The sequence below is a fragment of the Somniosus microcephalus genome, chromosome 13 (assembly GCF_052327205.1).
Source record: "Somniosus microcephalus isolate GS21.2 chromosome 13, FLI_Smic_1.0, whole genome shotgun sequence".
Classification (NCBI taxonomy): Eukaryota; Metazoa; Chordata; class Chondrichthyes; order Squaliformes; family Somniosidae; genus Somniosus; species Somniosus microcephalus.
This window is the reverse complement of record NC_140999.1, coordinates 105,406,475-105,550,653: the sequence shown is the minus strand read 5'-3', so window position 1 is coordinate 105,550,653 and position 144,179 is coordinate 105,406,475. Positions and strand designations below refer to the sequence as shown.

The 144,179-nt window shown below is 48.1% G+C and overlaps 2 protein-coding genes across 8 annotated transcripts; both read left to right on the top strand.

Annotated features, from left to right (window-relative positions):
* The first annotated feature begins 39,670 nt into the window (after positions 1–39,670).
* Positions 39,671–108,433, top strand: stx16 (syntaxin 16). 7 transcript variants are annotated; one of them, XM_086005180.1, is made up of 9 exons: positions 39,671–39,885; positions 58,791–58,898; positions 59,426–59,566; positions 84,713–84,875; positions 87,880–87,971; positions 95,042–95,185; positions 95,945–96,025; positions 97,979–98,079; positions 108,344–108,433. In XM_086005180.1, the coding sequence occupies exons 1-9, from the start codon at positions 39,763–39,765 to the stop codon at positions 108,357–108,359; spliced, it is 969 nt and encodes a 322-aa protein (XP_085861306.1). In that variant the 5' UTR covers positions 39,671–39,762; the 3' UTR covers positions 108,360–108,433. The 7 variants fall into 7 exon arrangements, with proteins under 7 accessions (XP_085861306.1, XP_085861308.1, XP_085861303.1 ...); XM_086005182.1 differs by lacking the exon at positions 108,344–108,433 and adding an exon at positions 108,213–108,289 and having other exon boundaries at positions 39,671–39,843; XM_086005177.1 differs by lacking the exon at positions 108,344–108,433 and adding an exon at positions 108,213–108,289.
* A 13-nt stretch (positions 108,434–108,446) lies between these two features.
* On the top strand, positions 108,447–141,983 carry npepl1 (aminopeptidase like 1). The gene is made up of 12 exons (XM_086005176.1): positions 108,447–108,596; positions 111,305–111,490; positions 114,343–114,513; positions 115,607–115,696; positions 117,303–117,384; positions 117,601–117,743; positions 119,843–119,920; positions 128,207–128,307; positions 129,790–129,913; positions 133,041–133,217; positions 134,725–134,835; positions 141,298–141,983. The coding sequence occupies exons 1-12, from the start codon at positions 108,447–108,449 to the stop codon at positions 141,463–141,465; spliced, it is 1,581 nt and encodes a 526-aa protein (XP_085861302.1). The 3' UTR covers positions 141,466–141,983.
* Positions 141,984–144,179: the final 2,196 nt, after the last annotated feature.

Below are 144,179 nucleotides of genomic sequence, written 5' to 3'. Positions count from 1 at the left end.
GGAAGGGCGGAAGAGGAAGACAAGATGAAGGAGAAGGAGGAGAAGAACGAGGGGAGGTGGAGGAGGAGAAGGAGGATCAAGCCACTCTCCAGCTTCTCCGAGCTGAAGTAAGAGCCTCCTATAAACTGGAACCTACAATCACGGTGTTCGTACGGGATACTGAATCTTCACTTTGGACCACTGTCCTCGAGGGGACTCCCCTGCAGAAGGCCCTCCAGTTGCTCCTTGCTCCATGGTGGACTTCAAGTTTCACATGACTACATATATGTCAGTGCTGTGCTTTTCATAGTCTCTGACATAGCATCTGAACAGTCTCAAAGGACTGCACAAAGTGCTTCTGCTCATTAATGGGCTCTCTTCTATAAACAGGCCCTGTAAGTACAAATTCATGAGCCTGATGCTTCCTTCACCCCGTTGCTGCTCCTCCCGTCACCTCAATGTGCTCCTCCTCATTTGTTCTGGGACATTCAGCCGTAAGGATTTTGACCCAGCGACGATGAAGGAGCAGCAATATATTTCCAAGTCAGGATGGTGTGTGACTTGGAGGGGAACTTGGAGGTGGTGGTATTCCCGTGCACCTGCTGCTCTTGTCCTTCTTGGTGGTAGAGGTCGCGGGTTTGGGAGGTGCTACCAAAGAAACCTTGGTGACTTGGTGACAGCACATCCTGTAGATAATACAGACTGCAACCACAGTGCATCAGTGGTGGAGGCAGTGGGTGTTTAAGGTGGTGGATAGGTTGCCAATCAAGTGGACTGCTTTGTCCTGGATGGTGTCAAGCTTCTTGAGTGTTGTTGGAGCTGCACTCATCCAGGCAAGTTGTGAGTATTCCATCACACTCCTGACTTGTGCCTTGTAGGTGGTGGAGAGGCTGGTGAGACACTCGCCGCAGAATACCCAGCCTCTGACTTGCTTTGGTAGCCATGGCATTTATGTGGCTGGTCCAGTTGAGTTTCTGGTCAACTGTGACCCTCAGGAGATAATCATTGCCTAACACTTGTATGGTGCAAATGTTACTTCCACCAAGCACTCATTGGACTTCATCTTCTATTGCCTCAACTTGAAACAATACCCTGTTTTCAGTTACAATCACATAGTCTTGGGCTGCATCCGGTCACATTTAGTCCTGTTGCACCAGTGTCTGATTGATATGGTAAGTTCAGTGAATGGTTGATAATCACATTCTAAGCATATTACATCCAGGGACATAACATCTGCTTTTGAAGCTTTGTTTATCAAGGTGTGCAACAAAGACTTGTCTCTTCCTGTCATAAAGTAGAAACCAGTTCCACTAGAAATACTGACTGAACTCAATGTGGCGTTCAAATGGGACCAGGTGATATGGGCATGCCAATCACATCATGGGTGTAAGAGTTTACAACTCACCGTTACCATGGTGATTGTTGAAAAGAATAATAGAATATATAGCACCTTACACAACCTCAGGACGTCCCAAAGTGCTTTACAGCCAATTAAGTATTTTTTGACATGTAGTCACTGTTGAAATATAAGAAACGCGGCAGCCAATTTGCACACAACAAACTCTCACAAACAGCAATGAGATAATGACCAGATAATCTGTTTTGTTTAGCGATGTTGGTTGAGGGATACATAGTGGCCAGGACACCGGGGAGAACTCCCCTGCTCTTCTTCAAAATAGTGCCGTGAAATGTTCCCTCTTATTCTTTTTGCTTCTGTGGCTGCGCGGCCCATTCAAATTTTCGCACATGCACGGTTTCTCCCTTATAAAAGGCGGTGAGTGGCCTGCGCAGTACCGCCAGACCGCTGCGTGGCTACGCAGCCTAGCAGGAACATTGGAGCCATGGGATCTTATACTTCCACCTGAGAGGGCAGACGGGGCCTCAGTTTAACGTCTCATCCAAAAGACGGCACCTCCGACAGTGCAGCACTCCCCCTCAGTACTGCACTGAAGTGTCGGCTTGGATTATTTGCTCAAATCTCTGGAGTGAGACTTGAACCCACAACCTTCTGACTCAGGCGAGAGTGCTACCCACTGAGCCACGGCTGACACCTTAACCTTTGTGGAGCACCCCTACCACCACCCTGGGAATCTGACCTGGGACCTTCTTGTCCATGCGTCTCAGTGCTACACTGAGCAGTGCCTTTAGCTACTAAGCCACAGGGCTGAGAGTGGGGTTCGCACCCTTCTAGGGTACAGGAAGGGCCTGACCTTATGCCAGGGGCTATTACTGGACGATGGTTTACTGCGGATGTCTGAAATTCCTCTCTCTGCAATTTGAGCAGTGATCTAACACGTTTAAAATAAATAGACTAATGTGTCTACTAATCATAACCGCATGAAGCCACTGCCCATTAATATCCCATTATGTCATTCCAGGGACCGGATTCATGAAAACAGGATTGTGTTTCATCAGGTCAAATGGAAGCTTTTGATTTTTTCCCTTGAATGTGTAAAGCATTTCCTAATTGCTCTTGTCGCTCGAGCGGGACGAAGAAGAAAAGATCTGAGTGTTGTTGTTGTTTCTGGTTCTCTATTGCAGATGCAAGGCAGCAGATAAAGCTGGGTAATGCACCCAGCAAGCTGTGTGTTGGCGTGCTGTTGACCTGCAATGGGTGAGCGAATCCTCAAGAGGCAGATCCTTCCTCCTTCCCTCTTCATGCTCCGTCTGATCTCGCTGACAAGAGGCTTCTCGATATCTGCTTACTTAATCCCAGCCATTAACACAACCACATCAAAGGGCAGGTTGGATTGAAAGGTGGGGCAGGCGCAGACAGCTTGCTGCCAACTCCCCCTCCTCTCTCCGTGTGTTGTCGCCCGTGCAATTTCTTTCATCCTGTAGCATGTGAGGGAGCACAGGTGGTCTTCGATTTGTATCTCAACAGTCACATATGAGAGCTCAGATAGTCGGGGGTTTGCAACAACAACAATCTGCTTTTGAACCGAGAGATTAAAAGGATAGGTTAGAAATCTGGAATAAAAGGAGATGGTGTCAGAGAAACAAACTGGGGGGCGTAAATTTCCGTTTGCACCAGATTGCCCGCCCGTTATAGAATCCATCCGGGTTTAATGGAGTGATATCGGGCGGGTTCTACAATGGGTGGGGCAGTCTGCATTAGCCTCTGCCATGGACGCTTAGGTTGTTGCCGCCTGATACTTGCCTATTGTTAACTGAACACTAGATGGCGCCCTGATGGGAGTAAGTGCATTTTAGCAAATTTTACTCCAAAGTCTCTGTTGTTTTTTTTTACAAAAAAAATACTGCAGATGCTGGAAATCTGAAATAAAAACAGAAAATGCTGGAGATACTCAGCAGGTCAGGCAGCATCTGTGAAGCGATAAACAGAGTTAACGTTTCAGGTCGATGACCTTTCGTCAGAACTGGAACAAAACAGGAAATGGAACAGATTTTTAAGCAAGTGTAAACATAGAAACATAGACATAGAAGATAGGAGCAGGAGTAGGCCATTCGGCCCCTCGAGCCTGCTCTGCCATTCAATGAGATCATGGCTGATCATCCAAACTCAGTACCCTGTCCCTGCCTTCTCCCCATATCCCTTGATGCCTTTAGCCTTAAGAAATATATCTAACTCCTTCTTGAATATATTTAATGAATTGGCCTCAACTGCCTTCTGTGGTAGAGAATTCCACAGGTTCACCACTCTCTGGGTGAAGAAATTCCTCCTCATCTCTGTCCTAAATGGCTTACCCCTTATCTTCAGACTGTGACCCCTGGTTGTGGACATCCCTGCCATCGGGAACATCCTTCCTGCATCTAGTCTGTCTAGTCCTGTTAGAATTTTCTAAGTTTGAATGAGATCCCCTCTCATTCTTCTAAACTCCAGAGAGTATAAGCCCAGTCGACCCAATCTCTCTTCATACGTCATTCATGCCATCCCAGGTATCAGTCTGGTGAATCTTCGCTGCACTCCCTCCATGGCAAGAACATCCTTCCTCAGATAAGGCGACCAAAACTGCACACAATACTCAAGGTGTGGTCTCACCAAGGCCCTGTACAACTGCAGCAAGACATCCTTGTTCCTGTACTCGAATCCTCTCGCTACGAAGGCCAACATACCATTTGCCTTCTTAACTGCCTGCTGCACCTGCATGCTTACCTTCAGCGACTGGTGCACAAGGACAACCAGGTCTCGTTGCACTTCCCCTTCTCCCAATCTATTGCCGTTCAGATAATAATCTGCCTTCCTGTTTTTGCCACCAAAGTGGATAACCTCACATTTATCCACATTTTACTGCATCTGTCATACATCTGCCCAATCACCCAACCTGTCCAAATCATACTGGATTTTCTCGGCATCCTCCTCACAGCACGCACATCCACCCAGCTTTGTGTCGTCTGCAAACTTGGAGCTATTACATCTAGTTCCCTCATCTAGATCATTAATATATATTGTGAATAGCTGGGGTCCTAGCACCGATCCCTGCGGTACACCACTAGTCACTGCCTGCCACTCGGAAAAAGAGCTGTTTATTCCAACTCTTTGCTTCCTGTCTGCCAGCCAGTTCTCTATCCAAGTCAGTACCTTGCCCCCAATCCCATGTGCTTTAACTTTATACGCTAATCTCTTATGCGGGACCTTATCGAAAGCCTTCTGAAAGTCCGAAAACACCACATCCACTGGTTCTCCCTATCTATTCTACCAGTTACATCCTCAAAAAATTCCAGTAGATTAGTCAAGCACAATTTACCTTTTGTAAATCCATGTTGACTTTGTCCGATCCTGCCACTGTTTTCCAAGTGCTCTGCTATTACATCTTTTATAATGGACTTTAGCATTTTCCCCACTACCGATGTCAGGCTTACCGGTCTATAATTCCCCGTTTTCTCTCTACCACCTTTTTTGAATAGTGGGGTAGCATTAGCTACCCTCCAATCCATGGGAACTGTTGCAGAATCTATAGAATTTTGGAAGATGACCAGCAATGCACCTACTATTTCTAGGGCCACTTCCTTAAGTACCCTAGGATGTAGATTATCAGGCCCTGGGGATTTTTCGGCCTTCAATCCCATCAATTTCCTTAAAACGATTTCCCTACAAATACTGATTTCATTCAGTTCCTCCCTCTCATTAGACCCTATGTTCCCCGACATTTCTGGGAGATTATTTGTGTCCTCCTTTGTGAAGACAGAACCAAAGTATGTATTTAATAGGAGGATAAAATGTATTTAATAGGAGGATATAAGGAGCAGCGAGGCAAAGCCCGACCAGAGCGGACCTGTGTGTGCAGCGAGGCGAGGCAGAGGATAAAAGGAGCAGCGAGGCGAGGCCCGACTAGAGCGGACCTGTGTGTGGAGCGAGGTGAGGCGGAGGATAAAAGGAGCAGCGAGGCAAGGCCCGACCAGAGCGGACCTGTGTGTGGAGCGAGGCAAGGCGGAGGATAAAAGGAGCAGCGAGGTGAGGCCCGACCAGAGCGGACCTGTGTGTGGAGCAAGGCGAGGCGGAGGATAAAAGGAGCAGCGAGGCGAGGCCCGACCAGAGCGGACCTGTGTGTGGAGCGAGGCGAGGCCCACCAATTCAGCAGCATGTAGGGATTTTGCAATAATTTCGATATTTCCTACAGTTCTGAAGATTAATTTTGATTAAAAGAATACCTGGGTAATATATCTTTAAAAATCCAGGGATCAAAATGGCTGCCAGACCGCATGGCAGAAGACAAGGACTTGAAAAAGCAGCCTGCTGTGTCTGTGAAAAAAAAGGTTCAATGGAGCAGTCAAACTGCCAATCAAGGCAGTTCAGGGAGTTCCCCTCCCTCCAGAGACAATCGATGTGTTTACAGAAACTGCTACACAAAGGATTACTGCGGTTTCAGTCTGGCCACAAGGACAATGACTTTTGTTTACACTACTCAAGCAATCAAGGAAATAGACATGCTTCTTTTTCAAACCACGGCAGCTTTATTCAAAAGCCCATCACAGACAATGAGGACACATTTAAACTGAAAATAACCAGTTTAAACGAATGGGTGATTCATCCAAACCCATTACAAGACAATGGGGACAGTTTGGATCCCTTTTGTTTAGCCCAGATACATCCGGATTTGGACGGGCCCCAAATGGAATATAAAATATAGCTTCCCAGAAGCCCCTCTCTCTCTCTCTGGCCTCGCCTCTGTGCCCTCTACAATGTGGGAGTCTGCCTGAAGAAGTGGAACACCAGCAGTTTACTTTTAAAATACTGGGGTGTTTTTACTTCGGGGCAGTGAAGATCAAAGATCGCAGGGCACAGAGAAGGCGTTTTCATTGGTGAGCATATATTTTTCTGGCCCCTTTACAAGGCAACTTAGGATAGGTATAGGGGTGGGAATTAAGTGGGAATTTTGTTAGAACTGTGATTTTAGTCGATTTTTCCTCGTTGTGTCCATTCTCTCCTCCCCTACTTAAGTAAGACGGTGTTGCACTAGCAGAAAAGTGCTATAGTGAACACTGAGTTCTGTATTGAAACTGTATTAAAAGGGGTTTTGCACCAAGCAGAGAAGTGCTGTGGTGAACACTGTGTAGCTGTTTTTAAAGTGCTGCATTTAAAACTGTATTCAAAGGGGTATTGCACCAAGCAGAGAAGTGCTGTGGTGAACACTGTGTAGCTGTTTTTAAAGTACTGTATTTAAAGGAGTGCTCTAGTGGACACTGAGTGCACTGCATTAAGCAAAAGTGCTGTACCAGGCATAAGTGCTGTATATCAATTACATTTTAAGTTGTTTCTTTCTTTTGTTTCAATAAATACTGGTCTGTTTTGCACCCAAACCACGAGTCACGTTTTTCTGTCTACATCACTACCGAATAAGTCCGGCGGTCAGAACCAGGAATAGGGGAGTGCTTTGAAACCACATGGGGGTCCCTGGAGCAGCTCAGAGGCTTCTGACTGTCCAGAGACAATAACCCCAACCCTGCTGTTAATTCCTACAAGCGGGAGAGAGAGGTAAAAAGTAATCAAAGTGCGACATCACCAGGAAGCAGGTAAGTGATTGGTTGGTGAGTATTTCTCTCTTTTTAAACTTTAACTCCGTGGTTTGTAGTTAGTAAGGTCTCTCTGGTGTAGCGGGGACTGTTGGTAAACCATTTAACTGTAGTGTAATTAGTGGGATTGATTGATTTAATTTAAATTCAATTAATTAAAGGGTAAGTCATGGCAGGACAGCCCGGCCATGTGGTATGCTCCTCCTGCGATATGTGGGAACTCAGGGACACTTCCTGTGTCCCTGACAACTACATGTGCAGGAACTGCATCCAGCTGCAGCTACTGACAGACCACATTGCGGTACTGGAGCTGCGATTGGATGCATACTAGAGTGTTCACGATGCTCAGGACATCGTGAATAGCACGTTTATGGAGTTGGACACACCGCAGGTAGAGGTTGGACAGGAAGAAAGGGAATGGGTGACCAACAGGCGGAGTACTAGGCGCAGGCAGGTAGTGCAGGGGTCCCCTGTGGACATCCCCCTCTCAAACAGATACACCACTTTGAGTGCTGTTGGGGGGGATGGCTTATCAGAGGAAGGCAGCAGCAGCCAACTTCCTGGCACCAGGGGTGGCTCTGCTGCACAGCACGGGAGGAAAAAGAGGGGTAGAGCTAGAGTAATAGGGGATTCTATTGTAAGGGGAATAGATAGGCATTTCTGCGGCCGCAAACGAGACTCCAGGGTGGTGTGTTGCCTCCCTGGTGCAAGGGTCAAGGATGTCTCAGAGCGGCTACAGAACATCTTGGAAGGGGAGGGTGAACAGCCAGTTGTCGTGGTGCATATAGGCACCAACGATGTAGGTAAAAAGCGGGATGAGGTCCTAAAAGCGAGCTAGGAGGTAAATTAAAAAATAGGACCTCAAAGGTAGTAATCTCAGGATTGCTACCAGTGCCACGTGCTAGTCAGAGTAGAAATAGAAGGATATTTCAGATGAATACGTGGCTAGAGGAATGGTGCAAGGGGGAGAGATTCAAGTTCCTGGGACATTGGAACCGGTTCTGGGGAGGTGGGACCAGTTCAAACCGGACGGTTTGCACCAGGGCAGGGCTGGAACCGATGTCCTAGGGGGACTGTTTGCTAGTGCTCTGGGGGAGGGTTTAAACTAAAATGACAGGGGGTTGGAAACCTGAGCAGGGAGACAGAGGAAAGGGAAACAAGGATAAAAGCAAAAGATAGGAAGGAGAAAAGCAAAAGTGGCAGTCAGAAAAATCAACGGTTTAAATCAAACGTGGCCACAATAAATAATAATTCTAATAGGTCTAAGAGCGTTAAAAAACAAGCCTGAAGGCTTTGTGTCTTAATGCGAGGAGCATTTGTAATAAGGTGGATGAATTGGCTGCGCAAATAGAGGTAAACGAATATGATTTGGTTGGGATTACGGAAACGTGGCTCAAGGATGGCCAAGGCTGGGAACTCATCATCCAGGGGTATTCGATATTCAGGAAAGATAGGCAAAAAGGAAAGGGAGGTGGGGTAGCATTACTGGTTAAAGAAGGGATTAACACAATTGTAAGGAAGGATATTAGCTCTGATGATGTGGAATCTGTATGGGTAGAATTGAGAAATACTAAGGGGCAGAAAACATTAGTGAGAGTGGTATATAGACCTCCAAACAGTAAGGCAGAGGTTGGGGATGGCATTAAAAGGGAAATTAAAGAAGCATGCAATAAGGGCCAGCAGTCATCATGGGTGACTTTAATCTACATATAGATTGGGCTAACCAAATTAGTAACAATACTGTGGAGGAGGAATTCCTGGAGTGTTTACGGGATGGTTTCCTGGACCAATATGTCGAGGAACCAACCAGAGATCAGGCCATATTAGACTGGGTATTGTGTAATGAGAAAGGATTAATTAGCAATCTTGTTGTACGAGGCCCCTTGGGTCGGAACGATTATAATATGATCGAATTCTTCATTAAGATGGAGAATGAAGTAGTTGACTCAGAGACTAGGGTCCTCAATTTAAATAAATGAAACTACGATGGTCTGAGGAGCAAGTTGGGTAGGATTGATTGGGGAATGTCACTCAAAGGGTTGACGGTGGATAGGCAATGGCAAACATTCAAAGGCCGAATAGATGAACTACCGAATTTGTTCATCCCAGTTTGGCATAAAAATAAAACAAAAAAGGTGACACAACCGTGTCTAACAAGGGAAATTAGGGATAGCATAAGATCCAAGGAGAGGACATATAAATTGGCCAGAAAAAGCAATAATCCTGAGGATTGGGAGCAGTTTAGGATTCAACAAAGGAGGACAAAGGGATTAATTAAGAAAGGGAAAATAGAATATGAGAGTAAGCTTGCAGGGAACATAAAAACTGACTGTAAAAGCTTTTATAGATATGTAAAGAGAAAAAGATTGGTGAAGTCAAGCGTAGGTCCCTTGCAGTCAGAATCAGGGGAATTTATAATGGGGAACAAAGAAATGGCAGACCAACTAAATACATATTTTGGTTCTGTCTTCATAAAGAAGGACACAAATAACCTCCCAGAGATGGCCGGGAACATAGGGTCTGAAGAAAGGGTGGAACTGAAAGAATCAGTATTTGTAGGGAAGTGGTGTTAGGAAAATTGATGGGACTGAAGGCCGATAAATCCCCAGGGCCTGATAATCTACATCCTAGGGTACTTAAGGAAGTGGCCCTAGAAATAGTAGATGCATTGCTGGTCATCTTCCAGAACTCGATAGACTCTGGAACAGGACCATGGATTGGAGGGTAGCTAATGTTACCCCACTATTCAAAAAAGGTGGTAGAGAGAAAACAGGGAATTATAGACCGGTAAGCCTGACATCGGTTGTGGGGAAAATGCTAGAGTCCATTATAAAAGATGTAATAGCAGAGCACTTGGAAAGCAGTGACAGGATCAGATAAAGTCAACATGGATTTACAAAAGGTAAATCATGCTTGACTAATCTACTGGAATTTTTTGAGGATGTAACTGGTAAAATAGATAAGGGAGAACCAGTGGATGTGGTGTATTTGGACTTTCAGAAGGCTTTCGATAAAGTCCCGCATAAGAGATTAGCGTGCAAAATTAAGGCACATTGGATTGGGGGCAAGGTAGTGACTTGGATAGAGAACTGGTTGGCGGACAGAAAGCAAAGAGTTGGAATAAACGGGTCGTTTTCCGAGTGGCAGGCAGTGACTAGTGGGGTACCGCAAGGATTGGTCCTAGGACCTCAGCTGTTCACAATATATATTAATGATCTGGACGAGGGAATTGGATGTAATAGCTCCAAATTTGTAGACGACACAAAGCTGGGTGGGAGGGTATGCTGTGAGGAGGATGTCGTGAAGCTCCAGTACGATTTGGACAGGTTGGGTGATTGGGCAGAAACATGGCAAATGCACTATAATGTGGATAAATGTGAGGTTATCCACTTTGGTGGCAAAAACAGGAAGGCAGATTATTATCTGAATAGCAATAGATTGGGAGAAGGGGAAGTGCAAAGAGACCTGGTTGTTCTTGTGCACCAGTCGCTGAAGGTAAGCATGCAGGTGCAACAGGCGGTTAAGAGGGCAAATGGTATGTTGGCCTTCGTAGCAAGAGGGTTCGAGTACAGGAACAAGGATGTCTTGCTGCAGTTGTACAGGGCCTTGGTGAGACCGCACCTTGAGTATTGTGTGCAGTTTTGGTCGCCTTATCTGAGGAAGGATGTTCTTGCCATGGAAGGAGTGCAGCGAAGATTCACCAGGCTGATACCTGGGATGGCAGGAATGACGTATGAGGAGAGATTATGTCAATTGGGCTTATACTCACTGGAGTTTAGAAGATTGAGAGGGGATCTCATCGAAACCTATAAAATTCTGTCAGGCCTGGACAGACTAGATACAGGAAGGATGTTTCCGATGGCCGGGGAGTCCAGAACCAGGGGTCATAGTCTAAGGATAAGGGATAAGCCATTTAGGACTGAAATGAGGAGGAATTTCTTCACCCAGAGAGTGGTGAACCTATGGAATTCTCTGCCACAGACGGCGGTGGAGGCCAGTTCATTAAATATATTCAAGAAGGAGTTGGATATATTTCTTAAGGCTAAAGGGATCAAGGGATATGGGGAGAAGGCAGGGACAGGGTCCTGAATTTGGATGATCAGCCCTGATCTCATTGAATGGCGGAGCAGGCTCGAAGGGCCGAAGGGCCTACTCCTGCTATCTTCTATGTTTCTATGTTTTTTTAATTGGTCTGCCATTTTTTTGTTCTGCATTATAAATTCCCCTGATTCTGACTTCAAGGGACCTACACTTGACTTCACCAATCTTTTTCTCTTCACATATCTATAGAATCTTTTACAGTCAGTTTTTATGTTCCCTGCAAGCTTAATCTCATACTCTATTTCCCCCCTCTTAATTAATCCCTTTGTCCTCCTTTGCTGAATCCTAAACTGCTCCCAACCCTCAGGTTGGCTGCTTTTTCTGGCCAATTTTTATGTCCGCTCCTTGGATCTTATGGTATCCCTAATTTCCCTTGTTAGCCACAGATGACTCACCTTTTTGTTTTATTTTTATGCCAAACAGGGATGAACAAATTCTGTTGTTCATCCATGCGATCTTTAAATGTTTACCATTGCTTATCCACCGTCAACCCTTTAAGTAACACTCCCCAATCCATCCTACCCAACTCGCGCCTCATATTATCGTAGTTTCCTTTATTTAAATTCAGGACCCTAGTCTCTGAGTCAAATACTTCACTCTCCATTTTAATGAAGAATTTATCATATTATGATCGCTCCGCCCCAAGGGGCCTCGCAGAACAAGATTGCTAATTAATCCTTTCTCATTACATAATACCCAGTCTAAGATGGCCTGATCTCTAGTTGGTTCCTCGACATATTGGTCCAGGAAACCATCCCGTATACACTCCAGGAATTCCTCCTCCACAGTATTGTTACTAATTTGGTTAGCCCAATCTATATGTAGATTGAAGTCACCCATGATAACTGCTGTGCCCTTATTGCACGCGTCTCTAATTTCCCATTTAATGCCATCCCCAACCTTGGCTTTACTGTTTGGGTGTCTGTATACAACTCCCATGTGCAGTACAGTAATAAAGCCATGTGTAGTACAGTTCTTACCGGAAGCCATGTTGTGCTGTTGTATATATATGCTGTGTCTCAAGATATCACACATACCACTTCCCTGACCTGGTTTACTCAGTGCAGCCCACCTGCACCCTTCTGGAAGCTGGTACAACAACAACAACTTGCATTTATATAGCACCTTTAACATAGTAAAAATATCCCAAGATGCTTCACAGGCATGTAATCAGACAAAATCTGACAGTGAGCCACATAAGGAGATAGGGCAGATGACCAAAAGTTTGTTCAAAGAGGTAGGTTTTAAGGAGCGTCTTAAAGGAGGAAAGAGAGGCGGCGAGGTTTAGGGAGGGATTTCCAGAGCTTAGGGCCTAGGCAGCTTAAGGCATGGTCGCCAATGGTGGGGCGATAAAAATCGGGAATGCTCAAGAGACCAGAATTGGAGGAGTGCAGAGATCTCGGAGGGTTGTGGGGCTGGAGGACGTTACAGAGATGGAGAGGGACGAGGCCATGGAGGGATTTGGAAACAAGGAAGAGGATTTTAAAATTCTGACTGGATGTACTATCCTCCAGGTAGTGTGTGTCACATGGGCAGACAAGCAGGAACTAGCAGCCCCATCCATCCCAGCCCCGCCCCATCCATCCTCATCAGTGACTTACTGTGATTCTAATCTAATGATAACAAAATGGTCAAGAAAAGGACTGACAGTTAACAGATAGAGGTAGTGGGGCTTGGTGAGTGAGGTGGATGTGAACAGCTGTGTAAGAATTACAGAGGGAAAGGTTTTCGCTCCCAAAGGATTGATAGATGTCTTCAAGAATATGAAGGGTTATGATGAGCTGAATAGTGAGAGAATGTTTCCACTGGTTGGCCAGTCGGTAACAGCAGGGCTCAAATTTAAGATCATCACAAGAAGAATTAAGAGGAAATGAGAAAAAAAATTCCTTTACATAGAAGGTGGTTGGACAGTGGAATTCTCTGTCACAAACTGATGCTGAAACACAGTTTAATGATTTTTTAAAAAGTGAATCGATTGTTGGGATAGCAATTATTAAAGGGTATGAGAAGTGAGCAGGAGAGTGGGATTCAATAGGTTGCTCATGTGGGGAAAACCAACCACCAGTGCAGATATGCTGGGCCCATTCTTGCGTTCTATGGTTGTGATTCTCTGCTCTGATCATTAAATGGTGAAGAAGAGGATTGACGAGAGGCAGTGGGGCTTGGAGAGCGAGGTGGCTGTAAGAAGAAGTTCGGAGAGGGGAAGGCTTTCACAGTCCCAAGGGAACATCATGTCCATCGCTGGCTCCAGTGCCAAAGTTTCAAAAACATCGAGGCCCTGTAAGATCCTCCCATGCCGTTTTTCCCAGGGTTTTCTGCCGCTTTTCCACAGAACGAGTGGGGGGAAAACCCTTTCGGAGATTCACACCCAGGGTAGGTTTTAACTTCATCACCAGGGGGGTAAACTGGCAGCAGTGGATCGGCCGACCCCTTATTCACCCCACAAGGTGATAGCCAAATAGTTCTGATGCACTAAAGGGAGCTGAGAGAGTTCCTCCTCAATTATTTAATAAAATGAGAGAATCTATATGTAATTATTTAAGTGAACATAGGATCAGGAGGAGGCCATTCAGCCCCTCGAGCCTGTTCCGCCATTCAATTAGATCATGGCTGATCTGTATCTTACCTGCCTTGGTTCCCATATCCTTTAATACCCTTGCCTAACAAAAATCAATCAACCTCAGTTTTGAAATGATCAATTGACCCCCAGCTTCAACAGCTTTTTGGGGGAGAGAATTCCAGATTTCCACCACCCTTTGTGGGAAGAAGTGCTTCCTGACATCACCCCTGAATGGCCTAGCTCTAATTGTAAGAAGTCACACAGCACCAGGTTATAGTCCAACAGCTTTATTTGAAATCACAAGCTCCTTCGTCAGGTGAAGTGAAGAGATGCATATAGGCACAGCATATATAGTCAGAAAACACTGCCAGATGATTACAGGTAATCTTTCTAACTGCCCTTTATCGCACCTCGGCAGAGAGATAATCACAGCAATCAAAGGTGTGGATGGTGTCCAAACAGGTCAGTCAGGAAAACATTACATCAAAGAACAATGAGGTGGGGTCACAAGGGGTCAAATGTTGCAGATGCTGGGGTCTGTAAGAAAAATAAAAACAAACAAAAAAACAATTAAAAATTTTTTTTTTTGCTGGAAATCACAGCAGGTCCAGCCGCATCTGTGTAGAGAGAACAAGCCAACGACGACTCGAGTCTGGATGACTTTACGTCAGGTGGGGTTACATGTAGCGTGACATGAACCCAAGATCCCGGTTGAGGCCGTCCTCATGAGTGCGGAACTTGGCTATCAGTTTCTGCTCGATGATTTTGCGTTGTCGTGTGTCTCGAAGGCCGCCTTGGAGAATGCTTACCCAAAGATCGGAGGCTGAATATCCTTGACTGCTGAAGTGTTCCCCAACTGGGAGGGAACACTCCTGCCTGGTGATTGTTGTGCGGTGTCCGTTCATCCGTTGTCGCAGTGTCTGCATGGTCTCGCCGATGTACCATGCTCCGGGGCATCCTTTCCTGCAACGTATGAGGTAGACAACGTTGGCCGAGTCACATGAATACGTACCATGTACCTGGTGGGTGGTGTCCTCACGTGTGATGATGGTATCTGTGTTGATGATCTGGCATGTCTTGCAGAGGTTGCCGTGGCAGGGTTGTGTGGTGTCGTGGTCGCTGTTCTCCTGAAAGCTGGGTAATTTGCTGTGAATGATGGTCTGTTTGAGGTTAGGTGGCTGTTTGAACGCGAGTAGTGGAGGCATGGGGATGGCCTTAGTGAGGTGTTCGTCGTCATCGATGACATGTTGAAGGCTGCGAAGAACATGGCGTAGTTTCTCCACTCCAGGGAAGTATTGGACGACGAAGGGTACTCTGTTGGTTGTGTCCCATGTTTGTCTTCTGAGGAGGTCTATGCGATTTTTCGCTGTGGCCCGTCGGAACTGTCGATCGACGAGTCGAGCATCATATCCCGTTCTTACGAGGGCGTCTTTCAGCGTCTTTAGGTGTCCATCGCGTTCCTCCTCGTCTGAGCAGATCCTGTGTATTCGCAGGGCTTGTCCATAGGGGATGGCTTCTTTAACGTGGTTAGGGTGGAAGCTGGAGAAGTGGAGCATCGTGAGGTTGTCCGTGGGCTTGCGGTAGAGTGAAGTGCTGAGGTGTCCGTCTTTGATGGAGATTCGTGTGTCCAAGAATGAAACCAATTCTGAGGAGTAGTCCATGGTGAGTTTGATGGTGGGATGGAACTTGTTGATGTTATCATGTAGTCTTTTCAGTGATTCTTCGCCGTGGGTCCATAGGAAGAAAATGTCGTCGATGTATCTGGTGTATAGCATTGGTTGGAGGTCCTGTGCAGCGAAGAAGTCTTGCTCGAACTTGTGCATGAAGATGTTGGCATATTGGGGTGCGAATTTGGTCCCCATGGCTGTTCCGTGTGTTTGGGTAAAGAACTGGTTTTCGAAGGTGAAGACATTGTGGTCCAGGATGAAGCAGATGAGTTGTAGGATGGCGTCTGGAGATTGGCTGTTGTTGGTGTTGAGTACTGAGGCTGTCGCAGTGATGTCATCATCGTGGGGGATACTGGTGTAGAGTGCCGAGACGTCCATCGTGGCGAGGAGTGTTCCTGGTTCAACTAATCCGTGGGTGCTGAGTTTCTGTAAGAAGTCTGTAGTGTCACGACAGAAGCTGGGGGTTCCCTGTACGATGGGTTTCAGGATGCCCTCGACATATCCAGAGAGGTTCTCACACAGGGTTCCGTTACCTGGTACAATAGGACGTCTGGGTGTGTTGGCTTTGTGTATCTTTGGGAGGCAGTAGAAGTCTCCCATGTGGGGAGTACGTGGGATGAGAGCACGTAGGGTGCTTTGAAGGTCTGGATCGAAGGTCTTGATCGGTCTGTTGAGTTGGCGGGTGTGTTCTTTGGTCGGATCTGCGGGTAACTGTCTGTAGTGTTCCTGGTTGTCCAGTTGTCAGTGTGCTTCTTTGCAATAGTCCATTCTGTTCTGTATGACGATGGCTCCTCCTTTGTCTGATGTTGCGGTTGGTCTTGAGAGCGTGGATGGCATTGCGTTGTGCTCGGGTGACATTCTGGACTGTCTTGTGAGTGCGGCTGATGAATGTGGTGTTGATGCATCTCCTGACAGCTTGAGCATACATGTCAAGCTTAGGGCAGCGACCCTCCGGAGGGGTCCAATTTGACTCTTTCTTCTTCGGTTGCTGCACTGCGGATCCCTCTGTCTGCTGTTCCAGATCATTGATTGTCTCATTGGGTTCGCTGCTGACATCTTGGGATTTGTGGAAGAATTCCCAGAGCCTCATTCTCCTGATGAATTCCTCTGTGTCTGCCGCGAGACCGATGGGGTCCATTTTGGTGGTGGGGCAGAAATTGAGCCCTCGGCTGAGAACTTCGATTTTGTCTGGTTGAAGGGTGTGGTCGGACAAGTTGACGATGGACTTCCCTGTGGTTTCAACCGTGGTACCGGGGGAGGCTTGGTTGCTGCTGGTGGTGATGCCGAGTTTCTCAAGCTTCCTGTTCTTGGTGTGCATGTAGGCAGCGTAGTTCCGTTGCCTTGTCTGTTTGGCGGTGTCTCGTAGCTGGTCTGCTGTGCCCTGAGCACAGGCTGAGAACATGGACTCTATCTTGGTTTCGAGGTTGCGGCGTCTGCTGTAGAGCTGGTGTACGAGATGGTTGAGGAGTGTGCGAGAGGTACGACGGCAGAGTCTCTCAGCGTAGTCTGTGTTGTAGGTCGACTTGAGTGGGTTCGTGATCTGTAGTCCTTTCGGGATCTTGTCTGCTTTCTTGCAAGTGCTCCGAAAGCTTGTGATTTCAAATAAAGCTGTTGGACTATAACCTGGTGTTGTGTGACTTCTCACAATTGTCCACCCCAGTCCAACACCGGCATCTCCACATCATGTCTAATTTTAAGGTTATGGCCCCTTGTTCTGGCCTCCCCACATGAGGAAATAGTTTCTCTCTATCTACCCTGTCAAATTCTTTAATCATCTTTAACACCACAATTAGATCACCCCTTAATCTTCTAAACTCAAGGGAATACAAGCCTGGTCTGTGCAACTTGTCCCCATCTGCAGATGGGAAATTGGTAAAACTTATTTGCCAGCAACCAATCAAAAAACAATTCACTGTTTTTGGGGAGATCTCTTATATACCTCTTTACCAATTCGATCACTGCTGAAGGGCATTTCTACCCACTGCCACACCTCAGTAACCCCTCTTGCAGCTTTTTAACCTCTGACTCGCACTGAGCAACGCCAATAAAGATCTACAATAGCAAAATACTGCGGCTGCTGGAAATCTGAAATAACAACAGAAAATGCTGGAAATAGCAGGTCAGGCAGCATCTGTGGAGAGAGAAACAGAGTAAACATTTCAGGTCGATGACCTTTCGTCAGAACTGGAAAAAGTTAGAGATGTAACAGATTGCCATTTACACCTCATCTTTTGTTTCCTAACTTGTCCCATTACCATCTCCTTTTGCCTTGCACCATCATCCCTTTTGTCTTTTAATCTCTCCTGCCTTCCATCCTATTACAGACGTTCCCCTTTGTTCTTTCCTCCCCTCCCCCCTTTCCCTGCCCCCACACTTGCTTAAAAATCTGTTACATCTCTAACTTTTTCCAGTTTTGATGAATGGTCCTCGACCTGAAACGTTAACTCGGTTTCTGTCTCCACAGGTGCTGCCTGACCTGCTGAGTGTTTCCAGCATTTTCTGCCAATAAAGATCTGCTGGTCTATATATAAAAGCCTTGTGCGGGTCTGCCACACTTCAGCTGTCACAAAGTAGATAACGTACTGTGTTACAGATGTAAAACGAACTTAAGAAAAAGACAAAAGAAAGCCCAATCACTGACCTCCTTGATCCTTTCTAAATTATGGTGTGGAGATGCCGGAGTTGGACTGGGGTGGACAAATGTAAGAAGTCACACAACACCAGGTTATAGTCCAACAGCTTTATTTGAAATCACAAGCTTTCGGAGCGCTGCTCCTTCTTCAGGTGAAGTGGAGAAATGCATAAAGACACAGCTTATATAGTCAGAGAATCATGTCAGATGTTTACAGGTAACCTTTCCAACTGTCATTTATCACACCAGCATCAGCAATATTTGACCCCTTGTGACCCCACCTCATTGTTCTTTGATGTAATGTTTCCCTGACTGACCTGTTTGGACACCATTCACACCTTTGACTGCTGTGATTATCTCTCTGCCGAGGTGTGATAAATGACAGTTGGAAAGGTTACCTGTAAACATCTGACATGATTCTCTGACTATATAAGCTGTGTCTTTATGCATTTCTCCACTTCACCTGAAGAAGGAGCAGCGCTCCGAAAGCTTGTGATTTCAAATAAAGCTGTTGGACTATAACCTGGTGTTGTGTGACTTCTTACATCTTTCTAAATTAGACATTTGGGTGCTACCGTCTCACATGATGCAATACTCTTGAAATTTAAAGCCATGATAATCTTGTTCAAATAAGAAGGAGTTACTTGTCAGCAATCTTCCTGGGGGTATTTTTTTTTAATGGAAAAGGGTGATGTCCCCAGCCCAGTTTTCAGCTTGACAAAGAGTGGAACCTATAACACAAGCTGTGGCATCCCATTGGTCCTACTGCCCTCTGCTGGACTGCAAGTGCAAACCGTAGACATTCTGCAATGTCCAACAGACGGCTCAAAACATCGAGCCAACAGACTTACTTAATGTGCCGAGAGACCCGAATATCACAAGTACCATTTCTGAGAAGACAATCTATTCCCAGAGTCCGAATGTAATCGAGCGAAAATCACCAGGATAACAATCTGACATTAAAATCTAACACTGCAATCCACATTACAATCTAAAATTACAATTCATTTTACAATCTAAAGTTTTAATTCCCATTATAATCTAATTACAATCCAAAATTACAAACTAACACGATAATATGCATTGCTACTTATGATTACAATCTAACATTACAGCGAATATTACAAACTAACATTGCAGTTCACATTGCAGTCTAACATTTCAATGCATAGTATAAATCAACAACAACAACTTACATCGATATAGCACCCTTTAATGTAGTAAAACATACCTTGTCAAATAAAATTCCACACCTAACCACATAAAGAGGTATTAGAACAGATGACTAAAAGCGTGGTCAAAGAGGTCAGTTTTAAGGAGCATCTTAAAGGAGGAGAGAGAAATGGTCAGGCGGAGAGGTTTAGGGAAGGAATTCCAGAGCTTAGGGCTGAGGCAGCTGAAGGCACAGCCGCCGATGGTGGAGCGATGAAAATCGGTAATGCGCAAGAGGCCAGAATTGGAGGAGTGCAGATATCTCGGAGGGTTGTAGGGCTGGAGGACGTCACAGAGATAGTGAGAGGCGAGGCCATGGAGGGATTTGAAAACAAGAATGAGAATGTTAACATCGAGGCGTTGCCAGACTGGGAGCCAATGGAGGTCAGAGAGCACAGGTGAACGGGAGTCAGTGCGAGTTCGGATACAGGCAGGAGAGTTTTTGATGAACTCAAGTTTACGGAGGGTGGAAAGTGGGAGGTTGGTCAGGAGAGCATTGGAATAGTTGAGTCTAGTGGTAACAAAGGCATGGATAACCCTCAGGATGTTAAATAAATTGGGGGCGTCCATGTAAAGAAAATTTGATATGGGCTGTACAAGTAACAGAAGAACTGAATGGATTTTTCTTACAAACCTGCTGAAGACAGAAGCCACCAGTCTCAGTACAGTGATCATATTCTCCAGAGTCAATAAAAATCTCTTGGTTTACACTGGATTGCGAAACAAAGCAGTGTTAAAATTACACTAATTTATGGACTGCCGTCACATCAAAAGGTAACTGAAAGAAATCATAGGATGTCCAAAAGCAGGATCCGGTAGGGTGGAGCTTGACTTGTGATTTTACAGAAGATTAGGAAAGATTCATGCATTAAAAAATAATCAGGCAGCTTGTTGATACAGGGCACTGACCCAGTCACCAGTGTGCACCCATATTTTTGCCACATAATAAAATCCTGATCTCAGCCAGATCACTGTAAAGAGAAACCAAGTGAGTGAAGTCGTTCCCAGCAGGGGCAGAGATCATTTCAGAGATGGAGCCAATCTGTGTTGTTTTGCAGTTGATGTGGGTGTAAAAAGAAAGACTTGCATTTATAGAGCGCCTTTCACAACCTCAGGACGTCCCAAAGTGCTTCACAGCCAATGAAGTACTTTTGAAGTGTAGTCACTGTTGTAATGTAGGAAACACGGCAGCCAACTTATGTACAAGGTCCCACAAAATGTGGTAATGACCAGATAATCTGTTATGGTGGTGTTGGTTGAGGGATAAATATTGGCCAGAACAATTTCCCTTCTTCACCAGTACCATGGGATCTTTTATGTCCACCTGAGAGGGCAGACTTGGTTTAACATCTCATCTGAACGACGGCACCTTTCACAGCACTGCACTGGAGTGTCAGCCTAGATCATGCGCTCCAGTCTCTGGAGTGGGGCTTGAACCCACAATCTTCTGACTCAGAGTCGAGAGTGCTGCCCACTGAGTCAGAAAAGCGGAATTCTTTTTTAAAAAATCAGATTTTGCTGCAGAGAGCGGAGTAGAAATTTAAGGTTGCTCTGCTGAAAGCAGATGGTCTAATGGAAACTTGAAGGATAAAGGGGGAACTTCTATCCCACTTTGTGAGGCGGTGGTGGATTATTCCTTCTTGTCCCCCTCTGCCTTTTCAGTGTTCGACAGTTGACCATGTCACCCTGCTTGAATTCCTCTCCTCCACTATCCACCTCTGAGCGGTTGCCCTCACATGGTTCCACTCCTACCTACCCAAATGCAGCCAGACTATTTGCAGTCTTGATGTCCTGTTCTATCCTGAGCAAATCCCACATCCCATCCATCGCCAAGATTGCTCCTCCACTTCTAAAACCCTTATCCATGTCTTTGTCTCTTCCAGATTTGACTACTCCATCACTCTCTTTGCTTGCCTCCCAGCTGCTACTCGCGATAAATATCCGGAATTCTATCACACCTTTCCTATTCCACCATGCGTCCCACTCACCCAGCACCCTGTCCTTGCTGACCTTCAGAGGGTTTCCTCATCTTCATCTTTAAATACCTTCATGGCTGACACTCCAGTGCAGTACTGAGGGAGTGCTGCACTGTCAGAGGTGCCGTCTTTAGGATGAGACATTAAGCCAAGGCCCCCGTCTGCTCTCTCAGGTGGATGTAAAGAATCCCTTGGCACTATTTCGAAAAGCAGGGGAGTTATACCCGGTGTCCTGGCCAATATTTATCCCTCAATCAACAACACTAAAACCGATTATCTGGTCATTATTACATTGCTGTTTGTGGGAGCAAAAAAAAAGTAATTAATTGGCTGTAAAGCGCTTTGGGACATCCAGTGGTCGTGAAAGGCGCTATATAAATGCAAGTCTTTCTTTTTTTTTATGGCTTGGACTCACTCTCTCTGCATTCTCCTGTAGCCTTATGTCCCTCAACAAATACTCTTGTCCTCTGGCTCTGGCCACTTGTGAATCCAACTCCTCCCATCACTGTTGCCACAGCCATCAGCCACCTGGATTATATTGTGTCTAGTCCCCTTCCTTAAACTTCTCCACCTTTCTTTCCTCAGAACGCATTTTTTCAACCAGCTGTTAGGCCACACCTCCTAACCTCTCACTTCCAGGCATGGCATAGGTTTTGTCAAAACCATTTGTGAAATGCCTTAAGGTATTGTTAAAAGTGCTACATAAATGGAAGGCGTGTGTTTTTAATTAAATGTATGAAACACTTTAAATATATATGTAGTGGATTTAATAAGAAGGAAGGACTTGCATTTATATAGCACCTTTCATGATCTCAAGACATCCCAAAGTGCTTTACTGCCAATTTTGAAGTGTAGTCACTGTTGTAATGTCGGAAACGCAGCAGCCAAGTCCCACTAGCAGCAAGGAGATAACAGTAATGCCAACCCCACCGTCTCATAACTCATGAGACAAACTCTTAAAAATCATGAGATCTGATAAGAAATCAAGAGTTACTATTCTTCCAAACATAAACCAATATAGTTTGACAGTTGGTTTATAAACCTAATTAGTAGCTTTATTTAATCTCTAACAGGTCACAGCTCTTTACTGCATCTGAAAATGCTTTACAAAAAACTTTTTAAAAATCCTACCTGTTGTCACCACCCCTTCACCTGGTGCCCAACACAACCACCGCACAATGCAACCCCTGCAGCTGCCAACCAAAGGTAAGTTTTGGGAAAATCAAGAAACAACTTCCCATGGAGACAGGAGGCATGATCAGCCTCCGCCATAAGCCTCTCCAAGTCCCCTCCTGGGACTTGGCTGAGGGCTGGTGCTAGCACTTATGCCTTTGCTCGAGCAAGCTGCCCATGGAGGTGCGACCAGTGTCGGCAGCTCACCTCGAGTATGCAGATGTATATACATCTCTTGCTTCCGAGACCCCCTCCCGTGTTATAAAAAAAAATTGGGGACCCCGTCACAATGACTATTTTTTCTGGATAAAAATTAGTTATACAATTAAGCATATATATTTATTATTATTTTTGTTTGACTTAATGTAAGAGCAGGAAGGTGCCTGGGTTCGATCCCTGGCTTATGCCGAGTTACCAGATCTGAGCTAGGGTAGCAGTAGTGATGCTACAATTTGTCTCAAAGCCCCTGTTTCCTCTTATCTTAAATCTGGGTTATGGGGTTGCTGCAGGCACAGAAACTGGCAAGGCTCTTACTTTCCGCTCCCCCCCCCCACCTCCCCCGCCCCCCCCCCCCAAGGCCATGTGGCGCACGCACTAAGTTGATACATTATTAAAGTATCCACTACACAGCTATAGCTTCAAATAGTTACAGCCAAAGAGAGAACTGATTAGTCCCCCCACCCGCCTTTATCCCCTCCCCACACCACGTCCACCCCACTCCTAACTCCCACCTCCCCACGCATCAGCCAGTACAAACCACCGGGAGGGGGGCAAATGAATCTAATTTACGGGAGTCCTTCCCGGAGTAGACAGTCTTTGTCCCATCCTGTTCGCCACACTGCGAGGAGTCGAGCTGCCGTTGGCTGCCGCTTGCGAGAAGACCCAGACCCCGAGGCAGCCAACACCGACGCTCTTCCCTGCCCACTCCTGCAGACTGCCATTCCCGGCGAAAACTGCAAACAACCTGGTCGCCGTCACTCTCTCCACCACCGGTGAACCCCAAACTCAGGCCGAGACTCTACCCAGAGTTGGTAGGATTCCTTTCCGCATATTTATTAATCCCAGTTAATTATTTTTAATCTACTCGCTTGCAATTAGAAAATCATAACATGATTAGGCAGTCAACATGGTTTTATGAAAGGGAAATCGTGTTTGACAAATTTATTAGAGTTTTTTGAGGATGTAACTAACAGGGTAGATAAAGGGGAACCAGTGGATGTAGTATATTTGGATTTCCAAAAGGCATTCGATAAGGTGCCACATAAAAGGTTATTACACAAGATAAGGGCTCATGGGGTTGGGGTAATATAATAGCATGGATTGAGGATTTGTTAACGGACAGAAAACAGAGAGTAGGGATAAACGGGTCTTTTTCAGGTTGGCAGACTGTAACTAGTGGGGTGCCGCAAGGATCAGTGCTGGGGCCTCAGCTATTTACAATCTATATTAATGACCTTGATGAAGGGACCGAGTGTAATGTATCCAAGTTTGCTGACGATACAAAGCTAGGTGGGACAGTAAGCTGTGAGGAGAACACAAAGGGCTGGATTTTGCCAGGCCCGAGGAGTCGGGTTTGGAGGCGGGTCAGGTGGGAAAATTGCAAAAAATGGCAGCGGGCTCCGATCCCGCCTCTGAGCAACTTTCACAAAAGTGGCCTTTCAGATCCCGTTTCGATAGGCCCTTAAGGCCCTTAACAAGCACTTAAGTGCCTCCATAATGCCATTTTGAGAGGCCTTTCTGAGTTTAACACATTTCCCGCGTGCTGCACCTCTCCCCTGGAACACGCCAGTTAATCCTGGTGGGCTCACAAGTGGATGGCTTACTAACAGCTGCAGCTCCACCATTAAAAAGGTTTTTCCTACAATGATCATTTGCAGGTGGCAGAACTTTGTTTTCTCAGGTCTGGGAGAACTTTTAGCAGGACTACTCATTGTGGAAGTTTTGAAGCTGAGATCCATCTCCAGTGTGACCTCCTGGGAAACCCCTCTCCATCCTTGACTGAGCACTTCTTCAACTGAGGTATATACCTGCAGCATGGGAACCATTGATTTCCTTTCCTCCTGGACCTCAGATTCGGACGAAGACCAGCAGCAGAACCCGGAACAACAGCAGCAGCAACAACAGGAGCGCCAAGCTGCTGCTTACCCACCTGAAGCTGCACAGGCCAGAAGGAGCCAGCGCATGGAAGCATGTTGCCGCAGAAGATACCCCCAAAACAGGCTTTACAGACAGAGGATGAGCTACCTCAACATGACTGAGCAGCAGTGCCAAAGGAGGCTCAGATTTTCGCGAGAGGTAGTGGGTGACATCTGCGCAATGCTGCAGCAAGACCTGGAGTCCAGAGGAGTGGGTGGACACCTTACCAGTGGCCGTCAAAATCACCACCGCACTCAACCTTTTTTTTTGCTTCAGGCTCATTCCAGGGATCAACGGCATCTCCCAGGCGGCCGCACACACTTGCATCACGCAGGTAACCGATGCCCTCTTTGCCAACGCCCACAATTACATCAACTTCTCCAAGGACCAAGCAAGTGTAACCGTGCATGCAGTTGGCTTTGCTAATCTGGCAGGCTTTCCAAGGGTGCAGGGCATCGTAGACTGCACACATGTGGCCCTTAAGGCACCCCATCACAATCCAGGTATTTTTGTCAACCGCAAGGGCTTCCACTCCCTCAACGTGCAGCTGGTGTGTAACCACAATAAGAAAATTTTGCATATTTGCGCCAAGTACCCTGGCAGTTGCCATGACTCCTTCATTCTGCGACAGTCTAGTGTGCCTCTGCTCTTCAGTCCGCCAGACCAACTTTGCGGATGGCTACTTGGAGACAAGGGCTATCTCCTGAAGACGTGGCTAATGACGCCATTGAGGAGCCCTTCCAACGAAGCTGAGGAGCGCCACAACTCCAGCCACATTTCCACCAGATCCATTATCGAGCAAACCATCGGTTTGCTGAAGATGCGATTCAGATGCCTTGATAGATCAGGTGGAACCCTGCAGTACTCAGCAGCCAGGGTCTCCAGAATCGTCGTGGTCTGCTGTGCACTTCACAACATGGCACAGCACCGTGGCTTGCAGCTGCCTGAGGTACAAGTGGCTCATCGCATAGCCTCCTCAGATGAGGAGGAGGAGAGCGACAATGAACAGCTTGCGGAGGCGGATCAGCCAGCGACAGCAGCACATGAGAACATTGCTGCCCGGGATGCACTGATCTTGGCCAGATTTGCTTAGGCTGCCCAATCAAACACATTTGCCTCACACCTTCTTACTACACCATTGACAATGGATAAGAACCTGCGGCTTCCTATCACTCTGACCTCCATACTGACAATTCCAAGTCACCCTGAGCCCTCAATGTGGAAGTCCCATTTGTGAAATGACACAGCCCATAACTTCAACAGTTTGCCATCAAGTCATTTTATCACATAAATTCACGGATGGCATTTCAGAATTAAACACAACAGAACACCCGAGTGACTACTCTTGTGACTACTTGTGCTTTATCTTCCTCTTACGTGTGCTCCTACATGATGCTTCCCCTGTGGCTTCAGCAGATGTGGAGGCCCCTTGCTCACTTTCATGCTGCTCCTGCCTCAACACCTTTGGTGAGCGCCCTCTGGGGTTGTGAGCCTGTGAGGGCTCGCCAACAGTCTGCTGCTCCTGCGGCTGTGCAGGGGCTGAGACACCGATCTCAGTTGGGTGAGGACTCTGGTGGGGCTCCGACTGAGGGCTTTGCAGTGGCATGGACGTGTGAGCATTTGGAGAGGAAACCCCACTTCCTTGTTGTCTGCCACCAACATCCCTCTCATGGGTTAGCTCCACTTCAGAACTAGCAAGTGGCTTGACAGCACCTTGCTGCACTTCAGGGGGGCCATGAGGACCCGTTTCTGCACTGGCAGTCCTACTTCAGAGGACTTGCATGAAGCTCTGGTTACTCTGCTCAATAGCTGACCATCGCTCCTCCAGAGATGTCAGTCTATTCTGAACAATGACCATGTTTTCAAGACCCTGGCGACTTAGCTCCTCCGTGGCTGTAGCCATCCTCTCCTCTACCGTAGCCATCCTCTCCTCTACCTTTCCATGGAGGTTGGCATCCTTTCTGTGGTGATGCGTTCATGCGCCAATGCCTCCACAAAGGCTCTGCTCATGTTCGCATTCTCCTCCATTCACTCCACACTCGCAGCAACCCTGGAGACAAAACCTCCCAGAGACTCCTGCACCTGTTCCTGGAGTTCCAGCACCGCTCTCCTTCTGGATGGACCCGGAGGCACAGGGTCGACATGCAGCTGAGCCGAGCTGGGAGAGTCCTGCGCCCTCCGACGAGGACTCTCCACTGCTGTCCCTGTCTCCACCATCTGCTGATGCTCACTTGTGAGTTGTGATACACCAGGTGACAACACTACTCTACGTCCTGGAAGTCCCACCGAGGAGTGAGTGTCTGCACTGGTGATGTGTGCGCTTAATTCTGCTGACACTGCTCCCTCAGAGGTTGCAGCTTCCTCTGAGGAGTCTGGGGGCTCAGGCTGTTCCTCCTGGACAGTGGGGAGGGGTGCTGTCGATGGTCCTGTGGGGGAGTAAAGGAAAGAGTTAGGCATGTGAGATGAACGTTGCATGCACATTGAATTGTGCAGATGCTCATAAGTCAATCTGTTAGAGCATTACAATCAAGATCAGTCACTCATGCAATGTCAATGAGAGAGGGATGAAAAACTATTCTGTCACCAGCTTGCTCTGATGCATCCGTCTGTCCATCCCCCACTTGTGCATCCTCATAGACTCCCACGATCTCCAGGGCCGCCTCCTCTTCACTGGTGAGCTGGGCTATTGAGGATGGCCCTCCTCCTGTCTTCGCCCTTTCCCTCTTATTGTGGGCTCTCTTTTCCTGCAATGAGGGACACAAGTTGAGCTTGAGTGAGAAAGAAGGAGGGAGTGTAGAGAATCGATAGCATAGATGCTTAGAAGGACACAAAGATGGAGTGAGGTCCCAAGACCAAGGGCCCTCCCTTGTGTTGTAAGTTATTGACAGAGCATAACAGTGATGGGGAGTGTGAGGCTTGCATAGTCGAATAGTTAAGTGAATGTGAACATACAGAGGGAATGGTTAAGGGTGCAGGGATGTAAGAGTCAAGTGGGATGTGGAGGAGGAGGTTGACAATGAAGAGGGCTGGTGATGAGAGGCGATGGGGAGCAGATTGAGGGTCATGGTGATGTAATACTCACTTTTCCTGTGTGGAGAAGGTCATGAAACCTCTTTCTGCACTGCAGCCAGGTTCTGCTGCACATTGAGATGGCACTAACCTCCTGTGCCACTTGCAGCCACACAGCTTTGGTCTGCTGGGGAGGTTTCTTCCTCCCAGAAGAAAGAAAAAGCACTTCCTTATGCGCTCTTGCTCCCTCCACCAGAGCTTGGAGGGAGTCCTCATCAAAGCTGGGTGCGCGCTTGGGCCTTGAGCTTGCCATGGTTGCACCAATAATCCTTCAGAAATCTCAGCATCAAAGTAGTTAGGCAGAAAATGAACCAAGGCTGCTTGCAGGCCTTAAATGCAGTTGCATAGATGACGTCATCGGAGGTGAGTTTCAGGACCAAAAGTCTCATTGGGTCAGGGGTTCCCACATGCTGGAAATCAAGTGCCCAATTGGGGCATGTGGTAAACCACTGTTTGTATTCCACTGTGTACATGCCTGGACATGCCTCGCCTGACTCCTCCCACAAGTCCTAGTATAAAGGTGACTGCTCCCCAGCCCTTTGTATTCTGGACCGGTCGACCACTCGAGGCAGACCTTCATTCTTTTGTTAATAAAAGCCTTTAGTTACTCTCTTAACTCTCAGTCTTTTATGAGTAATTGATAGCGCATCAATTTTATTAACAAAATTTTTATAATGGAGAAGATCCTCACACCAGCATGCCTGGACTTAGATCATCGGGAGGCGGACTCATCCACCAAGTTTACTCACTGGCTTAAGTGTTTCGAAAAATTCCTGACCGCCTCCGCAGCAATCAAATCAGACGAGGACAAACTGGATGTCCTGACCTCCAAAGTGAACCACCGAGTGTACTCGGTCATCCAAGACGCGACCTCGTACGCGGACGCTATCAAGCTCCTCAAGGACCAGTACACGCGCCCAGTGAACGAAGTGTACGCCAGGCACCTTCTGGGGAGTCGTAAACAACAACCTGGGGAATCGACCGTGGAATACCTTCAGGCACTGTCTGTGCTTGGCCGGGCCTGTGGTTGTAAGGATGTAAAGGCCGCCGTGTACACAGAGGAACTTATCCGGGACGCTTTTGTAGCGGGCCACAGATCCAATTACACCCGACAGCAACTGTTGGAGCAGAGTGACCTCGACCTCAACAAGGCCTCTGAACTCGCACTATCATTGGATGCAGCCTACCGGGGCATGGATGCCTACTCCTCTGCACCGTGGACGCCGCGGGGAATGACAGCCTGGGACACGGTAGGACCGCCTCATAGCGCCGTGCCACCCCAGCAACGGCCCAACTACCGCAGCAGTGTCCCAAGGCCAGACAGCAGTGCCCCAAGGCCAGAAATGCTACTTCTGTGGCCAGGCAAAACACCCCAGAGCACGCTGCCCGGCGAAAAACGCGATCTGCTCGGGCTGCAGGAAGAAGGGACACTAGCTAGCGTCTGCAGGGCCAAAGCCACCCCGAACCCCAGCAGCGCCGCGTGTGGGCCATGCGGGCCGCCATCTTGGGCCTCCCCGGCCATGTGCGAACCACCGGTACAGCAGCCATTTTGGACGCCTCCAGCCACATGGGGATCATGGACGCCGCCATCTTGGACGACAGCCGGAACGCAGCAGGCCCCCAACACCGCCTCATCTGATACCCGCAGCGACACACCGACCCCTACGCTGGCATCCGTTACACTGGACCAAGCGAGACCGCACCAGCTGGCCAGTTCCACAATGGACATTAAGGTAAATGGTCACGATACAATCTGCCTTTTTGACTCTGGGAGCACGGAGAGCTTCATCCACCCCGACACGGTGCGGCGTTGCTCTCTCCCAGTCCTGCCTGCGCACCAGCGGATTTCTATGGCCTCCGAGTCCCAGTCGGCGGACATCGGCGGCTACTGCGTGGTGACACTCGTAGTAGACGGGACTGTGTACGATCATTTTAAACTTCTGGTCCTGCCCGACCTCTGCGCTGCCGTCCTGCTGGGGTTAGATTTTCAGTGCCACCTTAAAAGTGTTACGATGGCGTACGGTGGACCCCTACCCCCACTCACAGTCCGCAGCCAGCAGCTTCCAAATTGCCCGCCGCGCACCAGGTGCAACCTCTCCACACTCAGAGTCACCCCCCCCACTGTTTGCTAACCTCACCCCCGACTGTAAGCCCATCGCCACAAAGAGCAGGCGATACAGTGCCGGGGACAGGGTTTTCATTAAAACCGAAGTGGAGCGGCTCCTGAAGGAAGGGATTATTGAGGGCAGCACCAGCCCCTGGCGAGCCCAGGTTGTGGTCGTTAAGACCGGCGAGAAGCAGCGCCTGGTCATCGACTACAGCCAGACAATAAATCGCTACACCCTGCTGGACGCCTACCCACTCCCCCGCATAGCTGATATGGTCAACCAGATCGCGCAGTACCGCGTCTTCTCGACCATTGACCTGAAATCAGCGTACCACCAGCTCCCTATCCACCCTGAGGACCGCCAGTATACTGCCTTTGAGGCAAACGGCCGCCTCTATCACTTCCTTAGGGTTCCCTTTGGCGTCACCAACGGGGTCTCCGTCTTCCAAAGGGAGATGGACCGGATGGTAGATCAAAATGCGTTGCAGGCCACTTTCCCATATCTGGACAATGTGACCATCTGCGGCCGTGACTTGCAGGACCATGACGCAAACCTCGAAAAATTCCTCCGCACCGCCCAACTCCTGAACCTGACATATAACAAGGAGAAGTGCATATTCCGCACAAACCGCCTCGCCATCCTTGGCTGTGTTGTGGAACACGGAGTCATCGGCCCCGACCGGATGCGTCCCCTTATGGAACTCCCACTGCCCCACTGCCTCAAGGCCCTGAAGAGGTGCCTAGGGTTTTTCTCCTATTACGCCCAGTGGGTCCCCTACTATGCGGACAAGGCCCGTCCGCTGATCAAGTCCACCTCTTTTCCCTTGACGGCAGAGGCCCGCTTAGCCTTCCACCGTATCAAGGAGGACATTGCCAAAGCCACCATGCATGCAGTGGACGAATCCATCCCCTTCCAGGTGGAAAGCGACGCGTCCGACTTTGCCCTGGCCGCTACCCTCAATCAGGCGGGGAGACCCGTGGCCTTCTTTTCACGAACCCTCCAAGGCCCGGAGACCAGACACTCCGCTGTTGAGAAGGAGGCCCAGGCGATTGTGGAGGCTGTGCGTCATTGGAGGCACTACCTGGCCGGAAAACGATTTACCCTGCTCACTGACCAGCGTTCAGTTGCTTTCATGTTTAACAACAAGCAGAGGGGCAAAATCAAAAATGACAAGATCTTGAGGTGGAGAATCGAACTTTCCACCTACAATTACGAGATCTTGTACCGGCCCGGGAAGCTCAATGAACCCCCGGATGTGCTATCGCGTGGCACCTGCGCCAGCGCGCAGATCGATAGACTGCGGGCCCTCCACAATGACCTCTGCCACCCGGGGGTCACCAGGTTCTTCCACTTCATCAAGGCCCGCAACCTGCCTTACTCTATTGAGGAGGTCAGGACCATGACCAGGAACTGCCAAGTCTGCGCTGAGTGCAAACCGCACTTTTATAGACCAGACAGGGCCCACCTGATAAAAGCCACTCGCCCCTTCGAGCGCCTGAGCGTTGATTTTAAAGGGCCTCTCCCCTCCTCCGACCGCAATGTGTACTTCCTCAATATTATTGATGAGTACTCCCGTTTCCCGTTCGCCATCCCCTGCCCGGACATGACCAGTGCCACGGTCATTAAATGTCTGAACGACCTCTTCACCCTGTTCGGTTTCCCCAGCTATATCCATAGCGACCGGGGCTCATCGTTTATGAGCGACGAACTCCGTCAGTACCTGCTAACTAGGGGTATTGCCACAAGCAGGACCACCAGTTACAACCCCCGGGGGAACGGACAGGTGGAAAGAGAAAATGCGACAGTCTGGAAGGCCGCCCTGCTAGCCTTAAAGTCTAGGGGCCTTCCAACCTCCCGCTGGCAGGATGTGCTCCCCGATGCGCTCCACTCTATTCGGTCACTGCTCTGCACTGCCACTAACGCCACCCCTCACGAGAAAATGTTTGTCTTCCCAAGGAAGTCCACATCGGGGACATCGCTACCGCCATGGCTGACGTCCCCAGGGCCGGTCCTACTGAGAAGACACGTGAGGACCCATAAAACGGACCCCCTGGTCGAGAGGGTCGACCTCCTCCACGCCAACCCCCAGTATGCTTACATTGCATACCCGGACGGGCGGGAGGACACAGTCTCCATAAGAGACCTTGCACCCTCGGGGGCCGCAGTAACCCACTACTCACTACCACCCCCCCCCACGATCCGATATCCAGCCCCAGCAGACGGCAGGCCTGGGCCCCGCGACCAGCTCGACATCTACGAGGACGACATGCCTGTGCCACAGCCTACGCAGGACTCGACGCCAGAAGCTCCACTACCCCTGCCGTCGCCACGCCGATCACAGCGGCAGACAAGACCTCCGGAGAGACTCCAATACACTAACTTTTAATACACTTCACCCCGCCGGACTCAATTTTAAACAAGGGGTGAATGTGGTAAACCACTATTTGTATTCCACTGTGTACATGCCTGGACATGCCTCGGCTGACTCCTCCCACAAGTCCTAGTATAAAGGTGACTGCTCCCCAGCCCTTTGTATTCTGGACCGGTCGACCACTCGAGGCAGACCTTCATTCTTTTGTTAATAAAAGCCTTTAGTTACTCTCTTAACTCTCAGTCTTTTATGAGTAATTGATAGCGCATCAGGGCAAAATCGTTCAATTGTCCCGTTTCACATTGGCGGCGGGGGCGGGACCCGCTGACCACCTGACCCGACCCCAACCCGTCCCCAATGAAAAACTCCAGCCCAAAGAATGTGCAAAGGGATATAGAGAGACTAAGTGAGTGGGCAGTAAGGTGGCAGATGAAGTATAATATAGGGAAATGTGAGGTTATTCACTTTGGTAGGAAGAATAGAAAAACAGAATATTTTTTAAATGGTGAGAAGCTTTTAAATGTTGGTGTTCAGAGAGATTTGGGTGTCCTTGTGCAAGAAACACAGAAAGTTAGCATGCAGGTACAGCAAGCAATAAGGAATGCAAATGGCATGTTTGCCTTTATTGCAAGTGGGTTGGAGTATTGTAAGGAAGTCTTGCTACAATTGTACAGGACCTTGGTGAGACCACACCTGGAGTACTGTGCACAGTTTTGGTCTTCTTATCTAAGGAAGGATATACTTGCCTTGGAGGCGGTGCAACAAAGGTTCACTAGATTGATTCCTGAGATGAGAGGGCTGTCCTATGATGAGAGATTGTGTAGAATGGGCTTATAATCTCTGGAGTTTAGAAGAATGAGAGGTGATCTCATTGAAACATACAAGATTCTGAGGGGATTGACAGGGTAGATGCTGAGAGGTTGTTTCCCCTGGCTGGAGTGTCTAGAACTAGGGGGCATAGGCTCAGGATAAGGGGTCGGCCATTTAAGACTGAGATGAGGAGGAATTTCTTCACTCAGAGGCTTGTGTATCTTTGGAATTCTCTGCCCCAGTAGGCTGTGGATTTTGAGTCTTTGAGTATATTCAAGGCTGAGATAGATAGATTTTTGGACTCTAGGGGAATCAAGGGATATGGAGATCGGACGGGAAAGTGGAATTGAGGTCGATGATCAGCCATGATCTTATTGAATGGCGGAGCAGGCTCGAAGGGCCGTATGGCCGACTCCTGCTCCTATTTCTTATGTTCTCCCTGGAAAAGAATAAAATATCCCCCGATCCCAGGAGGAGACAGACGGTCAGATGGGCAGATCCGAAGAACCTAAAAGGCCTTAAAACAGCCCCAAGGTCTGAAAATGGCTCCAGTGGTTTTCCCGCCCGGCCCTCAGGTTTCAATCAAAAAAGACTTACCGAGAAAATCCTCAAGCCAGTGAACTCGCCCAACACACGTGGCAAATGGTGTCCAAAAGTGCGCATGCAGTCTTTGTATCAGAGGCTATTCTAATCGTCTCAAATACAAGGGGAGTGGGGGCGGGGGGAGGCTTCTGACGGGAAAACCAACTCGCGGGAGATTACTAATGTTGTGTATGTACCTTTAAGAGAGAACTGATTTTATACTGCAGTACCGGCAGTGACCACACCTGTATATAAAGCCATAGCAGGCTTCTGTACTTCAGTCTTAAGTTTACCCTCTGTTCAGTAAATACCTGTTATTATTGTTCTCCTGCAGTCCGTGTATTATTGATACTCGGCCACTACACTGGCGACGAGCAGGTTCGAACTCACCTGCAGTACTGCATTACCTCACGGGGATCTTTCCCTGAGAAGAAGCTTCTTGGAGGTCGAAGTCAGAGCAACGGGCGTCGACCGCGGGCAACCGCCCAAGGATCCATCGGAGTTCGGAGAATTGCAGGGGAGGCTGTGGAGAGCTGGGCTTGGCTCCCCAGTCAAGGTGTTCCAGCAAATCGTGCTGGTAGCAGGTAGTGCACTGACCCTTCCGGACTGCGGCGGGCTCGAGCTCGATCGAGCGGCTCTGCAAAGGGGCCGTGCAGCGTCGTCGGGAGGAAAAAAAAGAGAGGGTGGAGCGCACAGGGCGCGGTCGGTGCTCAAGAACTGGGCAGCGTAGAGAAAATAAGACGAGGGGAAGGAAAAGTGAGATGCGCCGAAGCCGCGGGTCGCCGCCATTACCCTGTAGAATGCTAGGAGCAGCGTGGCAGCAAGGGGAAGAAGGAAAAGCATGGGAGGCGCCATTTTATTCCATTGGGGAAGAAGGAAAAGCGCGGGAGGCGCCATTTTAATCTATTGGGGAAGAAGAAAAAGCGCGGGAGGCGCCATTTTAAATCACCCAAGATGCCGAAGAGTGGCAGTATCACTGCTTTCGACAACGAGGTAGAAGACTGGACCACGTATGTGGAAAGAATTGAAGTGTACTGCAAGGCAAATGAGGTGGCTGATGGAAAGGAGGCGTCGGTATTATTAAATTTGATGGGCGCGAGAACGTACGGCCTATTGCGGAATTTAATTACCCCAGCTAAACCAATGGAGAAAAGTTTTGAAGAGATTGTTAATATCTTACAGGAACACCTAAACCCTACACCGCTGCTGATAGCAGAAAGAGTCAAGTTCCATAAAAGAAACCAGCACAAAGATGAGAGCAATGCTGACTATCTTACGGAACTACGCAAGTTATCGAAGCACTGCCAGTTCGGAGCAGGACTGGCAGACACCTTAAGGGATAAGTTTGTCTGCGGGCTCCAGAGTGAAGGAACCCAGAAACGACTACTTTCGGAAAAGGACCTGACGCTAGAACAGTCTTTCAGCGTGGCAGTATCCTACGAAGCAGCAGCACGGGGAGCTGCGGAAATACAACAGAAACCACAAGAATACAGCGCTAACGAAATGGCGTATGGAGCAGAAAAGTGCTATCGCTGCGGCAGAACAACCCATGATCAGAAGGACTGCTGGTTTAAGGACAAAGTATGCAGGCAATGTGGGAAAATGGGACACGTAGCAAGAGTCTGCAGGTCGGGAAAGAAAACCAACACTAAAAGAACTACTAAGGAAAAGTACAAGAAAGTAAAAAAAATGACAGACAGTAGTTCGGAAGATCAGGAGAGTGATAATGACTCCGGGAGCAGGCGACTAAGTTGTCTAATGTTACACAACGTGATCGCAAAGGAGGATCACTGAACCATTTGGGTCACCCTCATGATAGCAGGGTCCCAAGTAAAGATGGAATTGGACACAGGATCAGCCCCAACTGTCATGAATCGACGAGACTATGAGCGGCTATTCTCACACATACCCTTGAAGGACACGTCCATTGTATTGAAGACATACACGGGGCAAAAAGTCTACCCCAGAGGAAAAATAAGGGTGCCAGTTAAATACAACGGCAAGGAAACACAGAAACTGTATCTATATATACTACAAGATGGAGGACCACCATTATTGGGACGTGAATGGATCCGAAAAATACAATTGGATTGGCATTCCATTCAGGCGCTAACTGTGACTGACAAAAAGGATGATGACGTCACACCTGGACGACTGTCAAAAATTCTAACTGACGCGAAAGAGGTGTTCCAACAAGGGCTTGGGACTCTAAAAGGAGTAACGGCAACGATAAAAATCGAAGATAACGCAAACCCAAAATGTTTTAAGGCCAGACCGGTACCGTACGCGATCCGCTCAGCCGTTGAAGCGGAGCTGGAGAGTCTGGAGCGTTCGGGTGTGCTGTCCAAGGTGGACTGGAGCGAGTGGGCCACACCCATCGTTCCTGTAATGAAGAAATCATTGAGCAGCACGCCTGGGGAGCCGAAGAAGGTTCACATCTGTGGGGACTTCAAGGTAACTGTGAACCCAGTCCTGCACACAGTACAATATCCACTTCCACGGATAGAAGATATTTTCGCCTCACTATCTGGAGGGAAACGCTTTACGAAGATTGATCTGGCCCAAGCGTATCTACAAATGGAGGTGGAAGAAGCATCTAGGAAATACCTCACGATAAACACTCACAAAGGCCTTTACCAGTACAATCGACTGGTATTCGGGGTAGCATCAGCCCCGGCTATTTGGCAGAGGGTGATGGAAAAAGTCCTGCAAGGGATCCCGGGGACCCAGTGTTATTTGGACGATATCCTGGTTACGGGCGAAAATGACAGTGAACACCTTGCCAACCTGCAGCAGGTGCTCACTAGATTACAAGAATATGGGCTACGAGCCAACCGCCCCAAATGCGAGTTCTTCAGGAGACAAATCTCGTATTGTGGCCACATGATTGATGAGGAAGGGTTGCATACGTCGCCAGACAAGATTGAGGCTGTAGTCAAGGCTCCAGCACCGGAAAATGTGTCGCAACTGAGGTCCTTTCTCGGGTTGGTGAACTACTACCATAAGTTCTTGCTGAATTTATCTACAATTCTGCACCCACTGAACGCCCTGCTGCAAACTGGAGTAACATGGAAATGGAGTGATGAGTGTAAGCGTGCCTTTCAGAAATGTAAATGCCTAATCACTTCAAAAGAAGTATTGGCCCACTACAATCCAACACTACCGATTCGGTTAGCATGTGATGCGTCTCCCTACAGCATCGGAGCGGTGCTGTCACACAAATTCCTTGACGGTTCAGAGAGGCCAATAGCATTTGCGTCGCGCTTGTTAACCTCAGCCGAGCGTAACTACGCCCAGATTGACAGGGAGGCCCTCAGCCTGGTGTGGGGGGTGAAGAAGTTCAATCACTATCTGCACGGGCAGAAATTCACCCTACTGACTGATCATCAGCCCCTGGTCTCCATTTTTAACCCAAAGAAGGGCGTTCCGGTGATGACGGTGCAACGGCTGCAAAGATGGTCACTTTTTCTAGGGGCACATCAGTACGACATAGAGTACAAGGGTACGAAACAGCATGGAAATGCTGATGGGCTGTCGCGCCTACCGTTGCCTACGGTAGAGGAAGCACCTGCAGTGGACCCTGTTGAGATATTCCATTCGACCATAGTCAAATGTCTACCTGTTACAAACTCAAGTATAGAGAAGGAAACCCGAAATGACATGACACTCTCGTGGGTCTATGATTTGACGGTGAAGGGATGGCCAGCACATGGCGACTCACTGTTGCCAGCATTCTTGCCAAGGAGAGAACAGCTGTCAGTGTGCCGGGGGACCTTGATGTGTGGATCCCGAGTGGTAATTCCACCCAAGTTGAGAGATAGAGTGCTCAATGAGCTTCATGAGGGTCATTTGGGAGGGGTAAAAATGAAGAGCCTAGCCAGGGCATTTGTGTGGTGGCCGGGAATCGATAAAGAAATCGAGGATATGACCAAGAGATGCACAGGATGCCAGAAGTTCCAAAACGCTTCACCACAGGCCCCGCTACACCCATGGGCGTGGCCCTCATCTCCATGGCAACGGGTACACATTGATTTTGCTGGTCCATTTATGGACTCAATGTTTCTAATCGTCGTGGATGCCCATTCGAAATGGCCAGAGGTCATCAAAATGTCCTCCACCACCACGGAGAAAACTATTGCAGTCCTACGGACCATCTTCGCCAGGAATGGCTTGCCAGAACAGATTTGCTCTGACAATGGGCCACAGTTCGTGTCCGAGGATTTCCGGAGGTTTCTGAGGAATAATGGGGTGAAACATTACACATCTGCCCCATATCATCCAGCCACAAATGGATTGGCTGAGAGGTTTGTTCAGACCTTTAAAAAGGCAATAAAGGCGATGTATAACGATGACATATCACTACAACACAAGGTGGATAATTTCTTGTTTGCTTACCGGAATGCGACACATGCAGTCACCAACCAAGCTCCAGCCATAATGTTCTTCAACCGAAGGCTAAGATGTCGCCTTGGATTTGCTCAAACCAAACATAAGACGAGATGTTGAGGATAAGCTATTCCAGCACATCAATGAGAAGCCAACCAGGAGCTTCAAGATAGGGCAACCAGTCTTGGCCCGCGACTACCGAACAGAAAAATGGCAGCCAGGAACGATATGCACACAGCAGGGACCACTAATGTACACAGTGGACGTTGGAGAGAGCATCATGAGACGCCATGCTGACCAGATTCTAGAGTCACAGGAACAAGCCAAACCCATACCACGAGCATGTGCACCTGGTAATGAACCCGAAGTACAGATTGCGTCTACCTCAGAAGCAGTGGTATTGGAAGCTGACGAACCAACCAATGACAATAAGCCAGAATCGACTCCGCCGCAAGAACAGGATACTCGAGAAAGGCGCTATCCAATCAGGATCAGGAAGCCTCCTCAAAGACTGAACTTATAAATGATTATTTCAGTTGATGTATATAGTACAGAGAAAATTGTAATTGTAATTAGTTATTATTTAGTTGTAAATGAATGTTATGTACTGTTTATCTAAAAGGGGAGGAATTGTTGTGTATGTACCTTTAAGAGAGAACTGATTTTATACTGCAGTACCGGCAGTGACCACACCTGTATATAAAGCCATAGCAGGCTTCTGTACTTCAGTCTTAAGTTTACCCTCTGTTCAGTAAATACCTGTTATTATTGTTCTCCTGCAGTCCGTGTATTATTGATACTCGGACACTACAACTAATGGCACAAACCAACTCGCGGACTCCTAGGGGGCCTCGGTCCCTCCTGGTTGAGAATTCACGTGTCCCAGCAGCAGCCAATCAGAGGAGGTCTGACGAAGATTAATACAGCAGAAAGAAAATTGTGAACTTTCACAGTTCAAATTGCGAGGTCGCGAGTTAGGGCATATTTTCATTAAAAACTGCGTGATTAATTCACGAGAGTTGCCAATACTGAGATAATAACCAGATAATCTGCTTTTATAATGTTAGTTGAGAGATAAATATTGGCCAGGACACCTGCTCTTCTTCAAAATAGTGCCATGGGATCTTTTACGTCTGCAGGGCCTCGGTTTAACAGCTCTTCCAAAGACGGCACCTTCGGCAGTGCAGCACTCCCTCAGCACTGCACTGGAGTGTCAGCCTAGACTTTGTGCTCCAGTCTCTGGAGTGGGACTATGAACCCAACATCCCCAGCATCGAAGCTTTGACCACGTTCGATCAGCTCCAATGGACGGGCCACATCGTCCGCATGCCCGATACGAGACTCCCAAAACAAGCGCTCTACTCAGAGCTCCGACACGGCAAGAGAGCCCCAGGTGGGCAGAGGAAACGCTTCAAGGACAACCTCAAAGCCTCCTTGAAAAAGTGCAATATCCCCACCGACACCTGGGAATCCCTGGCCCAAGACCGCACAAAGTGGAGGAGAAGCATCCGGGAAGGCGCTGAACGCCTCGAGTCTCTTCGCCAGGAGCAAGCGGAAGCCAAGTGCAAACAGCGGAAGGAGCGCACGTCAACCCAAGCACCCCACCCACCCGCCCCTTCAACCACCGTCTGCCCCACCTGTGACAGAGACTGTAGGTCCCGCATTGGACTCATCAGTCACCTGAGAACTCATTTTTAATGTGGAAGCAAGTCATCCTCGGTTCCGAGGCACTGCCTAAGAAAAGAATATGAACCCACAACCTTCTGCCTCAGAGGCGAGGTCGCTGCCCACTGAGCCACAGTGTGATGATGACATTTGTTGGCGAGGCTCAGAGGGCAGCGGGCACACACATGCGCACTGGCCCCTGTGCTCAAGCCGCCGTTGCAGTCGGTTCCTTTAGCGAGTGGCACGCGGTCACCGGTTTCCGGGTGCTTCATTCTCTCTCTTCCCCGGGAAGGGGGCGGGGGCGGGGGCTGAGGCTTTGCGAATAACGCGAGGCCCAGGTCGCGGCATCTCACCGCCACCATGGCGACCCGCAGCCTGACGGACGCGTACATGCTGATGCGGAACCGAGCGGCCCAGAGCCGGCAGCTGCTGGCGGAGCAAGTGAGTAAAAAGCCGGGACAGGCCCTGGGCCGCGGCGCTGCGGTGAGTCCCAGTCCGAGTGCCAGTCTACTGCCGGGGAGAGGGACAGCAACTCGGGCCGGCACCGGGCCTTGGGGACAGTAAATATCAATTTAAATATATTATAAAATATATCCACAGAGTCAGGGCACTAGGGTTATTATAGATCAGTATAATTACCCATAGCGTCAGGGCACTGAGATTATTATAGATCAATATAATTATCCATAGGGTCAGGATACTGAGATTATTATAGATCAATATAATTACCCATAGATCCAGGGCACCGACATTATTATAGATCAATATAATTATCCATAGATCCAGGGCACTGGGATTGTTATAGATCAATATAGTTACCGATAGATCCAGGGCACCGAGATTATTATAGATCAATATAATTATCCATAGATCCAGGGCACTGGGATTGTTATAGATCAATATAGTTACCCATAGATCCAGGGCACCGAGATTATTATAGATCAATATAATTATCCATAGATCCAGGGCACTGGGATTGTTATAGATCAATATAATTATCCACAGGGTCAGGGCTGGGATTGTTTTATATATAAATGTAATGTAATGTAATTATCCACAGGGTCAGGGCACTGGGATTATTGTATATCAATATAAATAAATATATCCACAAGGTCAGGGCTCTAATTATTACATATTTATATATAGAGTCAGGGCACTGGAATTATATATAAATATTTACACAGGGTTAAGAGTGCTGGGGTATATACACATTCAGAAACAGCATTGTTTCTAGGCATTTGTTTTGAAAAATCTTCATTTGAAGCAGTTTAAAGCTGTTTACAATGGTGTAACGGGCAGCTTGTGGCACCAGTTTGAGCAAATCTGGCAATTTCACATTTCCCTTCGGTGCGTGGGAACTAGTGCTGGAAGTTCCCCTCTCAAGGCCTTGTAAAAGCAGCTTGGTGTGTTTCCGCTCCAATTCACACATGCAAGCAATTACTGACTTGAACAATTTACAAGTAGCTCTAATTGCAGGGACTACTTGGGCCTTCACAGGACACACCCCAGGTTAACATCGTAACCATATTCCAGACCCCAGCAATTCTACACTGGTGCCTTTAATATTTAAAAGTTATCTCACTTAAGTTTACAAACATTGTATCAAACAGTAAATGAAAAGTTTCTGACAACCTAAATTTTCTGGGAGTTTGGAACAGTTGGTTTAGAGTTGGCAGAGTAGCCAGTGTGTGCGGTGTGTCACTCTTTGCTGCAAACCATTAAACTGGTACTTTTGTAGTTGGATTGATGACTTTGTTTGTGTAAATGTGTGATTTCCAGTTAATACTCTTTTTTAATACTCTGTTGGTACGAGAAACATACTGGGCAAGAGAGTGAAAAAATTACCGGACTCTCTGCAAGGGAGAGCACCGAACTGGTGTTCAGAAGTTGTTTACATTTTGGAAAAGATTTACGGCACATTTGATTTGCAGTTATTTAGTATGGCAGGTGGTTAGTGGGGAGTGCATAGTTGAATTAAATTGAGGGTTAGTAGCTGGCTAGTTTAATCAGTTTTTCATATTGCAGAGCAGAAAGGGAAAATTCGGAGACATTTGCCTAACGTGCCAATTCGTGCTCTATATGGTCCCTTGGGATGTGTGACTCTACTCGTGCCTTTTGGCTAAACTACCCAGGGTTGGAGTTATGCCTGCTGGCCTGGCATTGGAACGAGACTGACATCAGCCGAGTCAGGCTACCCCAGGGTTGGTGTTGGAGCCAGGTTTGTGTCTGTCAGAGTCCGGGTTCCCCCAGAATTGGTATTCTGCTTGGTGTTGGAGCCAGGCTGGCTTCAACCTGAGGTTGGGGTAATGTTTTGATGGCCTGGGATAGGAGGAACACCCAATCTGTTGACAATGGAAGCAGATGAAGAATGCAGTAGGTACTGTACTGAACAGTTGACAATAATTAACTTAAGTCAGAGAGTGATCACATTTCCAAAACTCCCTGGATTCAGGAACGGTCCCAGCAGATTGGAAAACTGCTAATGTAACGCCCTTATTTAAAAAGGGAGGTAGACAAAAGGCTGGAAACTATAGACCAGTTAGCCTAACATCTGTGGTTGGTAAAATGTTGGAGTCCATTATTAAGGAAGCAGTAACAGGACATTTGGATAAGCATAATTTAATCGGACAGAGTCAGCATGGTTTTATGAAGGGGAAGTCATGTTTGACAAATTTGCTCGAATTCTTTGAGGATGTAACAAACAGGGTGGATAAAGGGGAACCAGTGGATGTAGTGTATTTGGACTTCCAAAAGGCATTTGACAAGGTGCCACACAAAAGATTACTGCACAAGATAAAAAATCACGGGATTGGGGGTAATATACTGGCATGGGTGGAAGATTGGCTATCTAACAGAAAACAGAGAGTTGGGATAAATGGTTCATTCTCGGGTTGGCAATCAGTAACTAGTGGTGTTCCGCAGGGGTCAGTGCTGGGACCCCAACTCTTTACAATCTATATTAACGATTTGGAGGAGGGGACCAAGTGCAACATATCCAAGTTTGCCGACGATACAAAGATGGGAGACAAAGATGGGAGGGAAAGCAGTGAGTGAGGAGGACATAAAAAACCTGCAAAAGGACATAGACAAGCTAAGTGAGTGGGCAGAAATTTGGCAGATGGAATATAATGTTGGAAAGTGTGAGGTTATGCACTTTGGCAGAAAAAATCAAAGAGCAAGTTATTATCTAAATGGAGAGAAACTGCAAAGTGCTAAGGGATCTGGGGGTCCTGGTGCATGAAACACAGAAGGTTAGTATGCAGGTACAGCAGGTGATCAGGAACGCCAATGGAATCTTGGCTTTTATTGCAAGGGGAAGTCTTGCTTCAGTTATACAGGGTACTGGTGAGGCCACGCCTGGAGTATTGCGTGCAGTTTTGGTTTCCATATTTAAGAAAAGATATACTTGCTCTCGAGGCAGTTCAGAGAAGGTTCACTCGGTTGATTCCGGAGATGAGGGGATGGACATATGAGGAGAGGTTGAGTAGATTGGGACTCTACTCATTGGAGTTCAGAAGAATGAGAGGCGATCTTATTGAAACATATAAGATTGTGAAGGGGTTGGATCGGGTGGATGCGGGGAGGATGTTCCCGATGATGGGTGAAACTAGAACTAGGGGGCATAGTCTTAGAATAAGGGGCTGCTCTTTCAAAACTGAGATGAGGAGGAACTACTTCTCTCAGAGGGTGGTAGGTCCATGGAATATGCTGCCCCAAAAAGCTGTAGAAGCTACATCATTACATAAATTTAAAACAGAAATAGACAGTTTCCTAGAAGTAAAGGGAATTAAGGGTTACGGGGAGCGGGCAGGAATTTGGACATGAGTCTAGGTTCGGATCGGACATGGCCCTGTGGGTAGCGGAGCAGGCCCAGGGGCCATGTAGCCTGATCCTGCTCCTATTTCGTGTGTCTACTTCTGTTAGATTCAGGAGATGGTTCAGTGATAGTAGATTGGCGGTTAGGATCAGATCAGCCATGATCTTATTGAATGGCGGAGCAGGCTCGAGGGGCCGATTGGCCTACTCCTATTTCTTATGTTCTTATGTAACATGTCCTTCTATTGCTTTCTCCCTTTGTGTTTATTTAGCTTCCCCTTAAATGCATCTGTGCTATTCGCCTCAACCACTCCCTGTGGTAGCGAGTTCCACATTCTCACCACTCTGGGTAAAGATGTTTCTCCTGAATTCCCTATTCAATTTATTAGTGACTATCTTATATTTATGGCTCCTAGTTCTGGTCTTGCCCGCAAATGCAAACATTTCTACGTCTACCCTATCGAGCCCTTCCATAATCTTGAAGACTTTCAGATCACCCGTCAGTCTTTTTTCTAGAGAAAAGACCCCAGCCTGTTCAGTCTTTACTGATAGGTATAACTTCTCAGTTCTGATAGCATTTTAGTAAATATTTTTTGCACCTCTTCCAGTGCCTCTATCCTTTTCATAATATGGAGCATTTTTATAATATTGATTTACTGGATCATTCTTGCAGCTGGCTTTAAAGAAAGAAAGACTTGCATTTATATAATGTGAAGTGATAGAAAGAATGAGGAAAGGACATATAAACTAAATGGTACAATCCTAAAGGGGGTGCATGAATAGAGAGACCTGGGGGTATATGTGCACAAATTGTTGAAGGTGGCAGGGCAGGTTGAGAAAGCAGTTAAAAAGGCTTACGGGATCCTGGGCTTCATAAATAGAGGTATTGAGAACAAAAGTGTAGAAATTATGATGAACCTGTATAAAACACTGGTTCGGCCCCAACTGGAGTACTGTGTCCAATTCTGGGCATTGCACTTTAGGAAGGATGTGAAGGCCTTAGAGAGGGTGCAGAAAAGATTTAGGAGAATGGTTCCAGGAATGAGGGACCTCAGTTACGTGGATAGACTGGAGAAGCTGGGGTTGTTCTCCTTGGAGCAGAGACGGTTAAGAGGAGATTTGATAGAGGTGTTCAAAATCAAGAGGGGTCTGGATGGAGTAGATAGAGGGAAACTGTTCCCATTGGCGGAAGGGTCGAGAACCAGAGGACACAGATTTAAGGGGATTGGCAAAAGAACCAAAGGCGACGTAAGAAAAAACTTTTACGCAGCGAGTGGTTAAGATCTGGAATGCAGTGCCTGAAAGGGTGGTGGAGGCAGACTCTCAATTTTATTTTTCAAAAGGGAGTTGGATAAGTATCTGAATGGAAAAAAAATTGCAGGGCTATGGGGAAAGGGTGGGGGAGCGGGACTAGCTGAGAGTCGGCACGGGCCGAATGGCCGCCTTCCGGGCTGTAACCATTCTATGATTCTATGATAGCTCCTTTCATGACCCCAGGACGCCCCAAAGTGCTTTACAGCCAATGAAGTACTTTTGAAGTATCACTGTGGCAACGTAAGAAACGCAGCAGCCAATTTGCGCACAGTAAGGTCCCACAAACAGTAATGTGATAATAACCAGAAAATCTGTTTTCGTGATGTTAGTTGAAGGATAAATATTGGCACATGGGTTGCCATTACGGTTCCATGAGGAGTGGGAATACTGGCTGATAGTTTCTTGTCCTCATCCCTAGCCCAGAGCCGCTGATGTTAATTGCAACGTCTCAATGGAACGGCAGACTAGAATTCGATCACAGCCCAAACTGATTTTGGTGGTGTGGGGGAGCGAGCGAACCTGCGACCATCACAGCCTGCATGCTGTGGTAAAACACCACGTGTCACTTTTAGCCACTAAGTCACTGGGAGAAGCTAGGGAACAATTTTTTTTTAAAAAAGGAGTCAACTTTTCCTCGATGCAGACTAGGAGTTAGTCATTGTGATGGAGAGCGGTTGTGAGGCAGCAGGAAGGGGCGAAAAGCTGGAGGCCTGATACTGTGTTGCTTCTCATCAAAGCTGGAAAGCGGATCTCGCCAGGCAACTTGTAGATTGAAATATTTGAGGTGAAATATTTGAGGCAATGGTGCTGAATCTTTTAGAAATTGTACTTTAAACTCCTGCATTAATTGCCATTCTATTCATTGTCTTTGATTCTCCGTTCTGCCTGCTGACTGCAACTACTTTTTAAAAGCTGGTTTGGTTTATAGCTGAGAGTGACAGCAGCCATGTGTATAACGCAGAGTGATATTTGCTATGAATTAGCTCTGTGTTTGGTATCAGTTTTCACAATAGAAGTGGGACTTTTATATCAAATTAGTCTGCCTTCTCTGCAAACAAGTGTCCGCGCAGCATTGAGCTCAGGCCCAGAACCTGGCGTGAGATCCGTGCCATTAGCTATTGGACTCTGCCCACAGCCTGTGCCCAGAGCCTGTGAATCCTGCCCACAGCCTGTGCCCAGAGCCTGTGAATCCTGCCCACAGCCTGTGCCCAGAGCCTGTGAATCCTGCCCACAGCCTGTGCCCAGAGCCTGTGAATCCTGCCCACAGCCTGTGCCCATGACCTGTGAATCCTGCCCACAGCCTGTGCCCATGACCTGTGAACCTGCCCACAGCCTGTGCCCATGACCTCTGAATCCTGCCCACAGCCTGTGCCCAGCCTGTGAATCCTGCCCACAGCCTGCGTCCAGAGCCTGTGAATCCTGCCCAGAGCCTGTGAATCCTGCCCAGAGCCTGTGAATCCTGCCCACAGCCTGTGCCCAGAGCCTGTGAATCCTGCCCACAGCCTGTGAATCCTGCCCACAGCCTGTGCCCAGAGCCTGTGAATCCTGCCCACAGCCTGTGCCCAGAGCCTGTGAATCCTGCCCACAGCCTGTGCCCAGAGCCTGTGAATCCTGCCCACAGCCTGTGCCCAGAGCCTGTGAATCCTGCCCACAGCCTGTGCCCAGAGCCTGTGAATCCTGCCCACAGCCTGTGCCCAGAGCCTGTGAATCCTGCCCACAGCCTGTGCCCAGAGCCTGTGAACCCTGCCCACAGCCTGTGCCCATGACCTGTGAACCCTGCCCACAGCCTGTGCCCATGACCTGTGAACCCTGCCCACAGCCTGTGCCCATGACCTGTGAATCCTGCCCACAGCCTGTGCCCATGACCTGTGAATCCTGCCCACAGCCTGTGCCCATGACCTGTGAATCCTGCCCACAGCCTGTGCCCATGACCTGTGAATCCTGCCCACAGCCTGTGCCCATGACCTGTGAATCCTGCCCACAGCCTGTGCCCATGACCTGTGAATCCTGCCCACAGCCTGTGCCCATGACCTGTGAATCCTGCCCACAGCCTGTGCCCATGACCTGTGAATCCTGCCCACAGCCTGTGCCCATGACCTGTGACTCCTGCCCACAGCCTGTGCCCATGACCTGTGAATCCTGCCCACAGCCTGTGCCCATGACCTGTGAATCCTGCCCACAGCCTGTGCCCATGACCTGTGAATCCTGCCCACAGCCTGTGCCCATGACCTGTGAATCCTGCCCACAGCCTGTGCCCATGACCTGTGAATCCTGCCCACAGCCTGTGCCCATGACCTGTGAATCCTTCCCACAGCCTGTGCCCATGACCTGTGAATCCTGCCCACAGCCTGGCCCATGACCTGTGAATCCTGCCCACAGCCTGTGCCCATGACCTGTGAACCCTGCCCAGATTGTTTGCCGATGATCTGTGAACCGTATCCAGAACCTGTGTCCATGACCTGTGAACTCTGCCCATGACCTGAGCCCATGACATGTGAACCCTGCCGAGAACCTGTGCCCATGACCTGTGAATCCTGCCCAGCACCTTTCCTGCTGGTCCGTGGACTCTGCCCCATGAACCAGCTGTATTAGTAAAATGAATACCCAGCAGTGGAAATTAGCCAATGCTAACTTGGGAAAAATTCTAAATTTGGGGAATTGTTGTGTATTGAAGTGTCACAACAGAGCACTAGAAATGGGAATGTTAAATTAGCCAAGGTTTCTTTGGGTTAGGAGGAGGAGAAGTTAAGCAGGACGTTTGCTCTTGATGATTATTCAGTGACCCCCCTACTGACCTGATCTGACACTATAAATTCCCGGTGCCATCCCAGGTTGCTGTTAGCCTCTCCAAAAATTATTCAGGAAACAAAAGTGTAATGCAAACGTTCCAAGGGGGCTGTTTGTTACTGAGGCTTTATTCTTGCTTATGCCTGCAATATTTATCATGTGCTCTAAAATGCTTTCTTCTGGTTTAATAAGTATAATATTAGCGGGGAGAGATTTAAAAGGAATTATTACTGATGCTAAGGTTTAATCACTGTACATTGTAGAATATACCGTGTGTGTGTATGTGTGTGTGTTAGTGCTGGGTTTAATCACTGTACATTGTAGAATATACTGTGTGTGTGTATGTGTGTGTGTTAGTGCTGGGTTTAATCACTGTACATTGTAGAATATACTGTGTGTGTGTATGTGTGTGTGTTAGTGCTGGGTTTAATCACTGTACATTGTGGTATATGCTGCTGTGTGTATTGGTGCTGGGGTACATTTTGGAATATAGATTGATAAAGAAAGCCATTCGGCCATCGCAGCTCTTTTGAAAGAGCTACCCAATTAATCCCACTCCCCTGCTCTTTCCCCAGACCTCTGCAAATTTTTCCACTTCAAGTATTTAGCCAATTCCCTTTTGAAAGTCACCATTGAATCTGCTTCCACCGCCCTTTCAGGCAGCGCATTCCAGATCACAACAACTCGCTGCGTAAATTAACTTTTTCCCTCATGTTGCCTCTGGTTCTTTTGCCAACCACCTTAAATCTGTGTCCTCTGCTTACTGACCCTTCTGCCACTGGAAAGTTTCTCCTTATTTACTCTACCAAAACCATTCATGATTTTGAACGCCTCTATCAAATCTCCCCTTAACCTTCTCTGCGCTAAGGACAGCCCCAGTTTCTCCAGTCTCCACGTAACCGAAGCACCTCATCTCTGGTACCATTCTAGTAAATCTTGACATCCTTCCTAAAGTGTGGTGCCCAGAATTGGACGTACTCTACGCCTCTCTTTATAAAGCTAAGGGCCCCCTATGCCTTTTTAACAGCCTTCTCGACTTGTCCTGCCACCTTCAAAGACGTGTACACACACCCCCAGGTCTCTCTGTTCCTGCACTCCCTTTAAAAATGGTACCATTTAATTTATATTGCCTCTCCTCATTCTTCCTACCAAAATGTATCATTTCACACTTCTGAGTTAAATTTATCTGCCATGTGTCTCCCCATTTCACCAATCTGTCTTTGCTCTCCTGAAGCCTGTTACTATCGTCCTCACTGTTTACTACATTTCCGAGTTTCGTGTCAACTGCAAAGTTAGAAATTATGCCCTGTATACCCAAGTCCAGGTCATTAATACATATCAAAAAGAGCAGTGGTTCCAACACCGACCCCTCTTGGACACCAATACACACTTCCCTCCATTCTGAAAAACATCTGTTCACCACTACTGTGTGTGTGTGTGTGCTGGGGTTTAATCATTGTACATTGTGGAATATGCTGTGTATGTGTTGCTGGAATTTATACAGACTAATGATCTGAAAGCCTCTGGTGAATGGCCAGGCCCTATAGGAAATGTGTTTGGGACAGTCTCAATCCATTTTGTAAGGCACGGCCCCACAGCACAAACACCCCGTAAAGTGGCCATAGGATGGCTAGTGTGTAAATGGGAAGGGGGGGTGGGGTGGGTAGGGTAAACACATGTATGCGGAGAAGGACACACTTTTTTGGGCTAAGGCATATTGGGGCAGCATAGAGGGAGCGTTACTCTGCATTTAACCTGTGTTGTGATTGACTGGGAATGCTTGATGCTTGATGCTGGGTACCTGAAACAGGAAATTTTTCCATTCCCCAGCATCAAGCTCTGATGAGCAGGGGAAAGGGAAAACAAATCTGAGATGCTGATAGGGGACAGTCCTCAAAGAGTCTGCTTGTGTTACCCAATCAAAATGCAATAACCTATTGATCACAGGGTCTCGCTGTTGTGATTGGTGATCCAGTAATCGTGAGGAAGACGGGACATATCCTTCTGCTGCAATTTGACACTTTTCTTCTCTTAATTAAATGATGACGGGGGGAACTGTGACTGTGTGTTGTGCATGTTAATGTTTGCATGGATGCCAAGACTGTTTCATGGAAATGTGTATTGTACAGAGTTCTGAATCTAAACAGACATTATCTGTTTACATTGCATTCTGTTCTCAAGCATTTGAGAGAAACTAGAAGGAGCTTCAAAGAAAAACTTGCATTAATATAGCGCCTTTCACAACCACAGGACGTTCCAAAGTCCTTCACAGTCAAATGAAGTACTTTTGAAGTGGAGTCACTGTTGTAATGTAGGAAACGCGGCAGCCAATTTGCGCACAGCAAGCTCCCACAATCAGCAGTGAGATAATTGACCTGTTTTTAGTGATGTTGGCCAGGGCACTGGGAAAATTCCACTGCTCTTGTTCGAATAGTGCCATGGAATATAAGTCCACATGAGAGGGCTCAACCGAAACACTCCCTTAACTCTGCACCAGAGTATCAGCATAGATTTTGTGCTCATGTTTCCAGAGATGGGGTGGTTGAACAATTACCTTCTTATTCAGAGGCCAGAGTTCTACCATTGAGCCAAGGCTGATATTGGCCTAGAAATTGGGTTGGTAGCGCCGGCGCTGAGCGCCTAAAGAGACCTAGAATTGGGGCGAAGCCTTATGTTGGGGCGAGCGCTATGAAGATAGCGCCAACTCAGATATTGACCATACATTTAGCGCCTGCGCTAAGTGTTTGCGCGCGCCCACGAGCGCAAGCAGCTCATGACGTCATTTCAGTGTGCAACGCCTTTTAGGAGCGCCTGAGCGCATATTGGGTGGCGCCCGGAGCCTTAGCGCCCAGCGCTATTAGTGACAGTTCGAGGGAGGGCTAACAGGCCCTTCTCGGAGTAGGGCGGCGCTATTTAAAGGGGACAGCTCTAGTGCAGAATCTTCTGCCACTTGGCCTGCTCATTGCGATCGCTGCTAGAGAGAGTTGGCGAGCTAATGTGGAGCGGAGTTCTGGGAATTTAGCTTTACAGTACTTGGGACCTTCAACCCTGTCCAAACCACTTGCACCACTACACCTAAAAGCCTTTTGACCAACTGGCATCGGAATGGGAGCTTGTTTGGAGGGCGACGGCCTCATCGCCCAACACTGTGAAGGGGCAGAGAGACGGCGGGAGAGAGGGCCGGGATTGGCCAGAATGAGGAGGGGCAATGGAGGTCGCCCAATCCGACGGGATGCTGCGAGGGTCTTTAGGCAGCAGGTGACAAGCCTTGACATGTCGGAGGAGCAGTGTTTGCGAAGGCTCCGAATCTGGAGGGACATTGTTACTGATCTGTGCCACCTGCTTGGTCAGCATCTGCAGCCGTGTGAACGCTGCAGAACCTCTCTGTCCATGATGGCTAAACTGACTGATGCCCTCCATTTTTATGGCAACGGATCCTTTCAGTCAGCCATTGGGGACAATGCGACTGTTGCTCAGGCTGCAGTCCGCTGTTGCATCCGGCAAGCAACAGATGCCCTTTATAGGCGAACGCGTCAATTCATTACCTTCCCTCGGACCCTGCACAAGCAGGCGGAGGAGTATGAGGAGGAGGCGGAGGAGGAGGAAGATGGAAGGGCTGCTGAAAGTGGAAGGTCCATTCGTCAGAGGCTCCTCTGGACTCATGTCGACACCCCTGTGGCGCAATGATGAGAGTCTTAATTCATGCGCACTTTGGATGTTTCAGGGCCTCTGAATGCCAGCATCACTGAAAGTAGTCACATGCACCATGCAACATTGAAACTTCTGTTTATTGACACAAAAGTCTTTCATTACAGCTAAACAACGTAATGTGAGCACAAACCATAACTTTCAAAATAACTGTTAACTGTTCGGCCAAGCCGCAAAACTCAACAACCCTCAGCAAATATAACAGCAAGTGAGGGTGTCCTTGAATTTGGACAAACAAACGTCTCAGCACCTCCCTGTAACAACTGACCCCTTCAGGGAGAACGACTTCTCTTCTGCGCCCGGCCCCTTCCCTCCCTGCTGCTCCTACGTAATTGGACCCCAGTGGCGGGCTCAAGGCTGGGGGACGTCTCCTGACTGTCTGGAAGCGCGGAAGCCCCTGAGGGACGGCCTGGCCGACCTCTGGGCTTGGAGGGTGCGGACGCCGGATGCTTGCTGTGACCATGGCTGGGAGCAGTGTGGCCTGCAGGTGGTGGCAGCTGCAATGCAGGCGTCCCAGCGCTGGCATGTGCAATGCTCTCCTGCCGAGAGAGGACACCTGCACCATGGTCGGACGACACACTGGCTATCAGAGGGAAGTGGCTCGGCTCATCCGCCACAATCGCATGCTCCACTGATTCCTGGCCTTGTACGGGAGTGGAAGGGCCTGGGGTGATCCTATCTGATGCAGAGAGGGTGGCTGCAGTGAGAGATCGCGTTGCGTCAATCTGGCTGTGGAGGAGCCCAGCAAGTGACTGCGTGGCAACAGTGAGGACCTGTGTGCCAGGTGCCAGTGCTTCGGAGAAGGCCTGGACAGTTCTTCCCATGGCTTCGGACAAGGCAGGTGCCGACTGCTCCACTGCCTCGGACAAGCCCTGCGCAGACCTTTCCAGGGATTGTCCGAAGCCCTGAACAGTCCTTTCCATTGCCGACTCAAAGCCGTGGACAGTCCTCTCCATTGTTGGGCCGAAGCCCTGGATAGTCCTGTCCATTGTGGCCCCGAAGCCCTGGATAGACCTGTCCATAGTTTCCCCGAACACCTGGAGAGTCCTCTCCATTGTGGCCCCAAATCCCTGCAGAGTCCTCTCCATTGTTGCCCCGAAGTCCAACATACTCCTAGCCAATGAATCTGTTGACTCAGGCATCTTCTCCACTGCAGCCATCAGCTCCGTGTGTCTGACCCGGGCCTGTTTGCTCATCTCAGCCAGGCGACGGACCTCATCTGCACTCTGTGCAGCAGTCATGACGACCTGCCTTGCCCTGCGGGGAGACGGTGGCCGAACTTGCCTATCCCCCGTGCGCTGCTGCATGCCGCTTGGTCCGGCAACTGGTTCATCCTCAGAGCCACCCCCCCTCCCCTCCAGGGGACTACTATCCCCAGTCTGCAGATGTCTCAGCTCCCCAGATTCTGCAGCGGCTGGTCCGGATTCCTCCTGGTCCTCGCCTCCAGTGGCACTGGCACTGGCAGCTTCAGCGCGTTGAGCCCGAGTTGGTGCTGCTTCATCTGAAAGTGGGAGATGGAAGAGTGGCTTTAGCAAAAGGACAGCTTTGCTGAAAGGCATGCCAGATTGCGGCAAGGCTCTGACATGGCTGCACACTGAGGATGCATGCTGGCGGGGGGACCAAGTGGAAGGCAACAGGTGAAAAAGCTGAGAGTCTTACCCTCGCTGTCGGTAATGGGGTCGGCAGATGCAGTGGTCACAAGACCAGACAGACGTCCTCCAAGTATCTGGTGCACTCTCTCCTCCAGACCCGTGAGAGTGACCACTTGTGCAGGTCCGCCACCGGTTCGACGCTGCTCCTTTCGAATCATCGCCAGCTTGGCCTGCAGGGGAAAGAAGGGGAGGTTCTGTTAGACGATGCCTTGAGACCTCATCGCATGCCCCCCATGGTGCAAGAGCCCTTACATCAGGCCTTGAGACATCAGTCCATGTGTGTGCCCAGAAAGGGCCATGGGTGCATACTGACATGGCCATTGGCGCATCATTGCAGCAGGGTGCCCGAAGTCAGCTGCAGATGGAGGGAAGCACAAGTTTGGTAAAGCATCACTTACCCTAACGATCCGTGTGAGGTCGTTGAATTTCTTCCTGCACTGAACAGGGGTCTTGGTCGCCATGCTGCTGGAGTTGACCCTCACAGCAACCTCCCTCCAAGATCGTCGATAAGCCTTCTGATTCGGCCTCTTGCCATTATCCGGATACAGGACCTCTCGACGGTGTTCAACTGCAGCCACCAAGTGGTCCAGAGCCTCAGTGCTGAAGCGCTCTGCTCTCTGCCTAACCTTCTCCATGATGAACAAGTTTGTACCGCCAGACAAGGGCGAGCGCCGAATCTGAGGCCTACAGGGCATTGGGTGTTGAAGTTCAGGCTGACTGACCCACCCCTTTAAGAGCCGGCCGGCGCCTGGAGGTCTCGTGCTTTCCCGTAATTGAGTTCACCTGCGCTGCGCCCGTCCGCGGCGATATTGAGTAGCGCCTGACCTTTTGCGCCTTAAGAGCACCGTGCAACGGCTGATTTAGCGCCTCAATCCCCTTTGGGGGCGATGCAACCCAATATCGCGTCAGGCGGCGATAAGTTTCGTCTGGCTATAAACTTTGCGCATCGCCAGTTCTAACGCCTCAAGCGGGGCTATACCCAATTTCTAGGCCATTGTGTGTTGTTGCAGTGCTGTTTCCTATCGGTTGGAGAATGCTAGATATATGATCTTGTGTCAATCAGTCTTGTTACAAAGTGATAGCCTTTCTCTTTTTAAATCAAACTGCAGGTTTACTTCCAAAATGATGCTCCGTTGGGGTTTTGAGGGGGCTGGGGGGGGTTTCTGGACAGTGTTGAGGGATGTACCTGTGGGACGTCATTATATATTTTATAGTGACTTTAATGTTGAAAGACATCGAAATGTGCTTCACCGATGTGTAATCAACAAAATGTCCGCCAAGCCAAAGAAGGTGATATGTAAGGAGGGGTGACCTAAAGCTTGGTCAAAGAGGTGAGTTTAAAGGAGGAAAGGATGGTGGAGGGGCTTATGGAAGGAATTAGAGAGTGGGGCCGAGGGTAAGGCTGCCAATTGTGGGGAGAAGCGAAGGGGTTGCACAAGAGATCAGGGTCAGTGAAATGTAGAGTTTGGGTCAGGGGTGTAGGGAGACAGGACTTTACAGAGATATAGGGAGATTGAGGCCATGAAGGGATTTAAAAACAAGGCTCAGAATTTAAGGTGTTAGGAGCCTGGAGCCAATGTGGGTTCAGCAAGGACAGTGGTGATGGGACTTTGTAAGGTGTAGGATATGAGCAGCATAGAATTGCATAAAACTTACAGCACAGAAACTGCCCAACTGGCCTGTGCCGGTGTTTATGCTCCACATGAGCCTCCTCCCACCTTATTTCATCTAACCCCATCAGCATATCCTTCTATTCCTTTCACCCTTGTACATATCTAGTTACCCGTTAAATATATCTATGCCATTTGCCGCAACTACTCCCTGTGGTAGCGAGTTCCACATTCTAACCACTCTCTGGGTAAAGAAGTTTCTCCTGAATTCCCTATTGGATCTGTTAGTGACCATCTTATATTGATGGCCCCTAGTGTTGGTCTCCCCCACAAGTGGAAACATCAGCAGGTTGCGGTTGAGCGGTCAGCCAGGAGAGCATTGGAATAGTCGAGTCTGGAGGTAACACAGACATCGACGAGATTTTCAATAGCAACTGTGGCCGGGTGGGGGTGGAGGTGGGCAATGTTCGAGGTAGAAGTCGTTGATATTGGGCAAGCAGTCTAGAGCACAGAGGCAGCGGAGGGGTTGAGAGAGCTGGTGGAGAGGCAGAGCTTGGTGTCATCAGTACATCTGTGGAAGTTGTCAACATGTCTGCAGATGATGTCACCAAGGTGCAAATGTTTAGTGGATAACCAAATCTGTTAAACCTAATCTACAACTGCCAAGCCCTTTGTGTACAGAGTGTAAAGTTCATGAAAGGAGCAGCTTGCCAAGTGTGACAGTGAACTGCATTGACTGGTACCGATACAGTGTCACTAACATCAGTGAACTTCTCTCCAGATCATTGAGAGAGTCCCATTTAGACGCTGTATATTGACATTCTGACAAAGATGATCTGGATCTTTGTGCAACGTTAAATAATCATAACCAGAAAACCTCTCCACTTGAAAAAACGAAACTCTTGAATGCTTAACATCCTCACTCCAGCGCAGAATCTAGGCTGATATTTCCGTGCAGTGCTGAAGGAGTGTTGCACTGTCTGAGTTGGTGTCTTTCATGTAAGCTGTTAAACTGAGGGATGGAGGAGGAACGTGGGATGTTACGGCCAACGTGTGTCTCTCAATCAACATCATCAAAAAAAATAGATTAAATGGGTAATTTATCTTGTGCTGTATTTGGGATCTTGCTGTTCACAAGATGGCTACTGCATTTGCCCATATGATAGTAGCTGCACTTCAAAGGGAATTCAATGCTGGTGTAGCACTTTGGGATGTTTCCTTGAGATGTGATAAGGTACTGTATAAAAGTAAGTCTCTTCAAGCAGCAAATGCTACTGCTGTCGGTGAGCCTGTCTGTGAGGAGCTACTGAAGCTAACATAAATTACTAATCTGTTAGCCCAGCGTTCATTCTACAGATGAATTCAGCTGGCTCACACCAAGCTCAGTAACCCCTCTCCGCCAGATCCCTCACTTACATTACATAGTGCTCCTCCCACCCCTCTCTGCATTATAAATAAGACGGGAATAAGCAAAGTCCCAGGATTAATGTCATCACAGAGTAGTTTTGTTTTCTCCAGGTAAAGTGAAGTGGCTGTTCTTTGCCAGTGGACCTGGTGTGCGACGGCACTTGACACATGAATACAGTCCTTACTGGGGATGCTGGATTCTGTTAATTTACTGTCTGCTGTGTTTTTTTCTCGCTGTCTGATCTGACCACCTGTGTCTGTTTCTTCTGTTCTGGTCTCCCTGGTTGGCTGGGGTTTGATGGATGCTACCAATCGCTGCAGGAGTTGGATGAGGTACTGTCCAATTTATCATTCATAAACTGCAAAGGGCGAGGCTATTGGTGCTAGAGCCCAGTTTAATCTTGTGCTGAAAATTCACACTTAACAGGAATTCCTAAATGGCTTGGAGATATTTACTCTGGATTTCAAGGTATTAAAACTCCCACCTCAAACGGTAATGTCCTTTGATAAGAAATATTACCTCACATACATGCACCAAATGAGAAATCTCTGGACGATCGAAAGTAATGGGAGTTTACTATGTTTATACACAGAAGCTGACCAATGTTTCATACCCTAGAGCACGATTTAAGTTTGATTTATTTGGCACGGTGTACTCAAATGCTGGAATTTGACCCTGAACTGTCAACGTTACCTTGCATCTGGTTAGTTACCAACACTTCTCCATGTCTGAATGCTGCCCCTTCATCTCCTCTGCTGTTAAAACCCAAGTCCATGCTGTCATCGTTGCACTTTCTGATTTCTTGAATGCTGTCCCAGGGTGCACTCCCTGTGCCATTCACCACAGAGTTCTGCAGCCAAACTAGTGTCCTGTATACACATACACACGCACAGAGAGACCTCCTGCTCTAGCTGAGTTCTACAGCCACTCTCACCCAGTATGTCAGCTTCCACTACTTGTCCTCGTTTTTCAATCCCTTCATGGTCTCGCTGTATCTTTTCCTGGTGATCTTCTCCAACGGGGCCTGACTTTGGATTACTGCTTGGCCCCAGCCCTCCTCTCCACCGTCAGAGGCCGATCAATGTCAGTACCCCTCTCTTTTGGACTTTCCCCCCCACACCGTGTCAAATAATGTTCCCTAGTATCAGTGTCCCATGGTTGACAATCTGAGGAATGTTTCCTGAATGCTGCAACCGGCAGATTGTAAATCCTTCCCACATATACCTTTTTCCTGAAATGCTACTGATCTTTTACTGTTCCTGTTAATAGGATTAAATTTGTGTGCTGCAGGGCCCCTTGTATAACATGTTTAGGATTGCTGATGGCTCTTTCATTAAAGAAACCTCATTGTGTAACGGCTGCCTTCTGTACTGCACTGTGTCCCTGACTGCAAAGAGGGTGCTGAATATTTTAATGGGATCTTTACACTGTCCCTTGTGGAGAGAGTGGTGCTTGAGCAGAATAGACAGAATGGGATTAAAAGGGCAGAGGGAGCCTTCGAATGTAACGAATGGGGTGACGGTGGACCCTTCTCTCTCTCTCTCTCTCTCTCTGGAAATGCAGGGATAGTTTGCTGGACCGGTTGACTGGAGGTGGATTCTCTGGAGGTGACACTGCAGCTCCATAGTGTGCTGGCATGTCCACACTTGAAGTACTGGCTTCAGTTCTGCTTACCATGCTACACCAAGAACATATACAGACATTGGAAAGGGTGCAGAGAAGGACTGATCCCCAGTGTAAAGGGCATTGTGTGTTGAGGAAAGACGAGAGCTTAATCTCTCCAGTCTAGAGAGAGGGTGGTGGGGTGGGGTGATCTAAATTGTATTAAATGGTATAGAGAGGGTAAATCTAGACTATTACTTTAACTTAAGAAAGGAAAGTAGGACTAAAGATTAATTAGTAGAAGCTAAAATGAATATATTAAGAACTTCTTCACTCAAAGACTAAAAGAATATTTGGAATAATCATTAGGGGTGTTTGCAGTGCAGCTGGATTCTAAAATGGAGGAAGATAGTGTAGCAGAGGGACGAGTTTCATAGACTGAAAGGGCAGGTGACTCTGGGATTGTGACTGCTCCAGTGAAACAGAGTCCAAAGATGTGCGGGTTAGGTTGATTGGCTATGATAAATTGACCTTAGTGTTAGGGGGATTAAATACGTGGGGTTACGGGGATAGGGTGGGATATGTGTTGGTGTAGGGGTTACGGGGATCGGGTGGGATATGTGTCGGTGCAGGCTCGATGGGCCGAAATGGCCTCTATCTGCACTGTGGGGTTTCTGTGATTCCATCTAGAGTGGCTAGGAGGGAACACTGCCTTGGGGTTTCTGGGGGTGGGGTCAGTATCATTTTGAGCTGTTCCATTGGGAGGGGTGACCAGGGAGAGGGGGCCAGGTGACAAGAGTGTCGGTGTTCCAGGGGGTTAGTTCACTGGATTGAAACATGGTAGGAGATATGTTCAGAAATGACACCCCAGTTGTTTCCTAATGCAATGGCGTACTTTTGAGTGCGCCATCAACCAAACCGTCTCCTATCCACCCAACTAACGGTGATGTAACTCTCTCGAATGGGACAGATTCTCAGGATGTACATTTTGGGAGCTGTAGCAGACACTTTCCTTTGTAAGTAGGTGCAGTTGAACTACTGCGGCAGAACCTGCCCAACCTGTGAAGCCTGAACCGTTATCCGGATCCCACACCCCACGATTTACTTTGTCTCTGATATTTTCTGTTTCCCTCCTCTGTCCATTGATCTTGAAGTAGGGGATTGTATATCAGCTGACAAAGCTGGTTTTGTAGTAACAAGAAAAGGTTACACAGCAGAGATTCTATACTTTGGGGGAAACTGTATTTCAAATTTTAGAGCCTTCTTTGCACAGGAACCATAGGATGTTAAATTAACCTTTTTTAAAAAACGATTAATTTTGATATCAGAAGAAGCATTGACACAGGTTGGGCCACATTAAAGGACCCAAGTAATAATTCCACACGGGCTGGTACCTCCTGAATATCTGGAGATGTGCAGCCGGAATGCGTTGTTGGTGTTTGCCTGCTGTGTGGGAGGAGGACACTGACCGTGTGTTTACCTTCTTGACAGATTGCCGATGATCGCATGGCCTTGGTGTCCGGGATCAGCCTGGATCCAGAAGCTGCCATTGGTGTCACCAAGAGACTGCCTCCGAAATGGGTGGACGGAGTGGAGCAGGTAAGTGACTAGTTCGTCTCCGGGTGATGCAGCCTCTGGGAAAGTTAGGCACGTTGTTCAGGGTAATGTACATACGATAGCTAATGAGTGATCAGGGTCCCTGTAATCAATGGGTGTCTTTGGTGAGGGGCGGGGTGGGAAGAGAGAAAGAGGAGGCTCACTATAATCAACCGTGGGTCTCGGAGGAGGACCTCTCTGTCAGGGAGTGAGAAGGCTCCGTAAAATCAAAGTCTGTCAGGAGGGAGAAGGAAAGAGAGGCTTCCTATGATCAGTCAGGGGAGGGAAGGGGGCAATGTTCCCTCTAATCTGCGCAGCCACGCAGCAATGGGAAAGGTCCCGCGCAGGTCGCTCTCTGGCTTCCCCATTGTAAATACCGCGCATGCATGGAAATTTAAAGGGACCGCTCACTAAAAGAAACAGGCCACAGAACAAAGCGCAGCTTACAGGGAACATTGATGAGGAGACACCATGTGTCATTGAGGTGGGTTGCATATTGAGATGTTGACATTATTTTATTCTCCTTTCAGATTCAGTTTGACATCACCAGAATAAAACAGAAGATGAAGGAGCTGGCCAGTTTACACGACAAGTACCTGAACCGGCCGACACTGGATGACAGCAGCGAGGAGGAGCATGCGATAGAAATCACCACACAGGAAATAACACAGGTCTGGAATACCTCTGCACTGAGGCAGCATTAATAGAGAGGAGACACCTGGGGGTCACAAGGGGGAGGAAATAATGATATGGCCTCTGTTTTACTCGGAAACCAACCGTAGAATGATACAGGCCACTCGGCTGATAAAGTCTGCCCTGATGTTCCTCTCCACTTGAGCCACCTATTCTAATCCCACTTTCTGCTCGCTCCCCATAACTTGCCTATTTGTCAAGCAGCTATGCATCTCACTTTTTGAAGAATGTTACATAGGATTACTTTGGATATACAGCTCCGAAACGGGCCATTCGGCCCAACCAGTCCATGCCAGCTTTTATGCTGCACACGAGCCTCCTCCCGTCTTTCCTCATCTAACTTTATCAGTATAACCCTCTATTCCCTTCTCCCTCATATGCTTGTCTAGCCTCCCCTTAAATGCATCTGTACTATTCGCTTCAACCACTCCCTGTGGTAGCGAGTTCCACATTCTCACCACTCTGGGTAAAGAATGTTCTTCTGAATTCTCTATTGGATTTCTTGGTGACTATCTTATATTGATGGCTTCTAGTTATGCTCTTCCCCACAAGTGGAAATATTCTCTCTCTATCCACTCTATCAACAGTTTTCATAATTTTAAAGGCCTCTATAAGGTCACCCCTCAGCCTTTTTTCAAGAGAAAAGAGATACAGCCTGTTCATCCTTTCCTGATGTGTATACCCTTGCATTTCTGGTATCATCCTTGTAAATCTTCTCTATATCCTTTTTATAATATGACCAGAACTGTACGCAAGTGTGGTCTAACCAAGGTTTAATACAGGTTTAGCATAACTTCCCTACTTTTCAATTCTATCCCTCAAGAAATAAACCCTAGTGCTTGGTTTGCTTTTTTTATGGCCTGCTAACCTGTGTCGCAACTTTTAGTGATTTGTGTATTTGTACTCCTAGATCCCTTTGTTTCTGTACCCCACCTAGACTTGCACCCTCCAAGTGATAAGTGACCTCCCTATTCTTCCTACCAAAATGTAATGTGTTGAACTTAATTTGCCAATTAAGTGCCCATTCTGCAAGTTTATTAATATCCTCCTGTAACTTGTTGCAGTCCTCCTAAGTATTGACTATCTCCCCTCCCCCCCCCGAAATTTTTTTTGGTGTCATCTGCAAATTTAGAAATTGTGTTTTTGATTCCAAAGTCTAAATTGTTAATGTAAATTGTGAACAGCAGTGGTCCCAGCACTGATCCTTGTGGAACACCACTACCCACCTTCTGCCACTGTGAATAGCTACCCTTTACTCCTACTTTCTGCTTTCTGTCCTGAAGCCAGCCAGCAATCCATTCTGCTACTTATCCCCTGACCCTGCATTCGCTGACCTTGTTCGTCAGTCTATTATCGGGTAACTTATCGAAGGCCTTTTGAAAATCCAGATAAATTACATCTGCTGCATTATCATTGTCTACTCTCTCTGTTACCTCTTCAAAAAATTCAATGAGGTTGGTCAAGCAAGACTTTCCCTTTTGAAATCCATGTTGACTATTCATTATTATATTTTTGGTTTCTAGATGTTCTTCTATTTTCTCCTTTAATAGATTCCATTATTTTTCCTACCACCGATGTTAAGCTGATTGGTCTATAATTCCCTGGACATGTTCTATCCCCCTTCTTAAATATAGATATTCCGTTAGCTATCCGCCAGTCCTCTGGTACTATACCTTTTTCTAACATTAAATATGCGTAGTAATGCCTCTGCTATCTCTTCCTTAGATTCTTTTAAAATGCATGGATGCAATCGAGGGGTTTTGTCCTGAGTTTGATTAATTTATTTAATATATTCCCTTTTTTATTTTAAATGCACTTATCTCATTACTAATGTGCCTATAAAATATTTTACTATTTTGTTTTATGTTCCTTGATAATTTAATTTCATAGTTCCTCTTTGCCTCCCTAATTTTTTTTGACTTCTCTCCTAATCACTCCCCTGCTGTCTATGTACTTAATGTATGCCTCTTTCCTTACTTTCCTTAATGTATGAACACTGCTTCAACTGTCAGCTGTGTCTCAGTTGGTAGCACTCTCACCTCTGAGTCAGAAGGTTGTGGGTTCAAGTTCCACTCCAGAGACTTCAGCACCAAAATCTAGGCTGACACTCCAGTGCATTGCGGAGGGAGTGCTGCACTGTCGGAGGTGCCGTCTTTCAGATGAGACGTTAACCTGAGGCCCCGTCTGCCCCCTCAAGTGGACGTAAAAAGATCCTATGGCACTATTTTGAAGAATAGCAGAGGAGTTATCCCTGGTGTCCTAGCCAATATTTATCCCTCAATCAGTATCTAAAACAGATTATCTGGGCATTATCACATTGCTGTTTGTGGGTACTTGCTGTGCACAAATTGACTGTCGCATTTCCTACATTACAACAGTGACTACACTTCATTGGTCATGAAAGGTGCTATATTGAAGGGATAATTACTAGTCCTAGCCCTTTTTGGGCTACCCCAGATCAGGCGTATTCCCCCGACGTTCACCTTCAACTAAAGTTAAAGATAGCCGAATTCTATAAGACACTTAATTGGGTCTAAAGGTTCAGACTATCTCTCCCTAAAGGAAAGGAACGTTGTGAAGATGTTACTGTCCTCCGGATAGCACTTTTAATAAGTTTAACTAGACTGTAACCTTCTGGATATTATGAGGGTCTGGAATACCCCCCAGAATTCTGCAACTCCTCACAAAAGTATACAGAAATTGAGTTCGCGAGATTGATACAGAAATACTACTTGAGACAATTCTAAAAATATATAGATTTATTTAAGAGCCGACATACAGTTAACAGCTGTTGATTCAATCGCAACATTAACAGTTCAAAAACAAATAGCTTACATTTCTTCAGAGATTTTTATTCTCAAATCTTAACTTCGTACATTTTTACATTTCTTATTCTTAATTCTGATCCAGAATATCCTCCAAAATCAAATACCTTGATAACCCGAGATTCAAAGTTTAAAAACTTAGAGCGTGCCTGCGAAGTTGAAAAACGCTTGTCCTTCCAGCGACTTCTGACTTTCCATTTGAAAATCCTATCTTTTATACTCTTTTTTGTGGTATATTCTTTGAAGTTTTCTGCTGATGTAAGCTAATTATCTCTAAGTCATCCTCTGTTAACTTTTTCTATTCTTACTGTCAATTTAGCCATTAACTTTCAGAATCCTGTCTCTGTGTTTAGGTACTTCAAAACTTATCATCAAATAAATACTACTGTCATATTGTTTTTATGTCATTCTTATCGAAGGTTTTCCATTCAATTCTTAATATTGGCTTAACTGGTTATTAGCAGACGTTGGAACACCACGGAGTCACAAGTTCAATACAAAAACCATGTGATTGCTTGGTGCATCTATTGAAGTCATATCTTCAAAGTGTTCTGTTGGTATCATATTTACTACATGTAAATTAAAAACACTTCAACTAGGGTATTTTACTTGTTTTCTAGCTATCTCAATGGTTATATTATAGTCTTATGTCTTCTGTCTTCCAAGTTTAACATAAAAACTATTTGACCAGCAGGTGTTTCTTTTACTTGATGTCATCTTTTCAAAGGCACATGCCTTTTTTAATGTTTCTGTTCAACGTGTTAGTTTATAACACTTTACTTAGGTCATTCCATTGTGTTTCTCCCAAACTCCAGACCTTCTGGAAGCACCAAACTGCTATTTCAATAGGGCCATTGTTTTAGTATATTTAGTATATTTAACCAATTCCCATTTCAAAGCTTGTATGGTTTTTACAGCTTGTGTCGCCGAGGCTTTAGATTTTTAAACCCAGTGTGTCATGTTTTAATAATGTCAGAAATCTGTTCATATGATGGTGTATCTCTTGGAATATGGCTTATTCCGTCACAATATAAATGCAAGTCTTTCTTTCAACATTGTCGACTTCTGCAGGAGCTTTGCTAGCTGGCTTTGGTAGTCCAAGTGTGCCCACACCCAGTTTAAGCGGTGTGTGTGGCTTATTTCATTTACACAGTTGACGTGCACCTTGTGTATTTACTGCACATGACTCCGTTGCTCGACAATCCTGCCAAGCTCACTGCAGCTTGCAGTCTCAATTACCAACATACTTAACAGTGGCAGGCGTACATAGAATCTACAGCACAGAAACATGCCATTTGACCCAACAGGCTTATGTCAGTGTTAATACTCCACGCGCTTCCTCCCACTTTACTTTATCTCACGCTAACAACATATCCTCCTATTCCTTTCTCCCTCATGTACTTAACTAGATTCCCCTTCAATGCATCCAAGTTATTCGCCTCAACCACTCCATTTGGCAGCGAATTCTACATTCTCGCCACTCTTGAGTAAAGAGGTTTCTCCTGAATTCCTTACTGGATTTATTAGTGACTATCTTATATTTATGGCCCCTAGTTTACGACATCTCCACAAGTGGAAACATTTTCTCTATGCCTACCCTGTCAAACCCATTAATAAATACCTCTAACAACACAGCTCTCGGACTTCCCTTTTGTAGAGAAAAGATCCCATCCACTGATGCCCCCTCTCAATTATCCCATCCGCTGATGCCCCCTCTCAATTCCCCCATTATCTGATACCCTCTCCCAATTCCCACATTATCTGATGCCCTCTCCCAATTCCCACATTATCTGGTGCCCACTCTCAATTCCCCTATTATCTGGTGCCTTCTCCCAATTCCCCTATTCACTAGTGCCCTCCTCCAATTCCCCCATTCACTAGTGCCCTCCTCCAATTCCCCCATTCACTAGTGCCCTCCTCCAATTCCCCCATTCACTAGTGCCCTCCTCCAATTCCCCCATTCACTAGTGCCCTCCTCCAATTCCCCCATTCACTAGTGCCCTCCTCCAATTCCCCCATTCACTAGTGCCCTCCTCCAATTCCCCCATTCACTAGTGCCCTCCTCCAATTCCCCCATTCACTAGTGCCCTCCTCCAGTTCCCCCATTCACTAGTGCCCTCCTCCAGTTCCCCCATTCACTAGTGCCCTCCTCCAGTTCCCCCATTCACTAGTGCCCTCCTCCAATTCCCCCATTCACTAGTGCCCTCCTCCAATTCCCCCATTCACTAGTGCCCTCCTCCAATTCCCCCATTCACTAGTGCCCTCCTCCAATTCCCCCATTCACTAGTGCCTTCTCCCAATTCCTTTCAACAACAATAACAACTTGTATTTGTATAGCGCTTTTAATGTAGTAAAATGTAAATTTGATACCGAGCCATATAAGGAGAAATTAGGGCAGAGGATGAAAAGCTTGTTCCAAGAGGTAAGTTTTAAGGGGTGTCTTAAAGCAGGAAAGAGAGGTAGCAAGGCGGACAGGTTTAGGCAGGGAATTCCAGAACTTTGGACCTAGGCAACAGAAGGCACAGCCACCAATGGTTGAGTGGTTATAATCAGGGATGCTCAAGAGGGTAGAATTAGAGGAGCGCAGATATCTTTTGGGGGGGGGGGGGGGTGCGTGGTTGTGGGGCTGGAGGAGATTAAAGAGATAGGGAGGGGCGAGGCCAAGGATGAGAATATTGAAATCGAGGCGTTACTTAACTGGGAGCCAATGTAGGTTAGTGAGCACAGGAGTGATGGGTGAACGGGACTTGGTGCGAGTTAGGACATGGGCTCAAGTTTTGGATGACTTCAAGTTTATGTAGGGTAGAAAGTGGAAGGCCAGCCAGGTGTGTGTTGGAATAGCCAAGTCTAGAGGTAACAAAGGCATGGATGAGAGTTTCAGCAAGGGCGGAGACAGACAATGTTACGGAGGTGGAAATAGGCGGTCTTAGTTATGCCTCGGATATGAGGTCGGAAGCTCATTTCAGGGTCAGCCTCAGACAGATGTTAGGGAGAGGGATGGAGTCAGTGGCTAGGGAACGGAGTTTATGGTGGGGACCGAAAACAATGGCTCGGTCTTCCCACTATTTAATTGGAGAACATTTCTGCTCATCCAGAACTGGATGTCGGACAAGCAGTCTGACAATTTAGAGACCATGGAGGGGTGGAGAGAACTGGTGGTGAGGTAGAGCTGGATGTCGTCAGTGTACATGTGGAAACTGACGTTGTGTTTTAAGATGATGACACCAAGGGCCAGCATGTAGATGAGAAATAGGAGGGGACCAAGGATAGATTCTTGGGGGACACCAGAGGTAACTATGCGGGAGCAGGAATAGAAGCCATTGCAGGTGATTCTCTGGCTACGATTAGATAGGTAAGAATGGAACCAGGCGAGTGCAGTCCCACCCAGCTGGACGACGGTGGAGAGGCATTGGAGAAAGATGGCGTGGTCAACCGTGTCAAAGGCTGCAGACAATTCAAGAAGGATGAGGAGGAATAGTTTACCTTTGTCACAATCACAAAGGATGACATTTGTGACTTTGATTAGATCCATTTCGGTACTGTGGCAGGGGTGGAAACCTGATTGCAGGGATTCAAACATGGGTTGTGGGAAAGATGGGCATGGATTTGGGAGGCGACAACACGTTCAAAGATTTTGGAGATGGGGCGGTAGTTTGCAAGGGCGGAGGGGTCAAGGTTTGTTTTTTGAGGAGAGGGGTGATGAGGGCAGATTTGAGGGAGAGGAGGACAGTACCTGAGGAGAGAGAACCGACAACAATGTCAGCTAACATGCGAGCCTTAAAAGTACGTTGGGTGGTCAGCGGATTGGTGGGACTAGAATCAAGGGAGCAGGAAGTGGGTCTCATGGAGAGGTCATGAGGGGAGATCGGACAGAAACTGGAGAAAGATGTGAGTTCAGGGCTCAGGCAGGGGGGGATCCTTAGAGGAAGTTTGGCCTGGGGGGCTAGGGGAAGGAAGGGAAGTGGCAGATGCAGCTGAACCGATGGTCTCAATCTTAGAGACAAAGAAGCCCATGAGCTCCTCGCACTTATTGTCGGAGGTGAGGGTGGAGGAGACGGGAGAGGGGGATTAATAAGACGGTTAGTGGAGAATAGAATCCGGTGTTTATCTTTGCATTCCAGAATAATTCTGGAATAGTGAGCAATTTTGGCAGACGGGAGCAGGACCCAATAATGCTTTCAGTGGTACAGCTGGATCTGGTGATGAATGGCCAGTTGTCTGCCATATCCGTTGAAGTCTGCATCCCTTGGAATTATTGGGCGAAGTTGAGGCCTCAGCCAAGTTTCCGTCAGGGCCATGATGTCAATGCAATCAGCAATGATAAGCTCATGGATGGCAAGGGCCTTGTTTGTAAGAGAATAGACATTCTGGAGGGAGATCCAGAGAGGGTCGGTGATGACTGACCCACTGCCAGCGTCCACAGGGCCAGCACTGGAAGGGGTGAGTAGGATGGGGAGGAGATTGGCAAGATTAACCCCCAATGGCTGGAGTGGGGGAAAGGTTGGCGAGAGAGTAGGATGGGACATTTGGGTTGCTGCTCATAATAAGGCAACGACGAGTGCCTCGATGGCCCTTTGTAGGATGCGAAGAGGGGCATTGTGGGAAGCTGTAGGCTTATCTAAGAGGGAGTCAACCTGGGACGGTGGCAGGAGAGTAGTTCACTGGTGCCCTCCTCCAATTCTCCCATTCACGGTGCCGTCTCTTAATTCCCCCATTCACGGTGCCCTCCTCCAATTCTCCCATTCACGGTGCCCTCCTCCAATTCCCCCATTTACTGGTGCCCTCTCCCAATTCCCCCATTTACTGGTGCCCTCTCCCAATTCCCCCATTTACTGGTGCCCTCTCCCAGTTCCCCCATTCACTGGTGCCCTCTCCCAATTCCCCCATTCATGGTGCCCTCTCCCAATTCCCCCATTCATGGTGCCCTCTCCCAATTCCCCCATTCATGGTGCCCTCTCCCAATTCCCCCATTCATGGTGCCCTCTCCCAATTCCCCCATTTACTGGTGCCCTCTCCCAGTTCCCCCATTCACTGGTGCCCTCTCCCAATTCCCCCATTCATGGTGCCCTCTCCCAATTCCCCCATTCACTGGTGCCCTCTCCCAATTCCCCCATTCACGGTGCCCTCTCCCAATTCCCCCATTTACTGGTGCCCTCTCCCAATTCCCCCATTTACTGGTGCCCTCTCCCAATTCCCCCATTCACGGTGCCCTCTCCCAATTCCCCCATTTACTGGTGCCCTCTCCCAGTTCCCCCATTCACTGGTGCCCTCTCCCAATTCCCCCATTCACTGGTGCCCTCTCCCAATTCCCCCATTTACTGGTGCCCTCTCCCAATTCCCCCATTCATGGTGCCCTCTCCCAATTCCCCCATTTACTGGTGCCCTCTCCCAATTCCCCCATTCACTGGTGCCCTCTCCCAATTCCCCCATTCACTGGTGCCCTCTCCCAATTCCCCCATTCACTGGTGCCCTCTCCCAATTCCCCCATTTACTGGTGCCCTCTCCCAATTCCCCCATTCATGGTGCCCTCTCCCAATTCCCCCATTCATGGTGCCCTCTCCCAATTCCCCCATTCACGGTGCCCTCTCCCAATTCCCCCATTCACGGTGCCCTCTCCCAATTCCCCCATTCACTGGTGCCCTCTCCCAATTCCCCCATTTACTGGTGCCCTCCTCTAATTATGCCAATTGCATGTCTATTACATACAGATACTTTATCAGCACTGGTTATGAATAGTGGTCATATGTGACAATCGTGCCTGATATTCCTCCCCTCTATCCCAGGGTCAGTGTGACCAATTGTACTGCCATTATGGGTGCATAGCTGAGATCGTTAAATGTAGGATATTCTTGGTCTTTATGGCTTTGGATCACACTGGGTGATGTATTTCCCAGATGAACCAAAGGGAAGGGGGCTCTTGCTCGAGATTTCTGACCTACACATGCTGCACTGGCTGTTAGACGAATTGTATATACACACAAACCCAACTAGAACACCAACGAGATGGACATACGCACAATGAAGTATTGAAAACATGATGGGCCAGAAATTCGGGTCCCCATGGGTGAGTACGCGCTGGGTACTCACGCGTAGGGCCAACGAAAGTGCCGGTTTCGTGCATGCATTGCGCATGTGCGGGAAACCGGATCTTCCGTTCCCTTCAAGGAAGGGGTTCACAGGTTGAACGCGTGCGCCGGAGAGGCAGCGCGTACACCTGGAACTTCCATTTTTTTTTTACAGGTTTCTCCGGGAGGGTAAGTCTCCAGCAGCTACGCTTTTAAAAAGCAGTCGCAAGGCCTGGTTTTAACAAGGTAAGTGGTGGATTAAGTAAAATTAAAACATTTTTTCCACAGGTTTATTATTTTAAAATACTTTAAAGAAAGGTAAGTTTATTTTTAGCCCTGTTAAAAACTGTAATTAATTTTTTCAAAAATTTTAATTATTGTTTAAAATAGTTATTTTATGTAATTATAGCTATTTTTAAAATGTGATGTTTTTAAAAATTTATTTGAAGTTTTAGTTATGTTTTGGGGCTGATCGCTAATTCATAGATTTGACAGGTCTTCCTGTCAAATCTGTGAATAGAGATTCCCTGCTACGATTGGCTCTCCACGGCCCACGTGATCCCAGGGGACGCTTCGAACTAACTGCGCCCCTGGGATGTGCAAGCACTGCGTGCCGGCAGTTGGAGGAGGCCCAGGATTGGAATCCCACGCGGGCCCACAGCACAACGGCCGGCTCGCTAGGTAAGTGCAGGTCGGGGGCTTGCACCCGCTGGATGCCTCAGACCCGAATTTCTGGCCCTGGTCTTAACTGTCACAAGACGTCCTCAATCAAGGCATGTGAGCTTCTACCAAACTAGTTGTCCGTGTGGTTCATAGCGTCAGAATGAGTTAATCCATTGTACCAGCTCCACTGCTAATGTCACTAGCACCTACTATTTAACTCACCCCTCCCAGCGCTGACCCTGTTGATGCTGGCAGTGGGTCAGCATCAGCGATCCTCTCCGCATCTTCCTCCAGAATGTCCGTTCTCTTGCGAACAAGGCTGTTGAGCTTATCGTGGGTGATTGCATCGACATCATGGTCCTGATGGAAACTTGGTTGAGGGGTGATGACACCTTATCCGTAAATGAAGTGGCTATACCTTCCACCACTTGCTCCGCTCTGACCGTCATGGTGGCGGTTTGGCTCTCATCACCAAATCACACCCTGGTCTGTCCCCCTACTCCTGCGGCACTTTCTCCTCCTTTAAGCATCTCGCCTTATTCCCCCCCACTCGCCTCTCATTTAAAATTCTCGTTCTCTACCGCCCACCCAAGTACCACAGAAACATAGAAGATAGGAGCAGTAGTAGGCCATTCGGCCCCTCGAGCCTGTTCCACCATTTAATGAGATCATGGCTGATCATCCAAATTCAGTACCCTGTCCCTGCTTTCTCCCCATATCCCTTGATCCCTTTAGCTTTAAGAAATATATCTATCTCCTTCTTGAATATATTTAATGAATTGGCCTCAACTGCCTTGTGTGGCAGAGAATTCCACAGGTTCACCACTCTGGGTGAAGAAATTCCTCCTCATCTCAATCCTAAATGGCTTACCCCTTATCGTTAGACTGTGACCCCTGGTTCTGGACTCCCCCGCCATCGGAAACATCCTTCCTGCATCTAGCCTGTCTAGTCCTGTTAGAATTTTATAAGTTTCAATGAGATCCCTTCTCATTATTCTAAACTCTAGCGAATAAAAGCCTAATCTACCCAATCTCTCCTCATACGTCATTCCTGCCATCCCAGGTATCAGTCTGGTGAATCTTTGCTGCACTCCCTCCATGGCAAGAACGTCCTTCCTCAGATAAGGCGACCAAAACTGCACACAATACTCAAGGTGCGGTCTCACCAAGGCCCTGTACAACTGCAGCAAGACATCCTTGCTCCTGTACTCTATTCCTCTCGCTATGAAGGCCAACATACCATTTGCCTTCTTAACCGCCTGCTGCACCTGCATGCTTACCTTCAGCGACTGGTGCACAAGGACACCCAGGTCTCGTTGCACTTCCCCTTTTCCCAATCTATTGCCATTCAGATAATAATCTGTCTTGTTTTTGCCACCGAAGTGGATAACCTCGCACTTATCCACATTGGGTAGATGCATGGCAAATGCAGTATAATCACCCAACCTGTCCAAATCATACTGGAGTTTCTCTGCATCCTCCTCACAGCACACGCCCACCCAGCTTTGTGTCGTCTGCAAACTTGGAGATATTACATCTAGTTCCCTCGTCTAGATCATTCATACAATATATATATATAGTGATAGCTGGGGTCCTAGCACCGATCCCTGCGGTACCCCACTAGTCACTGCCTGCCACTCAGAAAAAGACCTGTTTATTCCAACTCTTTGCTTCCTGTCTGCTAGCCAGTCCTCTATCCAAGACAGTACCTTATCCCCAACCCCATGTGCTTTAACTTTGCACGCTAATCTCTTATGCGGGACCTTATCGAAAGCCTTCTGAAAGTCCAAATACACCACATCTACTGGTTCTCCCTTATCTATTCTACCAGTTACATCCTCAAAAATTTCCAGTAGATTAGTCAAGCATGATTTACCTTTTGTAAAACCATGTTAACTTTGTCCGATCCTGTCACTGTTTTCCAAGTGCTCTGCTATTACATCTTTGTGGTAAACCACTTTTATCGTTACACTATAGTTATCACTGTTGTATTGTTATCACCGTTATCACTGTTGTATCACGATACGAGGTCGCCTCTTGTCGCGCTGTTATACCTGGGCTGACCACCTCCGACTCCGCCCATGGCTCCACCTACCTGCCCAGGTATAAAGGTAGTCGACTGGCTGGTATTCCTCCTTGTTGGACCCGATCACCCACGAGGGTGGGCTCTGTTATTTAGTCAATAAAAACCTTTAGTTACGTTCCTAACTCGTCGCTTTTTATTGGACGAATTGATAGGTATATCAATTTTATTGACTAAATTTTAAAGATGTCTACTACTGGCCAGCCAGAAGCCCTCCCAGAAGCACAGCCACACCAGCCGGCTTGGCTGCAAGCCCTCAAACCACCGTACCTGGATCTAAACCCACAGGCAGCAAACGCAGCCCTCAACTTCAAACACTGGCTGGACTGCTTCGAATCCTACCTGGAAGAATCCGGCGCCCCGCAGAGATCCAAACTAAGACTTCTGAACGCCCAAGCGAGCCCGAGAGTATACGCACTCATACAGGACACGACTACGTACGAGGCCGCTATCAACCTACTGAAACAGCAGTACCGCAGCCCGGTAAATTACATGTACACCAGGCACCTCCTAAGATCCCGCCCGCAACAGCCAGGAGAGTCTGTAGCTGAATTTTTACGGGCGCTAAGAGCACTCGGCAGGAACTGTGACTTTAAGGCGGTGACGGCTGTTGAAAATACGGAAGATAATATCCGCGATGCCTTTGTGAAAGGCCTACGGTCCGACTACTCACGGCAAAGACTGCTTGAAGCTAAAGACCTCGACCTGGACAAAGCTGAAGCCCTCGCTCTCTCCCTGGAGGTGGCCCATCAGGACCAGGAGGCGTTTTCCAGGTACTGCTCGCGACCCTGGGACTCGGGCCCGACCCCTACCGCAATACCCTTCGCAGCGCCGCCCCCGGGACCTACCTCAGCGTCGGCGTCCCGGACCCGACCGGGCCCGCCACCCCCGGTACCGGCTCCGACATCGGGCACCCGCGATCGGGCCGCCGGCTGCTTCTTTTGCGGCCAGGAGAAGCACCCGAGGTCGCGCTGCCCAGCCAGGAACTCTACCTGCACAACCTGCAGGAAGAAAGGCCATTTCTCTAAGGCCTGCAGGAGCGGATCTTCAGAGGCCAGCAGTGCCTCATGCGAACTGTGGGGGCGGCCATCTTCTTTCTCGGCAACTGAGGCCAGTATCCCCACACGTGAGTCATGGGGGTGGCCATCTTTGATCAAGGCAACCGACCCCAATAGTGCCTCATGTGAGTTATGGGGGCAGCCATCTTCTCCGCCATTTTGTCCTACCTCGTGGGAGACGCCATTTTACCCACCACGCCCGACTGCCACCGGGCCCCCGGACCCGACGACCGCCTCGCCCGCAGACGACAACGACTCGCTTACCTACACGCTAGCCTCCGTCACTCTGGATCAAGCCCGCCCACACCACCTGTCCAAGTCGATGATGGACATCAAAGTAAACGGCCACGCCACGACCTGCCTGTTCGACAGCGGAAGCACGGAGAGCTTCATCCACCCAGACACGGTGAGCCACTACTCCCTCCCTGTCCTGCCAACGCGCAACCGAATCTCGATGGCATCGAGGTCCCACGCCACGGACATTAGCGGCTACTGTGCTGTGACCTTGTCGGTTAAGGGTACAGAGTATAAAAACTTTAAACTCCTCGTCCTCCCCCAGCTCTGCGCTGCCGTCCTACTAGGGCTGGACTTCCAATCCCACCTCCAAAGTGTAACCCTAGCATACGGTGGACCCCTCCCCCCACTCACAGTCGACAACCAGCGAAGGTTAAACCGCCCACCGCGTAACACCTGCAGCCTATCCACCCTCAAGGTGCCGCCACCTTCCCTGTTCGCTAACCTCACCCCCGACTGCAAACCCGTCGCTACCAAGAGCAGGCGGTACAGCGCTGGGGACAGAGCTTTCATTAGCTCTGAGGTGCAGCGTCTCCTGAAGGAGGGCATCATCGAGGGGAGCAACAGCCCCTGGCGTGCCCAGGTCGTGGTCGTTAAGACCGGCGATAAAAATCGCCTGGTCATCGACTACAGCCAGACCATAAACAGATACACCCAGCTGGACGCATACCCCCTTCCCCGCATATCTGACATGGTCAATCAGATTGCACAATACCGCGTATTCTCGACCATCGACCTTAAGTCGGCCTACCACCAACTCCCTATCCACCCCGAGGACCGCCAGTACACCGCCTTCGAGGCGAATGGGCGCCTATACCACTTCCTTAGGGTCCCCTTCGGTGTCACCAACGGGGTCTCGGTCTTCCAAAGGGAGATGGACCGGATGGTTGACCAGAACGGACTGCAGGCCACATTCCCCTACCTAGATAACGTCACCATCTGCGGCCGCGACCGGCAGGACCACGACGTGAATCTGGAGAAATTCCTCCGTACAGCCCAACGGCTGAACCTCACCTACAATAAGGAGAAATGTGTGTTTAACACCTCGCGCCTTGCCATCCTTGGCTGTGTAGTAGAGAACGGACTCATCGGCCCCGACCCCGAAAGAATGCGCCCCCTCATGGAGCTCCCACTGCCCTAAGGCACTTAAGAGAACCCTGGGGCTCTTCGCCTACTATGCCCAATGGGTGCCCAATTATGCGGACAAAGCCAGACCCCTCATGAAGTCCACATCCTTCCCCCTTACGGAGGAAGCGTGCGCAGCCTTCTCCCTCATTAAGGGAGACATTGCCAAGGCCACTATGCACGCAGTGGATGAGTCCATCCCCTTCCAAGTCGAGAGCGATGCATCCGACTTCGCCCTAGCCGCCACCCTTAACCAGGAGGGGAGACCGGTGGCCTTCTTCTCAAGGACCCTACAGGGCCCTGAGATCCGACACTCGTCGGTCGAGAAGGAGGCCCAGGCGATTGTGGAGGCGGTACGACGCTGGAGGCACTACCTGGCAGGCAAACGATTTACCCTCCTTACCGACCAACGTTCGGTCGCTTTTATGTTTAATAACAAGCTGAGGGGCAAAATCAAGAATGACAAGATCTTGAGGTGGAGAATCGAGCTCTCCACCTACGATTATGATATCTTGTACCGGCCAGGTAAGCTGAACGAACCCCCCGATGCTCTGTCACGAATTACATGCGCCAGCGCGCAAAGTGATAGACTTCAGACCCTCCACAACGACCTCTGCCACCCCGGGGTCACCAGACTTTACCACTTCATTAAGGCCCGCAACCTGCCCTACTCCATCGAGGAGGTCAGGACCATAACCAGGAACTGCCAGACCTGCGCCGAGTGCAAACCGCACTTCTTTAGGCCGGACAGAGCAAGCCTGATCAAGGCCACCCGCCCCTTCGAGCGCCTGAGCATCGACTTTAAGGGGCCCCTCCCGTCCTCTGACCGTAATGTGTACTTCCTCAACATTGTTGATGAGTACTCCCGTTTCCCCTTTGCCTTCCCCTGCCCAGACATGACCAGTACCACGGTCATTAAATGCCTGAACGACCTCTTCGCCTTGTTCGGGTTCCCAAACTATATACATAGTGACCGGGGCTCCTCTTTCATGAGCGAGGAACTCCGTCAGTTCCTACTAGCGAGAGGTATTGCAGCAAGTAGGACCACCAGCTACAACCCCCAAGGGAACGGCCAGGTGGAAAGAGAGAACGCGACGGTATGGAAGGCCGTCCTCTTAGCCTTAAAGTCTAAGGGCCTCCCAACCTCCCGCTGGCAGGAAGTCCTCCCGACAGCGCTGCACTCCATCCGGTCACTACTTTGCACTGCCGTTAACGCCACCCCCCATGAACGAATGTTTGTTTTCCCCAGGAAGTCGACTACGGGAACCACTCTACCAACCTGGCTGACCTCTCCGGGGCCCGTCTTGCTGCGAAAGCACGTGAGGGCCCATAAAACAGACCCCCTGGTCGAAAGGGTGAACCTCCTGCACGCCAACCCCCAGTACGCCTACGTGGCTTACCCAGACGGGCGGGAGGACACTGTCTCCTTACGAGACCTCGCACCCTCGGGCACTCCGGAGACACCACCTTTACCCCCCCCACCACCCCCCCGATCGGAGAGGCTTACGAGGCCTCCGGACAGACTGACATACCAGAACTGGTAGTACACTTCACCCCGCCGGACTCAAATCTAAACAAGGGGTGAATGTGGTAAACCACTTTTATCGTTACACTATAGTTATCACTGTTGTATTGTTATCACCGTTATCACTGTTGTATCACGATACGAGGTCGCCTCTTGTCGCGCTGTTATACCTGGGCTGACCACCTCCGACTCCGCCCATGGCTCCACCTACCTGCCCAGGTATAAAGGTAGTCGACTGGCTGGTATTCCTCCTTGTTGGACCCGATCACCCACGAGGGTGGGCTCTGTTATTTAGTCAATAAAAACCTTTAGTTACGTTCCTAACTCGTCGCTTTTTATTGGACGAATTGATAGGTATATCAATCTTTTATAATGGACTCTAGCATTTTCCCCACTACCGATGTCAGTCTTACCGGTCTGTAATTCCCCATTTTCTCTCTACCACCTTTTTTAAATGGTGGGGTTAGATTAGCTATCCTCCAATCCATGGGAACTGTTCCAGAGTCTATCGAATTTTGGAAGATGACCAACAATGCATCTACTATTTCTAGGGCCACTTCCTTAAGTGCCCTAGGATGTAGATTATCAGGCCCTGGGGATTTATCGGCCTTCAATCCCGTCAATTTCCCTAACACATTTCCCTACGAATACTGATTTCATTCAATTCCTCCCTCTCATTAGACCCTATGTTCCCGACATCTCTGGGAGGTTATTTGTGTCCTCCTTTGTGAAGAGGTAGCGCCTCCCGTTAGCGCCTTAAGAGGGCGCTAAGTGGGGCGCAAAGCAACTGGCGCCCGGGCGCTGCGATATCTGCGCCTCTCGTGAAATTGACTGGACATTTTGCGGCGGCGCTAAACAATACTGCCCAATCTCCTGTGCAACGCCCTTGTGACGCCCCGGACCGGAAATTGAGTGGTGCTCCCCTCCTTTCCGCCTGGCGCAACCAACGACCGGTTGAGTGGAACACTTCCCAGTCGCTGTGGGGTTTTGGGGGGGGGCGCTATTTAAAGGGGGCTTCTTCCTGGCTTTTGTGTGGTAGCCATTTTTGCCCCACTCGTTCTGAGAGAGAGAGAGATTTTGAGAGAGAGAAAGAGAGACTTCTGCATTGAGTCAACGCTGTCTGAGGTAGTTTTAGCTTCTGACCATAACTTTGCAGGTACTTTGCTTTTTGACCTTCATAACTTTGATTGCCTAGATACTATGGGGGCTGCAATTGATGGGAACGTCGTCCTTCTCCATCACATTCGGAGGGCACAGAGACGCAGAGAGAGAGTGGCAATCATGGCCAGATGGAGGAGGGCCAACAGGCCTCTGTACAGGAGACCTTACCCTCTCAGGGTTTTTCGCCAACAGTTCTCCTACATTAATATGTCTGAGGAGCAGTGTTTGCGAAGGCTGCGCTTCAGCAAGGAGGTGGTCACTGAGCTCTGCCACCTGCTTCAGCCAGATCTGCAGCCTCAACTGAGGAGCAGGACGTCTCTGTCAGTGGCAGTGAAGATAACAGTGGCTCTCAACTTTTATGCCACCGGCTCATTTCAATCAGCTACTGGGAACATCGCCAATATCTCCCAGTTCGCGATGCATTGCTGCATCCGTCAGGTAACAAATGCCCTCTTTAAAAGGAGACGAGAGTACATCTCTTTCCCCATGACCCCGGACAAGCAGCAAGAACACGCAACGGGCTTTGCGATGATAGCGGGCTTCCCCATGGTGCAGGGCGCCATTGACTGCATGCATGTGGCTTTGCGTGCGCTGCAAGAGAATGCCGAGGATTTCCACAACCGAAAGGGCTTCCATTCCTTAAACGTCCATTTGGTCTGTGACCACAGGCAGCTGAAACTCGCTTTCAATGCCCACTTTCCTGGCAGCAGCCACGATGCCTTCATCCTGCGCCAGACTTCTGTGGCAGACCTTTTCCAGGCACCGCATCACCCAGGAGGTTGGCTTCTCGGGGACAAGGGATATCCTCTGTGCACCTGGCTGATGACACCGCTCCGTACGCCCGACACCGCTCCGTACGCCCAGCACCCCTGCTGAGCTGCGATACAACGAGAGCCATCAAGCTACCAGGAACATCGTTGAGCACACAATCGGCGTGCTCAAGCAACGGTTCCGCTGTCTGGGCCATTCTGGAGGAGCCCTTTAGTGCTCGCCTGAGCGAGTCGCCCACTTCATTGTTGTGTGCTGCATGCTGCATAACCTTGCAATCCTCAGGACCCAGCCAATGCCACCAGGCATTGGAGCACCAGCAGAGGAGGAAGATGAGGAGGATGATCATCATCAGCACCAAGGCAGGAGGGAGGCACACAATGTACAAATTGGAAGGGCCGTCCGTCAAAGGCTCATAGCAAGTCGCTTCTAGGCCCCCTCTGAGGAAATGGCTTCTGCCATTCAAACAACCTGAATGAAACCATCCCGCAACCCCTAAGCTGGTCAAGGCAACAATGATTGCAAAGACCAAATATGTACATTTTGAATACAGACACTTCTTTATTTGACACACTCTTGTGTGTCTCATTTCCGCATGACAAACTAATAGAAAGAAACACAAAAAAAAGCAGTCATTAGCATAACTGGCTCTCACAACTTGGAGACAATGTCCAAAACAGTTACAAAAATTTGACCACAAATCTCGGCCTTCAATAAAACAATGAAAAACATTTTGTCACACCTCCTACTTTTTGCCCTTCGAGGGTGATTTCCTTCCCTTGCGAAATTCCCCCCTTCCCACCCTGCAGCACCTCCGTAATGGGACCTCAGTGGCTGGGGGGAAGGCTGCTGATTGTCACAAACTGAGACTGCAGATGCCCTTGAAGGAAGGTCTGGACCAGCTCTGGGCCTGGAGGTCCCGGCTGCTGACTGCACCAACTCTGCATGGGCGGCAGCAGTCTGTCCTACAGGTGGTGGCAACTGCAGTGGAGAAGTGCCAGTGGTGGCAGGAGGAATGCTGTCATCTTGAGAGAGGACAGCAACTCCCTGCTCGACCGACACACTGGCACGCCCATGGGGCAACACTTCAGCATCCGGAGCAATCTGATGGAGCACAGATTGCTGGCCTGCTGCGACGCGGTGAGAGCCCCGGGGAAATGTGCCCGATCCAGGGAGGGTGGCAGCAGTCAGTGCTCGTGTGGCCTCAATCTGCGTCTGCATGAGACTAGCCACTGACTGCATTGCAGCACTAAGCATTTGCGTGGCAGCCGCCTGTGCTACACCGAAGTGCTCCACACTCCTTGCCAGTGATTCAATGGATTCGGGCACCCTTGCCACTGCAGCCATGAGCTCAGTGTGCCTGTTCTCCGCCTGGGCGCTCATTTCAGCGAGGACCCGCTCCCCCTCTGCGTCCAGTGCAGCAGGACTCGAAGCCATACTCTCCCTCCGGGGAGAAGGTCCCTGAGCTTCCCTACCCCCATCACGTTGCTGCAGCCCGCTGGGTCCTGGAGCTTCACCCTCATCAGACCATTCCCCCCTGCTCCCCTCCAGGGAAGGCATGTTCACTGTGGGCATGGGCTGCCTTGGTAGAGGGTGGCGCTGATGCTCCGGCTCCCTCTTCCTCCTCGCCTTCAGCTTCACTCCCACTGGCAGCTTGAGGGCCCGTCTCCTCACCTGGTGAATCACCATCGGAAAGCAGGGAGGTCCAAGAATGGCTTTAGCGTGAGGACAGGGTGGCAGCAAGGGAGGCATGAGTGCAGCGATTTAGTGATTTGGATTGAAAGTGTCAAAGGCTGCAGTTGTGAGGAACAAGTGGAAGGAGAGAGGACAAAAAGGTGATGACCTTACCATTGCTGTCCAGAACGGGGTCGGCGTCTCCAATGGCGACAGGACCAATCACCCGGCTTGCCACAATCCTGTGGACGCGCTCCTCAAGATCGCTGAGGGGCTGCAGCTGAGGCCACCCTCCACCAGTGCGTTGCTGCTGTCTCCTATTATGAGACAGCTTGGCCTGCAAGAAAAAGGACGGCGTCTGAGTAAATATGCAGCCATGGTCTTGCTTGAAATGCCTCCCACGGTTGAATAGCCCTTACTGTATGCAGCCATGGTCTTGCCTGAAATGCCTCCCACAGTTGAATAGCCCTTACTGTATGCAAAGTATGGAATGTGCGTGTGTGTTTGATGAAAGGGCTTGGATGAGTGTTGGGCATTGGGGCTTTTAAGACCATCTGGCCATAAAGTGAGGTTGAGATGGAGGGATGGAGAGGTTTTGAAAAAAAGGCACTCACCCTGACGACCCGAGTGAGGTTGTTGAACTTTTTCCTACATTGGATATGGGTCCTAGGCACCATGCTGCTTGAGGAGACACTCTGAGCCACCACCCTCCACACTCTTCTGTACTCGTGTGGCAAAGGCCTCCTGCCACTCTCTGGGTACAGAATGGATCTTCTGCGCTCCACCACGCCAACCAGAGCCTCCAAGGCCCGCTCGCAGAAGTGCTGTGCTCGCTCCCTGGCCCCCTCCATAGTGTTTGGTTGCTAGATTTAGCCACATGTCTGCCCAGGCCGAGATTCAAGGCCCCAATGAGCAGGGTGTGGCTGCAGAGCAAGATCAACCCTCCCCTTTAAGAACTGACCGGCGCCAGTGTGTCTGTGTTCAATCGCTAACTGACAGCACCTGTGCTGTGCCCGCCCTCTGAGGTAGCGCCTTAAGAGAGATGTGTAGCGCCTGATTTAGCGCTCCAATCACCTCCAGGGGCGATAAAAGCCAAGTTTGCTGTCGGAGGCGATAATTAGCGCCAGGCGCTAAACTTTGCGCACCGCCAATAATGGCGCCCCATATGGGGCGATACTGAATTTTTTCCCCCTTTTTCGCTTCACTTATCTATAGAAGCTTTTACAGTCAGTTTTTATGTTCCCTGCAAGCTTACACTCATAAGCTATTTTCCCCCTCTTAATTAATCCCTTTGGCCTCCTTTGCTGAATCCTAAACTGCTCCCAATCCTGAGGTTTGCTGCTTTTTCTGGCCAAATTATATGTTCTCTCCTTGGATCTTATGCTATCCCTAATTTCCCTTGTTAGCCACGGTTGAGTCACCTTTTTTGTTTTATTTTTATGCCAGACAGGGATGAACAAATTCTGTAGTTCATCCATGCGATCTTTAAGTGTTTGCCATTGGCTATCCACCGTCAATCCTTTAAGTAACGTTCCCCAATCCATCCTAGCCAACTCGTGCCTCATACCATCCTAGTTTCCTTTATTTAAATTCAGGACCCTAGTCTCTGAGTCAACAACTTCATTCTCCATTTTAATGAAGAATTCTATCATATTATGATCGCTCCTCCCCAAGGGGCCTCGCACAACAAGATTGCTAATTAATCCTTTTTCATTACATAATACCCAGTCTAAGATGGCCTGATCTCTAGTTGGTTCCTCGACATATTGGTCCAGGAATTCCTCCTCCACAGTATTGTTACTAATTTGGTTAGCCCAATCTATATGTAGATTAAAGTCACCCATGATAACTGCTGTGCCCTTATTGCACGTGTCTCTAATTTCCCGGTTAATGCCATCCCCTACCTCAGCATTACTGTTTGGGGGTCTGTATACAACTCCCACTAATGTTTTCTGCCCCTTGGTATTTCTCAGTTCTGCCCATACAGATTCCACATCATCAGAACTAATATCCTTCCTTACTATTGTGTTAATCTCCTCTTTAACCAGCAATGCTACCCCACCTCCTTTTCCTTTTTTCCTGTCCTTCCTGAATATTAAATACCCCTGGATGTTGAATTCCCAGTCTTGGTCACCCTGGAGCCATGTCTCCATAATCACAATTATATCTCATCCATTTACATCTATTTGCGCAGCTAATTCATCCACCTTATTACGAATGCTCCTCACATTAAGACACAAAGCCTTCAGGCTTGATTTTTTAACACTCTTAGTCCTTTTAGAATTATTATTTACTGTGGCCCTTTGATTTACACCCTTGATTTCTCTGCCTTCCACATTTGCTTTTCTCCTTCCTGTCTTTTGTTTCTATCCATGCTTCCCTTTCCTCTGTCTCCCTGCACAGGTTCCCAATCCCCTGCCATAAAAACGTTATTACCGAGACATCTTCACTGCTTTCCTCCCTCAGCCTCTGCACCGAGTGACTTCTCATCCTCGGTGATTTCAACCTCCATCTCAATTCATCATGCTCTCTCTCCTCTGAGTTCACTAGCCTCCTATCCTCCCTCAATCTCTCCCTACATGTAAACTCCCCAACCCATATTCACGATCACCCCCTCGACCTTGCCATCTCTCGTGGCCTCGCTACTCCCATCGTGTCAATCGCAGATAAGGCCATCTCTGACCACTTCCTCGCATCGCTCTCCACCCATATCCACCCCCCCCCCCCCCCCCCCCCCCCCCCACCAAAAAGCCAACCCTACTTTCTTCTGTGTCCGCCCCTGGAAAAAAACTCTCCCCCCAAACTCTCTTGCAACTGCACCAGCTTTGATGCCCTAGTTCCTATTAAAATAATTACTTTCTCTCACCCTGGCCATTCCCCCGGTACGGCCCTCATCTTCGCTCCCTTAAGTCCAAGGGACGCAGGCTTGAACGGATATGATGGACAACTGGTTTAGCCATTCACCGCCAGATCTGGCTGGACCACATAAAGCATTATTGGGTCTTGCTCTCATCTGCCAAAATTGCTTACTATTCCAGAATCATTCTGGAATGCAAAGATAAACCCCAGCTTCTATTCTCCACTGCTAACCGTCTTATTTAACGCCTCTCCCCTGTCTCCTCCATCCTCGCCTCCGACAACGTGTGAGGAGCTCATGGACTTCTTTGTCTCTAAGATTGAGACCATCTGTTCAGCTGCCTCTGCCACGTCTCTCCCTTCCCCTAGCCCACCGGGCCAAACTTCTTCTAAGGTTCCCCCCTGCCCGAACCCTGAACTCACATCTTTCTCCAGTTTCTCTTCGATCTCCCCTCATAACCTCTCTGCACTCACCTTTTCCATGAGACCCACTTCCTGCTCCCTCGACCCCCGTCCCACCAACCTGCTGACCACCCAACTTCCTTTTCTGGCCCCCATGTTAGCTGACATTGTTAACGGTTCTCTCACCTCAGGTACTGTCCCCCTCTCCCTCAAATCTGCCGTCTTCACCCCTCTCAAAAAAAAAAATAACCTTTGACTCCTCCGTCCTTGCACGCTACCGCCCCATCTCAACCTCCCTTTCCTCTCCAAAATCTTTGAACATGTTGTCGCCTCCCAAATCCATGCGCATCTTTCCCCCAACTCCATATTTGAATCCCTCCAATCAGTTTTCCACCCCTGCCACAGTACCGAAACGGCTCTCGTCAAAGTCACCAGTGACATCCTTTGTGACTGTGACAAAGGTAAACTATCCCTCCTCATCCTTCTTGACTTGACCACGCCAACCTTCTCCAATGCCACTCTACCGTCATCCAGCTGGGTGGGACTGCACTCGCCTGGTTCCATTCTTATCTATCTAATTGTAGCCAGAGAATCACCTGCGATGGCTTCGCTTCCCGCTCCCGCATCGTTACCTCTGGTGTCCCCCAAAGATCTGTCCTTGGTCCCCTCCTATTTCTCATCTACATGCTGCCACTTGGCGACATCATCCGAAAGCACAGTGTCAGTTTCCACATGTATGCTGATGACACCCAGCTCTACCTCACCACCACTTTTCTCGACCCCCTCCACGGTCTCTAAATTGTCAGACTGCTTGTCCGACATCCAGTTCTGGATGAGCAGAAATGTTCTCTAATTGAATAGTGGGAAGACTGTAGCCATTGTTTTCGATCCCCACCACAAACTCCGTTCCCTAGCCACTGATTCCATCCCTCTCCCTAACCTCTGTCTGAGGCTGAACCACACTGTTCGCAACATTGGTGTCGTATTTGCCCCTGAAATGAGCTTTCGACCACATATCTGAGGCATAACTAAGACAGCCCATTTCCACCTCCGTAACATCGCCCGTATCCGCCCTTGCCTCAGCTCGTCTGCTACTGAAACCCTCATCCATGCCTTTGTTACCTCTGGACTTGACTATTCCAACGCATTCCTGGCTGCTCTCCCATGTTCTACCCTACGTAAACTTGAGGTCATCCAAAACTCGGCTGCCCGTGTCTGACCACACACCAAGTCCCGTTCACCCATCACCCCTGTGCTCGCTGACCTACATTGGCTCCCGGTTAAGCAACACCTCAATTTCAAAATTCTCATCCTTGTTTTCAAATCCCTCTGTGACCTCGCCCCTCCATATCTCTGTAAACTCCTCCAGCCCAACAACCTCCCGAGATATCTGTGCTCCTCTAATTCTGCCCTGTTGCGCATCCCTGATTATAATTGCTCAACCATTGCTGGCCGTGCCTTCTGTTGCCTAGGCCCCAAGCTCTGGAATTCCCTGCCTAAACCTCTCCGCCTCTCTACCTCTCTTTCCTCCTTTAAGATGCTCCTTAAAACCTACCTCTTTGACCAAGCTTTTGGTCATCTGCCCTAATTTCTCCTTACGTGACTTGGTGTTTTTTTTGTATTATAATACTCCTGTGCAGCGCCTTGGGACGTTTTGCTACAATAAAGGTGCTATATAAATACAAGTTGTTGTTGTTATGCAACAATGTTTAAAAAAAAATCAGTAGAAATAAACAAATTATACCATATAAGAATATTAATCACAAGTATTGCCAGTGGTTTAATTTTTAAACCGTGTACTAACGGTGAGAATCCTTCTTTAAGGGGATCTGAATTATGAAATGCTAGATAATCCTTATTTTAAAGGAAGATCTTTCAGATCCTTCTCAGCTTCTCCCCTCCTGCTCACAATGCTTTAAACCACTGACGACGAGCAGCCTGGTGGTGAGTATGTTGTGTAGACCTCCCCTCTGTGACATGATTGCAAAGTGCGCACTTGAGGCTCTGCACTCCCAACTAACACTCTTCACTGTAAGCAGAAATTTTTTCAATAATGGGAGTGTGGAAAGCGGGCACAGTTCAGCGGGCATCTAGCACCCATGGAACCATACCACAAGGTCTTCACTAAAGGAATGGAGGAGAAAATCATCTTGAAAATGATGTCGGACAGTGGCAATGTGAACACCGTCAGGTTTTTTCATGTACAACTTGTCCAGATGCAGCATACCAATGCTAAAAGCCAGCGTTAACACTGGAGGGGGTGAAGTTCTGCTGAGGTTTGTCAGCTGCAACTTTGGCTGCAGAAACACTGGAAAAAACAGTATTTATGCCATTTTTCCAGAGATTCTGCAGCTCTTCTAACGAAGATATGGCAGACAACCCCCATGGAAGTTGACATGGTACTGTGCATGTGTATACTAAACACACGGGGTTTAAATTCTTATCCTGTAGGTACTGACTCATTCTTCAGTAAGGGAGCCAAGGATTAGTTAAAGCAAGTCTATTCTAGATTCACACAATAGATACTTTTCCGTACAATGGCAGATTATCCCTGCTTTAAGGCATTTAATGCAGTGCTGGGAGATGAATCGGATGCTCTAATCTTTGCTTCCCCATTCTCTTCAGATGTTCCACAGGTGTCAGCGATCAGTGCAGAGCCTGCAGAGCAAATGGCGCACCTGCACAGAGCAGGAAGAACGGGTCCTTCGAAACGTCGTCTCCTCTCTGGCACAAGCTCTTCAAGAGCTGTCGACCAACTTTCGACACGCCCAGTCCAGCTATCTCAAACGTAAGCAGCCAAGAACGGGGAAACGCTCTGGTCCCAATGTCATTTTTTGAGTGTCGTTGGCCACCTGTTCTGTATGGGTATGAGCAGTGCTCTCTAGATCAGTGAAGTGTTTGTATTGATTGGTAATGGCTTCTGGATGGGGACAGGGCCAAGTGACTTCACCAAACTAAAAACTAGTTGAGGTTAATTATGTTAGCCCAAGCAGTTGATGAGCAAAAAAAAATGTTACTATAAGCACTTAGTCCGCTTTGGTGTATAAGTCACTCCTGCGTAGATTCATAGAATCTTACAGCACAAAGGGAGGCTATTCAGCCCATCGTGCCTGTGTCGGCTGTTGAAAGAGCTATCCAATTAGTCCCACTCCCCTGCTCTATCCCCATTGCCCTGCAAATTTTTCTTCTTCAGGTATATATCTTTTTCACAGTTATTGTTGAATCTGCTTCCATCACCCTTTCATAACTCGCTGCGTAAAAAAGATTCTCATCTCTTGCCAATTATCTTAAATCTGTGTCCTCTGGTTATCGACCCTCCTGCCGGTGGAATCAGTTTCTCCTTATTTATTCTATCAAAACCCCTCATAATTTTGAACACCTATTAAATCTCCCCTTAACCTTCTCTGCTACGAGGAGAACAATCCCAGCATCTCTAATCTCTCCACATAACTGAAGTCCCGCATCCCTGCTATTGTTCTGGTAAATCTGCTATGCAAGGCTTTCATATCCTTCCTAAAGTGTGCTGTTCAGAATTGGACACAATGGGGCAGTAATTCCTCCCCAAACGCGTGAGTACGGAAGGGGTACTCACACGTCTGGCCGGAGGAAATTCCGGTTTTCAGCATGCACAGCGCATGTGCTGAAAACCGGCATTTCCTCTCCTCTCTAACCCAAGAGGTGAAGAGGCTAGCGCGTGCGCTGTAGGGGGCAGCGCGTGCGTCTTGGATTTCCTCTGTTTTGGGGGATTTGCGCATGTGTAAAGGCCTCTGGTCTTTACGCTTGTAAAAAGCACACGTAAGTATTTATTTTTACAGGTAAGTGGTGTTTTAGTGCAATTTAGAATTTTTTTTCCCACAGGTTTATTATTTTAAAGAATCTACAATAAGGTAAGTTTAGTTTTAGACCCTTTTTATTAAAAAATTATTTTTTTCAAAAAAAAAATGTTAAATTATTTTTTTTAACTTATTTACACTTAATTTAATGATTGGGATGTTTTTTAAAATTTTATTTAAAGTTTAAGTAGTGTTTTGGGGTGCAGTACTTCTCATGAGTTTGACAGTTCTTATTCTCAAACTTATGAATGAAGTTTCCCCTCCCCTGATTGGCTGAACAGTGCTCACCTGATCCCAGCCGGCACATTGCACTAACTACGCCGCTGGGTCAGGTTAGCACAGCGCGCCGACATCAGAACCGGGCCACTGACAGGAAATCCACTGCGGGCCAGGTTTCAGATGTCGGCGCGCCGGGTAAGTGCACATCGGGGGCTTGCACGCGCGGCAAGCCCCCGACACCAAGTTCTGGGCCAGTACTCTAGCTGAGGCCTAACCAGTGATTTATAACTGTTTGGCATAGTTTCCTTGCTTTGGTACTCTATGGGCTGGATTTTGACAATGGGGACGTGATGGAGGCGGGACTCCCACTTTTTGGGTTGTAGTCCCGCCTCCATCGATTTGTGGCCAACCCACGTGATTTTCCCTTGATTGACCTTGTTGAGCCCGCCCAGCGGGCTCAGCAGGCCAATTAAGGGACACCCGGTTACAGGTGACGTCAGGGATTGACATTTCATCTATCAAGAGCTTTTGACAGATGAAATATCAGCGTTTGACAGCTCTGTGAAGCTGTCAAACACTGACAATCTGACTTCTAACTTGAGTCCTTCTCCACAGACTCAGTTAGAAATCTCTCCAGAACAGAAAGCAGAATGCTGCAACTTTTGACAGCTCGCGGCCATTCTGCTTTCTGTGCCAGTGAGATGAGGGACTCCCGAGACCTGAAGGAAGGAAGCCTGCATTATTAAGTAAAGGTAAGTAAAACTTATTTAAACACTTTAAACACACCTCTACACTCATGCACCCATCACTCAACTGAACACCGGACATCTCGAACCCTCCAAGCCCTTCAGCCCGACAGTCCGCCTCGCTAACTTGGCGTGGTTTGGAGCCGTCGGGCAGCCCACACTTCAGGGCTAAAAATAGGGATTAGGCTAAAAACTGCCTGTTAACTGGCACTAATCCCCTTCCCGCCTCGGGGAGGCGGCTCCCAGCACAAGTCGGGTACCCGCCTCTTGGGAAATGGGCATGGAGGCGGGTTGGGGGCGGGAAGGGTTCGTGCCTCCCGATTCTGCAATTTTCCCCCCACTCCCGCCTCCAAACCTGCCTCCACGGGGCTTAGAAATTCGAGCCCTATGCCTCTATTTATAAAACCAAGGATCTCACATGCATATTTGAGGATTTTGAAATAAGTCTTTAGGGACAGCAGATATAGTATGTTGTAAGCCCTGTAACAGTTGGTGTATTTTAGCAAATGTGTACGTTCACACTTGGTATCCCTGAAATAAACCCTCATCACCTGGTGTAACGTGATGTGTGCCTGCAGATTTACCTTAATGGTGAAATCTCCTAATTTCCCAGCGCCCTGGGACTAGGGAGGGGGGAAAATGCAATCTTCATCACTGTCCAGCGACCCCTCTGTAAAGTATACATGTGTGTGGATGACCAGCAAAGACAGGATTTGGCTTCACTCTGGTGGAATAGCCTTCTGACATTCACTGACCAACTGTACACGTGGAGAATGGATGAGGAATTGCTGGCACCCGTATCCCAGCAAGATTCAGCGCCTCTCGGGGAGCAAGAGGATAATTGGAGGGGCTGCGAGGGAGTACTGGTTTTATTTTAACTCTGCCAAATATGACCCTGTCCTGAATCAGCGAATGGAACAAAAGGATTCCACGTTTTATTTATATTTCCCAGGTTTGCTCCCTTCCATTTATAGGATTTTTGTTTTTGTCACAGGTTTGAAGAATCGAGAGGAAAGATCCAAACACTTTTTTGACACGTCGGTGCCGCTAATGGACGATGGTGAAGACAACACCCTTTATGACAAGGTGGGCACACTTCATTGGCACCATGCTGCAGAGATACTGATCAAACATACATGTGTTAGCCGGCCCCGCTCGGCTTAGTAGTACAGTCCCAACTGCTTATAGTGGAACGCGATTTGCCCGCTATACACAATGGCCAATAACAGGACAGCGCTACTACAGTAATCATCAAAAATGTTGTAGATCACCATTGAATAAACTAAACAAGTTAAATGAACATTAACAAGGACTTATTTCCTTATTTACTTACTTATGTTTGTTCTTTCACCCAGCTCACCTTAGCGAGGTGTGAACTAGTGAGTAAGCACAGCTGTTTCTTCCCGAAATAAACGGCGCATTTAAGATGCTATAATTGGCAACTTTGAAATTGAGGTTAATGCAAATTTGTTGATGGTTATCGCTTTTCAGCAGAAATAAGCGGCTGGCCATTTTAAACTTGGACATTTTAAGTGGTGGGGACTGTAGTGTAACTTTGTACAAGGAGGATAGAGTGCAGCATTGCTCGGGGCCAAGCATTTTGAGAGTTCTGATGAGTTTGCCATGGTAACATAAGTATGAAAGTCAGGAGCTGCCATGAAAAGGAGGGTTATGACTGGCAGCCACATAAAGTGGGGGGAGCTCCACAATCATTTTGACACTCTAAACAAAAGCCAAATACTGCAGATGCTGGAAATCTGAAATAAAAACAGAAAATGCTGGAAATACTCAGCAGGTCAGGCAGCATCTGTGGAGAGAGAGACAGAGTTAACATTTCAAGTCGATGACCCTTCGATGGCACCGTGGTCCACTCCTCTATCACCCCCAACACCCCTTCCCCTTTGCGCTTCCCCTTCCTGTGCAAGCGCAGGAGATGCAACACTTGCCCTTTTACCTCCTCCCTTCCCACCGTCCAGGGCCCCAAACACTCCTTCCAGGTGAAACAGCGATTTACTTGTACTTCTTGCAATTTAGTATACTGTATTCGCTGCTCACGATGCGGTCTCCTCTACATTGGGGAGACCAAACGCAGATTGGGTGACTGCTTTGCAGAACACCTCCGTTCAGTCCGTAAGGGTGACGCTGAGCTTCCGGTGGCCTGTCATTTTAATTCACCGCTCCACTCCCACTCGGACCGCACCGTCCTTGGCCTCTTACACTGTTCCAATGAAGCTCGAGGAACAGCACCTCATAATTCGATTAGGCACTTTACAGCCTTCTGGACTCTACAAAGAGTTCAACAATTTCAGACTATAACCTCTGCCCATATTTCCCCCCCCATTTTATTTATTTATTTATTTTCTCTCTCTCTCTCTCTCTCTCTCTCTCTCTCTCTCTCTCTCTCTCCCCCACATGGCAGCTGTCTTTCATTCTGTGCCATTGACACTTCATCTGGAGCCATTTTTGTTTCTTAACTTGTCCCATTACCATCTCCTTTTGCCTTGCACCATCTCTTAATCTCTCCTGCCTTCCATCCTATCACAGACCTTTCCTTTTGTTCTTTCCTCCCCTCCCCTCCCCTCCCCTCCCCCCCTCCCCTCCCCTCCCCTCCCCTCCCCCTACACTTGCTTAAAAACCTGTTCGATCTCCAACTTTTTCCAGTTCTGACAAAGGGTCATCGACCTGAAACGTTAACTCTGTTTCTCTCTCCACAGATGCTGCCTGACCTGCTGAGTATTTCCAGCATTTTCTGTTTTTATTTCTGTGGTAAACCACTGTATTGTATATTGCCACCTCTGGGTGGCGCTGTGTATGGAGGCATGCCTCAGCTGACTCCACCCACCACTGTGGGTTTCGTTCAGACTTGTTCAGTCACTCACGAAGAAGCATGGTCTCTTCTTAGCTAATAAAAGCCTTATTCATCTCTTCTTTCGACTCATCATCTCTTCTTCGACTCATCACCTTTTATGAAGTAATTGATAAGCGTATCAATTTTATTAGCTAAAAGTTAAATGGCGACACCTGAGGAGCAACAACAGCAACGGATACAGCAGACATTGCTGAGAGCCCTCAGACCACCACGCCTGGACCTCGACCCTCAAGATGTGGGTGCATCAGCCAAGTTTGAACACTGGCTGAGCTGCTTTGAATCCTTCCTCGCAATCTCACAGGTTACAGAGGAGGATCACAAACTGAAAATTTTGACCGCCCAGGTGAGCCATCAAGTATATATGCTAATCCGGGACTCTAATACGTACGTGGCGGCCCTCGAGCTACTAAAAGGGCAATATACGCGCCCAGTGAACACAATTTACGCCCGACACCTCTTGGGATCCCGCAGGCAGCAACCGGGAGAATCGGTAGGGGCATTTGCACGGGCGCTACTGGCACTCTGCAGAGACTGCGATTGTAAAGCGGTAACGGCTGTGGAGCACGCGCAGGGACTCGCCTGTGATGCCTTCGTCAGGGGCCTCCAGTCAGACCACACCCGGCAGAGACTGCTAGAAAGCAAGGAACCCGACCTGAAGACGGCCATTGCCCTTGCGCTCTCGTTAGAGGAGGCCCACCGAAACCTCGAGGCATACCCCCGTAACGGCGCCGAGACATGGCAATCGAAACCGTGGGACACGGGACCGCCGCCCCCGGCACCAACCGCTGCAGCGACCCAACCGAGACAGCAGCCTCCGGTAAGAACTGCTTCGATGCCCAGCTAAGACAGCTACCTGCTCGGGCTGCGGGAAGAAAGGCCATTACGCTAACGCCTGCAAGGGGAAGCCAGCCAGCAGCGCAGCGTGCGGGCCGTGGGAGCAGCCATCTTATCCGCCATTTTGTGTACCCCCGGCCGCATGGCATCCGCCACCATCGTATCCAACGCACTCAACCGCCATTTCGTCACCGGAACCGACCACCGTCTCGGCGGATGACTATAGTGACTCACTAAGCCACATACTGGCCTCCGTGACGCTGGATCAAGGCCACCCTCACCATCTATCCAGCTCCATGATGGATATCGCGGTAAACAGCCGCGCCACCAGTTGCCTGATCGACAGCGGGAGCACAGAGAGTTTCGTCCACCCCGACACGGTACGTAGCCACTCCCTCACGATTCTGCCAACGCACCATCGCATTTCTATGGCGTCCAAGTCCCAGTCAATGGACATCAGCGGCTACTGTGTGGTGACCCTGTCAGTAGGGGGCACTGAATATCAAAAATTTAAACTGCTAGTCCTGCCCCGTCTTTGCGCTGCCGTCCTGCTAGGGTTGGATTTTCAGTGCCACCTTAAGAGTGTCACACTAGCATACGGTGGACCCCTCCCCCCACTCACAGTCTGCAACCAACAACTTTTAAATCGCCCGCTGCAAACCACCTGCAGCCTTTCCACATTAAAAGTCCCCCCCCCTCCCCTGTTCGCTAACCTCACCCGCGACTGTAAACCCATCGCTACCAAAAGCAGGCGGTACAGTGCCGGGGACAGAGCTTTTATCAGCTCTGAGGTGGAGCGGCTCTTGAAGGAGGGCATTATCGAAGGTAGCACTAGCCCCTGGCGAGCCCAGGTTGTAGTCGTTAAAACCACTGCAAAACGCCGCATGGTAATCGACTACAGCCAAACCATAAACCGGTACACCCAGCTGGACGCGTACCCCCTCCCTCGCATATCTGATATGGTCAATCAGATTGCGCAATACAAAGTATTCTCCACCATCGACCTTAAGTCAGCGTACCACCAGCTGCCCATCCGCCATGAGGACCGCCAGTATACTGCCTTCGAGGCAAACGGCCGCCTCTACCACTTCCTTAGGGTCCCCTTCGGCGTCACCAACGGGGTTTCGGTCTTCCAAAGGGAGATGGACCGAATGGTTGACCAGAACGCGCTGCGGGCAACCTTCCCCTATTTGGATAACGTCACCATCTGCGGCCACGACCAGCAGGACCACGACGTTAATCTAGCAAATTTCCTCCGTACGGCCCAACGGCTGAACCTAACGTACAATAAGGAAAAATGTATGTTTCACACCAAGCGCCTGGCCATCCTCGGCTGCGTGGTGGAGAACGGAGTCATCGGGCCCGACCCCGACAGAATGCGCCCCCTAATGGAGCTACCCCTTCCCCACTGCCAAAAAGCACTGAAGAGATGCCTGGGGTTTTTCTCCTACGCCCAGTGGGTGCCCCTCTATGCAGACAAAGCCAGGCCCCTCATCAAAGCCACCTCCTTCCCCCTGACACCAGAGGCGTGTGCAGCCTTCACTCTTATCAAGAACGATATCGCGAAGGCCGCAATGCACGCGGTGGATGAGTCCATCCCCTTCCAAGTGGAGAGCGATGCCTCCGACTTCGCCCTAGCCGCGACCCTTAACCAGGCGGGCAGACCCGTGGCCTTTTTCTCAAGGACCCTCCAGGGCCCCGAGACGAGACACTCCTCCGTCGAAAAGGAGGCCCAGGCTATTGTAGAAGCGGTGCGTCACTGGAGGCATTACCTGGCCGGGAAACGATTTACCCTGCTCACTGACCAGCGTTCAGTAGCTTTTATGTTTAATAATAAGCAGAGGGGTAAAATCAAGAACGACAAGATCTTGAGGTGGAGAATCGAACTCTCCACCTACAATTATGATATCTTGTATCGGCCAGGGAAACTCAATGAGCCCCCAGATGCCCTATCACGTGGTACATGCGCCAACGCGCAGAGTGATAGGCTGCAGTCCCTCCACAATGACCTCTGCCACCCGGGGGTCACCAGGTTTTTCCATTTTATCAAATCCCGTAACCTGCCCTACTCCATCGAGGAGGTCAGGACCATGACCAAGAGCTGCCAAATCTGCGCCGAGTGCAAACCGCACTTCTATAGGCCGGACAGAGCAAGCCTGATCAAGGCCACCCGCCCCTTCGAACGCCTGAGCGTCGATTTTAAAGGGCCCCTCCCCTCCGCTGACCGCAATGTGTACTTCCTCAACATAGTTGATGAGTACTCCCGTTTCCCCTTTGCCATCCCTTGCCCAGACATGACCAGTACCACGGTCATCAAGTGTCTGAATGACATCTTCGCTCTGTTCGGGTTCCCCAGCTATATACATAGCGACAGGGGCTCATCGTTCATGAGCGACGAACTTCGGCAGTACCTGCTAACAAGAGGTATCGCCACGAGCAGGACCACCAGTTACAACCCCCGGGGGAACGGCCAGGTGGAAAGGGAGAACGCGACGGTTTGGAAGGCAGTCCTCTTAGCACTAAAATCTAAGGGCCTTCCGACCTCCCGCTGGCAGGAGGTCCTCCCTGCAGCGCTTCACTCCATTCGGTCACTGCTTTGTACTGCCACTAATGCGACCCCTCATGAGAAAATGTTCGTTTTCCCCCGGAAGTCTACATCGGGAACCTCGCTACCGGCATGGTTGACTTCTCCTGGGCCCGTCCTACTGCGGAGGCACGTGAGGACGCATAAAACGGACCCCCTGGTCGAGCGGGTGCACCTCCTACACGCCAACCCCCAGTATGCCTGGGTGACATACCCAGACGGGCGGGAGGACACGGTCTCCATACGAGATCTCGCACCCTCGGGTACCCCTGAATTACCACCGTTATCCCCCTTACCACCGTTATCCCCCTTACCACTGTTATCCCCCACCACCCCTCCCAACCCAACCCCTGCAGACGGCATGCCAAAGCCCCAGGAATCTTCGCCAACCACCCAGACACCAGACCCGACGTCGGATGCTGCAACACCACCGCCGCCACCACGACGATCAGGACGTCAGACAAGGCCTCCTGATAGACTTAACTTGTAGTACCCTTCACCCCGCCGGACTTCACATTAAACAAGGGGTAAATGTGGTAAACCACTGTATTGTATATTGCCACCTCTGGGTGGCGCTGTGTATGGAGGCATGCCTCAGCTGACTCCACCCACCACTGTGTGGGTTTCGTTCAGACTTGTTCAGTCACTCACGAAGAAGCACGGTCTCTTCTTAGCTAATAAAAGCCTTATTCATCTCTTCTTTCGACTCATCATCTCTTCTTCGACTCATCACCTTTTATGAAGTAATTGATAAGCGTATCAATTTCGACACTCTATAACCCTGGTGGTGTCCTGCACTGTGGCCATTGGCCCTTCACTTGCATTACGGTAGTGTAGTGGTTATGTTACTGGACTAATAATCAAGAGGCCTTGACTACTGATCTAGAGAACTAGCTCAAGTCCCATGGTAGTTCGCAAATTTGATTTCAATTTAAAGAAAAATCTGGAAATAAAAAGCTGGTGTCAGTAAAAGTGACCATGAAGCTGTCGGATTGTCATTAAAACTCAACTGGTTGACTAATGTCCTTTAGAGAAGCAAACCTGCCGTCCTTACCCGGTCTGGCCTATAAGTTACTTCGGTTCCATACCAACGTGGTTGATCCTTAAGTTCCCTCTGAAGTGGCCTAGCAAGTCACTCAGTTCAGGACAACTAGGGATAGACAATAAATGCCAGCTTTACCAGCGACGCCCACTTTCCAAAAATTAATTTTTAAAGACGTTCTCATGACGGAGAGCTACCTAACAATGGCTCGTGTAACAGTTGAGTCTTAAAGGCTAAACAGCTGCTTTTATGCTGTGCGAGACCCGTCCTGGCATGGTCAGTACCTGATTTACAGGGCTGTAACCCGAAAATAAAGCTGCTGGGTTTGCAAGGCCTGGCCGCTGGCGAGACTCGGTGAAATTCCTGTCATCCCAGCAGCTGGCTTTCGCAAATCCCAGCCGATGTCCCTTCAGGTTGCAGCTGGCTTACGCATCTGGAGTTGGAAGCTAGCATGGGTCTGACATAGCATAAAAGCAACTACGGGTAAGTTGTTGCCGTGACGCATGTTATGGTTGTTCTGGTCATTCAGTTGCAGTGTGTAAATGATCTGTGTGTTTAGGGTATCTGTCAAGTTTACAAAAACTGTAAATCCTGAAAATGAAGGCTCTAGATATAGCAGGCTCTACTTTTGAATGCTAAGTTGTATAGTATGATCTTTATGACACAACATACTGACATCGGGAAGAATATTTTGTGTGCGTGATGTTTAAGTGTGTGTGTAAGTGTAGTCCCGTTGTACCCTGTGTGTGACTATAATTTGGTAAAGTGTCCCTGTGTGTTGAGGGCATGTGCGCAGGCCTTCTATTCTTTTTCTGTTGCACTCGCAGGGTTTTACGAAAGATCAGTTGCTGCTGGTGGAAGACAACACTCTGATGGTGGAAGAACGCGAGAGAGAGATCCGACAAATCGTGCAGTCAATCTCAGACTTGAATGAAATCTTCAGAGAGCTGGCCACCATGATAGTGGAACAGGTGGAGTGGTTTTGGAGAAGTGTTAATCCATAAACATAAGATCCTTTTACAGCTGTGCTACCAGAAGGAAGGAGTCATGTACATGTTATTGTTGTTTCATATGACAGGAAAAGTTTGTAACGGGACGTCTCGTTTGGCTATCCATTCAAGGACCTCCTGAGATGCCAAGTGGAGAAATGAGATGCTTCCCGCAACAGATCTCAGTGGGCAGGTTGATGTGATGCGATGTGTTCCATGGTCTGGGACTCATGGCCACAGTCGTACTTGCCATGTACATATGCATCGGTTTAACCTCCGCACTTTTCAGCTTACTCCAGCATCCTTGCCCCTCCATATCAAACCACGTTCCTTACTTTATACACCACTGATTCTCCATAGGGGAGAGGCAGTGAGCAAAGGTTGGACTTTTCCCCCTTGCAGAAGGCAGGCCACCTCAATTGGCCCGCTCTGATGTCGGGAAGCCTAATTAAAGAGTGTCACAGAGCAAAACGGCAAGACACTGCTGCCAGAAACAGCAGTTCTGCAGAGAATCATTCTCCGGCTCCAAGGTCCCCACCCCTTTTCTGCCCCATTCCTACTTTTTCAACAGATCGCAGCTTGAGAGCTGCACGTCCTCGTAGCATTGGAGCAGTTCAGCCGCGGTTCCTGTAGGCTAGGATAGTCAATTTGGTGCAAGGAGCTCTGATAGAACAGGGATGTGTGATGACAACCGCTTTTCATTAACCGTGCAGCTGCCTCACTCTTTGTGTTCATTTTCAGGGGACGATTTTGGACCGGATTGATTACAATGTCGAACAATCCTGTATTAAAACAGAAGAGGGCTTGCAGCAGTTACAGAAGGTATGACACCCTCAGGGCAACTGTTTGTGCGGGAGTTATTTGTCAAACAAGCTATATGCAGCTCCCTGTAGTGAGTATAGCCAACCTATTGCACAAAATATGTCGCACCAATCTGCTGGTATAGTTTCTGATATATTATGGTGACCAGAACTGTATACAGTACTCCGTGTGGTCTAACCAAGGTTCAAAACAAGTTTAGTGTAACTTTTCTCTTGATTACGGCTAAGCCCGTGGTTCAGGTGGATTGTGCAATGTGTGCCAGTGTTGCTATGTATCAAACTGAGCAATGTATGTTGAACCATTGGTGTACAATTATTGGATGATCTTAGGGATGAGAGAGACTTGGAATAATTGGGGCTTATTAGTTAGAGCAGAGAAGTTTAAAGGGAATCTTGTAGTGTTCAATATTGGAACATAGGTGGAATTTTAACCCACAAAAATGGGTGGGTTTGGGTCTGGAGACATGTAAAAATGTAAAAAATCAGAAACTCACCTCCAACCCGGTTTTAACGGAGGAGAGACTGAGGGTGGATAACCAACCTGCTCGCAGAAGGCGGGTCGGGGGTCATTTAAATATTATAATGAGGCTGCGTGCCTCAGAATTAGGCACCATTTATAAATTTATCCCTGGCCAGCTGGGTTTTCCAAGCCTCGGAAACCCATTGACTAAAGGAATGTGAGGACTGCTGGATCCAGGAGGTAAGTGCCCCCCGACCCTACCGATCTCTTTCTCTCCCCCACCCCCCCCCCCCCCCACGACCCTGCCGATCTCTCTCTCCCCCCCCGACCTTGCCGATCTCCCCTCCCCCGACGATCGCTCTCCCCTCGGCCCCGACGATCGCTCTCCCCTCGGCCCCGACGATCGCTCTCCCCTCGGCCCCGACGATCGCTCTCCCCTCGGCCCCGACGATCGCTCTCCCCTCGGCCCCGACGATCGCTCTCCCCTCGGCCCCGACGATCGCTCTCCCCCAAGGCCTCCTTTCCCTCCCTCCCCTCCTCTCCACTCCCCGGCTGCGGCCTGGTGCTGAAGGCCTAACTGCCTAACAGCCAGCCTCTCGATCTGGCTGGCTGCGGGCGGGAAACGGCGAGGAAAAGCTTTAATCAGGTCCTGCCGTTAAATTCGGCAGGACCTGAAGGAAACCTGTTCTTCCAGGTTTTCTGACCTCTAAACAGCCATCCCTCACCACCTCTGAGATAGGAACAGGAGCCATTCAATTAGGCCATAGCTGATTTGCAACACAGTTCCATTCACTCACCTTAGCTCCATATCCTGATACCCTTGCCTAACAAATTTCTCAGTCTTGAAAGCTCCATTTGTCCCAGCATCCACAGCTAAATTTTTTCTACCCTTTGTTGAAAGAGTGCTTCCAGATTTCCCTCCCAACTGGCCTAGCTCCAAATTTAAGATTTTGTCCCCTCGTTCTTGATTTCCCCACCAGAGGAAATAGTTTCTCCGTATCTACCCTCTTGAATCCTTTTAACATTTTAAACACCTCAATCGGATCACCCCTCAATCTCCTATCCCCTCTTAGCCCTGTTATTCTAATATAAAGGTTAAAATTATAAAAGGGTTTTACAGGGTAAATAATAAAAGATTATTTCCACTGGTCAGTGAATCAATACCAAGGGGGCATAAATTTATGAAGCTTAAAGGGGGAGGTTAGCAGAAATTGTTTCATGTATAACATTTTTAGAACATGGAATGTGTTACCACAAGTGGCTAGTGAAACCACGTTAATCAACTATTAAGAGGGAAATTAGAAAAATTCTTCAGGAGTAAAAATATTAAAAGATACAGGGAAGAGGAAAGGAAGGGGATTAGAGTAGATGGCTCCATTGTGGAACTAGCACAGGCAGAATGGTGGCGTTCCGAGGACGTGTAAGGTGCTATATAATTGCATGTTTTAAAAAAAAAAAAATGCAGTCTAATAGTTTCTATTTTTAATTTTGCAGGCTGAGCAATACCAGAAGAAGAACCGGAAGATGCTGGTCATTCTGATCCTGTTTGTGATAGTAGTGGTTCTCATTATCGTGCTTATAGGAGTCAAATCGAGGTGATTGGCAGGAGCTCTTCTGCAGTGGGACTCGCGAGGAAAATTCACTGGGGTTGGTGGTGAAATAATGTCTGTGGGGGGGGGGGGGGCAACTAGGGAATAAGATCAGATCCCCTGAATTCCTTAACTACAGAAAATCAGGAATATATTGTGATTGCTGTGTTGTAAATTGAGCGTGGGGGTGGGGGGAGGTGTGCTCTCTCGTGTTGCTGTGAGCAGTACTCGGATTTGCTTCTTTCCGCTTTCTGTCTTGAGCTGATGATGTGCCAGTGGTCTGTTCCCAACCGATCGCCCATTCAGGGACAGGTTTAACATTACAAGGAGCCTTGGCAGCACCTCAGCTGCGTGGAGCCCAGTGTGGACTAGGGCGCCTCTAGTTTGCCTTGAGCACAGCCGGTTCGTCTGCATTCCTTTCCTTTCTGTGCACCGATGTATGTGTTGCAGCCAACTCTGGTTCTGCGTAATGAGCTTTTTTCAGGAGGGAATCACTTATAACCAAGCTTTGTATTTACGGCTGTGTCCAATGGTGACCGTCAGAAGCAAAATCATTTACGACTTGATGAGCAAATAATTCTTGGAGTTGTATGTGTTGTCCAGCTTTATTGTACTTCTCTCTGCCTGGCATACTGTGTGTGCGTGCGTCTGAATGCACAGCAATCTGGGGGGTTGGGTTGGGGTGGGTGGGTAGGGTGAGTTCTTCTGCAAAGCATGGCAGCAGTGCGACTCTGTGCCTACGGTTTGCCAGTGTCGGCTGCCCACCTGCCAAGCCGAGGGAGGAAAGGGAAGGTGACCGAGCGAGGTGCAGAGTCGGCACTGTCTCACTGCTGGAGGCTGGCTCGAGAACTGTACCAGGGACTGGGGCTCCCTGCACTCTTGGCTGCAGTTGGTAGTTGAAAGACTTAAATAAGAATGGGATTAAAAGGATAAAAAGGAGTAATTACTTTTACCAAAAATAATCACGGCTAGGATGGAAAATATTTGCAACACTATGTTTAAACTAAAGATCAGGAGGTGATGGAAACAGAGCTAGCTGCGCTGTACCCTAGAAAACACGAAAAAAATAAGGCTTAAACCAAGAGATCTTTACTTTCTAAACCTGTAAGACACCCAGACTCTAATGGTGAGTGACCTTTCACCCTCCTTTGGACCTCTTTCAGTGGGAGTGAAGGTTAGAAAATGTGCAGCTCGGCTGGCTAAAACTAGACACCGGATTTAATTGTGATCTGTAGAGTGGCTCAAAATGAGCACAAAGCTCTTTGTGTATGAGTGCATGCGCGTGTGACTGGCAGTCCCATTACTAATCAAGTCAAGTGAATATTGGGACTTGGTGGCAAGATTGGCTTTAATCAGGAACTTGTATTAATGCTACCAATGGGTAGGAGCATAAACCAAGTAATAAGAGTTGGTGCACAATATCTCTAATGTTCTGCATTCTGCAGTGAATTTTTTTTTACTGTTGTATCTCTGTGACAATAATGTTTAACTGTTTTGACCAGAATAATTTATGGTTTTTCTTAATTTTTACCCGTAATATAAATGGAATAAGCAGTGTGGAGCACTTCAGTTTTTTTTCCTCTTCCTCTCAAAGTGGGAGAGCTGTTCGTACCTTGCTTGTGAAAGATTGTATGGCACCGCTCCCTGTTGTGGCTTCCTTACGCAGTAAGTTCGTATGTGGCAGTTTCACTTCTGTTTGTAATAACCCAGAGTTCTTCACGCACATGGGTCCCGTTTCCAGCTAACTGAAGTGAGATGAATGCACTGCCTGTAGTGTCCGTAACAGTATTGTGAAACCTCTTCCTAGCAACCTGTTTTCTGAAGGGAGCGTGCGTTTACAACCGTGTCGATTCATTCATGGTGTGCTCTTGGGCACAGTAACTACAAACATGCCCTCCGAACGGTGATGTCAATTAAAAATAAACTGTTTGTGGCTATGCTTTGTAACTGTTGGGTTTCTGTTTTACACGGTTAGGTAATCGCAATCAGGAGTAGAATGAGGTTTCAGTGAACACAGAGTAGTGGAGAAACTTTGGTATTGTGAAGGGATGCAAAGTAGATAGAAACAGACTGTTTCCAGTGGTTGAGGGATCTAGAACAAGAAACTTAGATATACAATTAAGTGCAGGAGATTTAATACAGAGAGCAGTTGTTAGGCTGTGGAAAGCACTACCGGAGTTAGTGATTGAAGCAGAGACCATGTCAACATTTAAAAATAGGTTAGATATGGAGCTTGAAAGAAAGGAGAATAAAGGGATATGGGATCAGGATACTGCTCACGTGGAGGATAAACACCAACACAGACTGATGGGTCGAACGGCCTATTTCAGTGTTGTAATTTCTTTGTAATTCTATATGAAATGTAAAGGAAATGAAAGAAAATGACTGGATTTGGATGTAGTGCAAAGGGGCACAGGAGTGAGAGAGGTAGAGACTGCAGCACAATACTGCAGATGCTGGAAATCTGAAATAAAAACAAAAAATGCTAGAAACACTCAGTAGGTCAGGCAGCATCTGTGGAGAGGAAGAGTTGACGTTTCAAGTCAATGTCTGATGAAAGGTCAGTGACCTGAAACTAACTGTTTCTCTCTCCACAGCCACTGCCGGACCTGCTGAGTGTTTCCAGCATTTTTTATTTTATTTCAGAGACTACAGGAATCCTGTTTAAAGTAGATGTTAGCAGTTTGAACGATGATTTAGATTTCAGTAAATCTGTATTGCTGTACTACTCTGGTTGTCCCAAGTGTCCTGTTGTCTGGAAACATTTGGAATAAAGGATTCCTCTGTGGGCTAGGCACAGCTACATTATAAACTGGCTATCTGTGCCCAGCGGGAATTGTCAGTCTTTATGTAGCTTTAATGTTCTGGAATTCTGTATCACAGGTTGTTTTTCTCCCATCAGTAACTCAGGACGCTAATTGTACATGTAAAATATGAGGCTCCTTTAACAGAACGCCATGTTCTGGAACTGCCCAGATTCACAGGACAACATTAAGCATCCACTGCAGTTCAGCTTCATGCTTTCTGACTTATCTACGGAGTTTGAGGTGGATTGACCTGAACCATTATTGTTGCAGTAGATAGGGTCGCCATTGACCAGAAACTTAACTGGATCAACCACATAAATACTGTGGCTACAAGAGCAGGTCAGAGGCTGGGTATTCTGTGGCTCACCACCTGACTCCCCAAAGTGTTTCCACCACCTACAGGAAACTTTGTGATATCCAGCACCGACGGGACCGAGCTGTTGCTGTCCCATCAAAACTGCCGGACAAACCAGCGCTAATGTTAAAACATACGGAAGCTTTTGAGCTCCGTATCTAGCAACAAACCCTGTTGCAGCTTCTAAACAGTCGGCCATAGCTTGCAAGCGTCTCTGTAGCTAAGCAACAGCTTTAGCTAGACCTTGCAGAGCCTGACTAGTGGAAAAAAAAAGCAACGAAAAGAAAAAAAACATACTGAACTGACTCCTGAATTTTGCCGGTGGCTTGAGCATTCCAGACAGTTAACCTCCGGATAAACCAAAGTTTCCTGTACAAAGTACAAGTCAGGAGTGTGATGAAAAACTTCACTTGCCTGGATGAGTGCAGCTCCAGCAACACTAAAGAAGCTCGACAGCATCCAAGGCAAAGCAACCCGCTTGATTGGCACCCCATCCACCAGTTTAAACATTCACTCCCTTCACCACCAGCAAACCTTGGCTGCAGTGTGTACCATCTACAGAATGCACTGCAGCAACTCACCAAGGCTTCAACGGCTCGTCCCAAATCTGCAACCTCTACCACCTAGAAGGACAAGAGCAGCAGGCACAAGGCAACTCCATCACCTCCAAGTTCTCCTTCAAGTCAGACGCCAACCTGACTTGGACATATATTGCTGTTCCTTCATCGTCGCTTGGTCAAAGTCCTGGAACTCCTAACAGCACTGTGGGAGTACCTTCACCACATAACTGCAGCGGTTCAAGAAGAAGGCTCACCACCACCTTCGCAAGAGCAACTAGGGAAGGTCAATAAATGCTGACCATACCAGCAATGCCCTTATCCCAAGAATTTTCTTTTTCAAAGTTACAGTCTCATTGTGTTGGGCAGTAACTGATGGAAATAGGCATTCAATTTTGCACCTCATTTGAGTGCTGAAGTCAGATTGCCTGAAAAGTATCCCAACTGTATATTGAAAATAGTTGGATTCTGTAGAATCTCCTGAGTGGTGGGGGTGGGAGATCCATTATACATGGATTTCTACATGGAATGGGTTTGATGAGCTGTCTCTTGCGCCAGACTTTGTTCTTGTATCCGATGTGATACATTTCAAAGTAGCAAAAAGAAAGAGGTGACGCCCATTAAAGTGACAAAATTAAGGGTTGCGTCTCTGGATACCACTTGCAATGGTTCCCTGACTGGGCTGGTACAATATTGACCACCTAAACATGTTTGGACAGTAGGTGAATCTGACACTTGTGCCAGTAAGCTGTACAACTGGCAGATATTGCTTGGGTGCTGGTGCAGATGGCATCCAGGGGCTATATGGAATATATGGCGCAGAACCAGTCCATGCTCGTTTATGCTCCACTTGAGCCTCCTCCCGTCTTTCCTCATCTAAATCTATCAGCATAACCCTCTTCCCTTCTCCCTCATATGCTTGTCTAGCCTCCCCTTAAATGCATCTATACTATTCGGTTCAACCACTCCCTGTGGTAGTGAATTCCACATTCTCACCATTCTCTGGGTAAAGAAGTTTCTTCTGAATTCCCTATTTGATTTCTTGGTGACTATCTTATATTGATGGTCTCTAGTTTTCCCCACAAGTGGAAACACACTCTCTCTCTCTCTCTCTTATCTCTAGTCAACCCATCTTAAAATTAGTTATAGCAAATTACCAACTCTTAATTGTTGCTTTAAGAGAACATTGTGTTTTTGATGCACGTTTTAATGAGCACACGTGTGCAGATGTCCTTTACGACTGACTATGCAGCTCACAGGTAGGCGGTGTCAGCTGCACATTGCACTCAATGGATACTATCTTGACACTGCTCGCTGCATTATACCCGCAGCTTAATTTGGGTCCCTATGCTCGGAGCCAGAGGGCGAATCTAAGTTTAATGAGCTGCAAAAATTCCATAAGGAAGGAATTACTTTTTCTTTCTGTTTGGAATTGACGGCCAGCGAAATTAGTTAGCGCTGTGTAGCTTAGCTCCTTTATAAAGGAACTCGGCAGTTATCTGATTAGGAATGGGGTTGAAGGGTTATAGAGATAAATATAGTCTGAAATGAACAGACCCCCATGGAAAAGGTGGTTCCTGCAATGTCTCAGATCACGGAAATGTCCTGGGAAGGAAGCCTCTTGGAACATAAGGTTAAATCAATGTTCTGGAGTTTTGCTTGATTGTCCTGTGGGGGCAGGGAGATGTTTTGCTGAAACTTTCTTCAAAATTATATGGTTTTGCTAAAATGCATGAAAGAATCTGTGTGTCTGTGTGTCTCTGTGTCTCTGTGTCTCTGTGTCTCTGTGTCTGTGTGTCTCTCTGTCTGTGTGTCTCTCTGTCTGTGTGTCTGTTTGTCTGTCTGTGTCTGTCTCTGTGTCTCTGTGTCTCTGTGTCTCTGTGTGTCCTGCCCTGCAGTTATTCTGTTGCCTTAGTGAGTAAATTTCCCAATCCCGGAGTCAGCAGGGAGCATGGCTCAGAAATTGGTGAATTAACTTGATGCAGCTAATGGTAGGAAGTAGGTTTTGTAGCAGGTTGAATATCGAGTGGATATGTACATATCCATACAGCAAAATGGCCTCCACTGATCTGCAGTGTGTACAGACTATTGTGGACTAGTAAGCAGGGAAGGAAATAAAACTATTTGATTGGTTAGGTGGATCTAGTTTAATCAGAGCTATTGTGAAACCACATAACTAGTGCAGGTTTTCATCTGTCTTGTCTTCACTGCACTGTCACCGCTGCTTATATGAAGCTAGGAATCACACGCAAACTTAAAAATATCTGATAAAGGGAAGGGAACAGGTTCTGAGTCCTTTCAGGCGAGCAGTTACTAAAGAAGCTGCTGCTACTCTGAGATGACCTTTGAATTGTTGCTACCTACTGCCAGCGGCCCTTCCTACACGTCTGTTCTCCAGCTGTTAGCCAGTGTACACCAGTGAGAACAATGATTGGCTCTTCAATGTCCACAGCACTGCTCACTGGCTCAATCTCTGCAGCTCCTGACTCAGCCTGGAGTGACGAGAAGCGAGGTCAGGGAGATTTTATTTTTGGTGTGGAAACTCTGCTCTTTTTATCTTAAAAATATGACTCAACTGAACAGATTGTATTTAAATATATTGTAAAAATATGAATTCATTCCTTCGTGGGTCACAATTCTGGTTAGCGCTCTGATTCAATGTAGCGTCTGTGTGCCGATTAACCCACCCAGCATTACTATTGTTTCAGACAGGTTGTAAATACAGTTTAACCTGGTCTTGTGCATGGGCTGTGCAGCAGAACAATGACTGCACGCTCAGCCGCTGTACTGTAATTGTTTATTTTGTGTGGGAGGTGGGTTGAAATGAACCTGATGTCTGGGGAATTTTAACGGTTTTGGTTTATTTGGTGTAACCTGGGTAATGGCATGAGATCACACACACCAGACTGCCGCACAAGTGTGTACCAGACTGCTGCACAGCACTGTCTGGCTCGTGCATAGCTCACTGTCTATTCCTGTACACATGCAGCACACACTGGGTAAGAAGGGAGCCCTCCCTCTGTAGCTGGTGCTGTACCCTCAGCGCAGACTCTTGGACAACAAAGTTGTGTTTCCCATCAGGATCGAGCACACTTTATTTTGTAGCATCTCTGTAGAAGGCATCTGTATTAATAGTGTTATCTCATGGACAGATGGAGTACACCTGTGTGATGCATCGCCTGGTGCCCGTTGTTATTCAGTGTGTACTGTAGATAATCTCTATATTTATATTTGTACAGTCTGGGGACCTGACTTCAAATTGAAAAATGTGTAGTTTGTGTATACTTTTGCTCGTTTCTTTTGTGTAAGCTACATATAACAATAAAAAGGAATTTTAAAAGCTTCAGCTACTATATTTTTTTTAAACAGACACTGCACATTGAGACTGTAGCAAAATACTGCAGATGCTGGAAATCTGACGAAGGGTCCTCGGCCCGAAACGTTGACTCTGTTTCTCTCTCCTCGATGCTGCCGGACCTGCTGAGTGTTTCCAGCATTTTCTGTTGTTACTGCACATTGAGTGTACACGTTGATCTCCTGGACTCGTTTCAATCACCTGAAGGGGTCGGAGAGGAATTTTCCAGTCCCCCCCCCACATTGGCCCTGTTTTTTTTCTCTCTCTCTCTTTTCTTGCCTCATCTAAGAGATTACATGGCTGCTGTGTGTTGGGAAGGCTCTAGTCATGATGCTCTGGCTTGATGGAGCAGCTGGTCTTTTCCTGGCTGTCATTTTTGTATGTCTTTGGGGTTACTGCACAGTGTCACATTTTTGGGTTATGGCTTCAGATGTTTTCTCAGGTTGACCATTATTGGTCCCTCCTGTAAGCAGACCTTGCATCCTCTATGATCCGGAGTGCACCCTTTGCTGACCTAGGGATAGTAACCCATACTCCGTATATTGGCTACCATCGCATGATACTTCTTGTCCAGTGGTGGACTGGGCATTACTCTTAGCAAAATTGAGACATAAGCTTTGGATCGATGAGAGATTTTATTTGCAGAAGATAGCTGAGTGAGCAGTAAACAATATAGCAGTGATTTTATTCATTTATGGGATGTGGGCGTCGCTGGCAAGGCCAGCATTTCTTGCCCATTCCTAATTGCCCTTTAGAAGGTGTGCATATTTCATTGGAAAAAGATCTAGTGGGGAGATGAGAATTTTTTACACTTGAGTTGTTGGGATCTGGAATGTTCTACTTGAAGAGGTGGTGAAAGCTGATTCCATAAATAATATTAAAAGGGAGTTGGACGGGTACTTAAGGATGAGGACCTTACAGGATTACGGACAAAAAAACAGTGATGTTGGGACTAAGCACGACTGCTCTTTCAAAGAGCCAGCACAGGCACGATGGGCCGAATAGTGGCCTCCTTTGCTGTAGGTTTCTATGATTCTATCTCTTTACTCTTTGAATGCATAAGAATAATAGATACCACTCGCTTTCTCCAGAGTTTAGGGTCTATGCAGCTGATGGCAGAGTCGCCAATGGTGAAGTGAAGGAAATTGGGGATGTGCAAGAGGCCAAAACTGAAGGAGTGAAGATATCTGAGAGTTGCAGGAGGTTACAGAGATGGGGAAGGGCAAGGCCATGAAGGGATTTGAAAACAAAGATGAGAAGTGCTGGATAGCACACTTCTCTTGCAGGTGGAGGTGATGGATGTGGAGGAGCAAACGGTTACTCAGGCATCCCAGCCTAAGGCCCTCCTCTGCTGTTCCGGGGTTTGTCAGTGGGGTCATGGATACAGAGAGGAGCTGGCCCAATGTACAGGCTTACCTGCACCTGCAGCACAGGGTTAACCTGGCCCTATTTCGGCTAATCCCTCCCCTAATTTGAGGTTCTGTCCTTTGAGACACCTCCTGCAGCAGTCTCCTAAATGCCATTGCAACCTCCCCTGTGTTTCTTCGTCCAAAACTGCAGCCAGAATGGAACTGCTGCTTTCTGGATAATGACCATTGTACGATCTCATATTCTCTGGCCAAATATCACCTGGACATTATTTTACAAATCCTCTCTGCATACAGACCATAGGTTTGGTATGGCTGCCATCTCTGATACCGTGCGCTTGAGAGGAATCTACCACCTGTCCATCTGGTGCCTGTTTTCCATAGAGAAAGTGATGGTGTTGCTCCTTGTAAATACAGTGTCTGTTATTGCTTGACAGAGATGTAAACTGCCTGGGGTGGCTTGGAAGGATACAGTGGCACAAAGGCCTTTGTGCTGTTATAAGCTACAATTAACCTTGTACAACTGTGCAGTAGCCAGTCTTGTGAGGCAGAGGTGGTAAACACAGACTTCCTTTGACATTACCAGGTACATGTGGAAGGGGTCCCAGTGTGGTGCACAACTACAGATAGAAGGCCTGAGTAGGGTTGCCAACCCTCCAGGATTGACCTGGAGTCTCCAGGACAAACCTGCAAGCAGCCGAGGAGAAAAATCATGAGGGCATTTAATAAATCATGTCGGGTTTTTTTTCATTTTCTTTGAACACTTTTGTTTATTAATTATAAAAATATTGCAGATGGGGGAGAAGACTGGATGATTCTTGACTGTCAATCAATGAGGTAACAAAGAGTCTGTTCGCTTTCCAATCGGCGTGGGAAGGTGGTGCGCCGCGGGGATGGGCGTGTTGTGTAACCAGTGGTGGGAGCCTGAGGGCAAGGTGGCTGGAGGTCATGTGATGAAATCTCCTGGAATATGTCCAACCAGAGTTGGCAACCTTATGCTTGAGGTGTCACTGCACCTGCATTTGGTGGACACTTATGAACTCTTCCTCACCTGAAGCATCTGGCTTGTCTGGAAATGGCCAAGGAACAGCCAGGCTCACTCCTCGACACTGATTTAAATACTCGCTGCAACCAAGAATACAAGCAGCAAAAAAAAAAAAATGCCAAAATTTGAGATCCCAACAAAAACACCTAAAGCATAGGGGGAAATGCAGCAATATTTAGCAAAAAATTAAAGTTTTTTTTGAATGACCATGAAATCCACCTAGTTGCTTGAACACACCAGATTCATTCAACGGAGTGAGCAGCAGGCTGTGCCCAGGGTCAGAAATCCTGGTGGGGGGTCTGCATTTAAATAAATGTGCAATTAAACGAGGTCAATGCATACTAGTGTAGAAGATTTCCTGAATCTTGCCTGCTGCCTTTGGGAATTTACCACTGAATGTAAAACATAGGAATGTGCTGCATTTAAAAAAACGTACGTTCCCACTTTGAAGACTACAAAAACCTAGAATAAATCCACCTTAATCCTACTGACAGTGCTCCCATGAAACTCATGGTCATTATTTCGTGTTTTTTTGTGTCCAGTTTGCTCAGATACAATCCCAGGGACCACAGAGGATTTATAATAATCCTGTAGTTGTAATAGAAATTCCTCAGTGCTAAAACTGCCTCTTTCTCAATCCAATGTTTCAATAGGTTTGATATTCATGTGATAGTCTGACTGTGGTTCCAAATAGTCAGCCACAGACCAGGAGAGAAGCCGGTATCTTTTTGCTTCATTCTGGGACTGGCAGTGCTTAACTCCGCTTGTGTATCCGGAACCTTAGAGCGTGGGCTGTGTGACGGCGGACCGATCGGCCGTGGGGGGAGGGGACCCCCCGGAGGCGCGGACGGCGGGGCGGAGTCTCGCGAGAGCCGAGGCTGGCGAAGATGGCGGGCGTGGAGCTGCGGTTCCGTGCCGGGTCCGGGGAGTCGGAGCCGCCCAGCCGGCCGCTGCTGATCGTGGGGCAGCTGCCCAACCTGCAGAAGCTGAGCTGGGCAGAGATCAGCGGCAAGCTGCTGCCCCAGGTGACGGAGGAGGTGAGAGCCAGGGGACAGGGAGCGCGTCTCGGGTTGCGGCAGGTGGACTTTGTCCTTTACTGTGGCTGGGCTCGGTCCCAGTGTTAGTGACTGTAACTTGTGCCAGGTAAATCCTGACTCTCCCAGGGACACCCTGTAAATACTGGCATTCCTGGGAAACTGCTTTTGTCAGCCATGGCTCAGCGGGTAGCACTCTTGCCTCTTGAGTCAAGTCCCACTCCAGAGACTTGAGCACAAAAATCCAGGCGGACACCCCAGTGCAGTGCTGAGGGAGTGCTGCACTGTCGGAGGTACCGTCTTTCGGGTGAGATGTTAAACCGAGATGAAACCGAAACATCTGCCCTCTCAGGTGGATGTAAAAGATCCCATGGCACTATTTCAAAGGGCAGGAGCGTTCTACACATTGTCCTGGCCAATATTTATCCCTCAGCGTACTTCATTGTCTGTAAAGCGCTTTGAGACGTCTGGTGGTCATGAAAGGCGCTATATAAATGCAAGTCTTTCTTTTCAACCAGCATCTCTAAAACAGATTATCTAGTCATTATCACATTGTTGTTTGTGGGAGCTTGCTGTGCGCAAATTGGCTGCTACGTTTCCTACATTACAACAGTGACTACACTTCAAAAGTACTTAATTGGTTGTCAAACGCTTTCGGATGTCCTGAGGTCGAGAAAGGCACTATAGAAATCAAAGACTGTCTCTTACAGGGAATTGTCCCAGATCTCCCCCATCCCTTGAACATTTACAGCTCAGTACTTGCAGCCTCCTTCAAAAGTTCCTAACTCCACACTGCCCATGACCTGATGCTGCTCCCACATCTACAGGCCAGCAATGCCCTGGTCTTTGTCCTGTTCCCTCTCACTACCCATGACCTGGCCCTGGCCCAGCTGTGTAGAAGTTGGTCAAGATCCATCGTCTCTCTGACCCCACCCCACCCCCACCTGCCCCTGCCTTTGGAGGCTGCTTCATTACCATTTCCATCCCATCCCGCTCATAACAGTCAATCTGTACAGTTGAACAAAGTAAAGGTTACAGAAGCAGGCTGAAAGATTACGCAGGGTCTGGATGTGAGTTTCCCGTTTTAACATATTCCACCTAAATATTGTTGTAGTTGTGCTGCTGGATTTTTTAAAATTTGTTTATGGGATGTGGGCGTCACTGGCAAGGCCAGCATTTATTGCCCATCCCTAGTTGCCCTTGAGAAGGTGGTGGTGAGCTGCCTTCTTGAACCGCTGCAGCCCGTGTGGTGAAGGTACTCCCACAGTGCTGTTAGGCAGTGAGTTCCAGGATTTTGACCCAGCGATGATTAAGGATTGGCGATATACTTCTGAGTCAGGATGGTGTGTGACTTGGAGGGGAACTTGGAGGTGGTGGTGTTCCCACGCACCTGCTGCCCTTGCCCTTCTAGTTGGAAGAGGTCACGGGTGTGGAAGGTGCTGCCGAAGAAGTCTTGGCGAGTTGCTGCAGTGCAACTTGTTATTCACAGTTCAAGTGGACAAAGTACAAACATTTGACACACCCATTATTACACTTATGAAATCCTAATGACAACAAATTGGATGAAAAAAGATCACGGTCCATCTAGTCGCATGATACAATGATAATGGAGTTGTTGACTAGTCACCGCAATCAATCTCTATCAATTAGTCTACAACAGACCCCGACATGAGGTGAGGAAAACCCCGTGATGGAGAACTTTGGAAACCATAGGTCCAAAGTCACCTGTTCCTCCCAAGCATGTTACACTTACCACATGTCGTCTCAACTTACTGTATCCCAAAATGTTATTTTACATTAGAAATCTATCTAATTTGCACTTGAGTGAATCAAAAGTAACTACTTCCACCATCTCCCCAGGGAGCCTGTTCCATAGATTGACCATTCGCTCACTGAAATATTGATTCTGCATATTAGGATTGAATTTACACAACTTCAGGTGCAGGCCGTGTCCTCTGGTTCTACTGTTGTAGACAAGGTGAAATAGCTTGTCGCATTCTACATTATCGAGTCCCTTTAGAATCCTAAAAACAGCAATCATATCACCTCTCAGCCTCTTTTCCAGTGAGAACATGCCCAATTTATGTAATCGCCTGTCATAATCCAGTCCCCCCCATCCCCTCAATCAGCCTGGTAGTCTGGAACAAGTCAAACCTGATAAGGTCATGTACCCTCATGGCCTCAGACTGATCAGCTGCCTGTACTCCTGGGACGTTAGCAATGATAATCTTCTGGTGGTTGAGTGCATCAGGCTTGACTCATTTCAACCGGTATAAAACTGGCTGAATGTGTAGCACTCTTGCCTATGAGTCAGAAGGTCGTGGCTCAAGTCTCACTCCAGAGAATTGAGCACGAAATCTAGGCTGTATTGAGTGGGTACTGCACTGTTGAAGGGCCATTTTTTGGATGAGACGTTAAACCGAGGTACTGTCTGCCGTCTCACATGGGTATTAAAGATCCAGCGGCACGATTTGAAGAAGAGCAGGAGAGTTCTCCTCTGTGTCCTGGTCAATATTTATCCCTCAACCAGTATCACTAAATCAGATTATCTGGTCATTGCCACATTGCTGTTTGTGGGATCTTGCTGTGTGTAAATTGGCTGCCACATTTCCAACAGTGACTACACTTTGTAAGTACTATGAAGTGCTTTGGAGCATCCTGAGGTAGTGAAAGGCGTTGTATAAATGCAAGTTTTTCTTTCCCTTCTGCAGGCTTGGAAAACGGCACTGGGCAACCTCAACCCCAACCCCACAGACAACTGCCCCCTGTACCTGACCTATGCCACGGTCGCTGCCTTGCCCTCTCGGGTCAGTCGACACAACAGCCCGTCGGCGGCGCCGTTCCTCACCCGCCTGGTTCGAAGCTGTCTGCCTGGAGGAGCCAACCGCTGCATTGTGGTAAGTACTGATCCCTGACACACTGCACGGGGCTGGTGAAAGGGGCCGTTTGAACAGCAACACTCATTGAGAAAAAGTGTCTCCTGAAATATATTCATATATCTAAATGCCTTGTGTTTGGCTTGTGCCATTACACTTTAAAGTTGCAGAACTATTTTTAAAAGAACCAGTCATTTCCTGCTGTTTTTTTCTGCCCTTGATAACCCAGCCTGTCTCTGAGGCCACTGCTCTCAATAGGCAAGTCAGGGTAATTGTAACTGATTGTGAACCGTTGAGATCACTCAGGCATTTGTAACTGATGATAAATTTCAGGCTCCATGTCAGTGACTGGATTTCTTTTTTTTAAAAAAAATCCTTTTGCACCCGTGACATCGTGTAATGTCTGGAGTATGCTAAGTGCATGCTGGGCACAAGACTTTTTATAAAGTAGTTCTAAAAAGTGAGTGAATTCTCTGAGCCCTTTTTCTTTGTGTGCATTTCTCTCTCATTCTGTCATGTTGACCTGTCTCTCCACTGCAGTATCCCTGTGTTTTTTCCTCTGGGTTTCTTGTCTCTAATGGCTCTGTCCCTGTTATGACCACTGATCCTCCTTCTCCTTGATTTCTGTGCACAGCCACCTGATTTCGCTATATTGGGCCTTTTTATTTTGGATGATCTTGTCTGTGAATATACAAGCTCACACACGACGAATGGCTGCTAGTATCTATGGCACTGTATCCCAGCCACAGCCGGGGCTTTCAGCAGCTGGAGAAATTTGGAAATTTTAAAAGAAAAAATAATTGGTTTTAAGTCTGGTTTTAAACTCATCAAAGAGCCTTGTGTTCTTAGTGAATAAACGATGTGGGAGAGTCACAATTAATATATCGGTGCTTCTCTGTAATGTGACTTCAGTTATCCTGGAGAGGAGCGTGAGAAGTTACCTCCATCCCTGCTTTGTTACTGAAAACGAAGCTAAGAGTGCTTCCTGCTGAAGGCCTGTCTGCAGGTCCTTCGATGAGAAGGCAGCTGCTTCAGTCCTATGGGCACAATTGGAAGAAGAGCAAGGAGCTCTCCTGGTGTCCTCACCAACATTCCTTCCTCGCCCAACCCCACCAAATGCCGATTACGTCAAAGCAATTGATTGTGAATCACTGTGGGGTGTTTTGGAGAGAAATGAGAGGTGCAATTTAGATGCAAGCCTTTGTGAAAATCGGGTAATTGCAGTTCACAGACGCCAAGTACACTTTCTTGCTGAATGCTATGCTTGTTAAGCTGAGAGTTTCTTTACTGGCATTGTTTGACATCCTTTGTCAGCACAAGCACTCGCAGCTGAGGTACAGCATGGGTTAAGCACAGAACTCTACTGCACCATTATTGCATTTCCTTATCCCACACAAACTCTCTATACACTCTTTCCGGGTGAGCCTGGTAGTTTGTGACTTTTATTTTGCTCGGAAGACTTGCGCTGTGGCCAATGTTCCCGGTAAGCTGCGCTTTGTTCTCCGTGGCCTGTTTCTTTTAATGCACAGTCCCTTTAAATTTCTGCGCATGCGTGGTATTTACAATGTATAAGCTGGTGAGCGGCCTGCGCGAGACCTCTCAGATCACTGCACAGCCACGCACGCACACACCTTAGCGAGAACATTGGCTGTGGCTCCTTTTCCACAAGGATCTGACTGGAGACTCAGCACCCTTACATCACATCAGTGTGGGTTGGACTTTCATCCAGACCCTTAGTGCTGAGTAGACAAAAGGGGTGATTCACCAGTCCTGTACTCCCAGCAAGGAATATGGGTTGGAGAGTTGGGGCTGCTGTGTTATAGCCCTATCTCCACTGGGATTGCAGAATCAATCCTTGTATGTTATCCCACTTACACTACTCCATTCCCTCAATACCAAGCCACTAAGAGTTTTAGGACCTAGTAGGCGCCGCCCCCCTGTGACGTAGAAGCAGTTACTCCTTTGTTCACAGAAGCTGTCTGTAGCCTCCTGGAAACAGGGACTCACATCTAGTCTCTTTCTTGCATGGTGCAGAGAGCTCCTTTGCTGCACATATATGGACTGCCATCCCAGTGAGATGTTAAACCGAGGCCCTGTCTGCCTTCTCGGCTGGATGTAAAAGATCCCATGGCACTATTTCGAAGAAGAGTGGAGAAATTCTCCTCGGTGTCCTGACCAATATTTATCCCTCAATCAACATAACAAAAATAGATGAACTGGTCATTCATTTCGTTGCTGTATGTGGGATCTTGCTGTGCGCAAATTGGCTGCCGCATTTCCTACATTACAACAGTGACCCCACTGCAAAAGTACTTCATTGGCTGTGAAGCACTTTGGGATGTCCTGAGGTCATGAAAGGTGCTATATATAAATTAAAGTTCTTTCTTTACAGAGGTTACACGTTACACTTCTGCCAGAGAGTTCCTGTTATTTTTCACTGGTTCTAATTGTGCTAGATCGGAACTCTTCCCACCAGATCCTGCTGATAGTTCCAGAGCTTGGTCGAAGTCGCTAGGGTGTAGGCAGGTCCTGTATCAGTGGATTAAGTTGAGAGTTGTTCATTATCTCAATGTTTCTGGGCAAATGGCCCTGGCAAGAGGGATGGGCTAGGGACTTATTCCCAAGATTTTCCCACAATCCATTCCAGAGGAAGGAGAGAAGTCAGTGGGCGTTTACTTGAGCAATGTTTGCTGCTCCAGCATGAATCTACGGCTAGGAATCGAATGAAATGGTCTGGGCAGAAGTCGGCTGCCTGCACACGTGGTTTTTGGATGCCATGTCCTGTGGAGAGGGGGTTGGAATAACCACAAAACGATCCAGACGAGAATTATGTCACGGTCTTTGTGTTGACGCAGTTTGCTCCTCTCTTTCAGATGGTATGCGAGCGCTCAGACGTTTTTGCTTCTGGTTGTGCGATTGCAAGAGCATTCCCGCTCTTTTCCCGCCGATCCAGTGCCTCCAGGCGCACCGACAAACGTGTAGTCACAGTCGAGTTCCTGCTGGTTGGACAGAACAATGGCCCGATTGAAGCAACAACACTTGAGGTAATTGATCAGAAAACCTCCCTGCTGAACTTGGTGCTGTGAATGTGAAGGTTTTAGAGCAGCATTTACAGTTGCCAGTTAATTACATAGAAATTGCAGCACCACAACAGGCTGCTTGACCCAACTAGTCTATATTGGCGTTCACCTTCCGCCCAAGCAATAGTCCTAATCCTTTGTGCCCGTTTCCCTTTATTCCCCTTTTCTTCAACCACCTAATCTATTCTTAAATGTTGTTGTATTGACTGCTTCAGTCGCTAATTCTATCATCTGTGGCTCAGCGGTAACAATCTCATCTCATATCGATCTAGAACTTGTACATTATATTACCTCATGTTCTAGAACCCATACTTTATATTACTACATGATCTAGAACCTGTGGGTTATATTACACGCTCTAGAACCCGCGCTTTATATTATCCCATGTTCTAGAACCCGTACTTTATATACCACGTGTTCTAGAACCCGTACTTTATATTATTCCATGTTCTGGAACCCGTACTTTATATTACCACATGTTCTAGAACCTGCAGTTTATATTATTCCATGTTCTAGAACCTGTACTTTACATTGCCTCATTGTTTTAGACCCTATAGTTTTCCTCCTCACTTCAGTTTTATCAAATAACCAGTTATTTGTTGACAGCCGCTTGGTTTTGATTGATGTTACCAGTGAATATTTCCCCTCCTGTCTGTGAGGAGAGGGACCAGCAGTGCCTTGTACTCCCATTACTGTTTGTAGTGACTTTAGTATTTCCATTTACATAGAATCTACAACACGGGAAGCAGGCCATTGGGCTCGACCAGTTGTGTTGGTGTTTATCCTCCACACGTGCAGTAGTTGTAATCCCATGCCCCTAGTAGTAGCTGTTAAGACAAACCCCTGGTTTTCTTACAGACGATCTCCCAGGCACACCCACAGCCAATGTCAGCATGCACCTTGGTGGGGCTGAAGGGAGATCCTGAAATGGTGAGTCTCCACAGTGCTGAAATAATCCTGGATGTTTCCATGGGGTGAGAGTATGAACAGTAAGTGTGTAGGATGGTGCCTGGGAATGTACGGTTGCTGCTTTACGCATGTCCTTTCTTGCTCACAGTGTCTGGCGAGCGCTGCCGATGGAATCCGACTTGCAGCTCGAATTGTGGACACGCCCTGCAATGAAATGAACACCGATACTTTTCTTGAGGTGAGTGGTCAAGGTTTAATTCTGGTGTATATCCCTTAATTGGTTTTCCACATTGCAGTTGAAGAACCATGGCTGGACTTGAAGACCCAGTGGACCTCGGACAGTAGGGTATTAATGGTTACGGAACCAAGGCGGGTAGATGGTGTTATGATACTGATCAGCCATGATCTAATTGAATGGGAACAGGCTCGAGGGGCTGAATGGCCTCCTCCTGTTCCTATACAGCCTGAGCCGAGGCGGAGGGCGTTAAGTTGGTAATTGAAAGTCAGACAGCAGAAGCTCGGTGTTCAATCACTTGCTGTGAGGGCAGAGGCAGTTTATGCACATACAGCACAGTTTTTGTTAACTGGGGAACCCGTGCCTATTGCTACAGTGCAGATTCTGTCCAATCGTCACTCACAGAGCAGGCATTAGTTCCCAGGGGTTAATCCCCTGCTATTGCCAATGTGGGGGTAATGCGGATGATGGGCTTAGAGGCTGTGTTTGGATGATGAGAATGGTTTGTGTGAAGTGTATTGACCCCTTGTTCATTGTTACCTGATGTTCCAGCAATACACATTGCAGTGTTTGCAGTCTTATCGAAGTTTACAATCGGTGGAATTTGTGGAAAGCCACTGCTCTACATTTTACCTGATGGCAAATGCGCAGATCCTGAATCTAAGTGCTGTTCAAGATGGAAAGCATTTATACTAATGGCTGGGGGAACTGGATGGTGCTGTGGCGAGCACAGCTCGGGGCACTGGTCGAGCGCGGCCGGGGCACTGGGCGGTATAGTGGGTGAGCACTATACCACCCACTCTCCCAGCTGTGCTCACCCACTATACTCCAGTTTTCACCCTTCCTCTCCTGCTGGATTACAGTTCCATGTAAGCAGGCAGATTTCGATCAATTGGCAATTCCTTGTGCGAGTCCAGGCAGTGAGCGACACTGGGTGATCTCACAGCATAGCCCGACTCTGCTTTCGCCTGACATCCACATGCACACAGACTCCATCACATTTAAGGAGGAGTCGACTAATTAATGATCAGGAATAGGAACCCTGCATAGGGGTGCTAAGGCTGAGATCAGCTAACTGAGCACAGAGCAGGGGTTGAATCTTGGACCTCCTGGGCTGTATGACTCAATGCCATGTCAAGCAATGCATTCACCCACTCGGCCATCAAACATAGAAACATAGAAGATTGGAGCAGGAGTAGGCCATTCGGCCCCTCGAGCCTGCTCTGCCATTTAATGAGATTATGGCTGATCATCCAAATTCAGTACCCTGTCCCTGCTTTCTCCCCATATCCCTTGATAGCCTTAAGAAATATATCTAACTCCTTCTTGAATATATTTAATGAATTGGCCTCAACTGACTTCTGTGGTAGAGAATTCCACAGGTTCGCCACTCTCTGGGTGAAGAAATTCCTCCTCATCTTTGTCCTAAATGGCTTACCCCTTATCCTTAGACTGTGACCCCTGGTACTGGACTCCCCGACCATCGGGAACATCCTTCCTGCATCTAGTCTGTCTAGTCCTGTTAGAATTTTATAAGTTTTAATGAGATCCTATCAACAGAGCCTATTATTGGGATTTTATTCACTTCAATGGATATTCCATTTTACAGGAAATTAAAATGGTTGGGAATGCACTGGGAATTGTTCCCACCATTATCCGGGGCGAGGAACTGAAGGAACAAGGATTCGGAGGTAGGTTTGCATTTCCTCATGTCTACTGTATGTCTTTATTGAGCTGTGAACAGTAGCCCAGGATGTTTCACAACGTGTGCAACTGATACTAGGGCGGAGCAGAACAGCCCCAAGCACAGTGAATGGCATTTCATTATCAGTGAGCGCCACATCACGCCCTATTACAGTCGACCTTTGGGTACCTAGATCTTATCGCTTCTGTTTTATCATTTCTAGGTATATATGGCGTTGGAAAGGCTGCCTTAAATCCCCCTGCACTTGCAGTTCTCAGTTACTCACCAGAGGGCGCTACACAGACCATTGCCTGGGTCGGCAAAGGCATTGTGTATGATACAGGAGGCCTGAGCATTAAAGGGAAGGTAAGAACCTCAATGTGACAGGCTCTGAGACTATGACTAGACAGCAAGACACAGGGGCTTACATTTCCCACTGTGGGATCCAGTAACATTCCTAACTCCATTGTGGAAGCAGTTTCTAGTAGGCATATCTTCCAAATTAGACTATAAGGGAGACTGGGGCTCGTGGAAAAGTGGGTTGATAGAATATTATTATAGGTAAATGTAATCATGTAATTGTGAAATATGATTTTTTTATAATGTTCTTATGATGTTAGAAGCCTTAATTTGAACTCTGGACGTTTGAGTTTGTGGGAAAAGAAAAATGCCAACAACATGTTTTTTAGGAAACTGTTATAGGTGACTGGATTGGTCAGTATTTCTGGTAGTTTCCCATTACTTCTCATAGTTACAGAGCCCTGATTTGTTGGTGTTTTAGGATTATGAAATCTGAGTGGTTGGAGGTAGAGGAAGTGATTACAGTTCAGCTATCCCATCGAGGCCACATTAACATTGCTGCAAGTTGGAAAGAAACTCTGGCGGCCTCCCCGGCCCAGGTCCCCTGACCGGAAGGGACCTGCTGGGAACCAGTGCTTCCCACTCTGACTGTTGAGATGCACAATTAGCCCATTGCTGATCACCATTTCTCATATACATGTCTAAAGCTCAGTATGGACTGGCTAGCTGGTACTTCTGTGCTGAGATTCACATCCAGGAGCAGTGTGAGTGGGTCTGCTCCAGCCTCGAGAGCCAGTATGTTGGATCTCCATCAGTCGTTTCTTTAGCGTGAGGAGCTCCACCTAACAAGCATTGTGTAGCGACAGCCTGATTCAAGTTCCCGGATGATTGGCTGATATTGCTGACACTCCTGCGTTGGGTGCTGCTTTGCCCCTCTCTCCCATATATCTTTAGTTAATCAGCATGCATTAAAGGGCCCAAAACAACATACAAACTTTAAACTTGTACACTGCATTCCTTTTGAACGTACAGTGCATGTCAACCCCCATCACTAGTTCTGGGTTCTAGAAATATCTTGTTTGTAAATTGCCCTTCAAACCATTTCCCAGGTGAAGTGATGCAGCTGTCCCCTTTCCTCATTACCCCCCTAATCCTTCCCTTTTCCTGCTGCCTTGCTACTCGCTACAGCTGTAAAAGCAGGCCAGTCTGGCCTCAGTGCTGCTGTTAATGATTGTACAATGATTAGTGATTGCTGTCCATCCCTCATTCGTTATTCCCAAGATGGAGTCTGCTACCATGTGCATATTATGCGGTGCCCGAGGTAAGAGATGACAGAACTCACCCATTGCAGTCAAGGGGAAGGGCAAAGGCAGCTTGTATCTTGCCTTTTGTAACTGTACCGGTAGGCTAGGGTGAAATAGGCTTTGATTGTAAATCAGGGCAATGCCCTTGGCTGATAAAGCACATAAATGGCTGCAAGTTTGTTCTGTCATTACCCTGGATAGGATCTAAAATACTAGACGATCTCCCATAGCATTGAACACAAGGAGTCGAGATCCAATGTAGCCTCCAGGTTTTGTGGGGTTAGAGGGCAGGGGCTAATTGGACCAAGGTGCACAGATGAAATTAAGCCCCCATTTTAAACCTGTACATTCTGTCTTTACATTTGTATTTCCATTGTAAATTCCTGTGTCCACATTGAAATTTCACACTGAGAATGTGCTGCATTAATGCCAAAGCAAGAGAAACTTCTTTACACAGTTGTGAGGCTGAGGAAGTCACTTCCAGCATTAGTGGTTGAGGCAGAAAATATGTCAACATTCAGTATTAGATTAAATAGGGTGGCAAAGGAAAAGGGGCTAAAGGGATCTGGGAACAGGGTGGTTAAATATGATTAGGACTGTTTTATTGCACGGCGGGTAAATCCCAACACTGACTGACTGGGCCGAATGGTCTGTTTCCGTGTTGTAACTTTTATGTATTTCTGCCTGTCACGCTGCAGTTGCACCCATCTGCCGGTGGTGGCGCTGCAGCGCCTCCCTTGAGGTGGGAGGGTGCAATTACAGCATGACACGTTCACATAGGCAGTTTCCATTTTAAATGTGGATGGAGGAGTAGGAGGTGCGCATAGATGCAAGATTTTTATTGTACGTATTCTTTTGTAGACCACCATGCCAGGAATGAAGAGAGATTGCGGAGGAGCAGCGGCTATTCTTGGCGCTTTTAAGGCCACTGTGAAACAAGTGAGTGCTCCAGAGTTTACTGTTTTTGCTGTACTTGTGTTTTGCCAAAGGATCTCTGTTCCTGCTGAGGTTCCCTGTGAACTTTACAGGGTGCAGGCCTGCCACATTGTGCTAATGCGAAGGAATTGAAGGAGAACTGATCTTCCAACATGATTGCAGGCAATGTCCTTCATCACAGAGCATTGACTGGCCAGCTGGCCTGTATTCTGTGGCAGAGAGCTAGGGTTCCTTTTACACTGCAACTGCAGTGTCAGTGCAGAGCAGTTTCAGCCTGAAAGCAGAGTCCCAGCTCGCTCTGACACTGAAAGAAAGCTGAATGAAACTCTGAGGAGAGAGCCTCACTTTGCTGCTCTCCACAATTGGATTGGGCCTTCACACCCGGTTTAGCCTCATACGAACAATGGCAGACAGGAAAAGACCCTCTTGGCCATCCAGCCTGTCCCACACAATTGCAATAACTTGTGCATCACAATAAATACACTCCCCACCCCACCCGAAATCATGCCATCTCCCGGGAGAGGCCAAAGACCAGATTAAAAACCCAGTTTGGGAGGGGGGGGATCTGGGAAATTCCTCTCCGACCCCCTTAGGCAATCTAGCCTAGCCTTGATTAGTGTTATGCAGTACCTACCTTTTGTATGCGGTTTCAACTTCACATCATGCTAAAGCTTTGTGGAGTATGAATGCACTGAAGAAGATCCCCAGCTGTCCTTCTCGTTCTATGTTCCTTCGGCGATCCTGGAACAGGTTCCATCATTACAGCAACTGGCTCACAGGAATTACTGAACCCAGCATTGGGCGGGATCTGAATGACTGACTGCACACGGTTGAAATGACAGGCTCCCTGACTCCCTTAATTACACCCATGAGATTCCACACTGTCAGGATATGTTAGTTTGACGAGGGATCCTGGCACTCATTCCAACTGCAAGCTGGGACGGGTTCTAGTCTTTTTTTTTCTCCAGGCTGGGTTTTTCTGAACAAAACTTGCCTGTCTCCCCGTCCAGCCCAATGACTCACAAGGAATCCAGTGTACCCTTAGCAAAGGTGTCTGTATAAAGTGCGCCTGCCCAAGGTGGGAGAAAACAGTGCACAGGCAACAGCAAAAATAGCATATGCTTGCAAAGTGAGCAAGTGCACCATTCAGTGTAACACTAAGCCATACAGACCGGGGTGGCCCCAGCTTTGATCCCTGATGGGAATTTTCCTGTACAGGGAAAATGACTAGCCTGTCTCTATACAGTCCCAGGTTAATTACAGATGAGGGAGGCCATTCAGCCCATCTCAGTTCATCCATCCAGAATGCAGTATCCAATTGGTTCTTAAATGATTCCAGGGTTTCTGCCTCCACTACGCTATCCAGTAGTCTGTTTCAAGTGTTGTTCACTCTGTGAAGAAAAACTTCCTGATATCAGTCCTAAATTTTCCTTTTCGTAGTTTGAACTTGTGGCCCCCTAGCTCAAATCTCATAAGTTAATGAAAAGTAATTTTCTGATTTATCTTTTCCATTTCGTTTGCAATCTTTTATATCTTTAAGACCACTTCTCGTTCAAGGATGGAAACTCCCAAGTTTCTCCCGTCTTTCCTCATTAACCAGCCCCCTGATACTAGAGAGCAGCCTCTCTGCACTGCCTCCAGCACTTGCATGTCTCTCTTGTGTCTCGGTAACCAGAACTGGACCCATTACTCAAGGTGCAGTCTGAGCAGGGCACAGTACAGTTTCGTTGTGACTTTCTCTGACTTGTATTCTGCTGTTTTGATTGTTGACTGCATTGGTTGGACATGTGCATCCATTCCACTAAGACTCCTAAGTCTTTTTCCAGCTTTGTCCTTAGCTATTTCAGCAGCATTTATGGAGTATGTGAGTTGCTCAATTTCCCTCCCTGTGTGTACTATTTTACATTTGCCTGTATTAAATTTCACTTGCCATTGTTCTGGCCACTTAGATATTTTCTCCAACTCATTCTATAATATCTGAGTTACCTCCTCCGATTCCACTATCCCGTCTACTTTGATATCATCAGCAAATTTGATCGCTTTGTATTTGGTTTGAGTGCAAGTCATTGAGAAACAGTAACGGTCCCAACACTGAACCCTGGGGCACCCCATTCAATACTATCCCTCACTCTGCAGTAACTCCATTAACAAGTATGCAGTGTTTTATATCCTACAACCAATTTCTTATCCATGCCCAAATTGTACCCTGAATCCTCACAGCCTTGAGTGTAACTAATAAACTTTCATGTGGAACTTTGTCAAACATCCTCCCTGTTGTCTCTTGGTATTCTGAGGTAAGTATTATCTATTCCTGGGGATTTATTGCTTTTGAACCCTTTTAACCTGTTGAAGACTTGCAACTTATTTATATCAGTCATTAATTGCGTCTACATCAACTCTGTTTAGAGAGGGCATGCTGCTCATATCTTCCCTTGTGAATAATTACAGGAGGTAGTCATTCAGAATATTTGTGCTCCTCTATTTCAAGCATAAGCACCTTCTATGGCTATTACTTCTATGGCTATTACCTCTTGGGCTACCCTCTTTCTATTGGAAGTATTGAAAGAACTTACTGTTGTGTTGTCTGTCCGCATCTATGCTTTTCCCTAGGTCTCTTCTTGCCTCTCTGCTCACTTTCTTACATTCATCCAGTGATCCCCACCCTCTTTCTCTCGATAGGATTTGTCTTGATAGTTTTAATAATCCATTTAGGGTCACAGCTGCTTGCACTGAGCTCGTTGGTTTTAGGCCTGTATTTATCTTATATGCTCAACATTATGCCTTTAAAAGTGTTCCACTTGTCTTCTACTGTTGAACAACCTCCCTCAGTCATTTTGCTTAACTTGTTCTTGTAGGAATGGCTAGATTCCTAACTAAAGGACTGAGGTCGAGTCAGTCTATCAAACAAACAATGTTTAATACTATTCAACAGAGTTTAACACGAAAACACAGGAGAACTAAATTACAGGTCTGTACTCTTTGCTGGCTCCACGAGAACTGGCTAGGGCGGCTCCCCAGCCTGACGTCATCACATTTTCCCGCCGCTGGAGGATCACGTGATCAACGTGATGACGTCATCGCGTTTGGTCTCATTCTTAAAGGGACCACGCTATGTACATGCAATAATATGAACAAAGATACAAATTCATTCTGTAGCTAATAATTTGTTAAAGATAATTATGTACATTAGATCAGAGTCCCCTGGTGGCTCTGCCACATGCGCCCCCCCAGAATTGTCTTTAACAGTAAAAGTCAATCGACTAGGAGGTCTGACAAGCCTGTCACAGCGACTCCTGTATTCTTGGAGTGGACGTTGTTGAACAGCTGGCGGGCTGGCGGATGGAATCTTTGGGTCTGGCGTGGATGCAGCGGGAGGTCAACCACGCCGTGGTGGCTGTGCGGTCTCTGCTGGCCGGTCGATGTCCAGGTGTGCCGGTTTGAGATGGTCAATGGATATGTGGTCGGGTTTACCACCGATGTCTACGGAGAAACTCTTGTCGCCTGTCTCCAGTACGCGGAAAGGGCCTGTGTAAGGGGCCTTGAGCAGATCCCTATGGGCATCATGACGAATGAATACAAATTCAGCATTCTTTAGCTCCGCTGGTACGTGTGAAGATGGAAGGCCGTGATGCGAAGCTGGGATAGGCGCAAAAGCCTTGGCTGTTTCCCGGTGGTTGCTGAGTTGGTCGGCTGCGGACCACGGCTCAGTTGGAAGTGGCAGGAAATCTCCCGGTACGCGGAGTGGCTGGCCGTACACGAGTTCTGCGGCGGACGATTGCAGGTCCTCTTTGGGTGCCGTGCGAAGACCCAACATGACCCGCGGAAGCTTATCCACCCATCCGGCGCCTTGGAGGCTGGCCCTCAGCGATGCCTTTAAAGATCTGTGGAAACATTCACACAAACTGTTTGCCTGCGGGTGATGGGCCGTGGTGCGGTGAAGCTTGGTGCCGAGACCCTGGGCCACAGCGTTCCAGAGCTCGGAAGAGAACTGTGGACCGCGGTCTGAAGAAATGTCCGCCAGAACGCCGAAACGTGCGACCCATGAGGAGAGGAATGCTCTGGCGACATCAGCGGACGTAGTAGATGCCAAAGGAACTGCCTCTGGCCATCTAGTAGTACGATCGACCATGGTGAGGATGTGTGTGAACCCCTGTGACGGTGGAAGAGGCCTGACGAGGTCCACGTTGACATGGTCGAATCGACATTCTGGTACTGCGAACGTGGCCAATGGGGCCTTGATGTGACGTTGCACCTTAGACTTTTGACAGACGACGCAGGTGTTAGCCCAGTCGCGGATATCCTTACGCATTCCTCTCCAGACGAACTTAGCCGACATTAATTTTTGAGATGTCTTCACGCCAGGATGGGAAAGCCCATGTATGGCATCAAAAACTTTGCGGCGCCAGGCAACTGGAACGATCGGGCGGGGATCTCCCATGGAGACATCGCAGAGTAACGAGGTGCCTGCTGCGTGGAATTGCACATCGGCCGGTTGGAGGCTAGAGGTGTCGGTGCGATACGCCTGTGTTTCAGGGTCGGATGCCTGATTGGTGGCCATGAGGGCATAATCGATGCCCAGCTGGACCGCCCGTATGGTCGCGCGAGAAAGGCAATCAGCTACCAAGTTGTCCTTGCCAGCTACGTGTTGGATGTCTGTCGTGAATTCTGAAATGAAAGTTAGCTGTCGCTGCTGTCGAGCCGACCACGGTTCGGCGGTTTTGGCCATGGCGAAGGTCAGTGGTTTGTGATCTACAAACGCAGTGAAGGGACATCCTTCTAACAAAAAACGGAAAAGGCGGATAGCCAGGAACAGCGCCAGCAACTCCCAGTCGAAAGTGCTGTATTTGCGTTCATTGCGCCGGAGTTGGCGGCTGAAAAACGCCAGTGGTTGCCACGTTCCGTTGACCCACTGTTCCTGTACGGCGCCTATGGCATAGTCGGAAGCGTCGGTGGTAAGGGCGATGGTGGCACCTGGCAGAGGGTGCGCCAACATAGTTGCATTGGCTAGAGCGGTTTTTGTGTTGTCGAAAGCGTTGTCCATTTCAACCATCCAGGCTATTGTATCCTTTCCAGCCTTGCCTTTGAGGGCCTCGTAGAGGGGCTGCATGAGTTGTGCTGCCTTCGGTACAAAGCGGTGGTAGAAATTCACCATGCCCAGGAATTCTTGAAGAGCCTTGGTGGACTGCGGCCTTGGGAATGCCGTAATTGCTTCGACCTTTGATTGCAGCGGAATTGCGCCCTCCGAAGTAATGCGGTGGCCCAAGAAGTCAATCTGCTGTAGGCCGAACTGACACTTGGCCGGGTTGATTATGCGGCCATGTTGGCTGAGGCGCCGAAAGAGGGTGCGTAGATGGGAGACGTGTTCCTCTTTGGTAGAGCTGGCTATCAGGATGTCGTCAAGGTAGACAAATAAAAAGGGAAGATCCCGCAGGACCGAGTCCACTAGTTGTTGAAAAGCCTGTGCAGCGTCCTTGAGCCCAAATGGCATCCGTAGAAACTCGAACAGTCCAAAAGGAGTGATGACTGCAGTTTTCTGGACGTCCTGCGGGTGTACGGGAACTTGGTGGTAGCCACGGACGAGGTCGACCTTGGAGAAGATTGAGTTTCCCGCCAAATGGGCGGAGAAATCTTGACACTGCGGGATCGGGTACCGATCGGGAGTAGTGGCGTCATTAAGGCGTCGGTAGTCCCCGCATGGCCGCCATCCGCCGCTGGGCTTCGGGATGATGTGGAGAGGCGAGGACCAGGGACTATTCGACCGGCGAATAATCCCCAGCCGTTCCATCGTGGCAAACTCTGCCTTCGCAGCCGCGAGCTTGCCGGGTTCCAGGCGCCGAGCTCGTGCGTAAACTGGAGAGCCAGTCGTAGTAATGTGGTGTTCGACACCATGCTTAGTGGCCGAGGAGGAGAAAGTGGGCTTGGTCAGCTCCGGGAATTCACCTAATAGGCGAGTGAACTCGTCCGGTGAGGGCAACGCGCAGGAGACAGTGTGCGACGTTGTGGAACTGCGGAAGCAAGGGATGGAGTGGAAGGTGGCCACGTTAACCAATCGACGATTTCTTACATCCACCAAGAGGCTGTTGGCGCATAAGAAATCCGCGCCAAGGATGGCTTGCGAAACCTTGGCTGTGATGAATTCCCACTGAAACCGTTGCCCGCCAAAGCACACCTGGACCCGCTGTTTGCCAAAGGTACGAATGGCCCCGCCATTAGCTGCCTCGAGGGAGAGGCCGTGCCTCCCAGACTGAATATCGAGTGCTGAGGCAGGAAGGATGCTACACTGCGCCCCAGTGTCGCATAAAAAGCGCCGGCCCGAGAGGGAATCTGTAATGTAGAGGAGCTTCCCGGAATTTCCAATCGCCATCGCGGCCGCGGAACGTCCCTCAGACTCGGTCCTCCTTTTCTGGACTTGCTGTTGGTGTTGATGTTGGTTTTTTTGTTTAGGCGCAAAACTGCAGGGAGGACGGCAGCCTCTGGCGTTCGCGCCAAAACGGGCGTGGTAAAAGCACAAGCCGGGAGATGGAGGCGTCGGGGCGGCGTTCGCGGGGGAGGGGTGCCTCGTGGCGGCGCAGTATTGCTGTGTGACCGCTAAATCCTATCTGCTTCTGCAGCAAGTGCTGCGCAATCTGTGGCTTCCAATCTGGCGAGGGTAGCCTGAACCTGCTCGGGTAGTTGACTCAGGAATAACTCCCGAAAGAGGAAACATTGTGGTTCGGAGCCAAGGAGCGTGAGCATCTGGTTCATTAACTCAGATGGCTTGGAATCGCCAAGCCCGGGCATAGCGAGCAGTCGGCGGGCACGCTCCGCCTTCGTGAGCCCGAAGACCTGTATTAACTGCGCTTTAAGAGTATCATACTTGCTGTCAACCGGGGGGTTTTCGAGCAGGCTGATGATCCGTGAGGCCGTGGACCTGTCGAGTGCGGAGACCACGTAAAGGTAATGGGTCTGATCCGCAATGATGTTTCGGAGTTCGAATTGTGCTTCTGCTTGCACGAACCAGGAGGCCGCCTGTTGTTCCCAAAACTGTGGGAGCTTCAAAGCCACGGAGTTCGCTTCCATGTTTCGTTTCGCTTCGCTTCTTCCGCGAAAATTGTTCACGAAAATTCGGGGTCACCACTGTAGGAATGGCTAGATTCCTAACTAAAGGACTGAGGTCGAGTCAGTCTATCAAACAAACGATGTTTAATACTATTCAACAGAGTTTAACACGAAAACACAGGAGAACTAAATTACAGGTCTGTACTCTTTGCTGGCTCCACGAGGACTGGCTAGGGCGGCTCCCCAGCCTGACGTCATCACGTTTTCCCGCCGCTGGAGGATCACGTGATCAATGTGATGACGTCATCGCGTTTGGTCTCATTCTTAAAGGGACCGCGCTATGTACATGCAATAATATGAACAAAGATACAGAATCATTCTGTAGCTAATAATTTGTTAAAGATAATTATGTACATTAGATCAGAGTCCCCTGGTGGCTCTGCCACATTCTCTCATTTAATTGAAATTAGCTCTTTTTAAGTTACATTCCTGGCTCCTGGTCTTTGATATTTCAAAATCCCATATCATGTTGAACTTAATCATTCTGTGGTTCTGACCCCCAATGCTACCACAGCTGCCATTTTCTACATGTTTGGGTCGTATACGAAGACCAACTCAAGATGGGCACTACCTCTTGTGGATTCTCTGATGCACTGGATCATGAAGCAATTGTGCATCACACATACCAACTCGTGACTCTAAATCACTTGGGTTTTCCCAACTTATATTAGGTTGACTGAAGTTGCCCATTGAAATAACTTTCCTGCTGTCAAATACACTTCCTAACTCTTTGTGGAGTGAACTGTTGTCCTTCTAATGCCGTCCTGGACGTCTATAGCATACCCCTAGTGTTCGCTCCGAATCTTTTGTATTAGAGATGTCTAACCAGAGCAGTTTGTTGTGTAGCTTTTTACCTACCAGAGGAATTACTTCATTTATCTCCCACTTGTCCCTGACATATATACCTACAGCATCTCACTTTTCTGGACGTTGTATACCCTGAATGTTGGAGTTGACTAGGTTTCTGATATTCCAACTACATTATAATTCCTTGTTGCTACAATAGCCTCCAGTTACAGCATCTTATATACACAAGCCATACTACAGGTTTACCTCCTTTCACTAACCCCAGTGTCTGCTCTTTCCTGGTCTCTGCTTTCAATGGGGTTAATGTGTTCTGCTGCCAGCATTTGCAGCATGTGGGGCAGTTGTTGCGTGCGGGGCAGTTACTGTGTCCTGTTTGTGTTTCAGGGTTTTAAGGACAATCTGCATGCCGTGTTCTGCCTTGCTGAGAATGCCGTTGGACCCAGTGCGACCAGACCCGACGATATTCATCAGATGTACTCTGGAAAGTAAGGCTGCACAGACTATACAGTGCAAACCTTCAGTAGTGCAGACGGGTCACTGCAGTGCTAAAAATGTACACTTGGTTGATTGTGGGTGAAGTATTTTATGAGAGATTGAGTTTTTTCAGGCAATTTTCAAGGGAAATACCTATCCTGAAAGGAGCACCGTGTGCAGCAAAAGAGACTGGTATTTAGATACCAACTCGTCACTCTTCCCAGAAGCTTCCCATATGATAAAACAACTTTTTGCAATGCAGTGACTTGTATCTAAAGGTAAAGAGCAATGAGAAAAATGGCATTCGTTTTTTATAATAGCATTGGTTGAGGGAGGAATGTTGACCAAGACATTGGAAGACCTCCTTGCTCTTCCAGCGGTACCATGGGATCTTTAACATCCACCAGAAACAGGCAGGCCCTCAGTTTCATGTCTCATCCGAAAGACCATTATTTCAACTACATTACACAAACCAGATTACAGGTTTACCTGTATTGGACCATGGGCATGCCAGCCTAGATTGTGGATGGACAGAAAGACCCTGGGCAGAGCGGCAGAGGCAGCACTCTGGGATGCAGTGACTCAGTGTGGGCAATCCTGTAAGAGGAGGGACCTCTAATGTCTGTGTATTTGAGTAAACGCACTTCATATGTTGCTGATTAATGGCAGCTACATAACTTAAAAGAACTTGTAAAATGTATTTATTTACAACTAAGCAGTGGTGTCAGTACTGGGCTTGATTAGTGACATGAAGCGTGTAAAGTACAGGGAAAAAAATCACCAAACAATACACTTCAATGTGCGATACACTTGTATCCTTTTAATTCCATACCTTAAATTGCTCCCATTACCAGTGGCAGACCTGTAACCAACTGTTTCGCCCTGGTGTTACACAGCTGAAAATGCTCTCTCTGGGCGCACCGCCCGCCGGTGGCGTGGAGCGCGCCACCCTCCTGTGACGTGGAGCGCGCCGCCCGCCGGTGACGTGGAGCCCGCCGCCCGCCTGACGTGGAGCCCACCTGTGACGTGGAGCGCGCCGCTCGCCTGTGACGTGGAGTGCGCCGCTCGCCTGTGACGTGGAGCTTGCTGGTGACGTGGAGCTTGCCGCTCGCCGGTGACGTGGAGCGCGCCGCTCGCCGGTGACGTGGAGCGCGCCGCTCGCCGGTGACGTGGAGTGCGCCGCTCGCCGGTGACGTGGAGCGCGCCGCTCGCCGGTGACGTGGAGCGCGCCGCTCGCCGGTGACGTGGAGCGCGCCGCTCGCCGGTGACGTGGAGCGCGCCGGTGACGTGGAGCGCGCCGGTGACGTGGAGCGCGCCGCTCGCCGGTGACGTGGAGCTCGCCGGTGACGTGGAGCGCGGAGCCCGCCTGTGACGTGGAGCCCGCCTGTGATGTGGAGCGCGTGCCCGCCTCTCATCTGTACCATTCTAATACTATGTCTATTGAGCACTTTCCAAATGTATTTGATTAAGTGATTGTGTTCTCATCTGTACAGGACGGTTGAGATAAATAATACTGATGCTGAGGGCCGCTTGGTGCTGGCAGACGGAGTGGCTTACGCATCTAAGGATCTGGGGGCAGACATCATCCTCGATATGGCTACACTGACTGGAGCGCAGGTATACACAAACTGGAGGGCTGGCAGGGGGGCATGAGGAGGGGGTGGGGGGACGTGTGCAGGAGGTTTGTTTGCTTCAGGACTCTGATTTCACCGGTTGATCCCAGAGACCCTGCCCATGGTCGTTCTTAGCAGTTACCTGGCAGTGGCCATGGACGTACCTCGTAGAAATTGAAAAAGCTTAATATCCCCTCTTCTCCGCGCCTCTCCACCGCAGTTTCCCCCCCAAATTTTCTCTGTCCCCAGTTTCCCCATCCTTCCTGAGAATGGGGATACTTACTAGAGTGCAGTTCCACAGTTGACAGCCTCCAGCTCTTTGTGTGACTGCTATTCTTTGTTTATCAACCATGTGTGTGTTATTGGGCTTTTGACAGTGGGGGCTGTCGCTGCCGAGCCTGGCCAGGTTCACCCAATTACAGTATGGTGCCTGGGGAACCCTGGGCAGCATTGTTTTGAATCCCTTCCAGAAGTGCTGCATGCAGTTGAGGGGCCTCAACACTGGAATTTAGCCAACAGTCCAGACCAGGGATCAGATACGGGAGCTTGTGGCCTGTATGACCCAGTACTGTTCCACACACACACACCTGTATGACCCAGTACTGTTCCACACACACACCTGTATGACCCAGTACTGTTCCACACACACACACACACACCTGTATGACCCAGTACTGTTCCACACTCCCACACACCTGTATGACCCAGTACTGTTCCACACACACACCTGTATGACCCAGTACTGTTCCACACACACACACCTGTATGACCCAGTACCGTTCCACACACACACACACACACACACACACACACACCTGTATGACCCAGTACTGTTCCACACACACACACACCTGTATGACCCAGTACTGTTCCACACACACACGTATGACCCAGTACTGTTCCACACACACCTGTATGACCCAGTACTGTTCCACACACACACCTGTATGACCCAGTACTGTTCCACACACACACACACACCTGTATGACCCAGTACTGTTCCACACACACGCGCACACACACACACACCTGTATGACCCACTGTTCCACACACACACACACACACCTGTATGACCCAGTACTGTTCCACACACACACGTATGACCCAGTACTGTTCCACACACACACACACCTGTATGACCCAGTACAGTTCCACACACACCTGTATGACCCAGTACTGTTCCACACATGCATCTGTATGACCCAGTACTGTTCCCCATACACACACACTCCTGTATGACCCAGTACTGTCCCACACACACACACACACACACACACACACACACACACACACACACACACACCTGTGTGACCCAGTACTGTTCCACACACACACACACGTATGACCCAGTACTGTTCCCCACACACACACACTCCTGTATGACCCAGTACTGTTCCCCACACACACACACTCCTGTATGACCCAGTACTGTTCCACACACACACACGCCTGTATGACCCAGTACTGTTCCACACACACACATACACCTGTTTGACCCAGTACTGTTCCACACACACACACGCCTGTATGACCCAGTACTGTTCCACACACACACACACACACACTCCTGTATGACCCAGTACTGTTCCACACACACACACCTGTATGACCCAGTACTGTTCCACACACACACACGCCTGTATGACCCAGTACTGTTCCACACACACACACGCCTGTATGACCCAGTACTGTTCCACACACACGCACACACACTCCTGTATGACCCAGTACTGTTCCACACACACACACACCTGTATGACCCAGTACTGTTCCACACACACACATACACCTGTTTGACCCAGTACTGTTCCACACACACACACACACACACACACACTCCTGTATGACCCAGTACTATTCCACACACTCCTGTATGACCCAGTACTGTTCCACACACACACACTCCTGTATGACCCAGTACTGTTCCACACACACACACTCCTGTATGACCCAGTACTGTTCCACACACACACACACACACACACACTCCTGTATGACCAGTACTGTTCCACACACACCTGTATGACCCAGTACTGTTACACACACACGCACACAACCTGTATGACCCAGTACTGTTCCATACACACACACACCTGTATGACCCAGTACTGTTCCACACACACCTGTATGACCCAGTACTGTTCCACACACACACACAACCTGTATGACCCAGTACTGTTCCACACACACACACCTGTATGACCCAGTACTGTTCCACACACACACACCTGTATGACCCAGTACTGTTCCACACACACACACCTGTATGACCCAGTACTGTTCCACACACACACACCTGTATGACCCAGTACTGTTCCACACACACCTGTATGACCCAGTACTGTTCCACACACACACACAACCTGTATGACCCAGTACTGTTCCACACACACACACCTGTATGACCCAGTACTGTTCCACACACACACACCTGTATGACCCAGTACTGTTCCACACACACACACCTGTATGACCCAGTACTGTTCCACACACACCTGTATGACCCAGTACTGTTCCACACACACACACACAACCTGTATGACCCAGTACTGTTCCACACACACACACACCTGTATGACCCAGTACTGTGCCACACACACACACCTGTATGACCCAGTACTGTTCCACACACACACACCTGTATGACCCAGTACTGTTCCACACACACACACCTGTATGACCCAGTACTGTTCCACACACACACACCTGTATGACCCAGTACTGTTCCACACACACACACCTGTATGACCCAGTATTGTTCCACACACCTGTATAACCCAGTACTGATCTACAAAGTGCACATAACCATTAGGAGCAATTTGTTTAAATTTAATGGTTCAGGATTGTGCTTTGATGCAGTGCAGCACCATATGATGTGTGTCCAAGTGATGGAGGCTTTTAGAAAATAAATCCTTTAAAACCAAAGTCATTTTTTTTGTCAATCAAAAACTCTCCTCCCATTAGGATGGTGTGTGTGTTGTATCAGAGTACCGGGGCGCGCTGTGTCGAACGATGTGTTCAGGAGATGATGCCTGCGGTATATTAGATAGTAACAGAGTCAGGGTACCTGTTTTGCTGGGGAGTGGTGCAGTCTGTTTTGGTGTAATTGGAATTCCTCCTTTCTGTGCAGGGTATATCTACAGGGAAATACCATGCTGCCATCCTGTGCAACACTGAAGAGTGGGAGATGGCCTGTGTTAAGGCTGGCCGGAGTAGTGGAGACCTCGCCCATCCTCTTGTCTACTGCCCTGAACTCCACTTCAGCGAGTTCACCTCCGCCATGGCTGATATGAAGAACTCTGTTGCTGTAAGTGTTTAACGGGTTGGTGGGGACTGTGTGCTCTCTGAGTGCGAGGCAGTGGGATCGTGCTCCTCAGTCCTCTTGGTTTTTCTTCTGATGTCAGATATTGGAGGGAAAGGGGCCTAAGGTATAATCTAGCTCCGTGCTGGGCAGCAGAAATTTTTTCTGCATTTATATAGCGCCTTTCACAACCTCAGGACATCCCAAAGCGCTTTACAGCCAATGAAGTACTTTGAAGTGTAGTCACTGTGGTAATGTTGGTGGAATAATGACCATAAAATCTGTTTTAGTGATGGTGCTGAGGAATAAATATTGGCCTCCACAATGGGGAGAACTCTCCAACTCTTTTGCAAATATTGCTGTGGGTTCTTTTACGTCCACCTGAGAGGCAGACGAGGCCTCGTTTTAAGGTCCCATCCGCAACCTCAGACAGTGCAGCACTCCCTCAGTACTGCACTGGAGTGTCAGCCTAGATTCTGGGCTCAAGCCTCTGGAGTGGGACTTAAACCAAAAATTTCTGACTCAGAGGTGAGAGTGCTACCCACTGAGCCCCGGCTGACACTTAAGAAAGAAATTCTGGTGAGATATTTGTCCATGTGAAAAGTACATGAACAGAACTGCCAAAATTGACACAACCTGGAAGGTGATGACGTCAGTACAGTGGCTGCCTGCTTTCCGGGTGGCTCCATTCATTCGATTGGGCTTGGAGCCTTGGACTGGCCAGCGAGCTGATCTGGAGCTGCCCGGCCCCCAAATGTTCTTTGGCCGGCTGAGCTATTCTGAGTGTTGCGATCAATGTTCCCTCTAAGCTGCGCGGTTGCATAGTAATGGGAAAGGTCCCGCACAGGCCGCTCACTGGCTTCTCCATTGTAAATACCGCGCATGTGTGGAAATTTAAAGGGACCGCGCACTAAAAGAAACAGGCCACGCAGAACAAAGCGCGGTTACAGGGGACATTGGTTGCGATGCTCTGTTCCTTGCATGTAATTTTAAATTGAACTTCTCATTACGTAGGCCACATCTTCTACTTGCTTGGTCCGATGCTCCCACAACATCAGCAGTGATCCCTGTAGCTGGTAATTAAGGGATGCTAGGAACACAGGTCTAACTCTCCCCTTTGCTTTTGTCCCCTCTTCCTCCACCCTGCCTCCCCAACACCACAGCTGAGGCTCCTAGCCTCTTCGCTCAGTGCTCCTGATCAAAACTGGGTGTGTGGATTGAAGCTGGGTTCATCTGCACTCTGAGTATTGGTCCCCCCAACATTCAGCCCGTCACATGTCCCATTGCTTGGATGAGACCATCATTGGTAAGAGGTGGCGTCGACACGGATACACCATTCATTGACTTGAATTTACACTGTGCTTGTGGAGAAATTTGTGGGAGGTAGATCACGCTGCCCCATTCTCCTGGCCAGAGGGAGAGCGGTGCTAGCAGAAGCAGTAAGGAGAGAAAAGGAGCAGCGATAGACTCTGTCACTGGGTTTCCAGTTCATTTTTATCTCTCTCTCTTTCAGGATCGTGACAACGCTCAAAGTTCCTGTGCAGGTCTCTTTATTGGTGCCCACATTGGATTCGATTGGCCGGGAGTGTGGGTCCATGTGGACATTGCTTCCCCTGTACACACAGTGAGTACCGAGAGAGCTTTAGTAACACTTAGTGTCTAAGAGTGCAGGGAGTTCGGGTGTGTGCAGAGGAGAAGGTTGAGTTGGGGAAAGATTTGTGTGTAGAGGAGAGGGCGGAGTTTATGCAGGAGAGGAGTGAGGGAAGCAGACAGTGAGTATGTGGGTGTTGGGTAAGGGAGTGTGGGGAAGGGAAGAATTTGAGGCTGTGGATGAAGAACTTGAGGGAGTGTAGGCTGAAAACTGCTGTTGGTAATGAGCAAATAAAGTTATATGTGAACTAACAGTAAATTACTAACAGCATACTCTGCTCAGTAAAGATAGCTTGAGGGTGGAGATTAAGCAGGTAAAGATCTACTGGGATTATGAATACAGTCGGCTGCTCAATGGAGAATGGGTGAGTGCTGTGTTAGTCTGCAGCCCACCACCTCTCCTAAGTATTAAAGGTCTTTATTTCTAGGCAAGTGGGAGACTGATGGAACTAAAACGACTTGGGGCTTTTTAATTTTTATAATTCATGGAACTAACAACCGACCTGCTGGGAATGTGTTGTGTTCCCTCTGACCGAGCCATTTCTTGTACATGTTTCCTCAAAGGTAGTAATCTCAGGATTGCTACCAGTGCCACGTGCTAGTCAGAGTAGAAATAGAAGGATATTTCAGATGAATACGTGGCTAGAGGAATGGTGCAAGGGGGAGGGATTCAAATTCCTGGGACATTGGAACCGGTTCTGGGGGAGGTGGGACCAGTACAAAACGGACGGTTTGCACCTGGGCAGGGCCGGGACCAATGTCCTAGGGGGAGGGTTTGCTAGTGCTCTGGGGAGGGTTTAAACTAAAATGGCAGGGGGTTGGGAACCTGAGCAGGGAGACAGCGGAAAGGGAAACCAGGATAAAAGCAAAAGACAGGAAGGAGAAAAACAAAAGTGGCAGACAGAGAAATCAAGGGTTTAAATCAAACATGGCCACAGTAAATAATAATTCTAAAAGACCTAAGAGCGTTAAAAAAACAAGCCTGAAGGCTTTGTGTCTTAATGCAAGGAGCATTCGGAATAAGGTAGATGAATTCGCTGCACAAATAGAGGTAAACGAATATGATATGATTGGGATTACGGAAACATGGCTCCAGGGTGGCAAAGGCTGGGAACTCAACATCCAGGGGTATTCAATATTCAGGAAAGATAAGAAAAGGAGGTGGGGTAGCATTGCTGGTTAAAGAAGGGATTAACACAATTGTAAGGAAGGATATTAGCTCTGATTATGTGGAATCTGTATGGGTAGAACTGAGAACTACCAAGGGGCAGAAAACGTTAGTGGGCGTGGTATATAGACCTCCAAACAGTAATGCGGAGGTCGGGGATGGCATTAAAAGGGAAATTAGAGAAGCGTGCAATAAGGGCACAGCAGTTATCATGGGTGACTTTAATCTACATATAGATTGGGCTAACCAAATTAATAACAATATTGTGGAGGAGGAATTCCTGGAGTGTATACGGGATGGTTTCCTGGACCAATATGTCGAGGAACCAACTAGAGATCAGGCCATCTTAGACTGGGTATTATACAACGAGAAAGGATTAATTAGCAATCTTGTTGTACGAGGCCCCTTGGGTCGGAGCGATCATAATATGATCGAATTCTTCATTAAGATGGAGAGTGAAGTAGTTGACTCAGACTAGGGTCCTGAATTTAAATAAAGGAAACTACAAGTGTTGGCTGCTCGAGGAACTCCGGCTCCGTGTTGATGAGCTGGAGTCCGAGCTTCAAATACTGCAACACATCAGGGAGGGGGAGAGTTACCTGGACTCTGTGTTCCAGGAAGTAGTCACACCAATTAGATTAACTAATTCAGATGTATTCCGTGGTCAGGGACAGGAGGGTGTGACTATGAGTGAGGCAGGTACGGGGATCCAGGAGGTAGGGTTGGAGGAGCCGCAGCCCTTGCTCTTGTCCAACAGGTTCGAGGCTCTTACTCCCTGTGAGGGCAGGAACAGGGACTGCAGGGAGGATGAGCAACCTGGCCACAGCACCGTGGAACGAGGGGCCATTCAAGTGGGGGGGAGTAAAAAGAAATGTAGTGGTAGGGGATAGTATCATTAGGGGGATAGATAGGGTTCTTTGCAGCCGAAAGCGAGAGTCCCAAAGGCTGTGTTGCCTGCCCGGTGCCAGGGTTAAGGACATCTCCTCTGGGCTGGAGAGAAACTTGGAGTGGGAGAGGGAGGATCCAGTTGTCGTGGTCCATGTTGGTACCAACGACATAGATAGGACAAGGAAAGAGGTTCTGCTGAGGGAGTATGAGCAGCTAGGGGCCAAATTAAAAAGCAGAACCACAAGGGTAATAATCTCTGGATTACTACCTGAGCCACGAGCAAATTTGGCTAGGGTAAATAAAATCAGAGAGTTAAATGCGTGGCTCAGAGACTGGTGTGGGAGAAATGGGTTTTGCTTCTTGGGACACTGGCACCAGTACTGGGACGGGAGAGAGCTGTTCCGTTTGGGCGGACTTCACTTGACCAGTGCTGGGACTAGAATCCTGGCGAATCGAATAACTAGGGCTGTAGAGAGGGCTTTAAACTAATTAGTGGGGGGGAGGTTTCAAGAGAGCGAAAAATAAAAATGTCAGCGGAGAAGGCAATAGAGCAAGGTAGCAGTGGGGGAATTAAAAACCAGAGCGTGTCAGGAAGGGACAGAATGTATATAAAGATAGAGTAGTAAAGGGGGTAAAAGCAGGAATAAATTGTCACAAAACATATTTAAAAGTTCTTTATCTGAATGCACACAGCATTTGTAACAAAATAGACGAGTTGACGGTACAGATAACTACACATGAGTATGATCTGGTGGCCATTACAGAAACCTGGCTGCAAGGTGACCATGACTGGGAACTAAACATCCAGGGGTATTTGACAATTAGGAAGGACAGACAGGAAGGAAAGGGAGGTGGGGTGGCTATGTTAATAAAGGATGGAATCACTGCAATAGTGAGAAATGATATTGGGTCAAAGGATCAGGATAGTGAAACAGTTTGGGTGGAGATAAGGAATAATAAGGGGAAAAAGTCACTAGTGGGCGTAGTCTATAGGCCTCCTAACAGTAGCAACTCTGTTGGTCGGAGTATAAATCAGGAAATAGTTGGGGCTTGTAATAAGGGAACAGCTATAATCATGGGGGATTTTAACTTTCATATTGACTGGACAAATCAAATTGGGCAGGGCAGCCTTGAGGAAGAGTTCATAGAGTGCATTAGGGATGGGTTCCTTGAGCAGTATGTAACTGAACCAACCAGGGGGCAGGCAATCTTAGATCTGGTCCTGTGTAATGAGACAGGATTAATAAAAAATGTCCCAGTAAAGGATCCCCTTGGAATGAGTGACCATAACATGGTTGAATTCCAAATTCAGTTGGAGTGTGAGAGAGTTGGATCTCAGACCAGCGTACTAAGCTTAGCTTAATAAAGGAGACTATGAAGGTATGAGAGCAGAGTTGACTAAAGTGGACTGGGAAAATAGATTGAAGTGTAAGACGGTGCATGAGCAGTGGTGTACATTCAAGGAGATATTTCACAACTTTCAAGAAAAATATATTCCAGAGAGGAAAAAGGGGCGTAAAAGAAAAGACAGCCATCCGTGGCTAAGTAAAGTAATAAAGGATAGTATCCGACTGAAAACAAGGGCATATAAAGTAGCCAAATCTAGTGGGAGGATAGAAGATTGGGAAGCATTTAAAAGCCAGCAAAGAATAACTAAAAGATTAATTAAGAAAGGGAAGATAGATTATGAAAGTAAACTAGCAAAAAATATAAAAACAGATAGCAAGAGTTTCTACAGTTATATAAAAAGAAAAAGGGTGGCTAAAGTGAATGTTGGTCCCTTAGAGGACGAGACCGGGAAATTAGTGGTGGGGAACATGGAGATGGCAAAAACGCTGAACAAATATTTTGTATCAGTCTTTACAGTAGAGGACACTAAAAATATCCCAACACTGGAGAAACAGGGGGCTATAGGGAGGGAGGAGCAAAACACGATTAAAATCACTAAGGAGGTGGTACTCGGTATGATAATGGGACTAAAGGCGGATAAATCCCCTGGACCTGATGGCTTACATCCTAGGGTCTTGAGAGAAGTAGTGGTAGGGATTGTGGATGCATTGGTTATTTTCCAAAACTCCCTGGATTCAGGAAAAGTCCCAGCAGATTGGAAAACTGCTAATGTAAGGCCCTTATTTAAAAAGGGAGGCAGACAAAAGGCTGGAAACTATAGACCAGTTAGCCTAACATCTGTGGTTGGTAAAATGTTGGAGTCCATTATTAAGGAAGCAGTAACAGGACATTTGGATATGCATAATTTAATCGGACAGAGTCAGCATGGTTTTACGAAGGGGAAGTCATGTTTGACAAATTTGCTCGAATTCTTTGAGGACGTAACAAACAGGGTGGATAAAGGGGAACCAGTGGATGTGGTGTATTTGGACTTCCAAAAGGCTTTCGATAAGGTCCCGCATAAGAGATTAGCGTGTAAAGTTAAAGCACATGGGATTGGGGGCAAGGTACTGACTTGGATAGAGAACTGGTTGGCAGACAGAAAGCAAAGAGTTGGAATAAACGGGTCTTTTTCCGAGTGGCAGGCAGTGACTAGTGGGGTACTGCAGGGATCGGTCCTTGGACCCCAGCTATTCATCACAATATATATTAATGATCTGGACGAAGGAACTAGATGTAATATCTCCAAGTTTGCAGATGACACAAAGCTAGGTGGACGTGTGTGCTGTGAGGAGGATGCCGAGAAACTCCAGGGTGATTTGGACAGGTTGGGTGATTGGGCAGAAGCATGGCAGATGCAATATAACGTGGATAAATGCGAGGTTATCCACTTTGGTGTCAAAAACAAGAAGGCAGATTATTATCTGAATGGCAATAAATTGGGAGAAGGGGAAGTACAACGAGACCTGGGCGTCCTTGTGCACCAGTCGCTGAAGGTAAGCATGCAGGTATGTTGGCCTTTGTAGCGAGAGGGTTTGAATACAGGAACAAGGATGTCTTGCTGCAGTTGTACAGGGCCTTGGTGAGACCGCACCTTGAGTATTGTGTGCAGTTTTGGTTGCCTTATCTGAGGAAAGATGTTCTTGCCATGGAAGGAGTGCAGCGAAGATTCACCAGGCTGATACCTGGGATGGCAGGAATGACGTATGAGGAGAGATTGGGTCGATTGGGCTTGTACTCGATGAAGTTTAGAAGAATGAGAGGGGATCTCATTGAAACTTATAAAATTCTAACGGGACTAGACAGACTAGATGCAGGAAGGATGTTCCCGATTGTCGGGGAGTCCAGAACCAGGGGTCACAGTCTAAGGATAAGGGGTAGGCCTTTTAGGACAGAGATGAGGAGGAATTTCTTCACCCAGAGAGTGGTGAACCTGTGGAATTCTCTACCACAGAAGGCAGTAGAGGCCAATTCATTAAATATATTCAAGCAGGAGTTGGATATATTTTTTAAGGCTAAAGGGATCTAGGGATATGGGGAGAAAGCAGGGACAGGGTGCTGAATTTGGATGATCAGCATTGAATGGCGGAGCAGGCTCGAGGGGCCGAATGGCCTACTCCTGCTCCTATCTTCTATGTTTCCATTTTCAGCACTGTCGCCATCACTACAATTTGCAAAAGTAAATATTTCTTGCTGTTTCAGATCCTGCCCCTGCAACAATTTATCTGAAAAGTTCAGTGCTGTTTCTCTGTACATGAATTAATATTTGTCTCCTTTTCCATTTCATGTTTGCATTTCTTTGTCCTCTGTATCTCCTGCATGATCTCTCCCTCGCTTTGTATCTCTTTCCCTGGCTTACGACACGCTTCACTTCAAACCTCTGTGAAAAAGGGTGTTTATTTGCTCCTGTAAACTTTGGTGCCTGTTAAAGCGAGGTGTTTTGTAGGGAGTGGAACACTTGCCATTTTGGGAACCCAATGATGCCATTAAGCACTCCCAGCGCAGGTACAGCACAGGTTAGATAGAGTGAAGCTCCTTCTACACGGTCACAAGGTGCCTCAATCCAAAGCTCAGGAGAGTGTCCCCTACTGCAGCCAATTTGCACACCAGTGTCATGTACTGTCTGAGTGAGATTGTCAGTTTAGTGCTGAATCAGTATGCTGTGGGCCCATGTCCATTAGGAGCTGTATTGAGATGGCTCAAACTCATTAATGTAGGGCTTCTGCAGTGAACTGGAAATGGAGACATTGATCTATCAGTGTGGATGGATTCAAACCAGATTCTGGAGATGGAAGACAGGCCCAATGTTCAGTCACTGTACTATCCAACCCACCTTTGAATCCCTCAACATTTCAAAGTGCATCATTTCTATTGTTGCCTGATGCTGTGGGCTAATTTTTATTTAGGAAACTGTGAAGCTACAAAGGTTGTTAAAATTGAGTCTGGTCACTGGCCCATTAAAGATTAACTACCTGTTTATTTTCTGTGAAGGGTGAGCGTGCGACCGGCTTTGGTGTAGCCTTCCTGTTGGCTCTGTTTGGCCGTGCTTCCAAAGACACCATGTTGAACCTGGTGTCTCCGCTGGGCGCCGGCACAGACCTTCACCATGCACCGAGCGAGGGAGATGGCAGCCTGTCCAAGCGTAGGCGGCTGGTGTAAGGAGGAGCGAAGTTGTGTGCACAGTCACTGACGTAACGAGTCAATCAATCGACAGTCCAACCATCCAGGTATAATGGGTCTCGTGTGAGTGAGTGCCCCGCCCTTTGAGGAGGTTGTTGGCTTGTCACCGTGCGGGAGCTCGCAAGCTGCGTTAGCCAGAGGCTCAAACCTCATGCTAGAGTATCACTGACATCCTGTCATTACTTCAGATACAAGATTTAAGACATCAATTGAGGCAACATCTGTTAAGAGTGTATCTAATTTCAGTAAACACTCACCCCATTCTCTGTCAACATTTAATAACAAATTGTAAAGTGAAATCCATTTAGAGGAACATTGCCATCAACTAACCAGGAGCATGGGCACACCCACCTGCTGCTGTACTGAGACCCCACACTGCAATTAAGCTGAGAATTGCTGTACCAAATGGTTTCATTCTTTTATAGGACATTCTCTGTTTGTCTGAATGTATTGAGTAGATTGAAATGGCTGATCTTAATAAACCATTTTGCACAAGTTCCTGTTGTCAACCTGCCCTTTTTATCCTATGGTTGGTGAATCATTTTGATTTTGGAGTATCCCTATTATCTCCAATCTCATTTTCTGGAGTGTGGAATCAGTAAATAGATGCAAGGAATTTAACTCGGCCTTACATAGAAGATAGGCCCCTCGAGCCTGCTCCGCCATTCAATGAGATCATGGCTGATCATCCAAACTCAGTACCCTGTCCCTGCCTTCTCCCCATATCCCTTGATCCCTAAGAAATATATCTAACTCCTTCTTGAATATATTTAATGAATTGGCCTCAACTGCCTTCTGTGGTAGAGAATGCCACAGGTTCACCACTCTCTGGGTGAAGAAATTCCTCCTCATCTCTGTCCTAAATGGCTTACCCCTTATCTTCAGACTGTGACCCCTGCGTTCTGGACTCCCCTGCCATCGGGAACATCTTTCCTGCATCTCTAGTCCTGTTAGAATTTTATAAGTTTCAATGAGATCCCCTCTCATTCTTCTAAACTCTAGCGAGTATAAGCGCAATCTCTCCTCATACGTCATTCCTGCCATCCCGGGTATCAGTCTGGTGAATCTTCGTTGCACTCCCTCCATGGCAAGAACATCCTTCCTCAGATAAGGTGACCAAAACTGCACACAATACTCAAGGTGTGGTCTCACCAAGGCCCTGTACAACTGCAGCAAGACATCCTTGTTCCTGTACTCGAATCCTCTCGTGACGTAGGCCAACATACCATTTGCCTTCTTAACCGTCTGCTGCACCTGCACGCTTACCTTCAGTAACTGGTGCACAAGGACACCCAGGTCTCATTGCACTTCCCCTTCTCCCAATCTATTGCCGTTCAGATAATAATCTGCCTTCCTGTTTTTGCCACCAAAGTGGATAATCTCGCATTTCTCCACATTATACTGCATCTGCCCAATCGCCCAACCTGTCCAAATAATACTGGAGTTTCTCGGCATCCTCCTCACAGCACACACGCCCACCCAGCTTTGTGTCGTCTGCAAACTTGGAGATATTACATCTAGTTCCCTCGTCTAGATCATTAATATATATTGTGAATAGCTGGGGTCCAAGGACCGATCCCTGCGGTACCCCACTAGTCACTGCCTGCCACTCGGAAAAAGACCCGTTTATTCCAACTCTTTGCTTCCTGTCTGCCAGCCAGTTCTCTATCCAAGTCAGTACCTTGCCCCCAATCCCATGTGCTTTAACTTTACACGCTAATCTCTTATGCGGGACCTTATCGAAAGCCTTCTGAAAGTCCAAATACACCACAACCACTGGTTCTCCCTTATCTATTTTACCAGTTACATCCTCAAAAAATTCCAGTAGATTAGTCAAGCACGTGCGCCTTAAAGCAGTGAACCGGCACACACTCCCAGGGCAGGTACAGCATGGGTTAGAGATACAGAGTCAAGCTCACTGTGCACTGCCCCAACTGTGCACCTCTTGTTGCACTGATTTTTTTCCCTTTCTCACACCAACCATCCCAGAGAGTTCTCAGTGAGACTGGCACAAAATGGGCAATGATAAAGACAGCTTTGTGCTGTGACCTGTACCCACTCGGGACTCATCCTGTGCCTGTGCCACTCCTCCACTGCTCTTTCCCTCAAGTCTGTAAAAGCTGCAAGTGCTTGAACTTCAGCTACCCTTGAAAGACTGGCTACTGCTCCTGGATAAACCACTCGTATTTGGAGAGCTCTCTGAACAGAGTAAGATGGGGGAACCATAGTCTTGACTGCTGCCACTCGAGAGGACAGATAGTGCAGTTCTCAATGACACACACTGGCTGTTTCTTTCAATGCACTCAGTTGTGACAGGAAAGGCTTGGGGTAATGCTGGATTCTGTGTTTCCATGGACCTGCCGAAGTTATGAGCAACGACAATACTGGAAAGTGTGAGGTTATGCACTTTGGCAGGAAAAATCGTAGAGCAAGTTATTATCTTAATGGCAAGAAACTGGAAAGTACTGAAGTACAAAGGGATCTGGGGGTCCTGGTGCACAAAACTCAAAAGGTTAGTATGCAGGTGCAGCAAGTGATTAAGAAGGCCAATGGAATGTTGGCTTTCATTGCTAGGGGGATAGAATATAAAAATAGGGAGGTATTGCTTCAGTTGTACAAGGTATTGGTGAGACCGCACCTGGAATACTGCGTACAGTTTTGGTGTCCATACTTAAGAAAGGACATACTTGCTC

What these genes read in the sequence shown, in the direction of transcription:
- stx16 (XM_086005177.1), top strand. Translation starts at nt 39,763, where the DNA reads ATGGCGACCCGCAGCCTGACGGACGCGTACATGCTGATGCGGAACCGA. An exon ending in CCCTGGGCCGCGGCGCTGCG is followed by an intron (nt 39,886 to 58,790) that starts GTGAGTCCCAGT and finishes CCTTCTTGACAG; the next exon opens with ATTGCCGATGATCGCATGGC. An exon ending in GGGTGGACGGAGTGGAGCAG is followed by an intron (nt 58,899 to 59,425) that starts GTAAGTGACTAG and finishes TTCTCCTTTCAG; the next exon opens with ATTCAGTTTGACATCACCAG.
- npepl1 (XM_086005176.1), top strand. Translation starts at nt 108,447, where the DNA reads ATGGCGGGCGTGGAGCTGCGGTTCCGTGCCGGGTCCGGGGAGTCGGAG. An exon ending in TTGAAGCAACAACACTTGAG is followed by an intron (nt 114,514 to 115,606) that starts GTAATTGATCAG and finishes TCTTGCTCACAG; the next exon opens with TGTCTGGCGAGCGCTGCCGA. An exon ending in GCCTGAGCATTAAAGGGAAG is followed by an intron (nt 117,744 to 119,842) that starts GTAAGAACCTCA and finishes ATTCTTTTGTAG; the next exon opens with ACCACCATGCCAGGAATGAA.